Raw genomic sequence first — 144179 nt, forward strand, 5'->3', positions numbered from 1 at the left:
GAAGTCCCTTTTATTTTAATAGGCCGTTCAGATTGAAAACTATGTTTCATAGAAGATATATAAATATATAGAGAGCGAGCGAGTAAAATAGAGACAAAGAGAGAGGGGTGAGCCAATCTCTCCGTTCTCCCTTGTGATATAGTGAGAGGAGAAAGAGGCAAAAACGAAAGGGTGCTACTGAGTAAGAGAGGGGGAGATGAAAGTAGGACTGTTTCAAGTATGTAATAAAGGCAGCAGTGAACGAGTGAAGGGGTAGCAGTGAGAGGTAGTATAGCCAGTACATCAGCCCCACTACCACCATCGCCTAAGCTTATGTAGCAGCAACGATATAAACGATACGCGCGCGCACGCATCCATCCACCGCCACTACCACCTTCGTCCATGTAGTACAAGGCGTACAGATAAGCGCGAGCGCGACATCGCCCGCCACCGCTGTCGTCTCCGCCGCCATCTCCTTGCTAAGTGTAGCAGTGGGCAACAACAGCAGTAGTAGTAGTAGTGGTATTAACATTAATATTACTACGCTACTGCCGCCGCCGCCGCTGCTACTACCACCACTAGAAGAAGTAAGCAGGCATACAGCAGTACAATATCTAGAGCCGCCACTATAAGCAGCAATAGCAGAGAGCGCCGTGTACAGCAGCCGACCAGCTGCCACCACCATCACCACCACTAACTCCTACCTCCACCACAATTCGTCACCACCACCGCCATCATCATTTTGGTACAGTCCATTACTACATCACCGCCGCCACTACCGTTTGCACACCACAGTATTGCTTGCTTACACCGCCACCATCACAAGAAAAACCCGCCAGCTCCTTCTTCATCAAGCGCCAATTTTCTCTTCATAACAGCCAGTGTATATCGACAGGATTTTTTTTAAACAGCGACACAGGAAGGAAAAAAAGACGAAACCAAAACTAGGAGAAATTTACAAAAGAAAAAAAACAGAGAAAAGAGAATTTGAATTACGCAAAAAAAAAATATATATTATTATATATATATAAAGGATTAAATATATTAAGTTCAAGCTTAAAAAAAAAGTTATCGAAAATCACTTCAATTTTATGAAAAATATGTAATAAATGTTTCACCATTCGAAATGCGCCATAGTTTTTTTGGTTGCTTGCCAGCTACAAGAAACATTGGAGGAATGAATGAATACTCAATCACTTTAAAAAAAAATCAAGTGAGTAAAATTAATTCCATTAAGTTGTTTTAAAATAAAAAAAAAACTAATAATCTGAAGTGAAAAAACGCCACACAAGAGTTTTTCTCCGTCGGTCACATTATCTTGGTCGTTGGTTGGATATACTCACTCTTCTCCATCTCTCTCACTCACTCCCTCACTCAGGCATTAACCACCCTCACTCACTTAGGTAAGTGACTCTCTCTCTCTCTATATATATATATATTATTACTTCAACCGGCCGTCCACCGCTCACTTGCTCTGTCGGCGGGACCGAAAAAGGTAAGGGAGAGCGCAGGCGCATAACTACTAGTGAAGCATCTTCGTTAACGTCCGGAGATTAACGGAAGTTACCGAAAGTTAAAATAAGAGCATCCGGGTAGTTGCGGAAGTTCTCGAGTCTGGACGAATTGTTCCGGAAGTTTCCGAAATTTGACGGCATCTATTTCCTTCTTGAGAAGGGAGATAAGTAATATTGTGAGGAAGTTAAACCGCCACCAAAGCAAGGAACAATGAACACTTACAGTTACACGGAAATGGCGCGGATGAATGTTGTGGAACCTCCGCGGCGGAAAAAGCGCTTGCAAGACGCTAATAAGCCAAAGAGATCCACATCGGCGTATTTCTATTTTATGGCCAGTTGCAGGGAGCAGGCGGCAAGAGCTGGGACCCAAATTACCAAAGTTACGGAGTTTACCAAAGAATGCTCTGCAAGATGGAGGAATTTTACAGCTATGGAAAAAAAACCATTCGAAGAAAAAGCCGCTCTGGACAAGGCACGATATGACCGCGAAATGGCTCAGTACAAAGGCAAAGATATGGTCGATCCGAACAAGCCAAAACGGCCGCAGACTTCGTATTTTCTATTCTTGGCCGAGTTCCGGAAAATGATGCAGGGTAAACTTGACCACAAAGACATTCTGCGGAAGGCAGGGGAGCAGTGGCGAAACATGACGGACGAACAAAAGAAACCCTTTGAGATAAAAAGTCAGGAAGAAGCCAAGAAATATGAAATCGCTATGGCCGAGTACCGAAAGCGACAAGGGGGTGTTGTGATGCTTGACGGCGGTCCCGAGGAAAAAAGAACAAAGATAGAAGCTGGCGTGGTTGGGTATGGGGAAGATGTCGAGGAGGAAGAGATGGACGACGAAGATGATGAAGAGGGAGATGAAGAAGATGACGAATGAAGGAAGAAGAGAGAGACTTGAGAGATATTAACACTCACATAAAAAAAAGGCGGGGGGTATAAAAAAAATAATTCCTTTTTCTTTCTCGAATTCATTTGGTAAAAAAAAAAAAAAAAATTTTTTTTTTTTTCCCCTCTAATTCTTAACTGAGTAATTTTTTTTAAAAAATAATATAAACAAACATCTTGGCAAAACAACAACACTTGAGGTAAATCATCTTTTTAAGATTTAAGAAACAAAAAGAAAAACAAAGTTGTAAAACAAATTTTAAAGATGTCTTTTTGGCGGGGTGGTGGTCAGAAAAATAAGATCTTTCATTCTCTCTCTCTCTCTCTCTCTCCTTCTTGAGAAGAAAACCTAATTTATTTTTTGACAAAAAAAAATAAAAAAGAACCCCAAAACTATAGAACTCTGTCGTCGTCTTCATCTTAACCTCTTCGTTCATTTTTTAAAGTGTGAAGGGAAAATGAAAACATTGTGTATTACAATGTTTTTTCGTTTGTTCTTCACCAGTTTTTCCATCCTTGAAGTCTGCCTTTTCTTTCTATCCTCTCCCTTTACTAACAACCAAGTCACCATTATTTTTGTTTCTTACTTTCCTCTTAGTTTTACTTTAGACTGGCTGAAATTCTTTGAGTCAACAGTCCGGTTTTTTTATGGGCATTATACTTTTCACCTTGGCTCAAATTATTTCTAGTCTTTTTTTTTTTTTTTTTTTTTTAATTATTATAATCTATATCTAGTTAGTAAGCTTTTGATCATCACTATTACCCCCTTGTTCAGCCAAAAGAAAATGAAACATAAACAGCCAGAAGGTCAAGACTGGATTTAATGAAAAATAACAACTCGCACAGCAAAACAGGAAAGAACCAAAAAAAAACCCAAAGATATACCAAATTGTTGACAAAAAAAGTCAATTGGAATGAGCTTAAGCCGAAGACTTCTGCAGAAATCAAAATTGTCTGTTTTTTTTCTGTGAACATTGAATCCAGTGACTTGAAAATAATAACAATAATTGCAAATATAGAGACTACATTTTCTGTTTGTTTGTTTTTTTTTTTTTTTAATTATTTTTTCCCCGACAAGAGAAAGTGTATTGTCCGGTCGATCATTGTTGGCCATCATATTATTTCTGATTACTTTTATTATTGTTATGATCATCTCTATCTCTGTCTCTCTTTCTCTCTCTCTCTCTCTCAAGTGCAGCATCTGCATCCGACCTGCCTTTGTCTACAGACTCGTTGTTTCTTACCAAATGGACTCCAACCTCATCCACCACCACCACCAAATATAGGAAATATTCATTTAGATGTCTTCTTAGGATTTACTCTCTTTTTTTTGTGTTACTGCTCTCTTCTAAAAGTTTTATCTATCTCTGCATTATTATTATCATGTTTAAGGGACGATGTTAACACATCTTCACTAACCACATTCCTTTAAAAAAAACAAATTAAACAGGAAAAAGTTACAATACAGGGAAGGGAAAATGGGGTTTTTAGTACGAATATTCTAAGGTAATTTTGAATACTGAGAAAGAAAGAAAGAATTTAAGATTTAAAAAAAAATTATAAAAGAAAAAATTCCCCCCTCCAACTTCAAGAAAAAAAAGCGGGAGTTTATGATCTTCCGTGAATTTTTTTTTTTTTTTTTTTTGCTGATGTAAATAGATTTTTTTAGAAAGAGTAAATATTTAAAAAATCCAAAAGCACAACAAAAAAAATGATAAAATACCCCCTCCAAAAATCTTTAAAAAAAATTATGCAATACAAACTAAATATCAACTCATTCATTTCAAGCTAATCTGGACACTATGTGTGGACATTAATTTTTTTTTTCCTCCTCTGCATTTTTACAAATAAAAAAAAAAACAGGAAGGGATGATGTATTACTTTTTTTATTTCGTTAAAAATGCTGTCTGCTAGGCTGTCTTGGTTATTTAATGACCACATGCAGTGAGTAATGTGCTCTGTGGTAGCTGTGTATATATATATTTACTTTGTCATGTACCATTATAGGTTGTTTTTTTTAATTTTTTTTTTTTTATTAATTACAATTAGTCCAATTATACTCCAATTCTGTAATTTCCACCTCTTCTGGGTTATTGTTTTTTATGGCGAGCGCCGTAGAGTATTGGGTGAGCTTCAGGCCGTGTCCCAGTTTGCGATCCTCAATTTCTTGGTTCAGGGTTTGAAGCAATTAATTTCACTCTCGTCGCTAATGTCTTTATTTAAGGTAACGGCATGAACGTCATAAATTCCTCTACCCACCCTCCTCCTTGTAGAATCTTAAACCATTAATTTTTATCTCCCCGCCCACCCCTTTTATTATTTTCTCGTCATTTATCCATCAATTTCATCCATCATGTGTCTATATGAAGAAAACAAGCAAATATAAAACATCTCTTTACCAACTAACTTGTACTGTTATATTATTAACTGCCATTGAAGAAAAAAATAACCAGCTTAATTAAAACATAGACTACTTAATTACTGACTGAAGATCTTCAGGTGTCGAATGTTAAGGACTTTGTTTACAAAGGGAAAGACCAACCCTTAATTCCGTCAACACACAACACTCGGGTCCATGTGTGTGTCTCCATTTGTATATATATATAAATATATATGTGTGTGTATGCATGTATATAGATATATATGTGCATTTTATATAATGTGTCGTGGCGAGGGGAGGAGAAATACTTCTTCCAGATTAAACTTCAATTCCCCCCTCTTTTTTTAACCCCAGTATATGTATATACAATGTATATTGTATATGTATATATGAGTCTATTCTTTCTCATCCTGTTGCAATGACGATAGTTTTAATATTTGTTTTTAAGTTTATTAGATAATTGTAACATTGCATTGTGTTTCAGGTACATTAACTTTGTAAGTTTAAATTAGTTAATCAGCTCTCCTTTTAGGTAGAACAACGAATTAACAAATAACAAACCAAAAATGTTTAGACGCTTCTAGGTGTTATTTTTTTCCCTTTCTCCTAAATTGGTCCACTTTTTTTTTTAACTTTATTATTCATGAATAAAACTTTTGATATTACTTAAGTTGTTTCTCATTATATATATATATATATATATATATATATATAACAATACAATTGTAAAAGTACCATCGTATAAACAAACCTGCATATTTATTTATTTTTGTTTCGGTTATTTTGTCCACTAACTTGGTTGTATGTCTTTGTATAATTGCAGGAAACTTAGCTCTATTGTTGGGTTTCACTGTTAAGTAACAAAAACCTAACAAGGATATCCCTTCCACTCTGGTTAAGATGTATGTTTAGAGTATCCACGCACCTTGTATATGTCTATAGGGCTTTCAAGCTATTTGCTAAACTTCCTTTCCAGGGAGAGGAACAAAGTGTAGAATCGGTAAGCAGTTGGGCTTCCTGTTTCCTGTTCCTCATGTTTTCAAAATCTTTATCCGAACAACATACTTTTTCTTTCGTAATCCTCTTCCGACTAGTGTCTCTCGTATATTATATTTTACCTAATAATCCTGCTTTCATTTCTATATAGAATTCATTAAGGTGAACCAGTTAATTAAATTAATCTTCCCTTCCTATGTAAACTGCTGATATTTTAAACATCGTATGGTTGATGTTTTTTTTTTCCGGAAGGCTGGATTGGGGGTGGGTGCATAAACTTTATTTTTTAGTTAGTAAATAAACGAGTTATTGGCCCCAGTTTTCAAAAGGTATTATGAAAGAGAAAGTATGTTATTGTAACGCCTGGTTCAATGGTGATTTGAGAATTTAAGCATGTTTTAATTTCAGGAATTGTGTGTGATTAAGTTACAACACTGGAATTTCATTTGATTTTTTTTTTCTTTTCTTTTTCTAAATATCTTTATTCCAAATCCCTCCGATTATATTTTCCAATTTGTTCAAAAAATAGATATCACAAAAATTAATTAGGTTGTAGATCCTGTACACAATACTGTCACCGCGTTTATCTTTTGAGCTCAAATGTACTGTTGATTCTAGGCTGCATTCGTATGTAGAATGAATGTATATATATATATATATATACATATGTGTGTGTGTGCACACAAAATAGCAGTTACATAACTCAAAAATGCTATTTCTCTCTCTCTCTCAGCATTATTTGGTCAGATTAAGACGAAACTCGAAGGTAACTTAAGAATAAAAGCCCTTTTTAGCAGGAAAAATTAGTTGCAGTATTAAGCTAGTCGTGTATTTTGGGCTTAAGACTACTCTCCTTTCATGTGGGGAGGACCCAGTTTGCTACCTGCCTGAGAATGTACTACTAAATGGATAGAATGACTGGTCTGATATGTGGGAAATCTCACTGGTGTAGGGACGATGGCAGCTTTTTCTGATGGTGATGGGAGATATGTGGTCAACAATTAAGTTTTGTATCTTGTTGAGATTTAGAGCCCCACAACCACCAGTTCAGCAGTTAATTATTTTGTTTCTCTAAACCAAAATAATTATGTAGAGAATATAGAAGTAGTATGTTTGCAGAGGGCTCTTGGTTATTTGGTAAGAGTTTTCGGGGAAGAATGGGGACGGGGGACTGGTCACAACCCAGCAAAGGAAATGTTATACTTAACTGATCTTGTTTAACCTTTCCTTTCCAGCAAAATGGACGAGACAAGCTCATCCTTTCTAAGCCATCTCTAAACTCTGCAGTGTTAACACATCTGAAGTTACAGTCATAATGATAATAATTTCTGTTCTGCCCAATAGTAAGTGGTATGGTTCAGTTGTCTTCTCTTTGTTCCTTCAATTCCATTTATCTGAGCTAGGTAACATCAAAGATTTGACTTACAGTTCAGTTTTAGTTTCAAGTAAAACCTTAGTTTTTAGAAGCATTTGTGAACATCTAAGTCCTTCACTTCAAACATTTTAATGTCCTGTCAATTACACGAAATCTTAAAGTTTATTGGATGGTAATTCAATGTTTCTGGCAATTATGTCTTCCATACCTTTTTTGATTATTTAAATTTTTCTATTTCCTTCAGCATACATACACATTTAATTTCTTTTTTTTTTCCCCTTAAGTTTCAGTTAAATGAAACATTGAGAAAATAGGTGAGAGGGTTGGTGAAAAATAAAATTACAGAAAAAAATGGGTTTTTTTCTCTCTCTCTCTCTCTCTCTCTTTGTAAGATTTCTAAAGCAATAAGTACTATTTGCTAGCTATACTTCTCTTTGGGAATGCCTGAGATCTGTCTAAACATTGTTTTTTTGAGTTGTATATGCTTTCCTTGTGCACCTCTTGATGATGATAACTTCTGTTCAGTCAGGAATCACAGGAATGGTGGTTGCTAGTTCTGATCACTGGACTTGAGTTTGTCATAGTTATGTCCACTTAAATATTTTGTGTTTTTATTCTTTAGGGAGGGCTTGTAGAGTAGGTGGGTTACCAAAAAGGTTCTAATACAGACACATTCTGTGGAACTGTTTGTTGTATCAAAGAATTAATACAACTTTTTTCATTTATTTGAATGGCCACCTGCTGTTTTGTTGGCCAAGGGTTTACTTTAAATATTAAAGTTTTTATTTCAGAAAACAAGTTTTCAGGTGATGGGCTTTTCATTGGAAAACCCCTTCCCCCTTTCACTGGATGGAATCTAGTTTATTAGTTGCATTGCTTAATTTAGACTAATAGGAATTTAATTAACATGTTAGATTTATTTCATTCAATTATGCATTATTCAAATCCATTTAATCTGTTAACTATTTTGTGTTGAACTGAGTATCAAGATATTTTTGTATTGTATATTGTTTCTCATAATCAGCTCCATGTATTTATTTTCCCCATACAGTTTCTTTTAAGATTTCAATGAGAACATGGTCAAATTCATTAAATTTACTCTTAGTTTTGATTTTTATTTAGGCACAAAAAAAAAAAATGCAACTGTCATCATTTCCACTTCATCATACAATAAAATTACAGTTTAGTTTCATAATCTGTTCAGGTTTTTTTTTTCTTTTTTTTTAATGCTTTGTTGAATGTGTTTTTGATGAAAAAACAATATATTCTGAATTTTGTTTTGACACCCCCATCCCACCCGCTCCCCATCCCACCCGCTCCCCATCACAGAGAAATCATCTGGCTTCTCTCTAAAGTTCCACTTTCTTGCATTGTCATGTTTTAGAAGGCAGGTTTCTTGCATGTACCAGAACACTTAACTTATATAAATAATCTAGCTCATTTAAATACCTCTCTCTTTCTCTCTCTCCCACTCTCTCTCTCTCTCTCTCTCTCTCCCACTCTCTTTCTCTCTCTCTCCCACTCTCTCTCTCTCTCCATTTTTACCACATGACAAGACTGCCTGTGAGACAATATTACCTCTCAAGACACGTGAGTTTACTTCCTGTCTTTTGAATGATGACATTTCGTTTAAAACAAACACATTACTATAGACTGATGACATTCAAATGTCTTGATTGGTTTATATTTTTGCAGTTTCTGAGCAAAATGAATCGTGAGGTGTGTTCTTTTAAACACTTTTAGATAAAAAAGAAGAAAAAAGATGGTTAAGCCAGCTAGGATATGTATATTATTATCAATTACGACAAGTGAAAGTCTTCATTACATTTTGTAATTCATTCTACACTATTACATGATAAACATTTCATCAATAAAATGGTAATTGTCAAAACTTGAATGATTTTTTTTTTTCTTTTGATTGATTGATTTTCATTTGTCTTAAATGTCACTCAACTTGAACGAATATAAATAACAAAACCACAGATGAGGGTGGCATGAAACTTTGGTTCCAGATACCTAAATTTCTTGAGGGGTTTTTTGTTTGTTTGTTTTAATTTTTTTCTTCTGGATATAACTTTTCCTCAAATTAACATTCCCTTAAAATAGTTTTTGTTCATTCTCAGTCCTGTTGACCAAAGATTTCTAGCAGCTTTTCTTCCTAAACATAATGGATTTGATGTGTTGCATTCTGTATTAGTAAAACATGTCAAGTTCTCAGATATATTCCTGTGGAATTTTTGGTTTTTATTACCCCATTGCAAACAAATTAAAATGGTTATTGTGAAGACTATATTGTGTGTTTATGTACATATAATATCACTAAAAGATATTGGAAAGCTATTCTTTAAACTCACCATTTGTCTTTTTTCTTTCACTTGGAATATGTTATTTTCTAACTAAAGAACTTTGTTAGTCCAGATGTTGAAATCTATGAAGTGTAACAAGTTTTGGTCATTGGATTACAGCCATGCTGTAGCACCACCTTGAATTTTAGCTGAATAAATCAACCCCATCACTCTTTTTTATTATTCTTATTATCTCTATGGTACTAGTTCGACCGGCCTCTTTTGCCAAACTTTCGGGCAAGTATCTTCTACTATAAGCCAGTAGATTTGGTAGATGGAAACTGAAAGAAACCCATTGTATATGTTTGTCTCTGTAACTTAGCAGTTTGGCAAAAGAGATTAATAGAATAAATACTAGGCTTTATAATAAATAAAATTTGTACTAAGGTTGGTTCATGTGGCTAAAAATTCTTCAGAATGGTGCCCCAGCACAGACACAATCTAACTGGAATAAGTAAGTCTGTGACTGGCTGCTGTCAGGGTGATGCTTGTTTCCCTCCAAGATATATTGTTTTTATACATAGGGCTGCCATAAGATTTCATCTCCACAAGTAACAACTTAATGTGTATACATTGAGTATGATACATAAATGGATGTTGAAATTTTAAACCATATGATTGGAAAATGTCTTAACAGGTGGTGGGGCTACACTTTAGCATTTAATCTAGCCCAAATATTCTACCCATTTTGTATTCAAACTGACTGCATCTGGCTTTTCACACCTACCATACAAGGTCATTCTAAAAATAGATAATGTATGATTAATTCAAAACAATGTGAGTAGATGACATTTAACCAAATATTCTGAATGCTGTAGGGTAGAACAAATTTGTAAATAAGGTTTTTCAGAATATCTTCTACCAGATGAATTTAGAGGTTTTAATCTTGTATGGCCCAGATATGTCAATGTATTAGAATTGTAGATTTATTTCAGGAAGAAGTAATTAATCTTTTGGCTGGTTAATCATATCTTGTATGTAGTAGATTGGTTTTAAAGTGACTTGTTATTAACAAAGATAATACTTGTCATATTTACTATCCATGACAAAATGCTTGACTGAGAATGTTGTCAATTTTATAACATTGTGATTTCTTCAACAAAGATTTGCTGCCATCAGTGGTATTGATTGGAATCCTACCCTTCCTCATTGACACCTTGGGCAAGTGACTTTACTATAGCATCGGGCCAACCAAAGCCTTGTGAGTGGATTTGGTAGAAGAAAATTGAAAGACCATTACGTAGGGGTGTGTATCTGTTTCTCTGTTTACATCCCTATAATGTAGTTGTTTAGCAAAAGAGACGGATAGAATAACCAGCCTTTAAAAAAGAAAACAGGATTCATTCCACTATATGTTCTTCAAGGTGGTGTCCTAGCATGGCCACTGTCTAATGGCTAAAACAAGTAAAAGGTAAGAGAAGTTAAATGTGCTTCATTATCTTAAGTAGGTTCCACCCAAGTTAAATTCTTGTTCAATTCCCGATGTCATGGTTTTGGGTCTAGCCCCACTGTACAACGCCTTAGGAAGTCCTTTCTACTATAACCCTGGGCCATCCAAGACCTTAGCACATTTGGTAGACAGAAACTGAAAGAACTCCATTGGGAAGCTTCCTAGAATATGGCTCTGCCTGCCCAGCCCATTACTAACCTAATACCTAGAAATGAGGTGGACATCTGGCTGTTGAACAAATTCCATGCTGTGATGAAATGGCTTACAAACAAATGTAGAAATTTAAGTTATACCTGAATTAAGTCTTTGTTAAATGTAACTTGGCCATCTAACACAATTTTTGGTCAGTTGGTGTCTTATTTTATGACGGGTTTTATAAATGCTAATGCTTTTGGTGGGGGGTTGCTTTTGTGATTTTGTTGGACCAAGTGTCACGAGGGATTTCCCATTTAAAAGTACCAGTTGTTTTGATGTTTACATCTTTCATGAAGGATTTTACAAATATGTAAAAGGCACCCACTACACTCTCGGAGTGGTTGGCGTTAGGAAGGGCATCCAGATATAGAAACGTTGCCAGATCAGATTGGAGCCTGGTGCAGCCTTCTGGCTCGCCAGCCCTCAGTCAAACCATCCAACCCATGGAAAACGGATGTTAAACAATGATGATGCAACAAGTTTCCATCAAATTCCAGTCGGAAAATTGGCCAAAGCTATGATAAAAGACATGCTTAAGATACCATGCCCGGAAGTTGAACCTTGAACCATGCCGTTGCAAAGCATCTTGTGAGACAAACTTCTTAACTGCACAACCAAGTCAATCATGATCATACATGAGTTAATATCCTTTTGTAAAATGGTAATATAATTTGGTTTGACTGCTACTCCTAGCAGATCAAGCAACAATTGGTATTATCATCATCATTTAAGATAGTGAGCTGACAGACCCATACTTAGTGACATTTGGTCCTTTATGTTCTGAGTTCAAATTCTGCCAGGGTCAACTTTATTTTTCATCCTTTTAGGGATCTATAAAAATAAACACTATTTGATCACTGGGATTGATGTAATCAACTCCTCTCCTGAAATTGCTGGTCTTGTGCCAAAATTTGAAACCATTATCATCATCATCATTGAATGTCTGACTTCCATGCCAGTGTGGGGTGGATGGGGTCCAAGGCCAGTAGTATGCTCCCATGTCTCTACTTAGTCTACTTAGGTGTGGTATCTAAAGCTGGACACCCTTGCTAAGGCCGACCACTTCTCAGCAAGCATATCTATAAATTTCATTTCTTTTCTACTCTAGGCAGATTGACCCGCAGTATGCAACTGGTACTTAATTTATCGACTCTGAAAGGATAAAAAGCAAAGTCGACCTCGGCAGAATTTGAACTCAGAACATAGTGACAGACGAAATACCACTAAGCATTTTGCCCAGCGTGCTAACGATTCTGCCAGCTCTTTGCCTTATTTCATTAATATCATTGTTTCAAATATTGGTTTGTTTAAACAAAGCAACTCTAGTCTTTGGATACCTTCAAAAGTTTTGCCATTACCAGTTATTTTCTTCAGTTCTTGTTCTTTTATTAAAAGTTATTTATTTCTAAACTTTTTATTTTCATAATTTAATTATTTCTTCCGTTTTTTTTTTGTTTTTTTTTCTTTTAACCATTTCTTTCAGTCATTGGATTGTGGCTATACTGGGGCCCCGGCTTGACTAGATTGGTCAAATTGACCCCAGTACTTTTTTTTTGTTTTTACAAGTCTCATATTTATTCTATTAATATCTTTACCAAACCATCAAGTTAAAGGGAAGTAAACAAACTAACACCAGTTGTCAAGTGGTAAAAGACAAATATATACACCCACACAAACACCATGGGTTTCTATCCTGTTTCCATCCACAAAATTCACTCTCAAAACCATAGTAGGTGTGCAGTGGGATTGAATCCAAAACCATGCTGTTACCAAGCAAGCTTCTTAACCACAGCCTGCACTAATTTAACTTTTCTTTGACTCTTTTACTTGTTTCAGTCATTTGACTGTGGCCATGCCGGAGCACTACCTTTAGTCAAACAAATCAACCCCAGGACTTATTCCTCGGAAGCCTAGTACTTATTCTATCGGTTTGTTTTGCTGAACTGCTAGGTTACGGGGACGTAAACACACCAACATCAGTTGTCAAGCGATGTTGTGGGGGACAAATACAGATAGAAACACACACACACACACACATATATATACATGACGAGCTTCTTTCAGTTTCCATCTTCTAAATCCACCCAAGGCTTCGGTCAGCCCGAAGCTATAGTGGAAGCCACTTGCCCAAAGTGCCACGCAGTGGGACTGAACCTGGAATCTTGTGGTTGGTAAGCAAGCTACTTTGCACACACACACATATACACGATGGGCTTCTTTCCGTTTCCGTCTACTAAATCCACTCACAAGGCTTTGGTATGCCTGAGGCTATAGGAAAAGACACTTGTATAAGGTGCCACGCAGTGGGACTGAACCCTGAATTCGTGCACGTGGTAAGCAAGCTACTTACCACACAGTCACGTAGTTTTTGTATAAGTATTTGAGATGTGGCTTTATCATTATCATATAACACTTAATGCTTATATTCACTAAACCATTGTACCATATTGGCTAAGCCCCTTGAGTGAAAAACCTGTCCTCACTTTGGTTGTTAAATCACAACAGTCCACCTGCTGTACCTTCCACTTTTCTAAGGTCTAAAACTGAATCTTTTATTAAGTCTACATTTGTTCATTGTTTTCATTTCACTGTTCATACCAGGGATATTGTCTTTAGTTATTTTCTTGTTGGTGATGCCCCTTAAACTGATGTAGATCATCTGACTTAGGAATTGAACTCCTGCCTACCAGATAAGCTACATTTGACATGTGATCTTTTTGATGTGAGACCACTCCTGATTCTTTTAGTCTTGTTTCAGTCATTTGACTGTGGCCATGCTGGAGTACCGACCCCAGGACTTATTCTCTGTAAGCCTAGCACTTATTCTATCAGTCTCTTGCTGAGCTGCTAAGTTACGGGTATGTAAACACAACACACCAACATAGGTTGTCAAGCGATGATGGGGGGACAAACACAGACACAAATACATACACACACACACACATATATATATATATATACAACGGGCTTCTTTCAGTTTCCGTCTATCAAATCCACTCAAGGCTTTGGTCAGCTCATGGTTATAGTAGCAGACACTTGCCCAAGGTGCCACGCAGTGGGACTGAACCTGGAACCATGTGGTTGGGAAGCAAGCTTCTTACCAAAACTTCCTGTTTTGAAGTGATCTAAAGTAAAACCTTCCATCAAAATTTCATGTTTATGTCCCAAATACCTGCCTAATAATGACAGTTATTTTATCTTTTACTCGTTTCAGTCATTAGACAGTGGCCATACTGGAGCACCACCTTGGAGAATTTAGTTCGTTAAAGCCTGGTACTTGTTCTATTGGTCTCTTGTTGAACTGCTAAGTAACGGGGATGTAAACACACAAACACTGGTGGGGGGGGGACTTACAAACATATGATGGGGGGTGCTGAAAAATTACTGCTTTTAAGGGCATTGCGAAAGGCCTGGTTGGAGGCCCAACCTTCTGACTTCTTTTACAGGGCTTAGAAAAACTAAAGGACAACTGCAATAAGTGTATGAATCTGAGAATGTTGAATAAAATCATAATTAACTGATCCTCCTGTTTTCTTTTATCGAAAGCCAAGAACTTTTCAGCACCTTCTCATCTATACATGACCAGATTTTTTTAGTTTCTGTCTGCCAAATCCTCTAAAAAGGCTATAGTAGAGGACACTTGCCCATCGTGCCATGCAGTGGGATTGAACCTGGAACCATACAGTTGGGAAGCAGGCTTCCTACCTCAGCTGTGCCTGTGCTTTTTCTTCATTATTTTCAACATTAATTGGAACAGTGATGGTATATGTCAGTAGAAATCCAGTGACAAAAGAGTTAACCAATGTTTGTATTCACTGTCTCATTGGGAAATTAGAAATTCTAAACCATTTTGCTATGCATCCCTTTAGCATTTAGATTAGCTTGTCAAATGCAATGCATATCTTCCTCATTGTTTTGAATTAATCATGCATTCTCTGATGGCTTCAGCATTTTCAAAAGATGTGATTGTTTACTTTTAGAATGACATTGTAGAGTAGGTATGAGAGGTTGGTTTCAATGCTGAAAGGTTGAAAGAAGGGACACCAATCCTAAGACCATTGAAGAAAAAGAAAAATGATGTTTAAATCTTGTATGTTGCAATGGTTTAGTGTGGTTGGTAAGCAAGCTACATACCACAGCCACTCCTGCATGTGATTATTTATCTTTTAGGGTAGGTGTGAGAGGCCAGATTTGGTTGGTTCGAACATAAAATACTTGGGCAGGATATGGCCAGTTTAAATGCTAAAGAGCTACTTTGTAAATCCAATAGTAGCCACATTTTAAGTTTCTATATAAAGAATATGTGGGACAATTTGCAGTAAAGGCTTGGGTCAACTTGCTCCCAAAAAGACAGAAGACTTTGCAGAAAAGAAACAGCAAAAGTGCCACCATATTTACAGGTGTGAAGCAAAGATTTTATTTTTGTATTTACTTAGCAAGATTCTTGATGTGATTTCATGATAAAACAGATTTTGTTGCTTCCAGGAGGGTCATCATGCCAATACTAAACACACACGTTGGTTGTATTTCACTTCTTTATTATTAATTTATTTAACTAATTAAGCAGACGATTGTTTGGCCATTCAATCAATCAGTTAGGTCCATCAGAGTTCTTTTGTTGCCATTTGTGACCTCAGGGAGTATGTCATTAATGTAGTTTGTATGACAAAAAAAAAGAACTTTGATAAACCTAACTGACTGAGTGATTGATCAAACAGTAAATCAAACAATTGACAAATAACAAAGAAGTGAAATATAACCAGTGTATGTGTTTATTATTGGCATAATGACTCCCTCAAGATACAACAAATACAAAGAAGAGATAGGACTTCAAATTATAAAAGTTAGCACAGTATTCCTGAGAAATAAAAAGGTAAGATCACAGGTGTACACTTCATAATAAACAATGATATAAATACATCAGAAAATGATTGGTTTTTTTTTTTTGTTGTTTTCTTTTAAAGAATGAAATAATTTGCCAGACCCTTTAGTGAACAATTTTAAAGATAAATATAACACATAAAATGCACCCAATACACTCTGTAAGGTGGTTGGCATTATGAAAGGCATTCGGCCATAGAAACCATGTCACAAGAGACAATGAAGCCTAGTGTGGTTCCAGGCCTTGCTAGCTCCTGACAAAACATCCAACCCATGCCGGTAACGGAAAATAAACATTAACTGATGATGAATCAGTAATATTCAGATGGATGTGGAGGTGCAATGACCCAGTGGTTAGGGCAGTGGACTCGCGGTCGTGGGATCACGGTTTCAATTCCCAGACTAGGCGTTGCGTGTGTTTATTAAACAAAAACTCCATGAGGCTCTGGCAGGGGGTGGTGGTGGTGACCCCTGCTGTACTCTTTCACCACAACTTTCTCTCACTCTTTCTTCCTGTTTCTGTTGTACCTGTATTTCAGAGGACCTGTGTCACGCTGAATCTCTCCAAGAACTACGCTAAGGGTACACATGTCTATGGAGTGCTCAGCCACTTACACGTTAATTTCATGAGCAGGCTGTTCCATTGATCGAATCAAATGGAACCCTCGTTGTCATAACCGATGGAGTGCCATGATTCAGATGGATACATTAAATAAGGTAAAAGTACTTTTTTTTTTCTAAAAATTTCTTTTTTCAACAACAGATATTCTGGTCTTGCCGCTCCTGTAAAAAAAAAAAACATGGCCTTTCAAATTTCAATTTTCCTCCATCTTCAGTTTGTTTTCATTTTCAGCTTTTTTTTAATGCTTTTTGGGTGATCTTTTAATTTTAGGTGCATATTTCTGCAAATGCATATTTCTGCATATAATGAAAGCAAATTAGTCTGGGACTTCAGCATCTTGAATAAGCAAAGCAAATATGAAAATGGTGAAAAGTTTTTTTATTAAATGTCATTATTCTTCTTTCAGTCACTTGACTGTAGCCATGCTGGAACACCGCCTTTAATCAAACAAATCTAACCCCCAGGACTAAGTACTCATTCTATTAGTCTTTTTTGACGAACTGCTAAGTTACAGGGATGTAAACACACTAACATCAATTGTCATGCGATGTTGGTGGGGACAAACACAGACACATAAATACATACATGTGGTTGGCGTTAGGAAGGGCATCCAGCTGTAAAACCATTGCCAGATCAGATTGGAGCCTGATGCAGCCACTAGCTCTCCAGACCTCAGTCAAACTGTCCCACCCATGCCATCATGGAAAACAGACATCAAATGTTTTAGTTTCAATTTAAAATTCTGGATTGAAGGAAAACATATTTCTATGATCTGAATATCTAAAATTAGAATAAAATTGAATTTAAAAAAATTAATACAAGTTGTGTTGATTTGAAATGTAATTCATTTTTAATTTCATTAAAAACAGGTTTTCAATAAAAATTCCTAACCATGATTTTTTAATTTGGAAAATTGTTTCAATTTTATCAGACTTGAATTTCAGATTTGAATCTGAAATAAAAACTCTAAAGAATAAAGAGAGAGGGAAGAAGAAGAAGAAGAAGAACCTAAAAGCATTCTCAATGAAAGTTTTTGTCTTAGATTAATTAAATACTTAAATATTTAAGATTAATTATCAAGTGATAAAAATAAATTTTCCAGACGATTGATTTTATTTTTGTTTTCATAAATCACAATTGATTGGCAAAAAATCATTAATCAACCTGCTCTAGCCACTACCAGCCACAGACATTTTCTCTCTCTCTCTCTCTCTCTCTCTCTCTCTCTCTCTCTCTCCCTCCCTTCTACAACAATCTCTACTCCTCTCAACTAGATAGATGCATTTTCACTTCACTTAGACCAGTGGTTATCATAAAGATATCTATACTATAGTGATAAACACTTGTACCAGATGAATACCACTTTCTGAGTGTTCATTTTCAGTATCTAGTGACAAGCTGAACCAAGATGAGCATTAATCATGTGAAACTGCAGTTACAACAGCCAGGGTCTCCTTTCACTATTGGTGGTTTTACTAGGATGGCTATTGACTCTCCTGAGCTTATCCACTCTTTGGTGAGTCTTGTCTTTCATCCTGCGGTGTGCTCAAAATTCACCCTACTCACTAAGTCACCTGATCATACAAGTTGTATTGCATTACATGTAACTAATAACCAATAAGTGACCTGTCATGACATACACATATGATAGGCTTTTTCAATTTTCACCTACCAATTTCATTCAAAGTATTGGCCTAATGACTGTTGGCTTACGACATAAACGCAATGAGATCAAACCTCTATGTGCGTCTGAAACAAAACTTCTCTACCGCACAGCCCTGCCTTTGTGTGTGTCTCTGTGTGTAGTTCAGCAGCCCTATTGGCATAGTGGATAACAAACTCTCAAATATCAGTCTGAAAAATGCTTTTATGTGAGAAACACAGTGGCACACAAAAAGCACCATTCAAGCGTTGGGCCTCATGAAGGCAGTGACAGGTGAAAAAGTAAAAGTGTAAGTATCAACATCAAACAAGCAGTGTCATTTGTTTCTAATATTCCCCGAAAACATGTCTGACCATGGGGAAATATCACCTGATTGGGAAACAGGTGAGGGTTGGTGACAGGAAGAGCATGCTGCCATAGAAAAATCTGCCTTAATAAAATTCATTTGACCCATCCGAGCATGGAAATATGATGATGATATATATATATATATATATATATAGGGAAAAAGTAAAAAGAAACAAAGAAAATGCACACTAGGTCTAAAAGCAATAGATTTTAAAAATAAAAACAAAGATATATACATACAAATAAATGATTTGAGGTGGAATTAAGAAGCATAAAAATCATTATTATGAGTTAATATAGAAAGTCATACCGGTTTCAACATTGCTGTTCACTGATTTGAAGTCAGTTGCCACAGCTTTCCATCTAGATCAATGCTCTATTTCCTGTAGAAAATATGTTTGGAACCCAGATGACTGAAAAAAGCCATCAAAGAAATAGGCACAGCAGATGAAACTAGCCCAAGATGGCTATGGTTGAGACCACAAGAGGAATCCTTCTGTAGGTGAAGACTAGCTCAGTTCTTGCTGCTCCACTCAAGTGAAGCATCAAGGCTAAAGGGCAAAACACTTGTAATCCTGGGATATTGATGATACAGGAAGGTTTTCAGCAGTTTCTGTATGAGGTGAAGCATCTCTGAAGTTTATTTCACCTATATGTGTGGAAACTATAGTGATATCCATGGGGCAGCTGATGATGGAGGTATGTTGGATTGTTGGTATGGCTGTTATTGTATGTGCAGAATAATTTTATAAGACATACATTTGATAAATATATGTATATATACATACACACACACATAAATATGTATATATATGTAATGTATGTGTATATGAAGTTCCAGGATGACCAAGGGAGTTAGAGAGAGGTATAAAAGGGAAGAGAGACAGAGTTGAATAGCCTGGGAGCCAGGGGTAGGAGAGAATTATTGACTTAACATTGGGAGAAGCAGAAAGGAACAGGCTTGCCAATGTTTTGCAGCATGGAGATCAGAAGTGTGAGGTATTCCTGGTTGCAAGGCACCAAATCAAAGAAAATTGAGGAATTTTGGATGAGAAATGTGTATGAATGTCTTAATGGTACTTCTACTTTTAGATATTCTTTCCTACCCTAGGCACAAGGCCCGAAATTTTGGGGGAGGAGGCCAGTCGATTAGATCGACCTCAGTATACTTAATTTATCGACCCTGAAAGGATGAAAGGCAAAGTCGACCTTGGCAGAATTTGAACTCAGAATGTAAAGACAGATGAAATACTGCTAAGCACTTTGCCCGACATGCTAATGATTCTGCCAGCTCACCGCCCTGAAAATAGAAAATATTTCTTTATTGCACTCAAGGGGCTAAACATAGCGGGGACAAACAAGGACAGACAAAGCAATTAAGTTGATTACATTGACCCCAGTGCGTAACTGGTACTAATTTTATTGACCGCGAAAAGATGAAAGGCAAAGTCAACCTCGGTGGAATTTGAACTCAGAACGTAACTCCTGACGAAATACTGCTAAGCATTTTACCTGACATGCTAACAATTCTTTTCTACTCTAGGCACAAGGCCCAAAAAAGGGGCCAGTCGATTAGATCAAACTCAGTATGCAACTGGTACTTAATTTATCGACTCTGAAAGGATAAAAGGCAAAGTTGACTTCGGCAGAATTTGAACTCAGAACGTCAAGAGAGATGAAATACCATTAAGCATTTTGCCTGGCGTGCTAACATTTCTGCCATTTCACTGCCTTCTTACACTTAGTTATTATGAAAAGAATGAGGTAAGCAGTGCTACTGTGAAAGACTATTAACTGCTTAGAATGTATGGAGAAAAGAGGATCTTCTCAACTAGGATCCAACAAGGCATCAGTTATCATATGGACATCAGTATAATAAATAAAACAGTTAAGAATATGAAAGCACAAAGAACCCCTGGTCCATCAGGAATTGCTGCTGAAATGCTTAAAATATTTGATGGCATAAGACATGGTCTAGTTATCTGCATAGTTAATTAGGTTGTACAGGAAGTTGTCATACCCAATGACTGGTATAGCAACATTATAGCTAACTGTTACATGGGTAAAATTGATAATTTAAAGAGAGGAAATCATAGAAGTATTAAATCATCAGACCAAATCATGAGAGTTACAGAGAGAGTTAGAACTTGATTAATTAGAAAGAGAGTAGATGAGATGCAGTCTGGGTTTGTACCAGGGAGAAGTACTATGGATGCTGTCATACTTCTAGCTGGCTAAAAGTAAGTTGCTCTACATAGCATTTGCTAACTTGGAGAAAGTTTTTCCACTGGGGCCCTTACTCTGTACGGCATTGAGGAAAGTAGGGATAGATGAATGGCTTGTGAGAACCATACAAGCCATGTACAGATGTGCTGTTAGGAAGATAAGAATTAACAATGAATATAGTTATGAATACAATATGCAGTTAGGAGTTCATCAGGGCTTGGTTGTCAGTCCTCCAAGTCATAACAGAGGAGTTTAAGATAGGTTGTCCATTAGAACAGTTTTATGCTAATGATCTGTAGTACAATTAGAAAAGGAATTTCAGGTGAGGTAGAAAAACCTGGAATCAAAGATACTCAAAGTCAATTTAGCAAAGATCAAAATTTTAATAAAAAACATAAATTCTCAGCTTCTATTCAGGGATATGGCTTTGCTCAATATGTAGGAAAGGTGTGAGCAGAACTTTTATATGGTGGACCCAATGCAAACTATGGACACAGAAGAGATACAGTGGTATCTCAGGCAAGTTAACAGAAAATAGACTTTCTGTGTGGCAGATGATCAGGAACCATGAGCAGTAAGGATGCATCGGAAATAGACTTTCTTAAATGCTGAAGATTTCTAATAGTGTTATAGAGTGTTACTTTGGGACTTAATTAGCTGTCGAAGAGGATATTTAAAGCAGTTGCTATTATAACAGAATGGTGGAAGTTCAGAGAGCTCTTAAGTCTGTTGTTAGCAAAAGGTCTCACGTTCAGAATGAAAGGTGGATTGTATGATGTTTGTGTTCAAACAACAATGCTACATGGTAGTGAGACATGAGCCCTGCATACAGAGGACTTGGAAAGACTAGAAAGAAATGAAGCTGGTGTACTCTGCTGGATGTGCAACATGAGTGTGCATGCATGACAAAGTACAAGTATGTTGAGAGAAAAATTGAGCATAAGAAGAATCAGCTGTTGTGTACAAGAGAGAAGACTATAATGGTTTGGCCATGTGATATTCATGGATGAGTACAGCTGTACAGAGAAGTGCCAATCGTTTAAGGTGCAGGGAGTTAGAACAAGAGGAGATCCAGGAAAAATAGTGAAAGATGGTCTCACAATTTGAATCTCACAGGGGAGATAACAAAGGACCAGGATGATTGGAGAAATATATAGAATAAATATTGTATATTCTATTTCCAAGCAGATTGTTTCTGGCAGTCAGATGTTCTTAGAATTTTATGTTTGGAGATGCCTTCATCAGTAGATGGCAAACAAAATCATATCCATTGCTCTTTAAATACACGTATTTTTGAAATTTTGCAGGCTTGTAGGCGAAGTCATCAGGTAACAATTGGCGTGTGTATATATATATATATATATATATATATATATATATATAAAGTAAAGACTATTATTTGCTTTTCTAGAAAGGACGATTGTTACTATTGTTTAACCCTAGAACAAACTAGAGAGATTGGTGGAGTCTTCTGACTTGTCAGTTACTGTCAAGTCGCTCTACCCATGCCAGCATAGAAAACGGACGTTAAATGATGATGATATATGTGTGTGTGCGCCGCTTGGCAATCTATGTTGGTTTGTTTATGTCCCGCTAACCAGGCAGTTCGGCAAAATAGACGTACCAGATTTTAAAAATAGGGATCGATTTGTTTGACTAAACCCCTCCAAGGCGATTCGCCACATGGATGCGACCCAATCACTGAAATTAAGTGAATGATGTGTGTTTGTGTGTGTATATACATACTTAAGCACTCGTACATATACACATGCGCGCGTAAACATACATGCTTTTTTGTCGCACAAAATGTGTGTGACCATTCTAATTGTATGTAATTCCAGGGTAATTGACCCAAAGGTTTCATATAATAAAAGCTATTAGTTAATAGCATTTAAGTTGAGAACATAGATTAATTCAGTAATTAACTAATAATAATGCTGCTGTAGGTTAACCGAGTTGTTCTTATAATGGTAATATAAAGAAATTAATATCGAATTAAAAAAAGGAATTAATAAGTTTAATGATTAAAATGATTAAACACAACATACATATGTTTGTGTACACACACGCATATATGTGTGTGTATATATATATATATATATATAAACACACACATATATATACAGATATATACATACATATGTATATACACATCTATACACACGCGCTAGTGTGTATGTATGTATGTGTGTGTGTATGAGTGCGCGCGCGCTGCGGACAGAAAGATTCAGAAATATAGAAAACGATTTTGGTTATAATTATTGATGTAATTAAGCAAGATCGTTTCTCAGTGAAGGGATTTCTCGCGCAAAAATAATATTTTCAATAATAAGTGGTGATTTGGTCATTAAAATTAGAGCTGGTGGAATTTTCATGGGGGTGGGTGGGAGTGAGTTATGATCGTGTCAGAATAATGGAATTATTAGGAACATTAATGTTACATCCATAGAAATACACCATAATGAAAATAACTGGATATTTTAAAGATTACAAAAGATAACATTTTAAAAATACTATTAAAAAATAGTGTTTGAAAATTCTTTTAAAGGTTACTGAATTGCATTAGCAAATGTAATAAAGGATTAGTTGATGACATTTAACTTAATAACAAATTTAATTAATTAATTTACGCTGATACTACGGGTTAATTAAAGATTTAATGTATATGTAGCAGAGTCATGATAGCTTTATAAATAAAAGGGATTTTAAAATTGAATTTAAAATATATTATTAGCTTTAATGATTTTAAATGTTAATTTTCTTTCTTGAGATTACTGAATCCCCCAAATAATAAAAGACGACTTCAAAATGGAAATAAATTTAATATAAATTAAATTTTTAAAATTAAATATTCAAGATATTTCCCTCCCTTTCCAATATTTCTCAGACTAGTTTCCAGAAACCGTTAAAATATTACAGTTGCTAAGAGAGAGGCAAAAGCAGAGCGAATGCCTTGTATCGATTTTTCATTTACTACACATTGTGATCTAATGATATCAGATAGCACGTGTTGTTGTGGGCAGAAATCTAGCGAGATGTGACTCATTTGATTTATTATGATTAGACCTACACTCAGTGCACTTTAAAAAGCGATATCCTTTCTCAAAATCCTAATTATTTTCAGTAAAAGCATACAGCTATATCTGACACTATTGAATGAATGGAATAAATATGAACGAACAAGAAAAAAAACTATTTTAATGATTTGTTTATATTTTGGAAAAAAAAAAAGGGTACGGATTTTGATATAAGCTTATGTTAAAAAACATTACGTGATTAAGAAGAAAAATTTTGAGAAGGTAAAAAAAAAGAGAATGGAAATGGGATGTTGTGATGTTCGTTTTTTCTCCCTAAGATTTTTTAACGATGTAAGCGTCCGAAACATGGTTTTATTAAAAAATTGCCGAGCACTCGGCTAAATTGTTTAACAAAGCGAAACACAGCATCTGGACATTGATTAAATATCGACTCTTATGATGGCTTATTAAAATTAAAAAAAAAAACATTAAATAAAATACATTCTTTTTCATCAACGGTTCTTCGTACAAATCGTAGTCATTTTTCAATTCTAGCTAAATATTTTTCAGTTGGCATGATTTTTTTTTTCTTTTGTAGACAAAAGAATTGCCTTATAAATATATAAATTGACGATAGAAATAGAAAGTAGGTTGTAGATTACATTAGATTGTGCTTATTATTATTAACATTATTGTTATTACATCTGAAATAAAGCGTCACCCTGTTCCTCCCCATCCCCATATGGTTGGTGATTCAGCCTCGTTTTGAAATAGCGCCAAATCGCTAATGGCGGCCAGAGGAAAGAAGAAAATTGTGAGTGCCACCGTGGATCATTTTTGTTCCATTACTGGTAAGTAATAGCAGCCATAAATTCGTCCATTCCACTTTTATAAAGCCTTGATCTTGTTCGGTTAAATTAATTCCTATGAATCCAATGTGCATGATATAATTTAGTCATTTAGACTCCTGCAAAAACTGTCCTCATAGTCTTATGTATTTTTCCCCCTGTCGTGTCTATTAGCGATTTAACTCTTATTACACTGTCCTTGCCATATCTCATTCTATAAGTTTATAACAACACACTTACTATAAGGTCTCTCTCGCAGACAAAAAAATAGATGTAAATGTATTTCTGTTCAACTTTATTTCATAACTATTTGAAGTCATTATCATATGGAGACTTCCCTGGGCCTGTTGTCATATACATACCTACATGTATATATATACATATATATATATATATGTTATATCGATATACAGATGGTAAATATATATACGTATCTATATATAAAACTAATAGTTTCGTCAATTTTTCCACCTCGTCTCATGAGCATCTATTAAATTATTTTTATTCGCTTCTCACTTGTCACCAACACTTGCAGTTATTTAAAATTCTAAGTTCAGAAGCCAGTTTCTAACAACTTCTCCAACATTACGTCATATTTACTTATTTACCAGAAAATAAAGAAAAGGACCCGCTTCCTGACTCAAGGGATTAATCATGTTTTAAATTTGTGTTCGGTATATTTTGAACCAGGAACTTGCAGCATTGTCAAAAGAACATTGTGCATGGTCAACCATGCTTTTCCCTCTTTAAATAATCTGAAGTGGGTGTATATATATAACAATAACCGGCTATATTATATACACATAATCCTAGCTCACTCATACATGATTGATTTTCTTTGGGTTATGCACCATAGAAAGCGATTTTGGGAGAGGTAGATACCTAAGTGTTAAAAGCGATGTCTATAATGATAATTGCTATCTTTATCAGCTCACTGTTTTGTCCTTTTAAAACTTGGAATTTATTTAGTATAATGTTCGTCTTAATTATGTCTTAAAAACATTACATACCTAAGACAATGTAGACTGAAGATCATTTTCACTTTTTGATAGTGTTTAGTATTTTGGTTATTTCCTTTCCAGCCTAAACACTTTATGCTTTTTCTGTAGTTCAACTTCATTTCATCTTCCATTGATTTTGTCGCATCGTGCACTCAAACATATATATATATATATATATATATATATATATATATATATATATATATATATATATTTGTATGTGTGTATTGTTAAACGAGCCCGAGCTTGCTCTATGTCCTGAATTGGTTCGGTTGAGAAATGAGATTTCAATAATCCTATCTTGGTTACTGTTTCATTAATGTTTTTTTTTTTATATATTTCATTAGAGATGTCTCGATATTTTGTAGTAAGCGACAACTATGGTTCTTCGCTTTTAATTTTGTAATGAACTTCGTTAGTTTGTTTCCTTTGGCAGTACATAAACGAGGGAAGCCTCTGAGCGGAGTGGTTGCTTCAGTCACTAGAAATAGCAGCTAAATTACTCAGCTTATACCGTATCGTTTTACGTAACAAGTAGGTTGGACAGTGTAGGCTTTAAACATGCAAGTCGGGATGGTCAAGGCTGGAATGACTTTCATAGCGTCACATCAATCTTGATCGGGGTCTCAGTAACAAACTTTTCGGCTATCTTTCTTTTTCTACTTTTTAAATAAAGTAGAATATATTAGTAATTTTGTGTCTCACTTCACAGCTGATATAAATGTGATGAAAAACCTACAATTGCAAACGAGCGTGTGTATAACTCATACAAAATACAATTTTATACAATATTAATTAATAATTGAAATTGAAAATATTAACACAAAAGCATTTCGTATTATTTTCAACAAAATTTCAATCTAAACCTGCTTTCTTTTACTTTAATGCCATAAGCTTGGGTGTTTGTGTTTTTAATGAGACTGTTGACAATAAGTTATAACTTGTTAGTATATTTATTTAATTTGAAATTGAACTAATGTTAAGGTTTCAGCTAAACCGTGATGAAATAGAAGAGTTTCTTGATTGTGTGTGCATAGGTAGATCGATTACATTTCAATATTAGTGAGTGTATCATGAACGAAGATTGATTTAGTGTGTTTTTCCTCTCTCCATATTTTCTGAGTACGATACAACTCGAAATAATGATAATTTGATTGATGTAAACTGATTCCTTTGTGATATAATTGTCATTAAATATGTGACGGTAATTAACGCTTGGGCACAGATTGATTAAATGAATAACTTTTCAACGAGACTGACTTCTGCCGATAGTTGTTACTGCTTGAATAGCATAATTATTGTCGCTTTATTACACGACATTTTATTGATAATGTAGATATTAACCTGTCGGTGGTGGGGGACTTTTACAATTGTTTTTTGCTATATTAAGAGAGGTAGGAACTTGACATCTTTTGTTTCCTGTTGAAAATTTTGAAGTTGTGCCTCAGGCAAAGACAACTCTCACCGGGTCCTGTCTCGCCAGCTAATCATGATAACCGTGCTGATAATAATACAACATTTAGCTGTCTATTGTGTATGTATTATTCACAGTTAGGTGTTTAATTGAATTTTCCTGTTTGCAGCCGTCTGCCTTACACCTCTTGTCGCAAGAAAAGAAAGAGAAAATCGTTCCTGTTTCCCTACTTTTAAAAAAGAAATTGTCATTATTCACTGAAGGCAGTCGAGTTGAAAAATTGTGAAGCAATTGAAGTTTTAAGAAATATACAGTGGTAGTAGTTGTGGTAGTTCAAACAAAAGACAGGTGTACTAAATAATGGCATGCTACTTGTCTGGATATTTATTTCAAGTTGCAAAGTTTAATATCATTCTAGTCTGAATCTGTGTGTGTGTGTGTGTGTATGTATATATATATATATATATATATATATGTATAAACCATAATCATGTAATATCTGTTTTACGGTTTGACCGGAGCTGGCTGGAGAAATGCACCAGGCTTCATTTGTCTTTTGGCATGGTTTCTATGGCCTGATGCCCTTCCTAATGTCAACCACTTTAAGGTGTACTGGATGCTTTTATATGATACCAGCACAGGTGCTTTTTACGTGGCACCAGCACTATATAGATATAGTGTACACTTTCTTTGTGCTACCCTATAGAGTTACTATTATTATTTATAATTTTGTTTTTTTTCTTCCCTGCAATGAGACGTCTATCAGGAATTAACCTTAAGGAGATAGTACTTCCCCTTTCAAGGAAGATGGATTTTGATACATTTTTCATGTTCTTTTCCTTTATAAAATCATTTCCGCAATGATATAATGTTTTTAAATGGTCTGAAAGGACAATAGGAACATCTCATGTGGGTTGTGTAAGCCTTGTTTTGATTTATATGAACAAAGATGATAAAGTGAACTTGAATGATAGTAATGGCATATAACTTCTCTTTGTTATTATTGAAGTTTTGGCTAAGATGTTTCAGAGACTCAGCAGCCTGAATTGCAATATAGAAGTAGAAAGAACAGGAAAACAACTGAAATGATCTTCACAGGCTGCTTTTTCAGAAAATAAAAATGCTTGGAACAACATCAGGACCTGTTTATGGCCTTTGTTAACTTTTTCCAAAGCATTCTACACTGTTTTGTTCGGTTTAGCTGTGCCAATAAATTTAATTAATATCCTTTGCCAGTTCCATGTTGGGATGAGTGTATGGGTGACCATAGGAGTCTGAGTTCTTCCTTGTACACACACACACACACATGGGTATTAACTAACACCAGTGCTCTTTCACATTTCCTCTTGTGTGTCACCAGACTTCTCTGCAAGATTGAGTTCAGTAACAGTGAGGCACTGGACTTAAGACTAGATGGCAACCTCTTTAACATTAAGAAGACCCAAACTCTGTAGTGTGTGCGCTCTGAAACTGCAGTATGCATATGACTGTGCTCTGGTGTCCCATACTTAGGAAGATCTTCAGACTGTCCTTGCTGTGGCAATGAAAGCATACAGTTTGATGGCGTTAACTGTCAACAGCAAGACAGAACTGACCTGCCAATAGAGTGCCAGTATTTCCTGCCTTCATTGTTCCTAATGAGCAGCTATCTGTTGTGCCATCTTTCAAATATCTGGAGTATTCTCTCTGAGGATGACAACATTGACATTTAGTAAACAAATATCAGCTGTCTTTGGGAGATTCAGTACAATTTCTTTAGAACAAGAGCTTTCATTTCTCCATAAAATTTACTGTATACTGTGTAGTCTTTCTCAACACTCTGCACTCCATAGCTGTGAATCAATTGTACTAGTCTACACACATCTCATTAAATCCTCCTGCAGTGCGTTATGGGAATTACTTGGGGTCATGTTCCTCCACCTGAAATACCTGCCAATACCAGCTGCAAGAGATTTAAGGCCATTGTCACACTGTGCCATTTGCTGCACTGACTGGAGTGGTACATGATATAGATGCTCTCACATTAGCTACCACTGCAGAGTGATATACCACCAATTACACCATGTGGAGAGCCAAAGAAGCATTATAAGGGTCAAGTATTTTTGTGAGGTCTGCCCCTGCCACTTCCCATGTTGTTCTTGGTTTCCTTCACACTCACTGACAGAAGAGTTCGATACCTTTGTTCATTTAACATTTATTTTTCTTTTCATGCTAGCAGGGGTGTGGACAGAGTTATTTGGAGCAGAATTTTATGACTGGATGTTCTTCCTGTCGCCAACCCTTACCTGTTTTTCAAGTAAGGGATTTCTTTATTCAACAAGTAAACACTGATATCACTGCTCTCAGATGGTGAAAGTCATCATCATCAACGTTGTCGTTTAACGTCTGCTTTCCATGCTGGCATGGGTTGGACGGTTTGACAGGACTAGTGAGCCAGAAGGCTGCACCAGCCTCAATCTGATCTGGCTAAGTTTCTACAGCTGGATGCCCTTCCTAACGTCAACCACACCGAGTGTGTAGTGGGTGCTTTTATGTGCCACTGGCATCAGGGCCAGTCAGGCGATTCTGGCAACAACCACGCTCAAAAGGTGTTTTTTACGTGCTACCTGCACGAGAGCCAGTTCGGCGGCACTGGTAATGACCATGCTCAAATGTTATTTTTCATGTGATACCGGCACATGTGCCGGTAAGGCAACGCTGGCAACGATCACGCTCAAATGGTGCTTTTTACGTGCCACCGGCATGAAAGCCAATCTGTGGCCTTGACAACGATCACGCTCGGATGTGCTTTTAACGTTCCACTGGTATGAGTGCCAATCTGGCAGTACTGTCATTGGCCATGTCAGTGATTTTGATTTCACTTGCCTTAATAGGTCTATGCAAGCAAAGTTTATTGTCCAATGAATGAGGGGTACTCATAAGGGGGCTGGTTATACTCCACGTTCGGATGTGTTTTTAACATTCCACTGGCACGAGTGCCAATCAGGCGGTACTGTCATCAGCCATGCATACTAGCATTCGCAGGTGTATTCACATGCACAGAAACAGTAATGGACTTCCTGCAGTTTCCAGCTAGTAAATTTCCTCATGTGGCATTGATTGGTCCAAGGTTATTGTAGAATACACCTAAGGTGTGACACCATAGGACTAAGCCTGAAACCAGGCGATTACAAACTGAACTTAAACTCCCAACATGTATTTTAAACCTAATTACTTAGACATAATTTATTATTATTGCCAGGGTTGACTTTGCCTTTCATCCTTTCGAGTTCGAGAAAATAAGTACCAGTTGAATACTGGGGTTGATTTATTCAAATTAGCCACCCCCCTCCAAAACTGCTGTATTGTTTTCAGCCGTGTTTGTTTGTCCATGGACACGATATCTCGAGAACTGTTGGATGGATTCAGATGAAACTTTTAGGGATGTTTAGCCTCGTGACTGGCACAAACTGATTAGATTTTGGGATCGATCCAGTACCGGACAAAGATTTTGGATTGTTTGTTATATTTACTTTACATGAAGTATTACGATCTTACGTTGAGTTTCAAGTCTTTCTCTGCTTATCTCTCTTGAAAATACGCTCATGGTTTCCATGTAAGTTATGGCAGCATTGCTGTTTCCAAAATTTTATTTTTGTTTCTCTATTATTAATTTTACTCGTATCTCTGTCTTAGTAGAAACTGATGGATAAAGAAATTAAACTACATAAACAAACAGCAGCAAAACCATTCAGAAATTAAATAACACTAACATATTCAATAGTAATAATAAATGTAATTTCATGCATGAGTCGTCAGTGCTGCCTGACTCATTCCTCGTGCTGGTGCCATGTAAAAAGCACCATCCGAATGTGGCTGATGCCAGTGGCACGTGAAAAGCACCCACTACATTCTCTGAGTGGTTGGTGTTAGGAAGGGTATCCAGCTGTAGATACATTGCCATATCAGATTGGAGCCTAGTGCGTCCTCCTGGTTTGCCAGTCTCCACTCAAACCATTTAACCCATGCCAGCATGGAAAATGGATGTTAGATAATGATGATGATGAATTTATCCTCAACAATTTTTAGTTTTACCAATTTTGAATATATCGCTCCTGTTTAAAAGCTCTTACTTGACAATTGCATTTCTGGCTCTGCCTTGAAGGAAGCTTTACTTCTTGGACTCACAATTTTGTGTGCAACGATGTTGTTAACAGTACTGCATGCAGGCCGTTTCCGTTTTCTTTCACGCACAAATAAATTTTTCACTATAAGTCTTCATAGAGAAAACTCCCTGTTCCTATTGCAGATGACACACACATACACATTACAAACATGGCCTGCACACCCACCTTCATATTCCATGACTACCATTGGGATTGATCTGGTACTGGACAAGGATTCTGGAATATTTACTTATTTATTTTTTTTACTTAAATTTTGAGAGCGGTCGGGTTCATTTTTAGTATTCTCATTTGTGAGGACAGTCGAGTTTATTTCAGATATTCTCGTTTTAAAAATCATCTCTGGCTAATCATTTGAGAGGATGTTGGTGTTGTCTTGGTGGAGGTTTGCACTCTGTGAGTGTTATTAATATTATTATTATTATGTTAAGGTAGCAAGCTGGCAGAATCATTAGCATACCAGGCAAAATACTTATGAGCATTTTATCCGTCCTTACATTCTGAGATCGAATTTCACCAAGATCAGGTTTGCGTTTTATCCATTTTTTGGGGTCAGTAAAATAAGTATCAGTTGAGAACTTGTGTTCACTGTTAACGGTAATAGGACAGGTGTGGGTATGCAGTTAAGAAGTTTACTCCTCAACCACATGGTTTCAGGGCCAGCCCCACTATGTGACACCTTGCCAAATATCTTCTATAGCCCTGGGTTGACCAAAGCCATGTGAATGAATTTGGTTGATGGAAATTGAAAACTGCCCTTTGTATGTGTGTTTGTGTCTCCTTGTCTTGCGTGTGGGTCAGTGATTTAGGTATTTGGCTCATGATTGTAAGGTTGTAAGATCAATTCCCAGCAGCATGTTGGGACCGTGGGCTAGGCATTTTCATTTTCTCATTGCTTCAGTCTATTCAGCTAGTGAAAATGAGTAGTGCCTATATTTGAAAGGACCTTGTCACATTCTGTGTTCTACTGAACCCTCCTGAGAACTATGTTAAGGGTATGTATGTGTGTCTGTGGAGTGCTCAGCCACTTGCATGCTAATTTCACGAGGAAGCTGTTCCGTTGATCGGATTATCTGGAACCTTCGTTGTGACTGACTGAGAGGTGGGAGGCAGGCCTTCTCTTGGCAGTGCATGATAGTTGTAAATGAGTGTCACTGTCATACAAGCAGTGTTGTTCATTTTGAATATTCTACGAAGACATTCAGGTCATGGAGAAATAATGCCTTATTTGGGAACTTGTGAGGGTTAGTGACAGGGAAGGCATTCAACCATAAAAAATCTGCTTCAAGAAACTCCATCTGACCTATGCAAGTATGGAATGGTGGACATCAGAATGATGATGACAATGAAGCATCAGTGTTATATTGATGTAGACTCAATAAAATATAATTCCTCTACAATGGGTGGCCATGTTGGTAGTGTGCTGGGTAACCAACCAAGAAGTTGAGGATTTGTATTTTTATACCAAAACTAGTCATATTAGTGACCAATGTATTTAACCCTGTAACATTTAAATTGGCCATTTGTGACCTCTCACATCTACCCTACATTGTCATTCTAAAAATAATTTAACATCTGTTTTCTATGCTGGTATGGGTTGGATGGTTTGGCAGAAGCTGGAGAGCTGCACCAGGTCCCTCTTGTCTGTTTTGGCATGGTTTCTGCAACTGGATAACCTTTCTAATGCCAACCACTTTACAGGGTGATTTTTTTTTCCATGGTGAAATCAGCATGGGTGCTTTTTATGTGGCACCAGCATGGGAGTTTATAATGTGGCACCAGCACAGGTGCTTTAAAAAAATTTTTTTTTTATACATGGCACCGGCACGAGTGCTTTTTTTTAAACGTGTGTCAGCATGGGTGCTTTCTGTGTGGTGCCAGCATGTATTGTCTGTTAATTCTGCCAATAAGCATACGGTTGTAAGTGGTTGAATACTGCACATGTACCCTTATTGTAAATTCTCAAACAGAATCTAGTACAATATACAACAAGGCTGGACCTTTAAATTACATCTACAATCCAGCAAATAGTTTTCCTTCTCTTCTGCTACAAACTGACTCAGTTGAGGAAGTTTCCTCTTTTTCTTGGATTTGAAAATGTTACAAATAAAAAGCACCCAGTCCATTCTGTAAAGTGGTTGGTGTTAGGGAGGGCACCAAGCTGTAGAAACCATGCCAAAGCAGACAATTGAAGCTCCTTGAACTCTTCCACCTCATTAAATCCGGTCAAGCCACCTAACCCATACCGGCGTGGAAGATGGACATTAATCCTTTTGATACCAACCAGCTTGAGACTGTTTGTGGTTCTGAGATGCAAACTTTCCCTTGTAAAGTGATCGAAATTAAAGCCTTGCATCAAAATTTCACATTATGTTCTAAACACTACCTTAACCATTTTGTTAACCATATTTCTATTGAGATGCTCTGTTTCTTTCAATTAATTTTAAATATAACAAAGAATTTAGTAAAATAACTTAGTTATCATTCAGCTAGTGTTAGGAACATAAATTGTGATCGAGGTTTGGTGGAAGGTTTTAATTCAAAACTTTTGAAAACAAGACATTTATACTACAAAGCGGTTTCAGCCAGGTTGCTATCAAAAGGTTTAATTTATGACAAAATTATTTTACTAAATATTTCATTATTTTCGAAATTAATTGAAACAAAGCAGTATAAACCAGCAGAAACATAGTAAGAAAAGGGTTAGATGATTTATCTTCTCCATTTCACTCACAAGGCTAAAAGAAAGTTGCTCAAGGTTTTTGAATTGGTATTAAATCTGGGAACTCATCACTGCACAGTGAATTTTAAAAAATTATTTGGCTATTCTCTAAGAGACTGTTCTTCAGAATTGATGACTGCTTCATTAGAGTGAGCATTGATCCAATTTTTCTCATGGGGAAAGCATTTTGATATAGACCATCATGCTTTCCCTGGGGAGCACCCATGCTGGTGGGACATAAAAAGTACCCAGTACCCTCTACAAAGTGGTTGGTATTAGGAAAAGTATCCAGCTGTAGAAATCCTGGCAAAACAGACATAGGGTCTGGCCAGCTCCTGCCAAATTGTCTAACCTCTACCAGCATGGAAAATGGACATTAAATGATCATGATGGTACTGAATTTTCACCCTTTTCATCAGTTAATGTCCTTTGAATTGGACGGTTCAACAGGAACTAAGTTCCAGTGTCTGCTTTGGTAAGGTTTCTTATTTCTTTATTGCTCACAAAGGGCTACATGCAGAGGGGACAAACAAGGATAGACAAACGGATTAAGTTGATAATATCGACCCTAGTGCGTAACTGGTACTTATTTAATCTACCTCGAAAGGATGAAAGGCAAAGTCGACCTCGGCGGAATTTGAACTCAGAACGTAGCAGCAGACGAAATACCGCTAAGCATTTCGCCCGGCGTGCTAACGTTTCTGCCAGCTTTGGTAAGGTTTCTACAGCTGGATGCCCTTCTTAATGGCAACCACTTTACAGTGTGTGCTGGATGCTTTTTTTCTGACACTAGCACTGGTGAAGGTCACCGAGAACTTGCAAGACAAGACCCTGTCAACTAAGTTGGTATAGTATTATTAGCAGTATTCAGATTCCTCTGTCAAATGTATTGCTTATTTATTCACATTGTTTTGAATTAATCATGCATTATCTTATAGCTTCAGTATTTCGATGATGTGATTGTTTATTTTTAGAAGAACATTGTAGGTAGATGTGAGGGGCTGAATGTGGTCAGTTTGAACATATACAAGTACGATATTTTTATCTGGATATGGTTGTATGGCTGGTTTTAATGTTAAAGGTTTAACGATGTAAAAGCATAATAGAGGGACAGAGACAAATGTTTTTCCATCTGGGGAGAGAAAGAGAGAGAGTGAATAGGAATTGAGAAACAAAAAAAGGTGGATGGGTATGTAAATGTGCTAAAGTGAGAAGAGAGGTAGTTGCAGTGAATTCTTGGATTCTAAGGATTCTTATAATTTGCAAAGTGCCGCCTGACTGGCTCCCATGCCGGTTAGCATGTAAAAAGCACCATTTGAGCGTGGCCAATGCTAGTGCTGCATGACTGGCTCCCGTGACAGTGGCATGTAAAAAGTACCATTCAAGTGTGGTCAATGCCAGTGCTGCCTGACTGGCTCTCGTGCCTGTGGCACGTAAAAAGCACCCACTACATTCGAAGTGGCTGGTGTTAGGAAGGGCATCCAACTGTAGAAACCTTACTAGATCAGACTGGAGCCTGGTACAGCCTTCTGGCTTGCCAGTCCTCAGTCAAACCGTTCAACTCATGCCAGCATGGAAAGCAGATGTTCAACGATGACGGTGCTGATTAGTTTTCCCTAGAATTGGTTCTTGATCTGATAAAGCCTTGTCATTTATAGGCACAGGGGTGGCTGTGTGGTATGAAGCTTGCTTCCCAACCATATGGTCCCAGGTTCAGTCCCCATCGTCTAGCACCTTGGGCAGGTGTTTTCTATTATAGCTTTGGGCTGACTAAAATCTTGTGAGTAGATTTGGTAGGCAGAAACTGAAAGAAGCCCATTGTATAGATATATATGTGTGTTTGTGTCTGCGTTTGTCCCCCACTACACTGCTTGATGACCAATGTTGGTTTGTTTATGTTCCTATGACTTAGCGGTTTGAGACCAATAGAATAAGTACCAGGCTTCAAAAAAAAAAGTGCTGGGGTCAATTCATTCAACTAAAAATTCTTCAAGGTGGTGCCCCAGCATGGTCACAGTCAAATGATTAAAACGAGTAAAAGATGAAAGATTAATAAAGCATCAGCTGTAAATAATGGTATGGATAATAGTTATGGTGGGCAGGTGGCACTTTCATGCATCTGCTATTTATTTCTACTAAATATTCTTCGACTTTATATGTGGCGCCAGCACAGGAGCTGTTTACATGACTCCAGCATGGGTGCTTTTTACATGACCTCTGCACTGACTATGTGGCACTGGCACGTCTTATGGCGTTCAAATTCTGCTATGGTTTACTGTCCTTTGTAATCGCTGAGAAGACAACCCATCAAGCCAAGTAAAACTGCAGTTGTGGAAGACACCAGTGTCATGTAAATGGCACCTGTGCTGGTGGCATGTAAAAGCACTCATTACACTCTCGAAGTGGTTGGCGCTAGGAAGGGCGTCCAGCTGTAGTAACCATACCAAATGAGACTGGAGTCTGGTGCAGCCCCTCAGCTTACCAGTCCTGGTCAAACCATCCAACCCATGCCCCAGCATTGGACAATGGATGTTAAATGATGATGTTGATGATGGCTAAGTCAATAATTACCACCAATACACTGGTGTCAATTCAGTTGATGTTATTCTTCATCATATGAAGCTGTGTGTCTAATGAAGTGCAATCAGTATCATTTTAGAATTAATTAGTTTCAAATAATTAGTTCATTGTTGAATGGTTGATGAGTGTAAGAGGTGCAAACTTTCTTGCCTACATCATCATCATTTAATGATTGTCTTCCATGCTGGCATGGGTTAAATTGTTTGACAGGTTCTTATGACCTGAGAAACTGTATCAAACTCCAAGGTCTGTTTTGGTATGGTTTCTCCAGCTGGGTGCCTATCCTAACACCAACTAATTTATGGAATGTACTTGGTGCTTTTTTTTTTTGTTTGTGGTGTTGGTAGAAGCGAGGTCACCAAGTGACTTAGAAGATGAAGTCTGCTTGACTGAGAGCAGGTGTAGCAGATGAGGTAGTTTTCTGCCAGGTGTTGAGAGGCTAAACTATAATAGAGTGACAAGAGCATGTGTCTTGCTGTAGGTGAGATACATGGCTGCCTCCCATTATACAAAGGAGGATAGGAGTAGATGAAAATGTTTGCAAACTGGAAACTTCATTTCTTTTTCATGAGACACAAGGCTGATTTCATTGGTGGGGAGAGAATATAGTCAATTGGATCAATCATAACCCTCTAGCATTTAAATTGCCCCATATTCAAGAATCAAATTTTTCGACAGTTAACTCTAAAACTGGTTTAACCCTTTAACATTCAGATTGTTCTGTCAAATGTAGTCCTTGTATATTGACATTGTTTTGAATTAATCATACATTATCTCATAGCTTTGAGATTCTGATGATGTGAATGCTTACATTTAGAATGTCATTGTAAGGTAGATGTGGGCGGCCAGATCTGGGCAGTTTGAACATAAAGCATGCAAAATGTTTGGGCCAGATATGGCCAACCTAAATACTAAAGGGTTAAATTAAAATATATAGAAGACACACATCTTTTGGGGAATTGTATTAATGCTTTGTAGATGAAACAAATCACTCACTTTGTGGTAAATGGTATCACACTTCATGGTTGAGCAGTTTATGCTTTGAAAGTTATTTAAAAATACATGTTTGGGTGTGACCACGTGCCTTTACAATGTCACCATTTTGGTGTTGAGAGATTTTCTGATAAACAGTAAAGACATGGAATGTACCTTACAAGTAAGCAAAGTGGCGAATTCGCTAGTACTTTTTGTCCACAGAACATATATTAATTTACAGCTATTTATAGTACATACAATCTTGGACAGAACCAAATTGGTCTAATTTACATAATGATGCAAGTGCTTGGCAATGTGATTGAATTAATAGAATCACTTTCTCTGCAAGGTTAAACATGTTTATAAGATTTAGCTTACGTTTCTATTTATCCTAAATTAGCAACACTGACCAGTGGTTCCATTAATTCAAATTGCCAATTCTTATACTGTTTTGTTGAGCAAATTAGGTAAAAAAAATGGTAATCCCTCAGACATGACTGTCTTTGGGTCCCAAAACTTGTAGGGCAGGTTGCCTGATTTCCATGATGTTTAAGTAACTGAGATCACAACAGCCTCTTTGAACAGGATGCCAGTCTGTTGCAGGGTTACTCGTGGTTGAATGGACTGGAACAACAGGAAATGAAGTGTTATGCTCAAGAACATGAAACCTAGGAATTGAAATCACAATCTTGCAATTGAGTGCAACACCTTGATCATCAGGATGATTACCTTCATGTTAATTAGGTAGACTAATTTAATACTGTCTAAGTTTGCATACTCTATAAATAGCTCTCTGCTCATATTTCCTCTGTGAAAAGTAAGTGACCAATCTCTAATGAGCTGAGAATAAATATTAAAATTAATCAGATCAGTATCCTTTCATTGACTTCAGACAGAAAAACCTGTGATTTAACCCCAATTTCTACTTCATACAGTGAGGCTGAATTGTTTGTTCTTCTAGAAAGGTGTTTATAAAGTTTACCTTGTATGTGTGTGTGTTTTTTACTTACTTGTTTCAATCGTTTGACTGTGGCCGTGCTGGGGCACTACCTTGAAGAATTCTCAGTCAAATGAATCAACCCCAGTACTTATTGTTTAAGCCTGGCACTTATTCTGTTGATCTCTTACTGAACCGCTAAGTTAGGGCACGTAAACACACCAATGCCAGTCGTCATGTGACGGTGAGGAAAAAAGACACACACACACACATGACAGGCTTCTTTCAGTTTCTGTCCCCTTGAAAGGCTTTGGTTGGCCTGACACTATAGTAGAAGACACTTGCCCAAGTAGGACTGAACCCGGAACCATGTGGTTGGGAAGCAAGTTTCATACCTCGCATCCACCCCTGCAACTGTGTATCTCAATGGTAGTATATAACAAAATATAATAAAAATCTTTTGATGGCTAAATCCCCTCCTTGCTACCAACCACTTATGAAGCAATAATGAAGAGCCTTTTGTGTGTGAGCCATGTGCAAGCAGTAATGTGCCTTGCTGTAGTATACAACACAATGGTTGTGCATTAGATAGAAGAGTATTTTAATATTGAGCTGTCATAAAGTTCTTTAAGAAATGGATAAGTATTTCTACCTTCTGTTATAATCATTAATCCTTTAGCATTTAAGTTACTGTCAAAAGTAATGTTTACTTATTCACATTGTTTTTTTAATCATACATTATCTTGTAGCGTTGACATTTCGATTATGTATTTGGTTACATTTTGAATGACATTGTAGGTTAGACGCAAGTGGCCAGACCTAGCCAGTTTGAACATAAAGCATATAGAGTATTTGGCTCAGATATGGCCATTTAAATGCTAAAAGGTCAAAGACTGTCTTTGTATACCTAAGGCAAATCTCTTTGGTGAAGCCCTTCTGCTTATAGCTATGTCCTCTTCACTAGAGACTCAATGCAGTACAAAATCTACTCATCTTGTTGGTTCTTCTGTATTTATCAGTTTGTTTCTCTATATACTTATAAAACTAGATGTTACTGTCAATTTGTATAAAATTACAAATAACTTGGATGAATGAATTTTTAAAATTAATTTCATTATTATTATTATTATTATTCCTTGTAAGCTGGCGATCTGGCTGAATCGTTAGCACACTGGGCGAAATGCTTAGCGGTATTTCGTCTGCTGCTACATTCTGAGGCCGACTTTGCCTTTCATCCTTTTGGGGTCGATTAAATAAGTACCAGTTACTCACTGGAGTCGATGTAATCAACTTAATTCCTTCCCCCAAACTTTGAGGCCTTGTGCTTCCAGTAGAAAGGATTATTCCTTGTGAAAGTTTGTGGCCTAGCAGTTAGGGTGTTGCACTCACATTTTGGTGATTGTTGATTTGATTCCTGGACTGAGCAACACATTGGGATCGGTTGTCATGCTGTGGTGACGGGTCAAACACAAAGAGACACACATGACAGGCTTCTTTCAGTTTCCATCTACAGGATTCCTTCACATTGCTTCAGTTTGTCTGGGGTTACAGTAAAAGACGTTTGACTAAGGTGCAGTGCTGTAGGATTGAACCCAGAACTTTGTGGATGGGAAGCAAACTTACCACAGTCATGCTTGTGCCTTGTATCTTGACTTTCATCATTTAGCCTCCGTTGTCCATGCTGGCATGGGTTGGATGGTTCAACTGAGTTGGCATGCTGGAAGGCTGCACCAGGCTCCAGTCTGATTTGGTATGGTTTTCTACAGCTGGATGCCCTTCCTAACGCCAACCACTCTGAGAGTGTAATGGGTGCTTTTATGTACCACCGACACAGGTGTCATTTGCATGACACTAGGATGCATTTATGTGCCACCGGCACAGGTGCCAATTTGTGTGACACCAGTATCTGCCACGACTGCGATTTGTGAAAGATAATTTCAATACCTAGCTAACTGGCACTTGGCTGTTCTGCTCTCAGTAGAGTTTTATCTGTTGCACACATTCAGGTTAGAGGACAACTAACTTCCTTCCCATCACTAGTCTCAGAGTTTTTTTTCACTAAGTTTCAGACTTTCGTCATCATCATGAGTTCTCAACTGTTTTTTGTCTATGGACCCCTTTGATTACCATTTTATTCCAGTTGACCTTCCCCTAGTTATTCAATGTTTGAAGAAACTGCTTTCAAAATTTTATAGAACTTCTTTCAAAATTCCTATTTTGGTTTTCACTCATTAATTTGTGTAGGTTGAATTATGTAAAATGTTAGAGAAAGAAACCTAGCTGTTTCTTGCAATACATACCAATACATTTAAAACAAATTTTTTTCCAGGGTTCTTAATGCATTATTGTGGATCCTAAATTTGCTATTTTGGTGTGTGGAAACCCCCCCCCCCATCTTATATGGGCTCCAGTTGAGAACCACTAACCATCATTTAATGTTTGTTTTCCATACAGCATGGGTTTGACAGTTTGACAAGGAGCTAGAAACCAGAAGCTGGATGCCCTTCCTAATACCAATCACTTTACAGTGTGTACTGGGTGCCCTTTACATGGCACCAGCACTAGTGATTTTTATGTGGAACCAGCAACTATAGGGTCACCAAGTAACTTGCATGCAAAGGTCAAAATGCATCTCCCTCTGGATAGAATGTGGGTAGTGTTGAACTTGTTACTGCAAATCAGCAAACCACCTTTTATTTAGAGTGTGTGGACTTGATCATGATCTTAAACAAACAGTGACTGTGTATAAAGTGATTGCGTGACTGCTGTCCTCTGCCTTATTGACACAGCAACATGGTGGGGAGAAAGAGAGAGTGAGAGTGATAGAAAAAATGTTGGAAAGAGAGAGATAACTGGCATTCCATTGGTTATGATGACAAAGGTTCCTGTTGATCCGATCATCAGGAGATATGCTGTGATTGAGAAGATCCAGCAACTAAAGTAAGATCACAGCCATGGCTGATGACAGTATTGCATGTCTGGCCTATTTAAAAATATCCTTGATGTGTGGGCAATATGATATGCTTGTGAAGACCTGTTGAGTCAAGTAAAACCAAAATCGTAGCTTTGGTCAGTGCCCCTGACTGGCTCCCATTCCGGTGGCATGTAAAATGCACCATCTGAATGTGGCTGATGCCAGTACCCACTGACTGGCTCCTGTGCTGGTGGCACATAAAAAGCACCATTTGAATGTGGTCGATGCTAGGTCCGCCTAACTGGCTCCTGTGCCGGTGGCACGTAGAAAGCACTATCTGAACATGGTCGATGCCAGGTCCACCTGACTTTCTCCTGTGCTGGTGGCACTTAAAAAGCACCCACTACACTCTGAGTGGATGGTGTTAGGAAGGGCATCCAGCTGTAGAAACATTGCCTGATCAGATTGGAGCCTGGTGCAGCCACTGGCTTTCCAAACCTGTCACTCTGAGCTGACCCTGTGTTTTTACACCTATTTGTCAACAGTGAGGAGTTTTCTCCATAACAAAATACTGTGAATTGCTTTCTTACATGTTTGAATTATGCTTCAAACATATTTGAACTTGTAACAAGTTTGTATAAAAATTATATATTTTCAAGAGTAAGACCTTAAGTTTGATGCATTTTCCAGTTAATGATGAAAGGAAAAATTGGTTTGACAGACGCCATTATATGATGAGAAAATTAACAACAGACTGACAGTAAAAGGAGTTTGAACCAATTCTTGAAGTAGCAGTTTTACTAATTAAACTCAAATGAATTGCCTTAACATTTGTCAACATTTTCATGAGTGTTTTCATTCCACCTTGATCGTAATTTCTTAGATGTTTTGGTATCAGCAACACTTCCTGTTTTCTTAAATCTAAAAATTATCTGCATTGAAGGTGGATGGGTGGTTGTAAATTTCTTTTCCTTTTATACACAACTTAAGCTTCATTTTTAGTTTATCATTGCTTAAATGTCCATATTTCCATGCTAGCATGGCAGATGGAATTTATTGAGGCAGATTTTCTATGGCCAGATACCCTTTCTGTTTCCAAGCAAGATAATACTTCTCCATGGCCGATAATCATTTGCAAATGTCATGCAATATCAAGGCAAGGAGACAGACACATTTACTTATCATTTTGGCATCCAGTTTTTCATCTTTCATGGTGCTTGTGGAATTTGTTGAGACTGATTTTCTGTATGAGTATGCCTTCCTTTCACCAACTTTACCTGTTTCCAAGTAAGGCAGTGGTTCTCAACCCTTTTTATCATTGGTCCCCACCCCCCTTTGATGAATACTTTATTCTGGTGGACACGCTTAGCCATTCAATGTCTAAAAATTAGTTTTATAGATTCTTTTTTTTCAAAATTCTTATTTTGTTTTTCAAGCATTAACTTGTGTAGGTTGGACTGTGTAAGACATTAGAGAAAGAAACCTTTTTCTTGCTATAAATACATCTAAGCAAAATTTTTCATGAACCCTTAATATACGACTGTGGATTCCCATTTTACTACTTTGCTTGTGTGGACACCCAGGGGTCATACAGGCCCCAGCCGAGAACCGATGAAGTAAGGTAATATTTTCCCGTTGTCAGACATGTTTTCATGGAAGACTGGAGATGAACAATGTCACTTGTATGATTTTGATGCTTGTTTGGAATTATTACATGATGTCAAGACAAGGTTATATACACATACGCACACACGTCTATCTTTCTCTATATATGATGGGCTTCTTTCAGTTTCCATATAACAAATCCACTCACGAGGCTTTGGTAGTAGAAGGACCTTGCTTAACCCTTTAGCATTCAGATTATTCTATCAAATGTAATCCTTATTTATTCACATTGTTTTGAATTAATCCTGCATTATTTTGTAACTTCAAGAGTTTGATGATGTGGTAATTTATTTTTAGAACGACATTGTAGGGTAGGTGTGAGGGCCCAGATTTGACCAGATATAGCCAGTTTAAATACTTAAAGGGTTAAGGTGCTATGCAGTGGGGCTAAACCTGAGATCACATGCTTGAGAAGCAAGTTTCTTAACCATACAGCCATGCCTGGGTTTATAGTGAATATAATTGTATGGGTATGCCACTAGAAGCCAACAGACAAGTGGCAATGTTTAGTGTGTGTTAAAGAAATAAAGTTTTATAGACATTCTGCTAGAGTTTGACGACAGTGCTAAAATCTGGTGTGCGTGGAAAAAGAGATATTGACCACCACCATTCTCATTCTACATCCATTTCCCATGCTGGCAGGAGTTGGATGGTTTGACAGGAGCTGCTAAGGCCGGGAGCCTGCACCAGGCTCCAGTTGTCTGTTTTGGTATGGTTTCTACAGCTGGATTCCTTTGCTTACGCCTGCCACTTTACAGAATGTACTGGGTGCTTTTTATGTAGCGCTAGGGCCGACAGGGTCACCCAAGCAACTTGCAAGACAAAACCGCTTAGCTGCGAGGTAGGGTAGTGTTGAGTGGGGGTAGGGAGGGCTTTGTGCCGGTAGAATATTAGAGAGTAAGATGGAAATCTTGTTAGTTGATCAGTGACTGGAATAAAATTATCTGATAGTGGGGGAGATGATGATTTTTATGAAAAGGAGAATTTATTCATTAAGGTTTATAGGTGAATCATTACCAAACAGGAAGACTTTTTATGACTCTTCATGTTTGCAGGAATATGGGGTATCATGGTGTTGAAAAAACTCCCAGACACTGACAGGTGATCAACGGAGTGGCCAAGTGATTTGAAATGTCGGGGCCCCAAGCCTCCTCTTGCGTTCTATGGGAAATGCCAGGTTTGAGAAAACGAAGTCACCTGAATGGCTTCCCATTTCACCTATGTAGAATGCATTGTAAAATTGCAAGTAACGAAGTAGAAAAGGTTGGCAGATATGCCGTTAAAATCTTTAGAGTGCATAAGTACCAGGACAAATGGGCGCTACTAATGATTGGCCTGGCTAACTGAACAATTGGTCTGTTTTGACAATAGCACTTTTTGGCGCTTGAGGCATCATATACAGGTAGAGAGAGAGTGGTGGGGGGGGGGGAGAACAAGAGAAAGTTTAGAACGTTCTGGATAGATCAGTGTTGAATTACTGTTAAATGGTGCCAGAATGGCTTTGCCATACATTCTGGGATTCCAGATTGCTTATGGTGTTTGATATGAGGAGACAATTGTGTAAATACGCTGGAGCCAGTGAATTTCTAATAGATGTTTCAGTCTCAGAAAACAGACGATAACAGAGGAGTATTTTAGTTGTAGTGCGGTCGTGTGGAAGGTTAAAAAATATATATTTCGTTTGCAAGAGTATGTATAGCTTGTTGGAGGTCGATGGTTCTAGCTCAGTGGAAGGTGGAATCCACAACAGAACTGACACGACTACGATTGAAGAAGTGCTGCATCTCTTATCATTTAATTGTTTGTCATTAGACTGCGGCCATGCTGGGGCACCGGCTCGAATTTTTAGTCGAATGAATCGACCCCAGTATCTTTTTTTTTTTTAAACTTGCTACTTGTATCGGTCTATTTTGCCGAATCGCCGAGTTCCGGAGACATAAACATATCAACACCGGCTGTCGAGTCATCGAAGGACACACGCACGCGCGCGATGATCTTATTTCAGTTTCCGTCTACCAAATCCACTCACAAAAGCTTTGGTCGGGCCAATGCTATAGTGGAAGACACTTACCCGAGGTACCAGTCGTGAGACTGAACATGGAACCATGTTGTTGGGAAGAAAGCTTTTTATCAAACAGCCACACCTCAGATTTATAGCGCTCGTAAGAGTTGATATTAAAAAAAAAAAGAAAAAAGATTTTGGATTAATGTGTGTGTTGGAGGTAAGAGTTGGGAATTAGTTGACGCATAGTAATGTGGAGGTGGGTTGGTGTTGATGGTGACAGAGATACCGAGAAGGGTGGCTGAAATGTTGGCTATAGTGGAGGTTATGCTGTTCTTAGAGGCTGAAGTAGTTGATCTCTGCGAGAAAATTGGCACCATCGTAATCAATATAATGACTGTACATTTCAGTATGGTTTACCAACAAGGGGAGATAACAGGGACCTCCATCTTAACCCATTAACTGCTAAATTTTTTTATTCATATTTTTTGGCTTTGCCAAGTGTCTTAGGAGTTAAAATAATATATAGTATTTAAATTTTCTCCATATGTGAATTATTTTGGAAATTATGATAAATTTTTTCGAAAAGTCCCAAATGCGAATCGCTAAAAAAACAAAAGAACAAAACAAAACAAAACATATTTATCCTTTTCTATTCAATTGGAATAATAAACATTTTAGTTTTTTTGAAACAATAGTATCAAATACGAATGTGTATAAATTTCAATGAATGATATAGATGGGAAACGCAAAAAGAAAAAAAAAATGACGTTTTTAAAATAGTAATTTTTTTTTTTTTTTTGTAGTTCAAAAATTGCGATTTATGACCTAAAATGTCCTCTAGAATTAGCCAGAGCCAATAATGACAAACTTTAACTTCTAAATCTTGTTAAACACCTCTGCAAATACTATGTACATAAGCAATTCACTTTGACTACAATGAAGAACCGGCATTGACTGGTTTTAGCAGATTTCTAAATGGGGCTCATGTTTGGCAATGGGTTAATGTCTATATCCACCTTATTAGTGATAAAATAATCACCAGAGAAAGAGAAATAATTGAGTGGGTGCAAGTTGGTGGAACTGGATTGGAGTACAGGCCAAGCAACCCGGGAAGACTTCTGATGGGCCATTGTTAAGGAAGGGCATCCATTAATCATAAATATTTCTCAATATTTGGAACCAACTTAGCGACCTGCATCCATTTAAATTAATAAAAGAAATGTGCTTCCAGCATAGTGTGTTATGTTGGTCTGAGAAGTTTGCTTCCCAACCTCATGGGTCCAGGTTCAGTCCAACGGCGTGGCACTTTGGGCAAATGCCTTCTACTTGTAGTCTCGGGTCGACCAAAGCCTTGTGAATGGATTTGGTAAACGGAAACTGAAAGAAGCCTACCGTGTGTGTGTTGTCCCCATCACTGCTTGACAACTACTGCTGTGATGCTTACATCCACGTAACATAGTAATTCAGCTGAAATGAAGGGTAGAATAAGTATCAAGCTTAAAAAAACAAAACAAAAAAACAAACAAACAAGTACTACGGTCAATTCATTCGACTAAATTTTTTTTATATATTTTATTTTTATTAACCCTGTAAGTATGAAAGGCAAAGTTGACGCCTGTAGGATGTGATCACGAAGGAGCACAACTGATTACTACTATCTACCTGCTCTGCCAATCTACTTAAAATTTTTGCTATTGTACAGGTATTTTGTCACAAAAATTTCGAGAAAAAACGTAGCGAAAGAATGTTCTTCATAACGAATAGCGAAACATTTTAAAATATACTTTATTTTTTTTATTCCCCTCTCCCACTCGTAAATTTTACCCGTTGTGTCAATCACTACTGTAATTATATTTGTATTGCAAGGCCACGAGGATCTGCCGTATAGAGACGATCTTGGTAATAATTATCGAAATAATTGAAGGGAGACAACTTGGGCGAAGATTTATGAAAGTGAGCGAGAAACCATTTTAATAAATTCTGCATCGTAAAAGAAAGAAAAAGAGATAAATACATTGTTTGATAACGGAGTTAGTTGTACTTTAGGAAACACAGAGGGTTTACTAATAGGAACACAATTTAAATTAACTTAAAAATGAAGTGAAATTGATGGTTTTTAGTTATATCCCTGTCCATTCTAGTTTGTCTTCGATCCTTCAGAATCGATAAAATGTAACAGCCAAGATTCTTTACAAATTAATGACGTGTGTGAATGTTAGAAATTTGTTGTTGTTGTTATTTATTCCGCCGAGGTGGACTTTGCCTTTCATCCTTTCGGAGTCGATTAAATAAATACCAGTTACGCACTGCGGTCGATGTAATCGACTTAATCCCCTGCCTCAAGCTGCCTTTGTGGCAACATTTTTTAATAATAACTATTTATTAAGGATGTAAGCTGACAGAAATGTTAGCACGTCGGGCAAAATGCTTCGCGGCATTTCGTCCGTCCTTACGTTCTGAGTTCAAATTCCGCCGAGGTCGACTTTGCCTTTCATCCTTTCGGGTGCGATAAAATAAGTACCAGTCATATACTGGGGTCGAATGATGTTGATGATGATGATGATGATGATGATGATCATCATCATCATCAAGGCAAGCTGGCAGAATTGTTAGTATGCTGTTAAACATTTTGTCTGCCTTTATGTTCTGAGTTCAAATTCTGCTGAGGTCGACATTCTTTTGGGGATCAATAAAATAAGTACCAGTTGAGCAGTAGGGTTGATGTAATTGAGTAGCCCCTTTCCACCGAATTTCCAGCTTTGTGCCTATTGTAGAATAATTGTTTTCTTTCTATAGACACAAAGTCTGAAATGTTGGGGAAGGGATGTAGTGGATGACATCGACCCTACTCCTCAACTGGTGCTTTTTGGGGCCCCCAAAAAGATCAAAGGTAAAATCGATCTAATTATTATCGAGATGACAAGTTGGTATAGTTGTTAGCATGTTGGAAAAGAATGCTTAGCATCATTTCTTCAGATTCCACTACAACCATTTTTTGTCTTTTGTCCCAACAGAAAAGGTTATTAGGATTGTTAAGGCAGCAATTGGACAAAATGCTCAGCGGCATTGCTTTGGAATTCTAATGTTCTGAGTTTGACCCAGTTGAACACTGGGGCTGATGTAATTGAGTAACCTCTCCCCCCTAAAATTGCTGGTTTTGTACCAGAATTTCAAGCTGTAATTATTATTAGGAGAGTAACAGAATTGGTAGGAATCAGACTGAATACTTTCAGTATTTCGTGGTGGGGAAGGGGGCTCAATGAAATAAATGACTGTACTGGGGTCAGTGTGGTCATTTATACTCCCTCCATCCTATTTATGTGTTAGTGTAAGCACTCACTAACCCTCTCAGACTTGGGGCCCCCTGTTACTAACTTCCCTCCACTTGGGCTCCTGAGCAAAAAAATATATAATTGCGTATACAGCTCAAGAGTAACAATTGCAGGCAAAATAATGGACAGAATGACAAAAAAAAATTTCAGGGAAATAACAATAATAGGCATATCTCTCAACAACCATGTTTGGTTGTGCTAATTTCCTCATCTCTTTCACCAATTTGATTGTCCGATTCACTCTCATTGCTGGCATAAGTTTAAACTCTTTGTTCAAAGAATAAATATCAATAATTTTCTCAACTTCAAAGGCCTTGCTCATTCATAAGACAAAGTGCTGGGTTCATCACACCCACTTTTTTTTTTTTTTTAAATAATTAAAAACAAAGTAAGCAACAGCTATGGGCAAAACCATTAACAATGAATCGTAAACACACTTCACCACAAATTTGCAACATGGTCAGTTGTCTGTTTCTAGTATTTTATCTTTTATTTTTCTACATGTGTTGTTCATTACTACTCAAGCAGGAACCTAGTGGTGATGACATTTAAGCTATTCCTGTTACAACATGACAGGGTTGAAATAGTAGTAGTTATCATTTTAATGTCCACTTTTCTGTGCTTGTCTAGGTTAAATGGAATTAGTTGGCAGATTTTCTATAGCCAGATGCTTTTCTTTGTTACCAACCCATACCTGTTTCCAAGCAGAGTTATCATTCTTGATGACCAGATTTATTTCATAGTAGACTGGAAATTGCTTGCATGATGGTAATTCTCATTTACAATCATCTTGCAAATTACTTGGCAACCCTGTTGGTACTGATGCCACATAGAAAGCACCCAGTACACTCTGTATTGTGGTTGGCATTAGGAAGGGCATCCACTCATAGAAACCATGCCAAAGTAGACAATGAGGCCTGGTACAGTTCTTTGGCTCATTGCATCCAACACATGCCAGCATAGAAAACAGACATTAATTGATGATGATGTCAAGGCATGGCAGCACACGTACATGCAGTGGACTTGTTTCACTTTCTGCCTTCTAAATCCACTCACAAGGCTTTCATTGGCCCAATAAATATTCTTGTCACCAAAGTGCTATTGATGTTACATCATGTAATGGTATGAAGTTTCAAAGACATCTCAGGAAATTATTTGCAGACTTGTCTGGTGTGATGGTTTGAGATAAGCTTAACCTTTTTGTTACCATATTTCTGATGAAATATACTGCCTTTGTTACAAATAATTTTGAAGAAAATAGTGAAGAATTTAGTAAACTAACTTTCTCATTATTAAGCTGGTGTTTCAAATATAAATTAATATAAAATTTTGATAGAAAGGTTTAATTACAATCATTTTAAAACTGGGAATTAGCCACACCCATGCTGACACCATGTATAAAGCACCCCTGATGACACCACATAGGAAGCACCCAGTACACTCTGTAAAGGGGCTGGTGTTAGGAAGGGCATCCAGCTATAGAAACCATGCCAAAACACAACTGGAGCTTGGTGCAGCCCTCCGACTTGCTAGCTCCTGTAAAACTGCCCAACCCATGCCAGCATGGAAAACGGATATTAAATGATGGATGCCAGAACTGCCGGACTGGCCCTCATGCCGGTGGCACACAAAATCACCCACTACACTCTTGGAGTGGTTGGCGTTAGGAAGGGCATCCAGCTGTAGAAATTTTGCCAGATAAGATTGGAGCCTGGTGCAGCCTTCTGGTTCGCCAGTCCTCAGCCAAACCGTCCAACCCATGCCAGCATGGAAAGTGGACATTAAACGACTATGATGATGATAATGTTGATGACAATCATCATCAGGAGTGGCCTTAAGCAGGTTGGTATAAAAAGGGGTTAAGCTCTATATTTCTGCACTCTAGTTTCTCGCAAGCTGCTACACCATTAAATTATTATAACTCATAATAATGTGAACAATTATATGTTGAATTTTGCAGGTGTCACTGCCGATGTTGGAGAACGGATGATAGAAGCATGCAACGGAGATCTCCAAATGGCTGTGGAAATGCACATGGATGGAAACACTAGCATTATGCTTCCCAATTCCGAAAAGGGAAGTACAAGTACAAAATCAAGTATTTCAAATAAGTAAATGCAGTTTTATTTATTTATTTTTTTTGTAAATCTTTAACTGGTTTCAGCCATATTGGGACAGCGCCTAAGTTATGGGGATGTAAACACACCGACACTGGTTATCATGTGATGGGTGGAACACACACACACACACACATGCATGCACGCACATGCACAGAGAGAGAGAGAGAGAGAGAGAGAGAGAGAGGCCTCTTTTGGTTTCCATCTACCAAATCAACTCTCAAGGGTTTGTTCAGCCCAATGTTTTAGTAATAAAAAAAAAAAAAAAAACTTGTCCAAGGTGCCATGCAGTGGGACTGAACCCAGAACTATGTAGTTGGGGAAGCAAACTTCTTACCACACAGCCACGCCTGACAATCCTTCTAATATTTGTTCAATTAATCTCATGTGGTAAATCATGATTTAAACATAAGTGTACAATTTTAGTGATGATGTGTGGTTTAGTGGTTTGGGTTTTGTACTACTTATAACAAGGTTGTTGTTTCAATTCCCAGACCAGGTGGTGTGTTGTGCTCTTGAGCAAAACACTTCATATCATGTTACTCCAGTCCAGTCAGTTGTAAATGAATAATTCTGCAATTGTTTGGCATTATGATCTCAGCCACTTGTATGCCATTTCTACCGAGCTGGTAGAAATGCTTAGTGGTATTTCGTTTGCCGCTACGTTCTGAGTTCAAATTCCGCCGAGGTCGACTTTGCCTTTCATCCTTTCGGGGTCTATAAATTAAGTACCAGTTGCATACTGAGGTCAATGTAATCGACTTAATTTCTTTGTCTGTCTTTGTTTGTCCCCTCTATGTTTAGCCCCTTGTGGGCAATAAAGAAATAAGAAACCTGCTACTACCTCTAAGGATCCTCCTGGCCATTTCAGAAAATCAAATTCCCAAGTGTCCTTAATGTTTATTACTCCTCCTCTACATCTTCCACACACGAAGACTACTTTCCTTGTTAACCTCTTGTGTGTCCATTGCTTGCACTGTATGGAAGTCCTCCCTACACCTTTCTTACATATTGAGCAGAGCAATTTACTTGATAAGAAGAGACTACTGTCTGTTTTCTTGCTTGCTACAACTTTTGGTCTTTGCTTGGTTAACTTTAAGGCCCTTTGATTCCAGGTTTTTGTTTCCACACCTGAATTTCTTTACCAATTCTGCTACAGATTCCACTATAAGAACAAGATCATTAGCATATAGTAGCAGCTGGTCTTAAATTTCTCTCTTATGGTCTGAAGGACTATGATGAATAGGAAGGGGGCTGGAAACTGAGCTCTGGTGAATTCCTATCTCTATTCTAAATTCATTGTTGTACTCATTGCTAACTCTCACCTTACTAACAATACCCATTTGCATGCCCCTAGTTTTCTCAGATCACAGAATGCAACATTCTGTCAGACGCTTTCTCCAGGCTGATGAATGCCAAGTACCATGGTTTACTTTTGGCTAAATACATCTGCAATATAGAGATGTACTTGCATAGCAAGTGTTTTGATCTGAGATTGTGGGCTGAAACTAAAAGGATGGAAGTGTTGAAGACACAAGCTTGCAATTTAGAAACACATAAAGACTGTTAACTTCACTTTTATTCTCTTACTTGTTTCAGTCATTTGACTGCAGCCATGCTGGAGCACTGCTTTTAATCAAACAAATCGACCCCAGGATTTATTCTTTGTAAGCCTAGTACTTATTGTATCAGTCTCTTTTTGCTGAACCACTAAGTTACGAGGTTGTAATCACACCAACATTGGTTGTCAAGCGATGGTGGGGGGACAAACACACAAACATATATATACATATAAATATATATACACAGTGGGCTTCTTTCAGTTTCCATCTACCAAATCCACTCACAAGGCTTTGATCAGCCCAAGGCTATAGAAGACACTTGCCCAAGGTGCCATGCAGTAGGACTGAACCCAGAACCGTGTGGTTGGGAAGCAAGCTTCTTACCACACAGTCAAGCCTTATTTGTAACATGGTGTGGAAATTTTTGCCACTCAGAATTGTTGACCTGTTCACTGACAAAAAATTGTCTAAGAAGAGGCATCAGTAGTATTTCTCCTTGGCACAAAACCACGTTGCCAGTACCACCTGACTGGCCTTCGTGCAAGTGACACGTAAAAGCACCCACTACACTCTCTGAATGGTTGGCGTTAGGAAGGGCATCCAGCTGTAGAAACTCTGCCAAATTAGATTGAAGCCTGGTGTTGCCATCCGGTTTCACCAGTCCTCAGTCAAATCGTCCAACCCATGCTAGCATGGAAAGCGGACGTTAACGATGATGATGATATATACACGCATTCAGTGCTATGTCATAGAATTGTTGGAGTGGTTCTGCTGGTAACTATCTTTCCCCCTTTTTGTCAATTCTTTGATGGACTCTGTGTGTATATGTGTATGTATGTGTGTGTGTGTGTGTGTGTATGTATATAATGATTGCTACTTGTCTTGATTCTTTGGCAGTGTTTGTTTTTAATGCTGCTGACACAGCTAGATTCAATGGTATTGTCCAGGTGACAAAACCATAATGTTCATGAATTCTATAGCTTCATGAGCACTTGAAAAATTACACACACACACACACGCATATATATAATTAGAGGATATGTTAACCTCAAGATGGGATGGTTGCAACCAAGGAAATACTGGTTCAATACCTAGTATTGTTGGGGAATGAAACTCCCTTAAAGCAGTAGGTATATATTAAGCATATAGTTTATATCCAGTTAAAAGAAGAAAAGAAAATGGAGATAAGGAAGTTAACAATTATTTATTATTAACAAATTGGTCAGCTTTGCTTCTTACAGCTGTTTCAATTAATACTCAGTAACTTAGTCAAAATTTGTACATGAAATTTGCATTTATGTGACATGAGCATAATTTCATCAGAGAAAAAAAATGTACCTTGAGATGTTATATGTGGCCCTATCAATTCATTTCAGCAGGCTAAATGTTACAGTTTATGATTTGTATTATTACATATATATATATATATATATATATATATATATATATATATAAGTTAACATATATAAATGTTTGGCTGGAGAGACCAAATGTGTGCATGCCTCTTTTCTTGATTTTCTCTCTGCTAGTTTTAGGTATGTTTACTCTCTCCATTGGGTTGGTGACAAGAAGGGCACCCAGCTACAGAAAATCTGTCTTATCAAATCCCATTTGACCCATGGAAGCATGGAAAAGTAGATGTTAGACAACGACTATGATGATGATTCACATGTGCTCCTAAAACTTTACTATACCCTGTCGATTGTTTTTTTTGTTCACTAATAACTGAAATTAAATATTAATCACAATGACTTCATCCATTTATCCCTTCATACAGTCTCTGAAGACCACAATAAGTACTCTTGCTTCTCAGACTAACGTCAACTTCGTCATTTAACATCCATTGTCCATGCTAGCATGAGTTGGACAGTTTGACAGGTACTGTCAAGCCAGAAAGCTGCGCTACACTCCATTGTCTGTTTTGGCATGGTTCCCATGTAAAGTGGTTGGAGTTCGGAAGGGCATCCAACCACGCCAAAGCAGACTGTGGCTGTGGTGCAGCTCTTGGTTTCACAGCTTCCAGCATGGAGAACAAGACATTATTTGATGACGATGATGATTATATATGTGTATATAACTCCAGCATAAAAATAAATTAGGAAATCTACCAATGGTTGTAAAGAGCTGTTTATGTTATGTATTTTGTGATCTTTCATGTATTGTAAGTTTGTAAACTTATGTTTCAATACCTTTAATTGGCAGCACTGATGATGTTCGAGCACCAATTCCTCAAAAGAGAGAAATTCTTGTTGAAGATGCACCTGTGTTTGGTAAGTCTGGATACATTTCATTCCCTTCCTTCTCAAATACCTCAGAAATAAATCCCTACATTGGTCTGTTTCAGATACATGTCCAGGGTGGGCCAAAAGTCACAAGGGACTGAAATTTTAATTAAATTCTTTCTATCTCCTCTGTACTATTTATACTCAGCTCTGCTGTTCCCTGTAGGTAGGCCCAGCACCATCTCTCTCTCTCTCTCTCTCCAACTGTCTCTTTATCTTTCTCTCTAACTCTCCCTTTCCTCTTTGTACCACTGGGGTGGTCAAGTATCCCCTCTAATATGACAACTATCTCTCTCCCTCTATCATACTCTAACCTCTCACTTGGCACACACAGTCACTTTCCTTGGTCCCACTCCCTTTCATGACCCTGTTAGTGCCACTTATAAAAGCACCCACTACACTCTGTAAAGTGGTTGGCATTAAGAAGGGCATCCAGCTATGCCAAAGCAGACTATGGGGTGTGATGCAGCTCTTGGCTTCCAGCATGGAAAACAGGACATTATTTGATGACGTTGATTATATGTGTGTGTATAAAATCGCTGATGTGGCCAATGACAGTACTGCTTGATTGGCACTTGTGCTAGTGGAACGTTAAAAGCACATCCGAATGTGGGGTGTAACTGGGCCACTTATGAGTACCTCATTCATTGGACAATAAGCTTTGCTTACGAAGACCTATTGAGGCAAGTGAAATCATATCAAAATTGCTGACGTGGCTGATGACAGCACTGCCTGATTGGCACTCGTGCCAGTGGAACGTTAAAAGCACATCCGAGCATGATTGTTGCCAAGGCCACGGATTGGCTCCTGTGCCGGTGGGACGTAAAAAGCACCATTCGAGTGTGATCGTCGCCAGCGTTGCCCTACCAGCACATGTGCCGGTGGCATGTGAGAAACAACAGACGAGCGTGGCTGTTGCCAGTCTCACTGGACTGGCTCCCGTGCAGGTAGCATGTAAAAAACACCTTTTGAGCATGGTCATTGCCAGAACTGCCTGTCTGGCTCTCGTGGCGGTGGCACGTAAAAGCACCCACTATACTCAGAGTGGTTGGAGTTAGGAAGGGCATCCAGCTGTAGAAACTTTGCCAGATCAGATTGAGCCTGGTGCAGCCTTCTGGCTCACCAGTCCTCAATCAAACCGTCCAACCCATGCCAGCATGGAAAGCGGACGTTAAATGATGATGATATATAAAAATGTTGTGCATATGGTGCTATATTATTGTATATGTAAAACAAAAAATCCAGGAGTTTGACTTTTTGCCCATCCTCAACATTAATAAAAAAAAAAAGGAAACTGGATTTTAAAAAATTCTTGTATAGTCTTTGATTGGTGTCGAATCAAACAACATGGCACGATAGTTGCTATGTCTTAACTGGAATGGAGCAAAGCAATGAGCATTCTTAATAAAACAGATTTTTATGTATTTTTATCCTAGCCCTAATTAGCTAATTTATATAATTAGCTAATTTATATAATTAGCTAAGAAATAATTACAGTAAAAACAAACAGCTGCTTCCCATGATATTGGTTAAAGAATCACTGGTAGAGTTGTGTCTATTATACAAAATCGCTGCAATAGGCAGGTCTTTTTGTCTTTTTACTTGTTTCGGTCATTAGACTGTGGCCATACTGGGGTACTGCCTTGGAGAAGTTTTGGTTGAATGACTTGATCCCAGTATTGTTTTTAAGCCTGGTACTTATTCTATCAATCTCTCTTGCCAAGCTGCTAAGTTTCAGGGATGTAAACACACCAATACCAGTTGTCAAGTAGTGGTCACACACACACACACACACACACACACACACACACTATGGGCTTCTTTCAGTTTCTGTGTACTAAATCCACTTTGGTTGGCCTGAGGCTATAGCAGAAGACACTTGATCAAGGTGTCATGCAGTGGGACTGAATCCTGAACCATGTGGTTAGGAAACCAACTTCTTACCGCACAGCCATGACTACTCTATAAATATATTTGAATTTGATTTCAATTTTAATTTTATGGGGAAAATTTTTTTCTCTCTCTCTAACTCACAACCTTCATCATAGAGCTACCTGTCAATGTGCACACTCAGTACTTTTGATGATAGTTTTATTGGGGAAAACAAAAAATTTACTTCCCCAACCAGGGCTGTGGAGTCAGTAAAACTATACTGACTCAGATTCACAATATCTTTATTCTTTGATATAAACCAGTTATAACATCTAGGCCTACTCAAAGTCCAAGCGTATGCATATGCTTTATGAGATATGTAGACCACAATCACTTAATTACATAAAGAGGAGTCGGCATTGGAGTCAGTCGGAGTCAAAGTTTTTTGTTTCGACTCCATAGCCCTGTCCCCAACACAAGTAGCTGAAAGCTAGAAATTTAGCTTTATTTTTGCTCCCTTCCCTTGGTGCCATTTAAAAAGCATCTAGTACACACTGTAAAGTGGTTGGTGTTAGGAAGGACATTCAGCTGTTGAAACCATGCTAAAGTGGACCATGGAACCTGGTGCAGCTCCTGTGAAATCGTCCAACCCATACCAGCATGGAAAGTAGACATTAAATGATGATGATTCAGAAACTACATTGCTGTAAAAATATTATTTTAAAAGGTTACCACAAAGCTGTGTCAATTTTTTGTTAGGGTTTGAAAAAAAAGACTGAAAAAAGATTTTCAAACAGCTTTATTTTTCCTTTACTATTTAAATTTTTTATCTTCAATCTTTTAAAAATGACACTGCCTTCGTTTGTATTAATTTTGAAAATAATGAATTTAGTAAAATAATTTTGTGATTATTAAATTACTGCTTAGAACCTAAGTTAATCGTGAAATTTTGATGGAAGATTTTAAAATCATTTTAGGACAGGAAGTTTGTCTCATAGAACCAGGGATGTTTTCAGGTCGGTGGTATCGAATTACACTTGTGGAGTTCCTCCTTGACCTTGCCAATGTTATCACTGTGTACTGAATTTTACTTTGGACACTTTCTCTATGTAACTCCATTTGTTTTTCTTGATAGAGATACAGATGCCAACAAGGAACCTGCCTTCTCTCCAATAAAATCAACTGCACTCTTTCTGATCACCTTGATTAAATGCATTAAAACAAAAGTTACTGTGGTCCTTATATAATCTGTGGCTAATCACTCTGCTGACCCAAACCAATTTTTAATATAAGACTGTCTCCGACTTTCACTAGCTGTGATCTTAACTCTTTCTATATTTGCTCTTGTGTTATATACCCACGTCTATTTTATACACGCCTTAGCCACTAACAATGAGTGTATAATGGCATTTTTCTGTTTCTAGTCCAGAAGATGATGAATGCCGACTCCATAGGTTTGTATGTGTTATCGATCCCCTCCTCTGCTCTGTTCATTTTGAATGCCAATATTTTATTTAATTCATTGCCATTCCATCATTTCTGTTGGCTTCAGTCACTGTCTCATGTTGGCTTGTGCTTGTATTATTATTATTATTATTATTATTATTATTTTTATTATATAAATATAGTTTGTAATTTTCTTTTTTCCCTTTATTGTGCTTATCACATCTAAACCCAATCAACATTATATACTACTGCGTTTTTTTTTACAGACGTGTATAAGTGGATTGAGTTAGTAGTTTTAGTTTGTCATTTTTGGTTCTTAAGGCAATTTTTCTTTTCTTTTTTTAGTATTGGTTGTCCGTATTTAGTGAAATATTTTATTGCCATTCTAATGTGATCAATTTAGTTTTCAAGTGTGCATGGAAGAAATGGTGAGCGTTGTAGCAGTGGTAAAACAAGCTCCTGGCAAACTAATTGCAGATTTGATTTTTTTTTTCTTTATCTTTTTGTTACAACTGTTTTGTTTTACTCACCACACTGTTGCTGCTGCTGCCCTCTGGAAAGGCATGAATGTCTTGACTTCTTTTAATTCCTTTTCTTTTTCAGTCAGTAAAGTTAAACAGTCACACCGATCTCAAAATGTAAAGCTGTTGACCTGTATCAGTTTAAAGAGTAAAGAAATATTTTTTAGGGAGAAAATATTTTTGAAAATTTAAATGTCACCAAGAAGTTTGATTATCAAAAGCATGAGCTCGCATGGAAACCAAACACCATATCTGATAACGAAAATTATTATTATTATTATTATTATTAATAATAATAATATATAAAGGATTGAGGTAATTCCTCCAGAAGATATAGTCAAAATTTAAAAAAAAGAGTGCCATCGTCATCTTGTGAACGATATTTTGACATCTTGTGTGTCTTCAACAAGTTCAGGAAATAATTTTGTCAATCTACTTCATTTTGGTTAATATTGACAAAATTATTTTTTGAACCAGTTGAAGACACACAAGATGTCGAAATATATCGTTCACTAGATGACAATGGCACTCTTCTTTTAGTTTTGACCCTATATCTTATGGAGGAGTTACCTCAATCCTTTATATATTAAACAAAATGAAGTAGATTGACAAAATTATTATTATTAAGGTGATGAGCTGTTAGAATTGTTCAAGCATAAAACAGATCACCCAGCAAGATTTCTTTTGACTGGTTGTTCTCAGCTGAAAAATAGGGCCAGCTTTATCTTTCATCTCTCCAGAGTTGATAAAATAAAGTACCGGTCAAGTACTGGGGTGGGGTGGAGATCTATGTAATCAACTGGCTCCTTCCCCATAAAACTGCTGGCCTTGTGCCACAATCAGAAAGAATTATTATTCCTATTATTCAAGAAATGTGGAGGTGCATAGTTGAATGGTTAGGGTGTTGGACTCGTGAGCATAAGATTGCGATTTCAATTCCTGAACTGGGCGATACATTGTGTCCTTAAGCAAAACACTTCATTTCATTTCATGTTGCTTAAATTCACTCAGCTGGCAAAAATGAGTGATTCTGTGATGGATTGGCATCTTGGACCAGGGGTGGAACATATATGCCACAAAATACAAGAAACTATGGCTTGGAGAGGACTTCTGATCCTTTTTTGATTCAAGAAATACGGCACTTTGAAGAAATATTTGATGAAAAATACTTTTACATGCCAGTGCCATGTGAGAAGGACCTGCTCCAGTGCAATGTACAGAACCCCCCTGTCAGTGCCACATACAGATTATTCGTGCCATGTACAGACCACTCGTGCTATGTATGGATTATTCGTCCAAGTGCCACGTATGGACCATCCGTGTCAGTGTGACATATGGGCCACCCATGCCATGTATGGACTACTGATGCCAGTGCCTTGTAGAGACCACCAGTGTTGGTGTCACGTACGGACCACGAGTGCCAGTGACACGTACAGACCACCTGTGCCATGTACGGACCATCAGTGCTGCTTACAGAGCACCAGTCCCATGTGCGGACCTCTAGTGCCAGTGTCACATGCAGACATCCCATGCCAGTTCCACGACCAGGTCACCTGTGCCGCCTACAGATCACTAGAGCTGCGTACAGACCAGTGCCAGTAACACATAGAGTAGAAACCACCTGTGTCATACAGGCCACCTGTGCCATGTACAGACCACGTATCACATGCAGACCACCCATGCCAGTGCCACACACAGAGCATTCATGCTGGCACCACATTTAATAGCACTCATGATGGCACCATGTAAAAAGCAGCTAATACACTGTAGAGTGATTGGCATTAGGAAGGGCATCCAACCACAGAAACCATGCTAATATGGACATTTGGAGCCTAGTGCAGCTCTCTGGCTTGCCCACCCCTGATGTAGATAATGAATTGGTAAAAATGGAGATATGTATAGAAAACAACTCCCTGTATTTATTCATCTTAGACCCATTTCAGTCTATTGTTGTCACTGCTGTACAATCTAATCCTTATGCTATAAACTTTATCACTGTTCTATAACTTTGTTCTATACATTATTACAATATCATCTTTCCTCTGAATACAATATCTTAAGAACACTTTCTTCTTACTCTCTCAACATTCTATATTTAAGACTGGAAGTCAGCCCCTCCCCCTCTCACACTAGCAAAATTTACAACAATTTGGAGATAAAGAAATAAAATGTGAGAGTGGTAATACTATTATTTATTTCAGATTTTTGCACAAGGCCAGCAATTTCAGGAAGGGGTAACTCAATTACATTGATGCCAGTCTTCAACTGGTACTTATTTTATCAACCCCGAAAGGATGAAAAGCAAAGCCAACCTTGGCAGCATTTGAACTTGGAATATACAGGCAGATGAACTGCCCTTAAGCATTTTGCTCAGCACAGTAATGGTTCTGCCAGCTCACCCCCTTAGATAATACTACGATTGTTAAAATCTATGACTGCCAGGCTGTAAGTCTATATTTATATGTAGACCAGCAAGAAGTAAAACAGCTTTTTTTTTTTTGTGTGTGTGTTAAGGAATTTTTTTTCTTTTTTTCTTTTCTTTTTTTAATGAACCCACTACAGAAATTCTGCTTTGTTTCACTTTTTTTTCATATAAATCAATTATCTCTGTATAAATAATATGTATTTTTTTTTTTTCAGGCTTTCGGGGAAGAAGACCAGCAAAGTCTGTTTTTGATGGCTTCCGAGATTTCCAGGCAGAGGCACGTGAGTAGTTTGATTGTTCATGCTTCAGTTTGGTTCTATATCAGTGTTTAAAATAGCAGAAATAGGGAAATAGTTTGGAAGTTTCTTCTGTTTCGTTTTGTCTTGGTTTATTCCACTGATTTAAAACTTTTCTTTAGGGGAGTTTTTTTTATATGTTGTCACTGTTTGAGCATATAATTAATTTGAAAGTGAGATTTTGAATTGTGCGTTATATGTAGAACTCAATATTAATTATACGTGTAGGTCTATGCTGACCAGATGAGGTTGTGAATAGGCAGAAACAAGCATCATGCTGAGTAAAACTCTTTTAGTCTTGTTGAGGACATTAAAAACTTCTTTCATTCTGCCACCATAATAAAAATACAGCCAATAAGCTCTGTACAGTGGTTGGTGTTATGAAAGGCAACTGGCTATAGAAACCCTGCCAAAAATCATTGTTTCTTAGATATTTGATTCTATGAATTTCGTCTGGGTATGTTACAATGAATACACATCATTGACAAAGCTGAAGAATGTTGAAGTGCATCTAGTATTTTTGTAAATCCCTGTTGGAACAATTTCGCCATTGTCATCATTTTATGTCTGTTTTCCAAGCCATCACTGGTCAGATATTCTAGCACAGTCTGAATTGGTTCTTGGAGTTACTGTCCGCTTAGATGGTCTGGAGGATTTCATCTCATTTATTTGTTTCAATGCTAACTAAGTCCTCTAGATACCAGAAGCTTTAAACTGCTCCTATCTTGCATGTGCTCTTAGTACTTTGATCCAGCATGTTTGCTACCGTCTTTTGTTAGATTGTCTTTAATTCCACTACAGCACTTTTGCTCCTAGTTTCCATTGGCTACATTATATGAAATTCCTATTATTCCTTCTCTACATATCAATCATGGATTTATCCTTAATGGTAGTAGGGTCTAGTTTTCATTCCCATGGTCTCATAGCTAATTTTCATTTCCTTTATGCAAATTATCTGAGTCATAAATGTCTTCGATGTTTAAGTATCTTGTTCTGCTGGAGACAAAGTAAGGCAACCCCTGTGCTGATGATACCAAGATTTTAAATTCAAGATTATCTCCCTTTACTTGAAGTTGGTATCAACTACCAAGTGGGTTGGTCTATCTTCCCTGGAAGCAGAAATTATTTCAATAAATCAACATTTTGTATGTTATTTAATATAACCTTATTTCTCTTTGCTCAATTTGTTAGTTTATTTACATCTCCATAACATAGTGGTTTGGCAAAAGAGACCAATAGAATAATTACCAGATTAAAAAAAAAAGATATAACAAAGGAGGTGCTTGGGTTGTTTTGTTTGATGACACCCTTGAAGGTGGTGCCCCCAGGCTAGTTGCAGTAAAAGATACCAACTTGTTTACAAAGTCTATGTATTGTGATATTTGTCTCTTTTTGGGCTTGTTTTGTACGATATAAGTGAATGGGTTACTTCTTACTCCTAATATGAACCAGTTTCAATGTAGCAACTAGTGGAGATGTATGACTATGTAGTCAGTGTATTCAGCTGACAATCGTAAGGTTGTCGGTTCCATTCCCAGTGGTATGTTGTGTCTTTGAGTGAGCAAAACACCTTATTTCACATTGCTCCAGGCCACTCAGCTGGTAAAAGTGGTACTTCAAAGGGCCAGCTGTATCGTATTTCGTGTCATTTTGTATCTCACTGGTGACGATGTTCAGGGTACGTGTGTCTGTGGAGTGCTCAGCCACTTGCGTGTTAATTTCACAGGCAAGCTGTTCCATTGATTGAATCAACTGGAACACTCTTCATCGTAACCTACAGAGAGCCAGTAGCAACTCCTTTTGCCTTATCTCCATCATAGTTCATAGCTATTTCTATCTCCAACTTGCTCAATCCCCCCCCCCCTCCCTCTCTCTCTCTCCAGTCATTTGCTTAATTTACTGAGTTTTTTTTTCCATTTTAGGTCAGCAGGAGGAGATGCTACATCGTAGTTCCACAATAACATCAAAACACCAAACATTGGAAGATCTGTTTCGGCCGCCTATTGATCTCATATTTAAGGGAACTTTTGCCAGTGTAAGTGCTGTTCAAACTTTTACTAGACTGGCTTTGTATATTACAGTATTATACTGGTTTTATATATAACATTATACTGGCTTCTGTATGTAACATTACCACATACTGCTCATGCCATGTAAAAAGCTCTTGTGCTGGTGCCACGTAAAAAACACCTGTGGTACACTCTGTAAAGTGGTTGGCATTAGGAAGGGCTTCCAACCATAGAAACCATGCCAAAACAGACAATTGGAGCCTGGTGCAACTCTCCAAGCCTTGCCAGCTCCTGTCAATCTGTCCAATCCATGCCAGGATGGAAAATGGACATTAAATGATAATGATGATGGGGTGCACACAGAAGAGTGAGAGAATCTCATGCAGAAAAACAATAGCACTCAAATATCCACATTTGAATCTGCCAGAACGTACTAAGAAGGAATAGATACATTATTGTTTGAATGCTTCTTGTTCTCCATGCACCTTGTGAGTTATTTCTGAATGAAAATTATTAACAATTGGAATTTTGGATAATTTCTTTTCTTTTTTTTTTTTTTAAAAATTTCTTTTAGTCTGTAGAGAGTAAATTGACCATCTTACTCGGTTGTATTAAAATTGAAGTTCTAAAGGGATCTATATGTGTTAACTGCTTCTGCTCTTTGTAGACTATGAGTTCATTTTCAGTAGGTTGTAGATTGTGGCTGACATCACCTCTTGCATATGAAAACTCTTTAGTCTAAACTAACCTCTTGATGAGAGGAATCACATATATGGATTGTAAGAGCATTAGTAGCAGCCAATTTAGTGGTTGATCAAAGGAGGTATTTAAAGAGGCGCACTTGATCAAGAATGGCCACAGAAGAAGGTAATTGCATAGACTCACACAGACTTAACCAACTTGATTTCCTGCCAAAAGAATCATGGCTTAACTATTAGTGTCACTTCCACTTGCTTTGGTACAAATTCATAAATAAACTAGTATCTGGTTAGTCTTGATGAAATAGACACCTCCCCGTCTCCCTTATGGAATGTCTGACACTTATTTTCTCACATATGGCACACTGACCTCAGTGGCAAGAAGTTAGCTTCCCAACCACATGGTTTCAGGTTCAGTCTCACTGTGTAGCTCCTTGGTGGGCAAATGTTTTCTATAGTCTTCTATAGCTGATCAAAGCATTGGGTGGATTTGGTAGGTGAAAACTAAGAGAAGCCCGTTGTGTCATTGTGTCTGTCACCTACCACTGATTGACAACTGGTGTTGGTGTGTTTGCATCCCCATAACTTAGCAGTTTGGCAAAAGAGACCAATAGATTAAGTACCAGGCTGCAGTCTAATGACTTAAGCAAGTGAAGAAAAAAAATCCAACTCCCCTCTCACCCTAATGAAATGCCTGGCACTTATTTTATCCCATATGGCAAACTGACAGGCAAAAGACTGATCCCAATAGGGTTTGAACTTGGAACGTAGAAGAATGGAACTAAAAATAATTCTGAGATTTTTGTCCAGAATTCTGTTAGTAATATTAAAATGTGAAAAAACTTTTTAAAGATGATGTTGGTGATGATGAATATGTTCTTCTTGTTGCATCAGGCCCGGGAAGAAGGAACCAACCAAAACAGATGGTTGATGGTTAACATTCAAAATGTTCAGGAATTTGCTTGCCAAACTCTCAACCGAGATGTCTGGAGTAACAGTGCTGTTCGAAATATTGTGAAGGAGCATTTCATATTGTGGCAGGTAAATATTTAATGTTATTGGTTGTTTTAATATCTGTGTTACCTACGTGGTGTAAGGGGCGGGGACGAAGGGACTGGGAATCCACTCTTCCTAGTAATTTCATTATTCCTAAAAAGAGAGAAAAAAAAAAAAAGGGGGAGTAGGAAAAGGTTAACACCAAATCTCACCCTACTACTTTCTTGTTGTGGCTACCCCTTGTTTAAAAAGTGGGGAATAGGCCTGGGTATATAAAAAAATATTAATATCAAAGAATTATATGAAGGATGGATGTGAGAGGCTTAACTTTTTAGCTTTCAGATTTCTCTCAGATCTAATCCCTATTTATTCACATTGTTTTCAATTAATCATGCATTATCCTTGTAGCATTGAAATTTAAATGATGTGATGGTTTATTTTCAGAATTTCATAGTACAGGTAATGTGATCTGGTTGTTTTGAACATAAAATAGAATATTTGGGCCAGATGTGGTTGGTTTAAAGTGCTAAAGGGTTAATAGAACAGAAATATCTCATGAGAGTGTGTGTGTAATAATGGATGGCGTTAGGTTGTCAGATAAATATGACCATTTTCTCCATTTCTTTCCTACAAATTTAATTTTCCAGTATTTTTTCCAAATTTCCAAAAGTTGTAGAGGAAGAATACAGCTACAAAAAAACCCCACAAAACACTGATAAAAATAGGTTTTTGTTTTAATTCAAGTAACTTTGGAAAGAAATGACCAGATTTATCTGACAGTCCAATAGAATGGCCAAGATAAGACATAGGAAGAAATGGTAAGGTTAAATCTCAGAATGTTAGGATTCACATACAATGTGTTACTTACATGGTAAAACATATATAATGATGTATGTGATTGTATTTGGTATCAGAATGAAATATCGAGTAAGATGGTGGGGTGGGTAGCCTGACAAAGCAGCTGGAGAAAGAGGCTTGTGAAATAGGGGGGGAAGATACAGAGATGATGGTAGATATTAGCAAAAAATGATGGAAGGAGGAAAATTACTAGCAAAATATTAAGAGAGGCTGTGACGAATGTCATCACACCATTGCTAAACAATAGCTATGTTGAATAGTGATAGTTTGTCATCATTTAGTTGAGAGCCAGGTCAGTGTGTCTTGGTTCAACAGATCCTATAACTGTAGATGTATGTTTGGAATGCTTTCATCTCGTACTAGACTACCTGTAACCTGTTGGATCACTGGAGAAGTCTGGGTTTCCTAGCAACAGAGTTTTGTTTTGTGGGCTTTTTTCTCTTTTCCATGTTATTTCCCATGCTTTCAATGAATGTGACATTGAAATCACACATAAACGGCTCCTTTTCCCAGAAAAGGAAAGATTTGGCTGCTATTTCTTGCATGCCCTGCTACCATGTAACAGGTATTTCGGGTCCTTTATCATAAATAGCTGTTATGTGGTAGCAGAGCATACTAGAAATAGCAGCCAAATCTTTGGAGGTGAGATACCTTGAATGCACTTAAAAGAAACCTATAGAAAAAACTATTTCACACTGAGGTTACAAATGGATCTTTTACAAAATATTTACTGTATTTTTAAAATCATTTTCACTTAAAATATTTTGCCCATCATTATGTGTCTAATGGAAAAGTTAGAGTTTCTTCCCTTCCAGGTTTAAATTATTTTTCAGAGTATTTTCCCATTAAGTTCAACCCATGCGAGCATGGAAAGTGGACGTTAAACAATGATGATGATATGCACCAATTTGGGTATTTGTACCCCAAAACCTCAAATATCTCAGTAACTACTGGTCCGATTTACGCGAAACTTATTTTATTCTGTTTGTATCTGCATTTCAGGAGCACTTTACTTTCTAAGTATTTTCTCATTATGCGCCAGTTTGGCTGTGTAACATTGCAAGCAAGCAAGACTGAACTTCACTTATAATAGTGTACTAGACTACCCATGACCTGTTTGGTCTCTGGGAATGTCTAAATTTCTCAGCAATGGAGTTTTGTTCCGTGGGGTTTTTTCTTCTTTTCCAGGTTATTTTGCATGCTTTCAACGAATGCGACATCAAAATCACGACTCTTTTCCTCAGAAAAGGAAAGATTTGGCTGCTAATTTGCTGCACACCCTACTACCACATAACCGGTATTTCAGGTCCTTTATTGCAAATAGGTGTTACATGGTAGCAGGGTGTGCTAGAAATAGCAGCCAAATCTTTGGCGGTGAGATACATTGAATGCACTTGAAAAAAACCTATGGAAAAAAATTGTCACACCGAGCTTACAAATGAGTTTTTTATGAAATATTTAATGTATTTTTAAAGTCATTTTCACTTCAAAATATTTTTTTAAGTATGCCAAATAAAATTTTTGTAATGGTATTTATTTGAAAATAGTTTTAAAAAAGCATAAAAATATTGTCTGTTTAAAGAAAGCTAATGTATAAATACTTACTGTACAAGCAACTTACATTTTTGAAATCACATTCACTTAAAAATATTTCTAAATGATTAAAATGTTAACAAAACCGAAAATAGAAACATTTACTGTAAAAGACAAATTGTAGTTTTTCATTGTCAAGTCAGTGTCTAATCAAAAGGTAAGCGTTTCTTCCCTCTTAGGATTAAGCTATTTTCAGAATGTTTTCCCATTATGCACCGTTTTGGATATTTATACCCCGAAAACCCCCAATATCTCAAAAACCACTTGTCCGATATACACGAAACTTACTTTATTCCATTTGTATTAACATTTCAGGGGGAAACTTAATTCAAAGTATTTTCCCATTATGCACCAGTTTGGCTGGGTAACATTGCAAGCAAGCAAGCAAGATTCAAGCTGACTTTTAATACATTATAGATAGATAGTCCTTCTATTTTTAAGACAGTTTCGTGTGATTTGAGGGAGATTTGGTTGAAGTAGGTGAAGTAGGCCTGTATTGGTTTAGTTGTTGAGGGTGTAGGATTTAGTTTTGTGTTAGTGACACAGGCATGGGTGTGGTTCAGAAGTTTGCTTCTCAACCATATGGTTTTAAGTTCAGTCCCACTGCATGGTACTTTAAGCAAGTGTCTTTTATTGCCTGGGCCAACCAAATTTGGTAGGCAGCGTGTAAACCCATATATGTGCGTGTGCACACACACACGCACACAGTTGGTTAGAGATGGGGGTAGAGGTGAATGTAATGAATGAGGAACAAGGTGGTGGCGGCTTCGGCTAGTGACAAATTTCACTTTAGGAGGGAAGGAGGAGGAGGTGATAGGTTGCAATACATGGAGGAGGGATGGGGGTTGGGTTGTGGAGCCCAATCTATACATTTTAAAGAAAATGATACAGATGCACAATTAAGGGCCTGGGTATGTCATATGTTGCATGTATTCTTTATATTGGTTTGTTTTTCTAATATATTGGCTCCAGCAATAGCCCTGCACTTAGCAGGCATTGTCATTTTGTCTTTATTTAAAATATAAACAACAATCAGTAATGATATTGTCTTTTCTTTTGTTACTAGGTATATCATGACAGTGAAGAGGGTCGTAAATATATGCAATTTTATAAAGTGAATATTTGGCCATACATTGCCATTCTTGATCCTCAAACAGGTAAGCAAAAGAGCCAGCAATATAAAATAGCTGTTTTTGTTTTGGTGCCTCTTTATGTGTATGTTTCTTTAGAATTTGAGATTGGAGTAGTCTCAAAAACGAATGTGTGTATGTTGGGCAGAATATTTTCTCACTAAAATAACTTTATTGGGTGTGTAAGGTTGAGTATCCAGTTATGGCAGAAACGTTAGCACATCGGGTGAAATACTTATCGGTATTTTGTCTGTCTTTACATTCTGAGTTCAAATCCCGCCATGGTCGACTTTGCCTTTCATCCATCCGGGGGTCGATAAAGTACCAGTTGCGTACTAGGGTTGATCTAATCGACGACCCCCCCCCCCCCCCCCCCAAAAAAAAATTCGGGCCTTGTGCTCAGTGTAGAAAAGAATATCCAATTATGAAACTATCAAACATTCATTGAAATCCGCTTTGACATTGTACAATGTTCAGTAAAATTGCTTTGGTGATTGTTTTGTATTACAAGACAATTTGGAAGAGGAGGTTTGATGATGACAGATGCATGCTTCCCAATCATGTGGTCTCGAGTTCTGTCCCACTGCACAGCACTTTGAATTAGTGTTTTTTTACTATATCTCCAGCCTTGTGATGAGTGGATTTGGTTGACAAAAACTGAAAGAAGCCATTGTGTGTTTACAAACTCACACACACACACACACACACACACACACACCCCGTGTGTGTTTACCCTTGCGTTGGTGTGATGGTTGTAAACGAACATCATCATCATCATCATCATAGAAGTGATGTTTATTTTCAGTCTTCACTGGAAGACATTTCTGGCCAAGGGAAATATTACTTTCTAAGAAACAGATGCAGGTTGGCAATTGGAAAGGCATCCAGCCATAGAAAATCTGCCTAAGCAAATTCCGTCTGATCCATGCAAGCATGGAAAAGCAGATGTATGATGATGATGATGATGATGATACTGGTGATTATTAGTCATAGTGCATGTTAGCGTATGTTTTGCTGCTCTGAAAGAAAAGTGGATCATTGTTGAAAGTTATTACATCATAAAAGACCTTAAAATGTTTCTGTCCATTTCTATGAAGTTGTTTTTTTCATTGCTTATCTAGAATGTCTGTTTAACCTTTTCAAGTCCAGAGCTGCCTTAACAATTTGAAATGTCACAATGCGACCCAAGGCTACCACAGTGAAAGGTATGTTAATAGCTATGATATAATGCGATCCAAATCATATTTCTTCCTTGTCACTCCAGTTTGTCTCATAAAAAGACAGCTCATAGTGGAAATAAAACCACTGCAAACCAGCGGTGCCTACATTTACTGCACATGCCACCAGCAGACATGGACTTGAAAGGGTTAACATTCTGAAATTGTGATTTGTCTTTGCTTATAGTTTTATATCTTTTATGATGAAACCATAACACGGTCCTGTGTCTCTCCATAGGTGAAAAATTAGTGGAATGGAACAAGTTGGATCATAGCAAATTCTGTGAATATGGTAAGAATAAGAGATTATTTATTTCATATATATTTTGTTTTATATAAGCTCTTAAATGAACAAGTCTAAAAGGTTTTAAAGTTTCGAGCTTTAATTATGCTTATTCTTGGTTTATTGAAGAAGAGAGGTGAAAGGAGGTAAGGAGGGGGGGGGGGGAGAATGACAGAAAGGAAGTGTTATGTGCACACACTACCAGGCTGTAGGAGAAACTGACCATATATTTCCTATAGTAGAATGGTGTGTTGGTTCCTGGATTATAAATGTATAGTGAAAGAATTTGATATGTACAGGGTGCAAGAGATATTTGAGGGCATATTGAATAATAAAACAACTCTAATCTTGCAAATAAAAGATTGTGCTTCTCTTCTTGATAAGCTTTTCTATAAAATTATTCTATGAAATCTACCTTTAGCTTGGATGACTGCTTCAGTGCAGAACCAGAACTATTGATATATTGGCACTAAATGGTCCTTATACATTTCGGAAATCAACTGGACGATGGTGGCCCTCAGAGAAGCAATGACATTGTGGGGATGTTGAGTAGTCTCCCCTCCAACAATGTTCCAAGTATATTAGTCTGTGGAAGTTTAGAGCAAGTTTAACCCCTTCGATACTAACCTGGCTGTAGCTGGCCGAAAAAATATTTTGGTTCATAAGACCATAGCGGGCGGAGAGTACCCATTGCTATTTAAATGTGAATTTAAGCACAAATCTTGTTAGTACATTTGTGAAAATACGTGATTTCACTTTGTAAATAATTGAGTTACAGAATTCAACATTGCTTGATCTGATATCTGAACTCAGTGAATTTTGGGAGATTTTTTCCTACTTTTTTTTTGGCATCGATTTCTTTTTCAACTTCGAAAATGGATAGAAGTTTCATGCTATCAAACAGGGACTCCAAATTTAAAAGTTTTTCAACACAAAATATGGAGATATCGAGAAAAAGAATGAATGAGGTACAAAAGCACGTGGTGTACGAGAATGAATAGGATATTTCTGTATCTGAAACCGAAAGCAGTGATTCCGAAGAAACTGAAAGCGGTGATAGCAACAGCAAAGACGATTTTACATCGGAATGAAGTAAAAACTTTAAAAATGTTTTTATTAGCAATTTTTCTGAGGAGATGGGGTGTCTAGCCATAGTCTTTCTTAGGAAGCGAAACCGTTAGATATTAATTTTTTTTTCAGTATGCTTGTTTGAAGCAATCACTGCGGAAACAAACTGTTACACAGAATGTAAACAAACAGTATATGCCAGGAAAGTCCACGAAATGGGGGATCAAAGTTTGGAAAATTTGTGAAGCAAATACTGGGTACTGCTGTGGATTTAGTTTTTATACAGGGAAAATAATGTTAGTCAGTATGGCCTAGGGTACAATGTGGTCTGGAATTTATCACTTCCATACCATAACCAGGGCCATATATTATTTTTTGACAGAGTTTTTTTAGCTCAGTCAAACTTGCAGTGGATTTAAGTGGATTCCAGTATTTCAGTCTATTTCACCTTTATGGTACCCCTGTTCTGTTGTGCATTAAATTCAACTGCTAATCTAGTGATGTGCACAATTCTTCTATATCAAAATTTTGTTGCATACCCAATTGAATATTAGCTGATGATTCATTTTCTATGGTAATGTTTAAACAAAATTTAAATATTTTTACATTTTACTCAGTTTACCTGTAATTAGAATCACTTTGAGACAAAAGTTATGCAATAGAATTGATTAAGAACTCTTTCTTTAATTATGTTCCAAATATCACATTAATATGTTGATAAGTAAAAAAAGTTACAGTAGTCTAAATTCATGATTATTTTAGAATTTAATTGAAACTCATGAGGGATGTATTTTGGTCAGAAATATAGCAATGAAAGGGTTAGAGAATACAAGTCTGGTGTTAGATCATTGTAAAGATTGTCCGACATCCATTTTTGAGTTACACAGGCTTTGTGAAACAGTTTTATTGAAGCACATATAGCCTTCCACTGTGTACTTCATCCAGGGTTTAACAATTATCTCTAGCACTTCAGTGTATCCAGCAGCAGTAATTCTAAGATATGAGGGGACATGATATAACCGTTACAATTGCTGGAAACTTAGTGTACATCTCTCTAGGGATGCACAGAACCACCTTTCATTTCTCCTGTTTAGAATTTTTTGTCTTGGTCAAAGTTTTTCTATTCGGAGAAGAACCAAAACATATTTGTGAGGGTTTTTGACATTAAGTAACCACTTGGCATGGAGGATTAAATAGTTCTCCTGTGTTTTCGCAAATATGAATAGGATTCTCCTTAGTACATCCAACTTGAATGTTCTCGTGCACCACAGTTCTGATAGTCCACTCTGATATCTGAAGTTGGTGACTCTCAATTGACTTTCTGGATCACCACCGATAATGCTTTGAACCCGTTGGATGAATTGCCACTTCCTTCGGTTCCAGTCCTTCCCTCAACTGAAGGAAGTAGCTGTGTACCAGCAAGAGGTTAGGGTATAACAGAGGTGCAGAGAGATAGTTGTCTTAGTATAGAGGAGCTACTGGGCCACTTAGCAGTACTAGGAAGGGGGGAGATAGAAAGAAATAGGTGGTGTTAGAGATGTGTTGGGGTCTGCAATCTTATACCAGTATAAATAGTTCTGACCAAGAAAGGAAATTTGGTGCCAATAAAGTAGAATTCATCCTAGTCTTTTATTAACTCCTATGGAGGAAATACACACGGAAAAAAACAATGTAATTTTCCTCCACATTAGCTGGACCCTTTTGTTTGGAATCCTACATTTATTAATGTTAGATAGACTTTTCAAAAAGGCTCAACAAATATATCTTCTGTGGTTGTGTGGTAAGTAGCTTGCTTCCAAACCACATGGTTCCAGGTTCAGTCCCACTGCATGGCACTTTAGGCAAATGTCTTCTGCTATAGCCTTGGGCTAACCAAAGCCTTGTGAGTGGATTTGGTAGATAGACGGAAACTGAAAGAAGCTTGTTGTATACATGTGTGTGTCTGTGTTTACGTCCCCATAATCTAATGGTTCGGCAAAAGAGACTGACAGAATAAGTATTAGGTTTACAAAGAATAAGTCCTGGGATCGATTAGTTTGATTAAAGGCGGTGCTTCAGCATGACCGCAAATTAATATAAAGTAGCTGCAATCACTCCTGACACCAGTGCAGCTGCGTTGAGGAAACTTAATGGTTGTAGTGGTTGTTCTAGTTGAATTGTTATGACCACCACTATATGGTGCTAAACTTATACTCTGTTGTTTTCTTTTGTAGCAGCTGAATTTTTATCCCTCCACCCATCCTTAGATGGCAGTGTCAGCCCTCCACATAAGTCTTCAAAACAGGTAAGTTCAGAATTCTATATAAAGCACACACACACACAAGTTCCTATTGATTCATTGTCAACCTTACCTTATGTAGAAGCTATTTCTTATAGAAATGATATGTGAGGCTTTGCCTAAATCATTATATCTATCGTCTTCCTCATAGCAGAACAATATCTAAAAAGGCTTGTCAGACAATTATCCCTGTAGTGCATTCTTCTGGGTGGTTGGTGTTAGGAAGGGTGTCCAGCTGTGAAAAGTGTGCCAAAACAGACACAGAAGTGTGGTACAGTCTTCTGCCTGGCCAGCTCTTGTCAAACCGTCCAACCCATGCCAGAATGGAAGGCGGATATTAAATGATGATAGTGAGCAGAAATGTGGTACGGGGTCCAAGAATGCCAGTGGTTTCCATTGCCACTGGCTTGACCACCACAAACCTGTCACAGAGTCACCGATATTTGACAGTTTTCTCTTCTTGGCCTGACAATCAGTGGAGCCTGGGGTGGTAGCTGAACACACCAAGTTGCCACTGGAGGTGTCACATCATGTGGCATTCCAGATGAAAAGCCTGCCACCAGGGAAAGGAAAATTGTCATACAGTCAACCAGATTGTGCCATGTAATTCAATGTATCATATTGGGTTTTTTTTTAAAGTACATTACTTCCTAAAAAAAATAGTTTTCATAGAGGCATAGGCATGGCTGTGTGGTAAGAAGCTTGCTTCCCAACCACATGGTTCCAGGTTCAGTCCCACTGCATGGCACCTTGGGCAAGTGTCTTCTGCGATAGCTTTGGGCTGACAAAAGCCTTGCGAGTGGATTTGGTAGACAGAAACTGAAAGAAGCCCAACATGTACACACACGTATCTCTGCGTCTGTGTGTTTATGATCACACGATTTAGCAGTTCTACAAGTACTGGTACTTAAAAAAAAAAATCGTACTGAGGTGCTCCAGCATGGCTGCAGTATAACAACTGAAACAAGTTAAAGCTGTATGTGGTTGAATGTTATGAAGCTGTCCAGGAATGCAAAAAAAAAAAAAAAAAAAGTAAATTTTCAATCTTAAAAGAATTAGACATCCACCCTAGAACCTTCCAGTTCTGCTCCCTTTTTCTTCTGTTCACCTTATACCTTGAAGGTCCACACAGATGCTTGTCATTGTTATTTCTATTGATTCCTTGCTCCATCCCAATCACCCTCTTTTCTAAAGTATGAGTAGCCATGTGGCTCCCTTTGTAGCAAGAAATGTGTTCTACTCTGGCTCTTTCGCTCTCATACTTAAGTGTCTCATCTCCTACCATTCATCTATTAAGTCTCAGAGTACATAAATATCTCAATATTACAGTTCTATATTTAAGAGATGAGGAATCATGTACATTATTTACATTTGACGGATATTTGTCCTCACCTTTTTTATTGTTAACACGTTTCGGCTGATACACTCTCCAGCCTTCATCAGGTGTCTTGGGGGAAATTTTGAACTTGGGGTCTCATTCCTAAGGTATTTTTCAATATTAGTATTATTCAGGTCACTGTCATATGCCTGTGGGCATATGGCAAATTGGTTAAGAGCATGGGCTACTAACCCCAAGATTCCAAGTTCAATTCCAGGCAGTGACCTGAATAATGATAACAACATTGAAAAATACCTTAGGAATGAGAACCCAGGTTCGAAATTTCCCCAAGATACCTGATGAAGGCTGGTGGCTATATCAGCCGAAACGTTGTGTTAACAACAAACAAGATGAGGACAAATATCCGTCAAATGTAAATAATGTATCTGAATATTACTTTCAAATTTTCACAGATGATTGAAAATAAGTTAAAATGAAAAAAAATCAATTATTAAAACTCTTACTTCAAGTAGAAATGGAAATACACAAAGAGAGAGATGACTGTGCTGGTATGGTCATGTGTTACGTATGGATGAGGACAGCTGTGTGAAGAGGTGCCACTCCCTAACTGGAAGGAACTTGTGGAAGAGATAGACCCAGGAAGACATAGATGAGGTGGTGAAACATGGTCTTTGAACATTGGGCCTCACAGAGGCAATGACAGGAGACCGACACCTTTGGAGATATTCTGTGATTAAGAAGACCTGGCAACTAAAATGAGATCACAGCCATACATGTCCAGCCCAGTTGAGAGTACCCCTAATGTGTTGGGTGATATGATATGCTTGAGAAGACCTGTTGAGTCAAGCAAAACCAATATCGTAGCTGTGGCTAGTGCCCCTTGACTGGCGGCACATAAAAAGTATCATCTGAACATGGTCGATGCCAGGACCGCCTGACTGGCTTCCATGCTGGTGGCATGTAAAAAGCACTATCCAAACCTGATCGATGCTAGGCCTGCATGACTGGCTCCTGTGTCGGTGGCATGTAAAAAGCACCCACTACACTCTCGGAGTGGTTGGCGTTAGGAAGGGCATCCAGCTGTAGAAAAACTGATCAGATTGGAGCCTGGTGCAGCCACTGGCTTTCCTGACCTCAATCAAACTGTCCAACCCATGCCAGCATAGAAAACGGACATTAAACAATGATGATGATGACAGTGTCCTATAAATAGAACACTAGAACAATGACATGGCTTATTTAATATCCTATTTATAGGACAGTGGGACTTAGTGGGTTAAGCTACCTCTCTCAGGGTTCATTACTTAATTGTGTTGTTGTCATGTACCTGGAAAGTGGTTGGTGTAAGGACTGGGTATCCAGCAATAGAAACCCGGTCAAAGCAGACAATGGAGCATGATGCAGTCTTTGTACCTATCAGATTAGTTGAAACTATCCAACTTGACTAAGGACCGGGAGATGTGGCAATTTGCTGTACTTGATACGACATGTCAAACTAAGTAAAAGGGCTGTCTTCCACACATGCAGGCCTGTCCATTCTGGTGTTGCTTAAAAAGCACCCGAACCAGTGGCATGAAAAAAAGCAGTGGGCATTAGGAAGGGCATCCAACCAAAGCCTTGTGAGTGGATTTGATAGACGGAAACTGAAAGAAGCCCATCATATGTATGTATGTGTTCGTGTGTCTGTGTTTGTCCCCCCCCCCCCCCCCCCCGCATCGATTGACAACCGATGCTGGTGTGTTTATGGCCCCCGTAACTTAGCAGTTCAGCAAAAGACACCGATAGAATAAGTTCTAGGCTTACAAAGAATAAATCTTGGAGTCAATTTGCTTGACTAAAGGCGGTGCTTCAGCATGGCCGCAGTCAAATGACTGAAACAAGCAAAAGAATAAAGATGCTTTACAATTGTAGATGTTTTCACTAATTCAATTGCAATACTTTTTGTTGCCAGGAAATGAGTATTGTGGATGCAAGCGAAGATGCTCAAATGCAAGCAGCAATCAAAGCATCTCTGGAACAAGATGCACATTCTTCGGAATCTGAGGGTTCAGAGTCAGAATACGACATTGATTTGGAGACCTTTACTGGCTCAGAAGAGGAGAGCGTACCATCTCCAGTCAAACGGATTAAAACATCTGAAAGAAAGTCGCATGGCAGCTCAAACTTGCTTTCTAAATTAGAAAAAGTATCCGAATCTAAGAACAAATCAAAACGTGTGCCGTGTACTCAGTCTTCGAGCTCCAGTGCCACAGTTTATAAGAGTTTAACTACTTTGAAATCACCCATCTTTTCATCTTCACAAACCACTGAATTACCATGTTCCAGTAAACAGTCAACAGCCACAACAACGGCATCAACAACAGCATCAAGCAAACAAGATGGCACAGCCAGTAGTAGTAGTTGGAAGGCATATCTAGGTTCTAAAGATGGTAAGTACGATGTTGTTTGGTGTTTGTTGGTTTCAGTTAAAACCTGAAGATGGTTGTGTCTTGGCCAGATTACACTTAATGGCTTGAATCATCGTTGTTTTTTAATCCTTTTGTTACCAATCTGGCTGAAACCTCTCCTCTGGCTCTGTTGTACAAATGTTTTGTTTTCATAAGTTTTAAAATAAAATCTTCCACCAAATCGTAGTCACAATTTATGTTCCTAACACTAGCTTAATGATAACTAAGTCATTTTACTAAATTCTTTGTTATATTTAAAATTAATTGAAAGAAGCACAGTGCATCTCAAAATAAATATGGTAATGAAAGGGTTAACATCTGCTTTCCATGATCAGCTGAGAAATTTGTTCCAGCCAGAAAATGACTTTTATCAGTGGTTGCAACTTGGAATATTCAGAAATGTTTCAGATTTTAGCACAAGGCCAGCAATTTTAGGGCGAGAGGGGAAAGTCAATTACATTGACACCATTACTCAGCTGGTATTTTAATTTATTCACCCTGGAAAGCAAAGTTGATTTGGGTGTGATTTGAACTGAGAATGTAAAGATTGAGACAAAAACTGCTGTGAAGTATTTTATCTGCTTTGCTAACAACAACCAGCCAACCACCTTAGAGTATTCAGAAATGATAAAATGTTGAAGTTGTATATTAGTCCAACCTCGTGGGTCACCATCATTTTTTAATTCCTGTTTTACTGGGATGGACCATCACAGCCATTTGATGTTTAAAAATTCCTATTAGGAATTTTTTTTTTTAAATGTTGAAATGCTTGGTGTATCATAGATATATAAGCAATTTATTGCACATAAATTTTAACAAGAAAACTTTATATGGACGCCAGGTGGTTTGGCAGCACGAAAGACAACTGTCTATATATGAGAGAAAGAGAATTATTACTATGCTGTATTAAATGATTGACATGTTGAAAGAAAATGGCTGCGTGGTAAGTAGTTTGCTTACCAATCACATGGTTCTTGGTTCAGTCCCACTGCGTGGCACCTTGGGCAAGTGTCTTCTACTATTGGCTCGGGGCTAACCAAATCCTTGTGAGTGGATTTGGTAGACGGAAACTGAAAGAAGCCCATCTATATGTGTGTGTTTGTCACCCCACCATCATTTGATAACTGAAGTTGGTGTGTTTACATCCCCGTAACTTGGCAGTTCAGCAAAAGAGACTGATAGTATAAGTATAAGGCTTACAAAGAATAAGTCCTGGGGTCGATTTGCTTGACTAAAGGCGGTGCTCCAGCATGGCCACAGTCAAATGACTGAGACAAGTAAAGGAGTAAAAGAATTAAAAGAAATGAGTGTCACTGTATTTAGGAGGGGTGGATATCTGTCTTTATTCTTTTACTTGTTTCAATCATTTGACTGTGGCCATGCTGGAGCACCGTCTTTTGTCGAACAGATCGACTCCAGGACTTGCCTTTTGTGAGCCTAGTATTTATTCTATTAATCTCCTTTGCTGAACTGCTAAGTTACGGTGACATAAACACGCCATTGATTGCCAAGCAATGGGGTAGGGGCAAAACTAACACAGACACATATATACGATGGGCTTCTTTCAGTTTCCACAAGCCTTTGGTCAGTCTGTAATAGAAGACACTTGTCCAAGGTGCCACGCAGTGGTACTGAACTCGGAACCATGTGGTTGGGAACCAAGCTTCTTACCACATAGCCACTCCTGTGCTTGTAAGCAAAATTATTCTATTTGTGGCTGTAGTTTGTTTGATTACACAGAAAAATATTAGTTTATAAATTAATTGATTGTTTTAAATGTTACTTTAAAAAAAAAAAAATTTTTTTTTTAAATAGTGCTTTAATTTGAATCATTTCCTTTTAGAAGTGATTGATGAGAATCATGTTGCCAATTATTATTAATTACTTTTGGTTTTTACGAATGTGTTTAATTTCCTTGCTTTTTTTTTTAGATCCTGTCACAAATCTAATGATTAGGTTTCCTGATGGCAACAAACAACAGTTATCACTTCCTTGTACGTCACCATTGTTGGTAAGTGAAACTTAATCCTCCTCTTGGTATGTTTGTTATTGTCGTCCATCATTTAACATCCTCCTTCCATGCTGGTATGGGTTGGACGGTTTGACAGAAGCTGCACCAGGCTCTGATACGGCATGGTTTCTACACCTTGATGCCCCTTCCTAATGTCACTCACTTTATAGAATGTATCGATTGCCAATCCACCAATGATTTTTATATTCTGTAATCTATATCAGAAGATAAATCTCTCTTGGTTATGAAATGTTTTGACAGAACCTCTTTGTAGAGGAAAGCACTTTCCTTTTATACCATTTCGGTGTTTTTTTACTAATTCCTTTTCTAATCTAGGCAAAAGGCTTGGATTTTTTTTTTTTTTTTTTTTTGGTGGTGGTGGGTCAATTAAATCGACCCCAGTACACAACTGGTACTTAATTTATCGACCCCGAAAAGATGAAAAGTAAAGTCAACCTTGGCAGAATTTGAACTCAGAATGTAGAGAGAGACGAAATACTGCTAAGCATTTTGCCTGGCCTGCTAACATTTTTGCCAGCTAATTGTTGAAGATAGTAGGAACAGGGAGGACACATCACCATCGTTTACCATCTGTCTCTTCCATTGTGTTGTGGATTGGGAAGTTAAATAGGATCCAAGGAGCCAGAAAATTGTGTTGAGGGCAATGCCCTGCTTTGTCATGGTTTCTATAGCAGGATGGCCTTCTTAACACCAACCACTTTACAGAATGTACTGGATATTAGTGAAGTCACCAAGTAACTGACAAGACGGGGTGGGGTGGGGTGGGGCTGCGGTAGGGAGGGGAGTGGTTTTGAGAGGCTAAAGTATGATTGAGGGACTGGAACAGGCCTCTTTCTATAGAGGAGATACATGGCTATTTTGGCATATATAAGGGTTGGTGGGTGGAGATGGAAAGAAGATAAAGATGTTGGTGACAAGGTGCTAAGAATATTCTCTCATGGGACAAGAAAGTGAGAAGAGGTGGGGAAAATATGGACTGGACTGAGAAGGGTGGGCACGTTCATAGGAGTGTGAGGCGAATGATGTACTAGGGAGAAGATGTGGTTGATGGTTAAAAAATCTATATGGAGGAAAAGGTAAAGGAAAAAGGGGGTGGAGGGCAACAGGTGCATAAGACAGGTGACACTAATTAATAGGGACCAAGCGTCAGTCAATGCCACCCCAACTGGCTCCTGTGCCATTGGCATGTAAAAAGCAACCACTACACTCCTGGAGTGGTTGGCGTTAGGAAGGGCATCCAGCTGTAGAAACACTGCCAGATCAGATTGGATCCTGGTGCCGCCTCCTGGCTTTCCAGTCAAACCGTCCAACCCATGCCAGCATGGAAAGTGAACGTTAAGAGATGATTTTGTGGGGAAATGGATTGCTTTTATTTTTGTGATGATGATTTGTTTTCTTTTTCATTTAGGCTCTTGAAGAATACGTAAAAGAGAAAGGATATTCAAATGAAAAATATGAACTAATTACTAACTTCCCTCGTAGAAAATTATCAACTTACGACAGAAATCTTTCTCTGAAAGATGCTGGTCTTTTCCCTCAAGATACTGTTTTTGTCCAAGAGAGATGATCTTCAGCTGATGATTGGAAACCCAAACCACACACAACTTGCATTGACAATGTCAAAGCAAATCACATGATTGTCCCTGGGTGGCTTTAAACTGAACACTTTTAGTAGTAACATGGCACACCTGGGACAAGTTAATGAAATATGAAGACAACATTTCATTCTAAAAGAAAGAGAAATGAAGATTTTAAAAAAATAAAATCCATTTCCCTGTTTTTCAAAGAAATCTGGTCAGTTACATTGATTTGGGAGGGGGGGTTTCAAATAACATGACCAATTTTTTTTTTTTTAACAATGGTAAAATCTTTCTTCCAAGTTGTCTTAAAAATTTAACTTTGTGCTGCCGGGCCCAAGTTCTACCTAAACGAAAGTTTATCTTTTATGGTCCTGTTGTTGAAGCAGCAAGACCATAAAACAATAAATATACTTTGTGTTCATTCGGTAATTTAAAGATTACTTGAAGCTAAAATGGGAGAGAAAGTGAGCTTTAGATAGTAAAATTATTAAAAAAAAAATATCTGAAAGCAAAGAGCCAAATAAAAAAAAAGAACAAACAAAATGTGCAAATTTATTGTTGGGATCAATTACTATTTCTTGCAACAAAAATTGCCAATAAGTTAGCTTTTCAATTTAAAGTAAAAAAAGAAATCAGTCAATTCTGTGCTGACTGAAAGCCTTCACTCACTCCTGGACAGCATTCAGTGCTAATGTAGCAGAATATAAAACAATGAAGCTGATGGACTTCATCTGCTGCCTTAGATACCTTTAAACACTGCCTTGATGTCATCGTCTGTTGTTGATTGATAACAACTGCAGCAGTATTTTCTATATCAGAAAGACGGACAAAATAAAGATGAGGTGCTGAGTCAGATTGTAACAAATAAAATCAAATTTTTAGAAATTTTTCCTTTTTGTTGGTTTCATTATTTCTAATTGTGTTTGGTGTGATCGAGTTGGGCTGTTTTGTCAATCAATTGAGAGGATTTCCTTCAATATACATTCAGGTAAGAAGTTCTCTGGTTTGAAATCACAGTCTTCTGACATTCCACTGTTGTTAGCTTCAGGAATTGTATTATCCATTAACTGACATAACAGGTTGTCATTTTCATATGTTGGGAAATAGTACCTGTTAAAATGGAGAAATAGCAGATGATTTTTACAGAATAAGTTAACTATAAATTTGTGGACATATACAATCCCTTAACCCATTCGTTACCAACCCAGTTCTGGCTCTGAGTATTAATGTCTTCGTTTCATAAGTTTCAAATTAAGATCTTCCACATTTATGTTCCTAACACTAGCTGAATGATAACTAAGTTATTTTACTAAATTCTTTGTTGTATTTAAAATTAACTGAAAGAAATACAGATCATCTCAAAATAAATACAGTAACGAAAGGGTTAAAACTTATTTGTTTTGCATTTCACAAACTAGTAATCTTGTGGGGGGTCAGTATCTGATAAATCTTTTTTTTTTGATAGAATTTCAATTATGACAGGATGATTTGGTTGGTTTGAATATTTACACAAACATACAACTGTATAAGATGAAGGTTTCAGAAGTGTGATGCTACAAGATATTAATTTTTGATTACAAGCAAAGTGAACTTGAAATATTAAATAGAAATTTTGAGTGGCTTTCAGAAATGTTAAGTACTCCTTGTTATATTATGAACTCTGATGATCCATCATACACTTTCCCTTTGTCTTCAGCTGCTCCATTCACTTACATGTGGATACTTGTGGATGCAATTAGACAAACGAGAGTTCTTCCCATACTTGAACTGCCAGAAATAGATTTCTTAGAAATGACACCCTATCATTTTAAAAGCAAGACAAGTCATCATTGTCATTTAATGCCTGTTTCCCATGCTGGCATGGGTTGGACGGTTTGACAGGAGTTGGCAAACCAGAGGACTTCAAGCTCCAATGTCTCTTTTGGCATGGTTTTGTTTTTTTTACTGTTTTGGAGTCCCTAAATATACAAGAGAAGAAGAGATAATCATGCTTAGAATACTTTTAATTACTAATTTACTTAAGGATACAGAGAAAAAAATATTAGAAACAGAGAAATTCCAAGTTCAACCTTAGCTTAATCTCTAGAATTTAGAGCCAGCAGTTAAGTTATAGCATTTGGTAAACACAAAGAATTCTTTACTTAGTAGTATATTCATCATCAGTGGAGGTGTGTGGTATAGTGGTTAGGGCATTCGGCTCACGATCGTAAGGTTGTGAGTTCAATTCCTGGTGAAGCATTGTGTCCTTGAGCAAGACTTTATTTCACGTTGCTCCAGTCCACTCAGCTGGCAAAAATGAGTGGTACTTGTATTTCAAAGAACCAGCCTTGTCATGCTGAATCTCCCTGAGAAATACATTAAGGGTACACGTGTCTGTGGAGTGCTCAGCCACTTGCACATTAATTTCACGAGCAAGCTGTTCTGTTGATCACATCAGCTGGGACCCTCGTCGTCGTCGTAACCGACAGAGTGCTCCTATATTCATCATCAGTAACATCTATTTTCTGTGCTGGCATGGGTGGACAGTTTGACTGGAGTTAGTTAGACCGGGGGCTGCATCAGGCCCTATTGTCTGTTTTGGTAGAGTTTCTGTGGTTGGATGTCCTTCCTCACACCAACCGCTTTACAAAGGTGGACTGGGTGCTTTTTGTGTGGTACCAGCACTGACAGGGTCACTGAGTGCAAAACAAAAGACGTCTTTAGCTGGGGGTGGGGTAGGTGTCCTGCTGTAGAGAATGTTCATTTGAAGTTGACTTGAAACTTAATCAATTAGAAGCATCAACACAAACAAAAGGAAAATTTAATTTCATACACTAATTTGATGGCATTTTTTTTTTATATTTGTACAAAAATAATGGCTCCAAAATATCTCCTGATGTTCTCTGTTGCAAAGTTGGGCCAACATTACATGCTTTAAACCTTTAGCATTCAAATTATTCTCTCAAATGCAATACCTATTTATTCAATTTGTTTTCAATTAATTAAACATTAAAGATTTCGATGATGTGATTGTTTATTTTTAGAACAACATCCCAGGATAGGTATGAAAGGCTGGATCTGGCCAGTTTGAACCTAAAACAGATACAATATTGGGGTTGGATATGGCTGGTTGAAATACCAAATGAGTTAATTCAATCACAAAACTGTTTGGCCGAAATCAGGGATGTATCTTGTATGTCTGTGTGTCTTTGATGCCATCAAATACAGTGAATGAATTTAATTAAGTTTTATGAGAAATGTAGAGGTTTTTGGTGTCTTTTCTACTCACTGTGGTTGCATCCACATGTTGGACCTGGGTATTTGTTGGCTGTGTCCACTTGAATGTATGTGTAGCATTAATGCATCTTTACTTTCAAACTGTTTATCACAACTGATGCACTTGAGCAAATGGACCTGGCAACAACAAGAAAAATTAATTCTACAGAATTATTTTGAAAATACCAATAACAAAAGGAACCTCTATGGTCCTCAACCATTTTTCACCTATGGAACCCATTGATACTCATTCTGGTGAAACCTCATAGTTATTTAAGGTTTAAAAAAATCCTATTATATTTTTAGAATTAAATATTATTAGGAAATATATAAACAATTAACATTTTGTGTATTGTGGAAGTTTCCTTCATTGGACATGAAACTTGGCTTGCGAAGACCTGTTGGGGCAAGCGAAAGCGAAGTTGTGATGGCACCTGTGCCCAGCGTCGCCTTCCTGGCACGTGTAAAGACATTCGAGTGAGATCGTTGCCAGTGCCACTGGACTGGCTCCTATGCAGGTGGTATGTAAAACACACCATTTTGAGCGTGGCCGTTGCCAGTACCACCGGACTGGCCTTTGTGCTGGTGGCATGTAAAAGCACCCACTACACTCTCGGAGTGGTTGGCGTTAGGAAAGGCATCCAGCTGTAGAAACTCTGCCAGATCAGATTGGAGCCTGGTGCAGCCATCTGGTTCACCAGTCCTCAGTCAAATCGTCCAACCCATGCTAGCATGGAAAGCGGACGTTAAACGATGATGATGATTGCACACAAATTTTTAACAACAAAATCTTATCTGGATCCCTATTGAGAACCTCTGATCTGTAAGCTTCTCAAAACACTAGAAATAGCAACCAAATCTTTAACACTTTTTTATCTTAACTCCCCTGAGGTTTCCCTTAGTATCTATGATGCACTTTCTAATTCTGACAAGGCCTGCAATTTTGTCTACAGTTTGTATCATTTCTTTTTAATACCTTATATTTTATTCATTAAACAACATCTTTGTTTTAATGTCTACTCCCCCCTCCCCCCATGCTTACATGGATTCGATGGAATTTAATTAAAGCAGGTTTTCGACAGCCATATGACCTTCCTGTTGCCAATCCTCACCTGTCACCAGGTAAGGGTATAAGATTTTCTTGTGGCTGGACATCTTTTCACAGAAGATTGGAAACAAAGGACACCACATGCTTGGCAGTGACACTCGTTTACAACCATCATATGCTGTCAAGACAAAGAGATAGTAAAACAAACACACAGAAAAAAAAAAAACTGGCTTCTTTCAGTTTCCGTTTAGCAAATCCACTGAAAAAGCTTTGGCCCAGAGGATCACACAATGAGGTTGGGAAACAAACTTACCACAGAACCACAGCTGTCCCTGTAAGAGGCAATGTTATTTTAACATTCTGTATACAAGGTCTGATCAAAAAAGTATTTGGAAGACTGGTGCCATAAAAAGAAAATTAAAACCCATATCAATCTGGCATTTGATCTCCTTCGAAGTTGTCCCCTTCTTTATATCCATTGATGGAAGCATTCCTGGAACACTTTTGTTTGGATTTCCTTGATGTCTTGAAATTTCTTTCTAGTGGGATCTAGTGGGATTTTGAAAAGATTCTTGGCCATAATAACCTTCAAGCCCTGTCTCTTTCAATGCACACACACACACACCTTCTCTGCTGTGGTCACTGATGGAACTTCTGTGGCATGGTGAGACGATCACGCTCGACACACTTTACTTTGCAGAACTGCTATAAACAGGAGCGAGAACATTACAACTTAGTGTGCATGCCTGACAGAGTTCAAGGTCTTTCTGTGCCAAGTGGCTTCACTCTGCATACTTTAGCTTTGTTACCATAGCAACACTTGTCTTTTTGATCAGACCTTGTATATGTATGTATGGTGCAAAAATTGAATATAAAACAAAGAGACGAAACTCGGCTTGCAAAGACCTGTTGGGGCAAGCGAAAGCGAAATCGTGATGGCACCTGTGCCCAGCGTTGACTTTCTGGCACTTGTGCCCGTGGCATGTGTAAGGACTTTCGAGCGAGATCGTTGCCAGTGCCACTGGACTGGCTTTTGTGCAGGTGGCACGTAAAATACACCATTTTGAGCATAGCCATTGCTAGTACCGCCAGACTGGCCTTCGTGCCGGTGGCACGTAAAAGCACCCACTACACTCTCGGAGTGGTTGGCGTTAGGAAGAGCATCCAGCTGTAGAAACTCTGCCAAATCAGATTGGAACCTGGTGTAGCCATCTGGTTCACCAGTCCTCAGTCAAATCGTCCAACCCATGCTAGCATGGAAAGTGGACGATGATGATGAAGTAAAAAAAAGGAAAAAATGGTGTATAAAGTTTGCACTCAAGAAAAATAGAAGGAAAGTCTTTTCTGCTTCAAGCATATTCTCTTCTACAGAGAGAGCAGACATACCTCAATTAAATGGTCATTATTCTCATAATCAGGGCTGTGGAGTCATCGAAACAAAAAACTCTGACTCCGACTCCTCTACTATTGACACCTCTGACTTCAACTCCTCTATGTAATTAAGTGATTGTGGTCTATTTTCTTGCCTCTGACTCCAGCTACCCATTAATTGTTTTCGACTCTGACTCCACAGTCCTGCTCATAACTAAACTGAAGCTGTTGGAACTATTATTTTCCTAAAAAGATCATCTCTCTTGAATGAAGTATAATAAACCAATGCTTACCTGTCGTCGGATGTAGTTGATTAATTTAACTTGTTGATAAAAATCTAAATTATGTTCTTTCTTTAACAAATTCAAGTCTAAACCATGGCTGTCCTACAAGAAAAGACAAATTCACTCTTTGGAATAGAAAACAAAATGATTTGATTAAAAAGAAAAAAAAACCCACAAAACAAACAACATGAAGGAATTTCTTTTTTTTTTTCTTTTACTTGTTTCGGTCATTTGACTGTGGCCATGCTAAAGCACTGCCTTTAGTCGAACAAATTGACCCCAGTACTTATTCTTTGTAAGCCTAGTACTTATTCTATCAGTCTCTATTGCTGAACTGTTAAGTTACAGGGAGGTAAAAACACCGATATCAGTTGTCAAGCGACTGTAGGTGGGGGAACAGACAGACACACGCGTATGATGGGCTTCTTCCACCTGAAAAACACCCAGTACATTCTGTAAAGTGTTTGGCATATTAGGAAGGGCATTCAGCTGTAGAAACCCCAAGCCAAAACAGACAATGGAACCTAGTGTGACTCCTGGCCCTGCCAGCTCTATCCAAACCATGCCGGTATGGAAAACGGATATTAGACGATGATGAGGTATCACATCTACTCCTCTTGGTCGCCCCAAGTGTTGAGTAGCTGTGTAAATCCTCTACAGTAAGAAACCTGTTCAGTTTGGCCCCTTTTCTCACATGTTAGCCCTTCAACCCATAGCATAAAACTGCCCCTCCTCTGCTGTAGCATTACTCAGCTGCGAGGGATCTTAGCCTAATATGGCAACCACACTAGTGCTGGGGCCTCAAAGAAAATAAAAAGCACCCAGTTCACCGTGAAAACTGGTTGGCATTAATCCTTTCCCCTTAATCACAGTCGCACCATCATCATCATCATCACTGAATGTTCATCTTGCATGGGTTGGACAGTTTGACAAGAACTGGTAAAGCCAGAGAACTATGCCACGCTCTTCTGTCAGCTTTGGCATAGTTCCTATATCTGGATATTCTTTACAGAGTGTGCAGAGTGATGATGATGATGATGATGATGAACATTTCAGAAAAAAAAAAAAAACCCAAAAGGAAGAAAGAAAACTAAAGGAGTTATTCCTTATTATATTGAAGTAAATATATGAGAGAGTGAAGAATATAGATGGGTTATGGTGTGATAAAGGACTCAATAACTTTTGGCTGACAGTATGACATTCTATTGACTGAACACAAGAACCACACAAAAAAAAAAAAAGGTGAAGAAATGATGTTAATAAATAAAAAGAGAGCACTTACTTTCATATGTTGAAGTAAAATATCTGCATCAGCTGAAGAGAAATCACAGAACAAACAGACTGCAGTGGAACCACTCTCATCATGCCAGCCATCCCAGTTTCTAGAATAATAATGATTTTAAAAAAATAAATAGCGCAGCTCAAGAACAAGCATTAAGGACTAACTATGTGAAGTGCAGAATGTGTGGCGGGAGGGATGAAACGGTATGGCACATCGTTAGCAAATGTCTAAAATTGGAACAATGTGAATACAAAAGACAACATTACAATGTGGCAAGAATGAACCATTGGGAACTCTGTGGAAATCATGGCCTACAAAGAGCGATAATGTGGTATGAGAAAACTCCAGAAGGAGTCACTGAGAATGAAAATTGCAAAATCTTGTGGGATTTAAGGATTCGGTGCAATTACCTGATCAGACAAAGGAAACTGGACATTGTTGTGGTGAATAAAAAAAAAAGAACATGTATGATAATCGACAGCATTTCCCAGTGACAACAGGATCAATGTGAAAGAAGAAAAACTGAACAACTATGACGATTTGAAGTGGGGAATGCGAAGGTTGTGGTCAATGAGGAGAGAAGACGTGATACCAATAGTAATTGGTGTACTTGGAATTATCAGTACTCAATTACCAACATGGCTGAGAAAAATTGGTGCAAGTGTGAAGATAGAAAACCTACAAAAATCAATATTGTTTGGAAGTGCAAGAATTCCTCGCAGGGTTCTTGAAGCATGACCAGTAAACCGTTATCACTTTTGTCTGCTGGTTGCAGACAGCTGACACTTTCCATCATACCCAGCAAAATAAGCTGTAAGTTTTCATCACATAATGATGTTAATAAATAATTTCAAATTTCAGCACAAGGCCAGCAAATTTGGAGGAGGGGGTAAGTTGGTTACATTGATCCCAGTACTCAGCTGGTACTTAATTTTTTAACCCCGAAAGAATGAAAGGCAAAGTTGACCTTGGCAGAAGTTGAACTCAGATCATAAAGATGGACGAAATGTCACTAAGCATCTTAACCTGTTGTGCTAATGACTCTGCCAGTTTGCCACTTTAATAATAATAATAATAATAATCCTTTCTACTATAGATTTTTTATGGTTGGATGCTCTTCCTGTCGCCAAGCCTCATCTTTTTCCAAGCAAGGCAATATCTCCCCCCATGGCCAGAAGATTGGAAATGAAGGACACTGCTTGTATGACAGTGACAGTTGCTTACAGCTGTCATTTGATATCACGAAAAAGAGACACAAACACACACACGGTGGGCTTCTTTCAGTTTCCATTGACCAAATCCACTCCCAAGGCTTTGGTCAGCCTGAAGCTACAGTATAAGGCACTTGTGAAAGGTGCCATGCAGTGGCACTGAGCTTGAAACCATGTACTAATATCTGAAAAATACTAGTGAAATTATTTGGAGGAATGTGAGATTCAGAGAGGTGCGTGTGTCTATGCATGGTTATTGCTTCAACTCTGTTGCAAATGTCAAGTAGTTTTCCGTAGAACATTATCACACCATGTTATGTCAGTCGGTCATCTCATTTCTTGCAATTGGTATCAAACAGAGATTTTTGTGGGAAAAAAACGGTTTCATTTGGTCGTCCATTGCTAAGTGACTCTCAAGATGCAAAGTGAGCAACATTTTATTCATTGCTTCACAAAAGTGGAAACAATAAACGAATATTGCTTAGTTTTCTCACGTATCCAGAGACACACACACAATCACCACCACCACCACCACCATCATCATCATCATAGTTTTACATCCACTTTTCCCTGCACGCAGTGCTGAGACTAGCTTTATGATCCTTCATCATCTTACACACACACACATCAACAGAAACTGGCCATCTTTGTTGTTGTGGAGGTCAAGTTTTTACAGCATGGACTGAGTGAGGAGTGGACTGTAGTCTACCAGCACCAGACAAGTTGTCTGTGGCAGCAGGACTAAAGGCTCTCCTCCCATGCCCTCACCGTGTACCCAGTGATGTGTTCCCCTATTAAGCTACAGAACAGAGAGTGGGAGGGGACCCTAATTCACACACACACTAAGATGTACTTTTATCTTCTTTTTTAGTCGTTGGACTGTGGCCATGCTGGGGCACCACCTTGAGCAGTTTTTATTTGAATGAATCAACCCCAGGACTTAATTTTTTAAAGCCTGGTACTTATTCTATCAGCCAATCTGCTAAGTTACAAGGATCTAAACATACCAACACTGGCTGTCAAGTTGTGGTGGGGGAACAGACATATACACATAGATATATATGTATACATATATATGTGTTTGTGTGTGTGTGTTGTCTGTATATATATGTATATGTATATATGTGTATGTATGTGTATATATATATATATATATATATATATATATATATATATATATATACATACACACATATATATTGGGTCATGGTTTTAAGGGTTGTCAGCAATGAAAGACATGTGATGCCTCCTTACTTCTTTTCACAAGACCTTAGAGTTAACTCTGCTGCCTACATTGAGGTCCTGGAAATAATTGTTGGATAGACAGTGTATGCAATGGAAGGCCATATATGCTTCAGTAAGATTCTGCAGTATTACACATGGCTCTAGTAACACAGGAATGGATGGCAGACAACAGGCTTCTCTCTGTTTCTGTCTACGAAATCCACTCACAAGGCTTTGTCTGGGCTGAGGCTATAGTAGTAGAAGAAACTTGTCAAAGGTGCCACACAGTGAGACTGAACCCAGACCTATGTGGCTGGGAAGCAGACTTCTTACCACACAGCCACACCTGCACCTATGATGTATATTCATGTATACAAACATGACATACATAAACACATATACATACATATACTATACAACTACCACCATCACCAGCACTACTACCACCACTACCACTCCTAATATTATTAGAACAACAGCCGCTCACCACCGCCTTCACTGTTAACTGATACTATTACTACTACAACCACCACCACCACCACAGCCTGGTCATTCCAGCCAGGGAACACAATCTCTATCCTGGACAAACACTTGAACCAAATTAGTCAAGTGTTCTGAGAAGAGTGTGTTTATTTATTTATTCGTAGAGGAAATACAGAAACCAAAGATCAAATGGTTTGATTGGTGGTGGTGGTGGTGGTGGTGGTAGTGGTGGGGCCTAGAAACTAAAATGAACATCACAAAAACTACTTAACAATGTCATGACTAATATCACATCGGATATGTACAAATATCTGGACATTTCACTGGTGGTTCCTGGATTTTCTCCACAAGTGCAGGCATGGCTGTGTGGTAAGAAGTTTGTTTCCTAATAACATGGCTCCGAGTTCAGTCCCACTGTGTAGCACCATGGGCAAGTGTCTTCTGCTAGAGACTTGGGTTGATCAAAGCAAGCCCTCTGAGTGGATTTGGCAGATGGAAACTGAAAGAAGCTCATCGCGCGCGCACATGCGTGTGTGTGTGTCTTCCACCACCACTTGACAACTGGTGGTGTTGTGGTTACATTCTCATTACTTAGCAGATCAGCAAAAGAGACTGATAGAATAAGTACCAGGCTTAAAAAAATTAAGTATGGGGGTTGATTCGTTAGACTAAAAATTTGTGAATGCATTGCCCCAGCATGACCACAGTCAAATGACTGAAAAAGATAAAAGATAAATTGAAAACCCAAACAGTTTTTTTTTTCAGTTCTATATTTAAGAGATGAGGAATTATGTACATTATTCACACTTGACGGATATTTGTCCTCATCTTGTTTGTTGTTAACAAGTTTTGGCTGATATACCCTCCAGTCTTCATTAGGTGTCCTGGGGTTCTCATTCCTAAGGTATTTTTCAATGTTGTTGTTATTATTATTATTATTATTATTATTATTCAGGTCAATACCTGGAATCAAACTTGTAATCTTGGGGTTAGTAGCCCGTGCTCTTAACCACTACGCCACATGCCCTGATGAAGGCTGGAGGGTATATCAGCCGAAACATTCTTCCAGTATCCATTGAGCAGCAAATTCACTGAGAGAGACTTTGTCTGAGCCAGAACTATAGCAGAAGAGACATGCCCAAGGAACTACACAGTCACACTGACCCATGTGGTTGAGAAGCAAGCTTCTTAACTGCCATCATCATCATCATCATCATCATTTAAAGACTGCTTTCCATGCTGGCAAAGGCTGGACAATTTGACAGGGAACTGAAAAGCTGTAGGGCTGTGCCAGGTTCCAATGTCATCCATATCTGCAATAAAGGCATCAAAATTCTAAAACAGTTACTTACTCTTCACAGTCAAAGTCTGTAGAGAATTCCTCGCTGGATTCAAAATTTTCCCAGTTCTTACCAATTTCCTACACAAAGATATAAAAGAGTTCGTTTCATTAAAGAGCAAAGAATACAACAAATTGGAACGGTGCTGGTGCCATGTAAAATGCACTCAGTACACACTGTAAAGTGGTTGGTGTTAAGAGGGGCATCCAGCTGTAGAAAGCAGGCCATAATGGACAGTGGAACCTGGTGCAGCTCTCCAGCTTTCCAGCTCCTGTCTAAGAGTCCAACCCATGCCAGCATGGAAAATGGATGTTAAATAATGATGATGAGAACAGAGTTTAAGCAGGAATTTATAAGGATTCCTGATAGTTACTGTTCGCATTGTTAGGAACATAACTATCATCATCATCATCATCTTTTTAATGCCTCCTTTCCCATGCTTGCAAGGGTTAGATGGAATTTGTTGAGGTGGATACCCTTCTTGTCACCAACCCTCACCTGTTTCCCAGCGAGTCAATATTGCCTCATGGCCGGACATGTTTTCCTGGAAGATTGCAAACAAAGACATCAATTGCATGCTGGTGACACTTATTTGCAAAGACCACATGAAGTCAAGGCAAGGAAACAGTAACACACACAATGGGCTTCTTTCAAATCCTCTCACAAGGCTTTGGTCAGCCTGAAGGCTGCTATAGTAGAAGACACTTGACCAAGGTGCCACACAGTGGGACTGAACCCAAAACCATTTGGCTGGGAAGCAAGCTACTTACACAACTATGCTTATACATATATTCTATTAATGAAAAATATGTTGGATTTCCAGTGACATAATTCTTGGAGGAGGTGAAACAACTGAAAGTAGTGAATAACTGAAAAGAAGAACTTACCATGGCGAACAGAGTTGAGCCCTCTACAGGTGGTGGATTTCAACGGACATGATGCTACATGGTCAGGCAATGTTGTCAAAGACATTATGAATAACTAAAAGTGAAGCCCATCACGAAACACAAAATCACTGCCTCATTCTTTTTACTTAGTTTAATCAGTGGACTATGGCCATGCTGGAGCAGCACCTTGAAGGGTTTACAATAACAAATTGACTGTGGTGCTACTTTGAAGCTCTTCTCCTTTTTCTACCAGTCATTTTTTTTTTTTACCAAACTGTTACATTATGGGGATGTAAACAAACCAGCATTGGTTGTCAAACAATTAGGGTGACACAAACACACACACACACACACACACATATATATATATATGTATAGGTACAGACATAGCTATGAGATTGAGAAGCTTGTTTTTCCACTAGAGTTCCTGGTTCAGTCCCACTGCATGCCACCTCAGGCAAGTATTTTCTACTATAGCCCCAGGCCAACTAAAACCATGTGAGTGGATTTGGTAGGCGAAAACTGAAAGAAGCCACCTGTGTGTGTGCGTGCGTGCACGCACCATAAAGTCTGCAAATCTAACGGAGGCTCCAAAAGATGTTTTAAGGTCCACAAAGATCAGAACTTAACTGCAGCTCTTGGTGGTCCAAATCAGATATGCAATCTATGTGTCTTTTCAATACATTGTCTGGTTTAAAAAGCCACATCAGACACCATGATCGATCTAATGTGTAAGTACAAGAGGTGGTCACACTCCGCATAAGAAGTTGACAACCATCATATATATATATATATCATTATTGTTTAACATCCGCTTTCCATGCTGGCATGGGTTGGATGGCTTGACTAAGGACTGGCAAGCCAGGACGATGAACCAGGCTCCAATCTGGTCTGGCAAGGTTTCTACAGCTAGATGCCCTTCCTAATGCCAACCACTCCAAGAGTGTAGTGGGTACTTTTTACATGCCACCAGCACTGGCATCAACCACAATCGAATGGTGATTTTTACGCGCCATCAGCACGGGTGTCAGTCAGGTGGCACTGCCATTGGCCTGGGAAGTGACCATGGTTCTGGGTTGAGCCCCACTGCAGAGCATGTTAAGCAAGCATCTTCTATTACAGCCCTAGGCCAACAAAAGCCTTGTGTGTGGATTTGGTAGATGGAAACTGAAACAAGCCTCATCATATGTGATGGGCTTCCACACAGTTTCTCATCATCATCCTTTGACATGTTCTCCATGGGATGGCAGGGGCTGGACAATTTGACAGGAGCTGGCAAACCAGAGAGCCATCTTGGGTTCGAATTGTGTTCCGGTATAGTTTCTATGGTTAGATGCTCTTCCAAACACCCACCAATTGGTGCTTTATATGTGGAACCAGCACAGACATTAGTTGACCCAGGGGTATAGTAGAAGGCACTTATTCAAACTGCTGTATAGTGGGATGGAACTCAAGACCACATGGTTAGGAAGGGACCTTCTTAAGCACACAGCCATGCCTGTCCCTATCATATATCACAGATGCTCACAAGAGACCTACACCTGACAGGTTTCTCTTGGAAGAAAGGAAGATGGAGGTGACACTTACCAAGTAATTGATGATGTAATATTTGTCGTAGAGTGTGTTGTTGGATTTGATCCTTTTGTGCTGCTTCTTCCGCATGTGTTCCTTCAGGGTTGGGCGATCACGGAATGTCTTTTCACAATAGAGACACTGCAGACTGTTTCGTTGGAGAAGTTTAGCAGAATTAGTGGTGGGGTGAATATGGTGAGAAGAGCAGATGGCAATGATGATGATGATGATGATGATGATGATGGCGATGATGATGATGGCGGTGATGATGATGACAATAATGATGATGGCGACAATGATGATGATGGTGGCGATTATGGTGATGATGGTGGTGGTGATGATGGTGGTGGTGGCGATGACGGTGGTGATGATGAAGATGATGACGGCAGTAGAATTAATGGTGTCAATAACAAGGATGTTTTGATGCAAGAACAACACAACAGAGCAGGGAGTGGTATTGCAATGCTCTCTCTCTCTATATAATAATAATAATAATAATAATAATAATAATAACAACACTACACACTAATCTGACAAATGGCCCTGCTAGGAACAGCCCACATCCTATGCAAGACACTATCAATCCAATAATACAACCCAAACAAAATCCACAAACATAGGACACATTCTATATGATAAATATCCAATAAAATAAACAACCACCAGTAGGCCGACTACCCAACAGAGGAACACATCTCGCATTACACACACAATGCACGATAGAAACACTAATACAACAAAAGACTGCAATGAGATCCCGTAGCAAGACGAAGTGATGCAATACGATACCAGGAGGAGGAGAAGTCACTTTCCCAACCACAAAAACAAAAAACAAAAAAAAACACAAACACACACACACACACACACAATGCTGTACACACCCCAGCAACATGGAGATGTAGTAGGTGAGGCAGTAGAAATCTGCCTGAAACTACCAAATGTTGAATAATAATAATAATAATAATAGTAATAATAATAATAATATTAGCTGATTGGTTGGTTTGTTGATTTCCCTTCTCACACTTTACATTGTATAGAGAGAGGAGAGAGAGAGAGAGAGAGGAGAGAGAGAGGAGAGAGAGAGAGAGGGGAGAGAGAGATAGGAGAGAGAGAGGAGAGAGGAGGAGAGAGAGAGGAGAGAGAGGAGAGAGAGGAGAGAGAGGAGAGAGGAGGAGAGAGAGAGAGTTAAGTGGAGATACAGAGAGGGTTAGTGCAGGTGGTGCAGGATGAATGTAAACACTAGGCTTGGTGACAGGCAATGAGTAAAGGAACAACTACACACACACATAGTGTGAGAGAATGACAGAATATTTATGGAAGGAGTTATATAAACGAGAATTTTGTTCTATTTAAATACATTTTTAAGGTAATAAATATTTTTTTTTTTTAAATTAGTCTTCGTCTCATCATGATCTTTGAACTTTGGGCCTAATGGAGGCAATGGTTAGTGATCGAGACCTTTGGTGATATGCCATAATTGAGAAGACCCGTCAGGCCAAGTGAAATCATAGTCATAGCTGACGCTGGTGGCACGTAACTGGCACCCATGCCTGTGGCATGTAAAAAGCACCTTTTGAAAGCTGGACCTCACAGGTGTTATCGTGTTGGAACACGTGTTTCTAATGATGGGCAAAGTATGACACAGTGTGAGGCCTCAACACTTGGTTCATGTAGCGAGCAGCAGCGGTCACTCCATTGCTCCAGCCTTGGTTGATGTTTCAGAAGACCACTAGTCCAAGTTTGTGGTTGAGTGCAATCCCACCCCATACCATGATGCTCTATCCTCCTCAGGAGTCTCTCTCCACCACACAGCCATTGGCATGACGTTCAACCCTTCTTCTCCAGATCCAGGCTCTGCCAATTGCCACAGAAATGCAATAATGACTTTCATCAGAGAAAACTACAGTCCTCCACTGTTGATGTCGCCAGTTCTGACGTTTTTGAGCCCACTGCAAACATACCCGTTGATGACGATCTGTGAGGACAGGGCTCCTAACCAGAAGTCAACATGACAGATCTCAGCCAGCAGTGAACTATCTCTGCACAAATGGGTCTATGATGAGTCCCTATGGTCTGCCAAGCTGACTCCGTTGCCCTCTGGAATCGGTCCTGCAAGTGCTGTCAGTGCAGGTGGTGATCTTGACGTGCTATTGTAACCCTCGGTCAGCCACTGCACGGACGATCATCCATGCTGCTTGTAGCATTGTATCGTTCCCTCAGCCGCTCAACCTTCTGAATACTGCAGCTCAAGTCATTAGCAATGACCCATGAACGTTGACCAGCATGGAGACACCCAATGGCTTGCTCCCTCTGATTTCATGTCACTCTTGGCATGCTTGCTGCATTCAGGAAACGAATGACAGGCTGGGAAATTTGGAGGCCTTTTATACCCAATGAGTCAACGTTTTGTACGTGCATCATGCTTTTCATAAAGATGCGTTCGCAAACATTACCATGTTCACCAAAAGTGAGTGAGTTCGAACCCTACATGCAATCCTTGTGTTTTTAAAGGAGAGTTGTGTTGTAGGTCAGTGACATCTTCCTGAGGTCAAATTACCTAGAAATGTGATAAAATTCATATGATCTCAATATCGTGTGTGAAACAAATAATCTTTTACAGTATGACGTTTCTTTTGTAATTCAGTATGTTTATATACATACATATATATATATATATATATATATATATATATACACACACACACACATATATATATATATATCATCATCATCATCATCATTTAACATCCGCCTTTCATGCTGGCAGGATATATATATATATATATATATATATATATATGAGTGATGGGTTTTTCCAGTTTCTGTCAGCCAAAGCCACTTACAGGGCTTTGGTTGGTCTGGGGCTATAATAAAATACACTGGTCACAGGTGCCACACAGCGAGATTGAACCAAAGATCATATTGTTAGAAAGCAAGTTTCTTAACCACAGCCAATTTGTGCTCCTACTGAGAGAAAGTTTTGTTGATGGTAGATAGGATGGTGTATGGTGCTTTTGTTGTTAAGCTCTAATGTATTCTGTGTAACAGGTTTGTTTTTAATGTGTGGGTTGGAAATTTTGGCAAATGTGCACAGGGGGGAGAGGGGTGGTTCACAATGATGCTACTTCACTTGGGAATTTTTAGAACAGGATGTTAAAAATATGTACATATGCACGTTCATGTGCGTGTGTGCGTGTGTACACACACACACACACAAGGGGGTGCAAAATTAGGTATACAGTAAGTACAACTTCAGTGTTATAATACTTAATTCATTAAAATTATTGGAACATTTAATTAGCCTCGTTTGGGATATTTTCAGTGTCATTAATCATAATTATACATTTATCATAACTATAATAATACTTTTATTGTAACTTTTAATTTTTTTGATAAAAATAAATGAGTATTGTATGTTTTCTTTTTTCATAACTGTATCCCTACTTTTGTACCCCCACCCCACTGTTTGTGTATATATCTAATAAAGTGAATGTGAAAACTAATTTCTGTGCATCAGTGTGTCACACACCTTGACCACCACCCTCTCTCATTATTCAGTGACACTTCCTCCTGCTGGGGTGAGAGTAATAGTAGGCATAGAGATGGTGAGGGTGGAGTCAAAGACAGGGAGAGAGAGAGAGAGAGAGAAAGAAGGTTAGGGAGAGTTGATGATGTTTTATTAAAAGTAGTAGTGTTGATGGTGGCAGTGAGAGTAATGATAAGAGAGAGAGAGGGAGGGTATATGAGAGATGATGTACAACTTTCTTGGACAGAAATTCCTGTGGTCAGCATACTGAACCAACTACTGAACACTATCATTTTTGCTTTCTTTAATACACACATATATATGTACATATATATACACACACAAACATATATAAAATACACTTTAATTGAAATACAGCTTCCCCCAGCCAGTACCGCCTGACTGGCCTCCGCCAGTGCCCCTGGACTGGCTTGTGCGGGTGGCACATAAAAGACACCATTTCAAGCGTGGCCGTTGCCAGTATCGCCTGACTGGCCTTCGTGAAGGTGACACGTAAAAGCACCTACTACACTCTCTGAGTGGTTGGCGTTAGGAAGGGCATCCAGCTGTAGAAACTTTGCCAAATTTAGATTGGAGCCTGGTGTTGCCATCCGGTTTCACCAGTCCTCAGTCAAGTCGTCCAACCCATGCTAGCATGGAAAGCGGACGTTAAACGATGATGATGATGATGATGATGATGAATATAATGAATGTGAATATCAATATGTCACACTTTTTCAACTTTACTCCTAGAAGCTGTAGTCAAACATATCATACCATTTTGGAATCAGGCTGACTCTGTGAGTAAATTAAAACATTCCAGGTCGAATCCAGTCCTGCAATCCTGGAATTCTGGATTCCCATGTTTTCATTACTGGGATTGTTTTTGGTGATTCTTTTTACATGACTTTTAGTGACGAATCTGATCATCCTTGGGATATGACTCTGGAGGAAGCAATTGCAACAAATTCTCCAAAACAAGCCAGAGATCTGTTTGCAGATCTTCCCATTCAGGGTCAGTTGCTTAAAAGCTATATGCTAGCTTAAAAGCAGCCCTGTCAGGCGGCTTAAATATATATAAATAAAATATATACATACAATATTAGATATGTACATATATACACAAGGGCACTCCATGAGCACCTACATCGCTAAAAATAGAAGTCAAAAATATTTCTGTACCACCGAATAGTCACAAATCTACTACAGATATGACAGGTAAAAATGTCATATCTGCAGTAGATTTGTGATTATTCGGTGGTACAGAAGTATTTTTGACTTTTATTTTTTAGTGATGTAGGTGCTCATGTAGTGCCCTTGTGTATATATGTACATATCTAATATTGTATGTATATATTTTATCAATTTGCCTGTACGGCTGATAATTCGCTGGCCACTTGTGATGGTATTTTAATAATATCATCCCTATATTTACTTATATATATATTAGGTTCGGACTCCCCTGTCGGCCGTCACTTCCAACTGCCCAACCACTCTCCCTCTAACATCTCCGTTTTTGGCCTCGCCCTGCACCATGGGTCCACTCCCTCGCGACTCCACTTGGAGCAACGCTACATTTTCAACCTTAATTCTTCTTTCCCCTTCGGACTCAACGCAGCCTTCTCTTCCTTATGACTCTCCCCTTTACGTCCCTGCAACACTTTACATAACTTTTTTTTTTTTTAAACACCCCCCCCCTCGTCCCCTTTACATTATATCCATTATTCTCTTGTTATTACACTTACTTTTTTCCACTTTTTATCTCACCACTACCTACACGCACACATACCCACACACCTTACATATATACCGCCCACATACATGACAAACATACATACGCGCCCTCACACACACATAGCCGAACGCACATATATACACACACACACCCATATATACGCGCACGCCTACATAGCCGCATACACATGCACACACATACACACAGGAGTGCACACACAAAATAACACACATACCTGGCACACATACGCACGCACACACATACACACCCCTCACATACATAAAACCACACACACATACACATATACACACATGCACACACACACCTCTCACATACACAATACTCACTCACATACATAACACACACGCACGCACGAAAACATACACAATATACACATACATGCACGCACAAAAAATATACACACACACGCACACACATACAGACACACATAAACACACACACACCCGTACCTAACACTCACAATCCCACACACACACGCACATCCACACATATACACACACACCCACATACACACACACTTCTCACCAACACTACACACTCACACAGACACGCATACAATCATACACACATGGGCATAAGCAACACACGCATATACAATAGCAAACGCACGCACACAGCAACGCACATACACACAAACACACACAGAAAACATACACATACACACACGCGCACATACAAAATACACACACACACGTACACGTACCTAACACCTACAACCCCACACAAACATGAACACACACACACTCAAATAACCACCTGTTGACCTTCTACCTACACTGTCTATAGCGTCCACTAACCAGTCCTGCTACTAATTTCTTCCACTACGTCATACACACACACACACAAACCCACTAACAGATAAACCACCAAACCATGCACACACACACACACACATACATACGCACACACACGTTCTGTTATCACACACACACACTCGCAGACTTTCGCACGCGCACAGATTCATCTCCCTTTTTCACTCTCCTATCTTAGAAAGAACTTTTCCCCCACCACCTCCTCTTCCGGTCTTTTCATAATATAACCTCGTGGGCATCGGTACCATTTTCCTCTTTCTCCGTTCTTCCATTCTCCGAACTTTCCATCTTTCCGACGAAGGGCTACGCCCGAAACGTCATACACTCTCTCTTTCCTTTCCTGAGCGTCCAATAATACTATACATATCACGTCCTCACTTTGTTGTTTTTTTGTTATTGTTTTTTTGAACTATATATATATATACCAGAGTAAGCACATAAATGCAAAACAAGGTGGAAAAAATAGTACTTGAATACCGGAGGTAGAGTAATGAGCTTTATTAAAAAGCAGCAAAAGTATCAGAAAAACTATTACAAATGTGTGTCTAATCAAAGTAATTGTATACATATAACCTTATTTTTGTTTCATTCTAAATCGAAATAGTCCAACAAACGGGAATGTGAAACTCTGAGTAACAGTTTTTGAGATATTTTTGCTGCTTTTTAATAAAGCATATATATATATATATATATATATGTAGTGAGTACATGCAGAGGTAAAGATGTTTGTGTGTGCATGTGTACATGCACACACATATATATACATAGATGGATACATACACACACACATTAGAACGAGAAAGAGAGAGAGTTCTTAGAAACATATCTGAAGTGGGGACAGTTTATAAGACAGATGTCCCTTTTTTCTCTTTTTGTGTCCTTTGAATAAAATGATTGTCACTTACTTGTCTAACTTTTGTTGTAATTTGTCTAAAAACTCTGAGACGAATACTGCAAAGACAAGGAATTCAACCAAGAATTAAATATATGCCAACAATGAAAGACTTTCAGGGATCTTCTCTCTTTATTTGGTTCAATTATTAGACTGTGGCCATGCTGGGGCGCCACCTTGAAGATTTTAGTTGAATGAATTGATCCCAATACTTATTTTGCTTTTAGACCTGGTACTGAATCTATTAGTCCCTTTTGCTGAACAGCTAAGTTATGGGGACATAAACAAACCAACACTGGTTGTCAAGCGGTGGGGCAAACACAGACACATGCACACGTATATATATCTATATATATATATACCGGAGTAAGCACATAAAATGTGCAACAAGGTGGAAAATAGAGTACTCAAATACCAGAGGTAGAGTAATATGCTTTATTTAAAAGCAGCAGAAATATAACAAAAGACTGTTACTCGGAGTTTCACGTTCCCGATGAACAGGAATGTGAAACTCAGAGTAACAGTCTTTTGTTATATTTCTGCTGCTTTCAAATAATATATATATATATATATATATATATATATATATATATATATATATATATATATCTGTGTGTATATATATATATATATATATATATATATATATATATATGTATATATATATACACACAGGTACACAATCCTTTATCTGGAAATCTAAAATCTGAAAAGCACCAAAAACTGAGTTTATTTGCGGAAGGTGAAGCACATCATAACAAGTCAGATGTGGCTCAGCACTTGTAGAGAGAAGGTGTCCATTTGCTGTTTGCTGTCTTCGTGTTGTTTCTTGTGGACTTAGTATAGAATTTACCCTGGAAATGTCAAAAAGAACTGCAGAGACCCCAATGGATAACAGTGAGAAAAAGAAAAGGAAACATCATTATCAATAATGGAGAAAGTGGAGTTACTATAGAAACTTGATCGTGGTGTGTCTGTGCAGCGGCTCACTGAAGAATATGGTGTTGGAACTAACACTGTGTATGATTTACAGAAACAGAAAGAGAGTGATGGTCACAAACTAATGAAAAATAGAAAACATTACATGGAGCAAAAAAACGAAGATTTTTGACAGTGCAGTGATCGAATGGATTCAATAACGAAGAAGGGAAGATATGTCATTGAATGTTTTATTGAAACAAGCTAGAATATATCATAAAAAACTGAACATTGAAGGAGAATATGAATATTCAGAAGGTTGACTGCAAAATTTAAGAAGTGTCATTGTGTAAAATATCTGAAAATCTGTGGTGAAAAAGTTTCTGCTGATTATGAAGCTGCGGAAAATTACAAAGATGAATTTGCCAAGATCGTATCTAATGAAAACCTTTCTCCTGAACAGATTTATAATGCTGATGAAACAGCTTTGTACAGGCGCTATGTCCCAAGAAAAACCTTAACAACAGCAGATGAGACAGCACTGACAGGTTTTAAGGTTGTTAAGGAAAGGTTAACTATTCTTGGGTGTGTTAATGCTGCAGGCACACACAAGGTGAAGTCGGCAGACATTGGAAAAAGCCAACATCCGAGATGTCTGAAAAGCATAGTTAATTTACCTGTGCATTATTACACAAACAAGAAAGCATGGGTAACCTGAAAATTATTTTCTGACTGGTTCAATAATTACTTTGTACCAATGGCATGAACTCATTGTAGGAAAGCTGGACTAGAAGAAGACTAAAATTCTATCATTCCTGGACAACTGCTCCTATTTTCTCCCCCGATGTGGCATCAATTTTACAGTCTTGTGATCAAGGAATTTTACAAGCTGTGTGCTTGATGCAGTTAACAAAGGAGTAAGAATGCAAAACTACCTGAAAGAGTTCACCGTTAAGGATGCCATCTACGCAGTTGTGAATGCTTAGAATCATCATCATTATTGTCACTTAACGTCTGCTTTCCATGGGTTGGATGGTTAGGCTGAGGATTGGTGAGCCAGGAGGCTGCACCAGACTCCAATCTGATCTGTCAAAGTTTCTATAGCTGGATGCCCTTCCTAATGCCAACCACTCCAAGAGTGTAGTGGGTGCTTTTACATGCCACCAGCACGAGGGCCAGTCAGGTGGTACTGGCAACAACCACACTCAAAAGGTGTTTTTTATGTGCAACCTGCACAGGAGCCAATCCGGCGGCATTGGCAACGACCACGCTCGAATGTTGCTTTTCCCATGCCACCAGCACATCTGTCAGTAAGGTGACGTTCACACGGGAGTTTTGATGTCTAGTTTATAAAACTGGGGCAGCTGGCTTTTGTTCTGAAATTCGAAACAACTGTCCCCAAGGGTTCCAGATAAAGGATTGTGTAGCTGTATGTATATATCGTCATCATTATCATCTAACGTCCATTTTCCATGTTGGCATGAGTTGAATGGTTTGACAGGAGCTGACCACAGCCCATGTCTGTTTTGGCATGGTTTCTATGGCTGGAAGCCTTTTCTAACAGCTAACACACACACACACTAAAAGATAGAGATATGATAGAAAATATCTGTGAATGGGTTATAAAGAGCAATGAAGGACTAAGATAAAAGAAGAAACAGCCTCACCAAGATTGTCTGGTTGACCAACATTGAAACCGTGATCAAATGCCATATGGTTGAATAGTTCAGATCTGAAGAGAGAAGAGACAATAAAAAAGAGAAAAAAAGAGGTTAAGATAGAGAAAGAAAAGGAAAGAGGAGAGAGAGGGAGTGAGGGGAGAGAAAGAGAGAGAGGAACTCTTCACAGCACTGACACATTTAAAAGAACATCTACCCATTAAATACCCGGAAGTAATTTGGCTCACTATTGGGTGTCTAATAACATACCCAGTCTGTTGTCTGTACTAATTAAGATCAGACTTCATTAATATTGATCATTAAGCTAATCTTCCATCTTCTACTAATTTCAATCATTAAATTGTGGCCATGCTGGGGCCTCGAAGAATCTTAGTCAAGCAAATCCATCCCAGTACTTATTTTGCTTAAAAGCCTGGTATTTATTCTATCGGTGTCTTTTGCTGAACCACTAAGTTACAGGGATGTAAACACACCAACACTGGTTGTCAAGTGATGGTTGGGGACAAATATAGACACAGAGGCATACACATACCAATATGAGTGGTTGGCGTTAGGAAGGGCATCCAGCTGTAGAAACTCTGCCAAATTAGACTGGAGCCTGGTGTTGCCATCCGGTTTCACCAGTCCTCAGTCAAATCGTCCAACCCATGCTAGCATGGAAAGCGGACGTTAAACGATGATGATGATGATGATGATGATGATGAGGGTGGCGAGCTGGCAGAATTGTTAGCGTGCTGGGTGAAATGCTTAGCGATATTTCTGAATAATTCACATATGAAGAAAATTTAAATACTATATATTATTTTAACTCCTAAGACACCTGGCAAAGCCAAAAAATATGAATAAAAAAATTTGGCAGTTAATGGGTTAAGATGGTGTTTAAAGTTGGGAAGCTGGCAGAATGCTTAACAAGCAGAGCAAAATGTTTAGCAGCATTATCATCTGTCTTTAAGTTCTGAGTTCAAATTTCACCAAGGTTGACTTTGCCTTTCATCTTTTTGGGGGGGTCAATAAAAGAAGTACCAGTTGCGTACTAGGGTTGATGTAATCGATTCATCCCCTCTCCTGAAATTGCTGGCCTTGTGCCTAAAGTGGAATGAATTACTAAGCTGGTGTTTTGAACATAAATTAATAGGAAATTTTAAAAACAGCAAGTTTGCATCATAAAACCAGAGGCAGTTCCAGGCAAATTGGTGTCATTTCCAGAATACCATCCTACTACTTGTGTTCCTTAATCATCTCCTTTGTTTGGTTCAGTTTTCTAAGGTCAGCCTTCACTTCTGCTTATGTCTTCTTTGGTCCATCCTCTTCCATTGGATCCTTTTACACTCACTTGTCATCGTCCATACAACCGATCCCTCTTAAACCTTTTGATACCAACCCAGTTGGAACCATCTCTGGCTCTGAGTACAAATGTCTTGTTTTCAAAAGTTCTGAATTAAAATCTTCCACCAAACCTTAGTCACAATTTATGTTCCCAACACTAGCTTTATGATAACTTAAGTTATTTTACTAAATTCTTTGTTATACTTAGAATTAATTGAAAGAAACGTAGAACATCTCTACAGAAATATGGTAACAAATGGGTTAAACCCAGTTTTTCTCTCAGCTCATTCTATTCCTCAATGCTTCATCATAACATTACACATCCAGTGAACCAGGCCTTCTTTTTTTCTTCCTTTCCAACTTTTGCACATCCTCCGCAGTCGAGAGCAGCTTGTACACATCCATCATATAATCTACCCTTCACTGAGAGAGAGAGAGAGAGAGAGAGAGAGAGAGAAAGAAAGAGAGAGAGAGAGAGAGAGAGAGAGAGAGAGAGAGAGAGAGAGAATACCCTTGTCCTTAAAGGCAACAATTCTCTCCTGAACTTTTCCCATCCTATTCTAATCCTGACCACCACCACCATACTTTCAATACACTCTCCCCAACTGCTGATTAGGTTACCTAGGTAATAGAAGCTATCAATTACTTCTGTAGAGTCTTCTGAGCATTATCGACAGCTTTTAATCATTCTGCTAATATACACAACGTGATGTAGTGGTCTTACCTATTGCCTAAGAAATGTTCTCTACAGAAGAGACAATCTCTGGAGAAAGTTTGATCTGCTCTTTCTTTCTGTTGCACTTCTAAAGCAGTTTCCTAAAATACAACATAAATATACCATAAATAAATATAAAATATAACAAACAAATATAAAATATAACATAAATAAATAAATAGACACAGGTGTGGCTGTGTGGTCAAGTACTTTGCTTCCCAATCACAAGGTTTTAGGATCGGTTTCACTGTGAGGAACCTTGGCAAGTGTTTTCTATTATAACTCTGGAACAACCCAGTAGATTTGATAAATGGAAACTAAGAGAAGCCTGTTGTGTATTATGTGGGTGTGTGTGTGTCCTTGTCTTGACACCAACTATGTAAATGAACTGACAGTCACTTTTATTCTTCTCTATCAATAAACTAGAATAGCCATCATCGTTTAACGTCCATTTTCCCTGCTGGTGTGGGTCAGAGTTTGACACAAGCCGGCAAGGCCAGCAGCTGCACCACGTTGTCTGTTTTGGTAGGGTTTCTATGGCTGGATGCCCTTCTTAATGTCAACCACTTTACAGAGTGTTACAGATAGTCTTACATCACTACATCAAGAGCATAAGGCAAGTTTCCAGGTTTCTATGGTGTACACATATTCCTCCCTGGATGGGACACCGGTCTGTCGCAGAATGACTCCTTTTTATCAGATGAGTGGATAGGAGCAATGTGAAAGGATGAACAAGAGTTCATCAGGAAACAAATACAAATAATCATAAAATGGAGGAAACCTCATGCATCGATTGGAGCACATTATAGCTTATACATGCATAACAAATAGGTGACGTAACATATCTTGTAACATATTACATCACCTATTTATTATGTCATGCTTTGTATTAAAAAATAAGCTATAAATGTGGTCCAATCAAAGTGTTTGTTAATCTGAGGTTTTCTCGATTTTCTGATTATTTGTATGTGTGTATATATATATATATTATATATGAGTGTATGTGTGTATTATGTATATGACATCAAGTTACTTGACATTTGATACATCAGTGCTGGCTGAACAAATGAAGATGTTTATATCCAATAGCCAAAGTTCAATCTGGTTCAGTAGTAAATAACCTTTAATGGACTGCAGTAAAAAATGGGGGGGGGGGGAGGAGAAATCTTACAATATGTCGACCGTAAATAAAATAAAAGGGTCTCGAAAAAAACAAAAGATAAACCCCTTAAATAATAGTTGCAGTGATGATGGTGAGATTGACGAGGATTCATTAATTTAAATTCATTCACTCGTTATCTCTCTTTCTCCCTCGTGTACACTCTGGTAACCTTCACCCACCCACCAACACTGCTGGTTCCTCTTCCCCCCTCCCTGCTTCTGCTCACCTCATACCTCGAGGGTCCATCCAAACACCTCATCACTTCTATCTTTATCTCTTCCCAGTTCCACCTTAATCACCCCCTCCCCCTCTCTTTTAAAATGTGAGCAACCATGTGGTCCCACTGCAGTAAGAAACCTGTTTTGCTCTGGCCCTTACACTCATACTTCAACTCCTCCCCTTCTCACATAAAGCCACTTCTTTCGGGGATTTCTAGATTGCTTTCTGCTATTTCCTTGGCACTATAAACTTAGCTGACCGTCCTCTCCACTCTCTTTTACCCACAACAAACTGTCAGGTAACCTCATCCCCACATCCCAAACCAAAGTTTCTATTCCCTCCTCCTCCTCCTCCTCATCGTTTAACGTCAGCTTTCCATGCTGGCATGGGTTGGATGGTTTGACTGAGGTTTGAAAAGCCAGTGGCTGCACCAGGCTCCAATCTGATCTGGCAATGTTTCTACAGCTGGATGCCCTTCCTAACGCCAACCACTGAGAGTGTAGCAGGTACTTTTTACGTGCCACCGGCACAAGAGCCAGTCAGGCTGGCCTGGCATCAATCACATTTGGATAGTGCTTTTTACGTGCCACTGACATGAGAGCCAGTAAGGGGGGTACTGGCATAAGCCACATTCGGATGGTACTTTTTATGTGCCACAGGCACAGGAACCAGTCAGGCAGACCTGGCATTGACCACGTTCGGATGGTGCTTTTTACGTGCCACCAGCATGGGAGCCAGTCAGGGGACAATGGCCACAAAATGAAAAAAAAGATCAATAGAATGAAACTAAGCAAGAGGGAAGTTTAAAAGAAAAACGAGACTAATGACTGTTGTGTAAAATAAGAATACAATGAATGACCACTCACAAGTCTTTTCTCTTGTAAATACTGACGCAGGTATTTATCTTCAGGGAAGACATCAGAGAGTAAATAGTAGTCTTCTCGTTTCCCTACAATAGAAGAAGGGGATATCAATAATAGGGGAAACCTAAGGACGAAATAAAAGATGGGCGAGTGGGTGCGAGGTTAATATGCAGGCATAAGAGCTGGTTTACTTATGGCAACCAATTATTTCTATTCTTTCTTTTAAATTCATATCTATATATATATATATATTTAATTATATGTATTTCTTCTATCTTAATGAATAAAAATTCTTCGGATAGAATAAATGGCTTAATAGAAACCAATGTAGCAAAGAGCACAAAATAACTTTGGTGTAGTTCCTGTTTTTAAAGCAGGAACTCCTTGAAATTTTGGGTATTTGAGTATATTTAAAAATTTAAGGAATGGAGAAAATGCATGTTATAATTGCATACTTTATTCCTACATATGTTTCAAAGGATTACAACCTATGTGATCCTTAAATTTATATATATATATATATATATATATATATAAATTTTAAAGACAAGAACATGGAATGAACAGGCTTTAATCATAAGTCACAATTGAAAGCAGTGCTATCAAAGCCAGTTACCTGATGATGTGCCAGTATACAGCTGTTGCTGGATCATATTTACATAACATTTTATGTAATATCATGATATGGAAAACTCAGCAACAGTTATTGCCAATGCACAGAAACAATTGTTGTGATTTGTGATTGTAGCTTGTTCATTCCATCTTGTTTTATAAATTTTTATATACACTAATGGATTTCTACACATATATACAGTAAAGGAACGAATCCTGCTGTATAATGGTGCATGGTAGCTGATAACTGCACATTATGGAGTTATTACACATAATTTTGACTATATATATATATATATATATATATATATATATATACATATATATATATATATATATATATATATATATACATATATATATATATACATATATACATATATATATATATACATATATATATACATATACATATATATACATATATATATATATACATATATATATATATATATATATATATATATATACATATATATATATATATATATATATATATATATATATATATATATATATATATATATATATATATATCATCATTATTTTAACTCTCCTTGTCCCATTCATTTTCTATATTTAGTAACCTTTTATAGCAAATTTAACTTACTAAATATGGAGAATGAATGGGGTGGGAGCAATTGAGGGAGTGGTACTTAGTAGCAGTAGTAGTAGTAGTAGGAGCATTAGAGACAGTCCCAAACATAGGACAGTAACAACCATTACCATACTGGCATTGGATTTAGGAGGTCAGATAGTCTGCAGCCAATGTCTGTCGTCCATGAAGGTAGGAGTTGACAGTTCAACAGGATCTGACAAATTAGAGGGTTGTCTTTTGCTCCAATGTCTACTTTGGCAAGTTTCTACAGTTGGATGCCCTCCCTAATATTAATTACTATATGTATATGTGTGTGTGGGAAAAACGGACATTTAATGATGATGATGATGATGATGATGATGATGATGATGATGATGTATGCCATATTGCCTGATATTACCCATGGTGGCTGAAGTATGTTATCCAGATATTACCCATGGTATGAAATGCGCTTCCCAAACACATAGTTCTGGGTTCAGTCCCACTGCGTAGTACCTTGGGCAAGTGTCTCCTACTATCGCCTCACGCTGAACAAAGCCTTGTGAATGGATTTGTTAGATGGAAACTGAAAGAACCTCATCATGTGTGTGTGTGTGTGTGTGTGTGTGTGTGTGTGTTTGTCCTCCACCACCACTTCACAATCGGTGCTGATTGCTTACATCCCTGTAACTTAGTGGTTCAGCAAAAGAGACTGATAGAATAAGGACCATAGTTAAAATAAGTACGGGGGTTGAGGAATTCAACTAAAAATTCTTCAAGGTCATGCCCCAGCATGGCCACAGTCTAATGACTGAAACAAGTAAAAGATAAAGATGTATGAAAGGATTCAGAAAACATCTCACCAAAACCACTACAGCTTAACTCACATTAGAAATCAGAAAAACCAACCAAATTCTTATAAGCTAACACCTACACCCGTCCCCTCAGTACCTTAAATCTCTCAACTGGCACAAAACCACATCCCTTTAACCCTTTTTGTTACCATATTTCTGCTGAGATGTTCTGTGTTTCTCTCAATTACTTTAAATATAACAAAGAATTTAGTAAAATAACTAAGTTATCATGAAGCTAGTGTTAGGAACATAAATTGTGGCTAAGGTTTGGTGGAAGATTTTAATTCAAAGCTTATGAAAACAAGACGTTTGTACTACAGAGCCAGAGGTGGTTTCAGCTGGGTTGATATCAAAAGGGTTAATACTATTCCTCTACTCCCAGTTGAGGAGTTTTTGTTTTGCAAGGTACTTGGTGGTCCTATTGGTGATGGTGCTATGTAAAATGCACCTGTGCTGGTGCCACATAAAAAGCACCCAGTCTACTCTGTAAAGTGGTTGGCATTAAGAAGGGCATCCAGCTGCAGAAACCAAGCTACAACAGATGACTGGAGCTTGGTGCAGCTCCTGCCAAACCATCCAACCCATGCTGACATGGAATACGGACACATGATGATGATGAAGATGTCAAGAACTTTATTTCCATAAAATGTCAACTTTGAAATTATAAACAAAAATCAAGGCGTTCTTCCTGCAACTCCGGTCCAACAGAACTAGTTGGTATAGAGGCAAGCCATAGGATGTCAAAACAAAACTGGGCTAAACCTTGGCCGCCTGAGAGAACAGGAGGCAAGTCATATCTGAAGAGGGAAATGTATAGAAGAGATGGAAGACAGCCGAGCTGGGTGAGTGGAGGTAAATAGAGAGGAACGAGAAGCTCCCTCATTAACTCGGCCAGGTGAAATCATTCCCCCACTGCTCAAAGACATTAAAGAAAAAGAAACAAATATTGATGGAAGATTCACTTACCAACATCTGATTCCTTGCTATTGAGTACAATGGTGGAGCAGAAGTCTGTGATTGGATGACCTTTCATTCGTTTCTTCCAGTAAAGAATATATCTGTAAAAGATGGATTACTATATAGGTGCTGGCATGGCTGTGTGATAAGAAGTTTGCTTCCCAACCACACGGTTCTGGGTTCAGTCCCACAACATGGCACCTTTGGCAGGAAATTCCTTTGGACAGGAAATTGGTGGTGCCACATTGTCAAGGAAATAAAGAATTGTAGCGACACCAGTTGCCAGAATGTGTCTGCTGTGCGCGTGTGTGTTGGCAGCATCAGCACAGTGTATATGTATGTGCTTGGGTGAGTGTGTATAAGTTCTATGTATATACATGTGCATTGGTATGTGTGCATGTGTGTACATATGAATATGTCTGATACATGTGTATGTGCATATCGCTGTATTTATGTGTGTGTGTGTGTGTGTGCGAGTCTACCGCTCCACCCTTCTTCACCATTTTTGCCATCTTTAATGAGGAATTTTGAAGAGAAGAAAGAGAAAAGAAACTTACTTTTTTAAGTTGGCAATTAATTTAACATCTGCAATGACAAGTTTGTGAGAGATGATCAAGTGCCGAAGTAACGAGTCCTTGTCTTGTGAAATGTCCACAGTGTAAGTACAGAAAATACAGGAACAAAGATCCTCTGATGTCTGCGACTGACTGCCTTCATTGTCCACTGACAATGTGTCTTGCTTGTCATCTGTGTCATCAACAGTATTACTATCAGGAAGGGTTAAAGACAATGTTTCAAGAACTGGTAGCTCACCAATTTCTAGGGAGAACAAAGAAACAATTCTGTTAATGATTATCATAACTGACACAATAGACATTATTATGCCTTCCTCCCATCACCCTCTCTATTCTTTATATTCACCCTCCCCACTGCACCTTGTGGGTATGTCCCCGGTACATCTCTGCCACCATTTATTTCTTTATATATTTGTTTCTAACTACATCTTCCCTCTCCTGTCTTTTCCTATTGGGGTAACTAAGTATCCCCTCCACAGTCAGACACCTATCTCTATCCCTCTATTATAATTCAACCTCTCAACTGGCACGAATCCACATCCCTCAATATCACTCCCTCTTCCAGACAAGGGACCTTTGTCCAGCAAGTTACTTGATGACCCCAGTAGGATCCAATTAAAAACCAAACTTGGAAATGGATTGTGTCAGCATTGGCTGTGATGCACACATTGTGCCCAAATATCTCCAAAGCTCAACAATTATGAAAATTTTCAAATTTTTCACTTACACACAGTTCATGTAACACAGCTAAAGGAATTGTGTGGCTTTACTCAAGTGGAATACATAAAAAAAATTAACAACAAGGTAATACCAAATTTTGTCAATACTCCAAGCATTTCAAATAAATATTCTTCACATTTTTGTTGGTTTGAAATATTACTTTTATACACCAAATGGGAATATATTGCCTCAGGTGGTCACATTTGGAAATCCAGTAGGAAAAGTATAATGACAGTTGCTTTTTATAAGACCCTATGGAGGAGGAGGTGCCTGAAGATTCTACTTCCATGACCCTTCCAGGAATAGTGGGTGGAGAACACCAGAATAAACAGCTCAGCCTTGCCTTTTCAACAAAGTGATTCAGACCACGGAAAAGGTCAATGTCACAATGCAAACACAGAAGGAAAAATCTGTAAAAGGTTTTACTGTGTAAAGGCCTTATTGAGAAAACTCGAAGAAAAACGACAGTATGGAAAAAGCGAAGAAAAAATTTTTTTAAAGTTTTAAGACGAAAAATGTCAGTAGTGCCGGCTTCCACACTCCTGGCGCCGGTTTTAACTCTAAACATTATGGTAAGCCAACAAATAGTGTCTGTTTGCAATTATTTGTCAACGGAGAGCTTCACTGATTTCCTCGGAATCTATTGAATTCGATATTAGAATATATATTCTACTTTAACGAGCTTGAATGGACAGGTTGTTTATAATACTATATATTAACTTAGAAGTAAAATGATAACAAATTAAACGGAGTTTTTTTTTTTTTAACGGCTTTCACAACTTTATGGGGAATGAAGAAAAGGTAAGAAATTGGCGAGGAAAAAGGTATCGATTCGAAATTTTGGGGGAGAAAAATTCTTTCGGAATCGTATTCCCCGTTGTATGAAGCAGGAATATTGAATAATGAAAGAAGAAACACCAGCTACTGCTGTACCCTTTTCCATCCCAATGAGGTAGAGATAACTATTCTAACACTTCAAGAATTATTATAAGTTGTAAATGGTAAAATAGTTTTCTTTTCATTTGTTTCTTCTTATTACCACGCTGAAAAAACAATTGAACTACAAACCTTCACCGCAAGAAGCCATGACATACGGTGACAATATTGTAGTTATCCCTCTTAAATAATTTTCCGAGCAGCGATTGGATGTAGATGATAAGGAAATAGATTTAATTTGCTAAAACGAGAGAATTAAGAGAAAGAAAACTTTCGTTCTTCTCTTATAAAATTTAACGGAAGGACGGGAAATAATTAGTTTTCATCTTTGCTAGAATTATGGTGTAAGCGGATACAAATACCTGAGTTTATGATATTAACAATCGATACTAATATTGATAAATAATTTTTAATTTACTTACAGAATCACCAATTTTGGAAGAGGGATGTTGTTGATTTAATCCACCTCCGTAATCAATTGATATTTGATCGACCAGAGAAGAAGGAAAGATAAATTTCAACTTAGGACATATGTAATATGGCAAAGTATATCGTCCACTATTTTACAAATAGTGACAATTATCATACTTACGATTGAGATAAGACCAGAAATTTGTGGGAATGAGGGTTAGTTTATTAAATCGCATCCAGTACTCGAGGGTGACTTCATTTTATCGATTCTTGAAAGGATGAAAGGTAAACGTTAACCTCAATGAAATCTGAACTTGGAAAATCAAGAGCTTGTTATAGGTGTTGATGAATGAAAATGTCTTTCTAGGGCTGCGTATCGAAGTAATTAACGACCCCTATGAACAATTAACAGAAGATTTTGTTACGGCACATAGCGTTTTATGTGTTGGTCTTTTGCTAAAAACTAACAGCGACAATTACACACACTGATATAGCAATTACGGCTGGCCTGTTACAACTGGAAAATAATTAACTGATATAGCATTTATGACTGGTCTATCACAACTGGAAAATAATGATGTTATATTCATGGTAACAAAAATTGCGCGTTCTATCTCCAATGACTGGTGATGAAACAAGAATGGAAACGTTGAGTGACTGCCTCAACATTCTGGGGTTATCACCAAAAGCCATCTTTGTAAAGGGCTCAATAAGAAAGTTCTAGGAGGTTGAATTGTGTGATGGCTCAACACTGATTCGTCAGTTAATTGGTCGATCACGTGAAACAACTGTGACTTGACTGTGATATCTACTCTACTATCCAGTGATTTGGTTTAGAATCTGCTACAAGCAGTTTCTAAATATCACAAGGTAATTTGTTCAACACTCTGAGGAGTCTACCAATCCATCAGCCTTGCAATAACGATTCAAACATTGGTACAAATTCACACACATTTTGGACAGCATGGTTGTTAATTCCCCTCCCCCCTCACACACACACACACAAGTGCAGCGGACACTTATGTACCAAGGAAACTGAGTAACTGGTCAGGCTCAGCATAAAAAATAATTGATCTGGATAGGGTTTAAGGTGAGACTGTAACGAAATGTAACTAATATATTTTGTTAATTTCTGTCATTAACCTTCTTTGTTACCTTATTAATGATTTCTTATATTGATACACAACCATATATCACTTTGAAGTTATCCCTATGGATTTTCAATGGAATTTAGAGACAGCACTAAAAGTTAGAACACACTGTTTACATAGATGTATTCATATATGGAACTTAGTAACTTTCAATGCAGGCTCTAAATTCTAGAAAAAATTCATAGACATAGCTAAAAAGTGATTGACTTACACTGCCAACACGAAAAGATAGAATGCCATATTGATTTATAAACCCTTAATATACAGGTTTGCTTTTGCAAAGCAGGATGAGCTATTCGGCCTGAAGTAAATTCTAACTGGGCCCCACATGCAAGGTCATGCACTTTTTATCTTGATATGAGATCACCATGTCACATATGGTCGTGAAGCAGGTGCCTGGTGTACCCTTATCAGACAGGTAGTCAGGATGGGTATATTGGACTTTGTATATTTGTATCCCAATGTCACTTAAATGGTGTGTTCTGCTCCCTCCCTTAATAATGATAATAATTCCTTCTAATTTTGGCTAAAGGCCAGGTGTTTTAGGGGAGCAGTATAATCAATTACATTAATCCCAGTTATTTTCTGGTATTTTGTTTATTACCCCTGAAAGGATGAAAGGCAAAGTCAACCTAAACAGGATTTGAACTCAGAATGTAAAGAACTAGAGGAAATTCTGTCGATCAATTTATATGACAATTCTCTTAATCCAACACTCTTTTAATGATAATAATCCTTTCCATTATAGGCACAAGGCCTGAGGTTTGCAGCAAGAGTGTAAGTCGATTACATCGACTCCAGTGTGTAACTGGTACTTAATTAATTGACCCCCGAAAGGATGAAAGACAAAGTCGACCTCGGCGGAATTTCAACTCAGAACTAAGCATTTTTCCCGACATGCTAACGATTCTGCCAACTCACCACCTTTCTTTTAATTATAATAATGATGCTAATGAGTTGTTTACAATGTCATTTGCTCAAAATTTGCCTACGAGTCCTTTGTTATTAGGGAAGTATAAAGCTAAGGATTGGCAGAAATGAAAGAGAGCAGAACTAAATGGTGACAATATTCAATGTTGACGGGGTGGGGAGCTGGCAGAATCATTAGCACACTGAGAAAAATGCTTAGCAGCATTTTGTCCATCTAGGTTCTGAGTTCAAATTCTGTCAAGGTTGACTTTTACCTTTGATCCTTTTAAGGTTGATAAAATAATTACCATTCATACACTGAGGTTCATGTAACTGACTCCCCACCCCCGAAATTGCTGGCCTTGCGCCAAAATTTTGAGACCAAAATTTATTGCTGATATTAGTCTCTGAGTCCATCTTGCTCACTTTCATTTTTATATTTAAATCTTGCGTTTCACCCTTCTGAAGTCAGTGAAATAATGATTAACTTAATACAAAAATAAAAAAAAAAAACACTAGTATTTCTTATAAGTTGAACAATCCTGTTGATATGTATATATATATATATATATATATATATATATATATATATATATATAGAGAGAGAGAGAGAGAGAGATACATACATATATAGATACAAAGTATGGGGGTTTAATTCACAGGTGATCTAAATGATTAGGTACACTAGGTAAGTGCTGTAACAGATTACTAGGGCTCCAAGGTTGTAACCACGATGGTAGTTATGGACCCATTGCAGATTTCCAATATATCAGATATATAATTGTTAAAGAGGACAATAAATGTTAAGGCAAGGCAAACATCTCAAGTCATATACATTATTATTATTGGAAAAAATTCAAAGTCTTACAGCTGTTTCTCGGATATCCCAGAGTATAGGACATTCCTTCATCTGAGACAAATAGGGAAAATGAGAAGGGTATAGATTAATGAAATGACGACATAGAGGATAGGAGTAAAGGAATAAGGAGATGAAGAGAGAGAGAAGAAAAAAGAAGCATAAAAATTCACAGTTCAACTTTCCGATGTTGTAGATATAAGTCCATAAGTCCTGATACTAACAATACTAACTATATTATAACCACTACAACTAATAATACCTATAATATCTTCTGCACCAATAAACTACTATTGTTCCTGAAAGTGGTTTTTTTCATACCTGTTATGGACTGCTTGAAGCTTACTAACTTCCAACACCTGGATCCTTGGATCTTATCTTTACATATCATTATATGTGTGTGTGTGTGTGTGTATGTGTATGTGTATATATGTATATATATATATATATACACACATACACACATATATATATACATGCATACATATATATATATATATATATATATATATATATATATATATATATATATATATACATATCATCATCATCATCGTCGTCGTTTAACGTCTGCTTTCCATGCTGGCATGGGTTGGACGGTTTGACCGAGGACTGGCTGCACCAGGCACCAATCTGATCCAGCAGAGTTTCTACAGCTGGATGCCGTTCCTAACGCCAACCACTCCAAGAGTGTAGCGAGTGCTTTTTATGTGCCACCAGCCCGAGTCCAGTCAGGCGGTTCTGGCAACAACCACGCTCAAAAAGTGTTTTCTATGTGCTACTTGCACAGGAGCCAGTCTGGCGGCACTGGCAACGACCACACTCAAATGTTGTTTTTCAGGTGCCACTGGCACAGGTGCCGGTAAGGCGATATATATACATATATAATGGGCGTGGCTATGTGATTGAAAAGTTTAAGATACTTAAATATTTATCTATATATTTATTTGTCTAACCACATGATCTCTCTCCCTCTCTCCCTCTCTCTCTCTCTTTCTCTCTGTCTCTCTCTCTCTCTCTCTCTCTCTCTCTCTCTCTCTCTGTCTATATATATATATATATATATATATATATATATATATATATACCCTCAGTAAGTTTCTGTTCTTGAGTATTTTTAAATAACAACTTGACATTAATAATGAAGTTAACATAACTATTCTCTCCCTCTCTCTCTCTCTCACACACACACACACATGCACACATGCATGCACATACACACACACACACACACGCATGCATGCACACACACACGCATGCATGCACACACACACGCATGCATGCACACACACACGCATGCATGCACACACACATTTACATATGTATATTTATATCCACACCACCCAGTTGTTAGAATTTCCATTGTTACGTTGCCCTGTGTTTCTGAGGGTGTGATAACTAGTCTAAAGAATCATGTGACAATTTCCTGTTGAAGTTGATTCACAACTTCCTGTTACAGTTAAGCTGTTTTTTACTTTTTTTCTTTTTCTTTTTCCCATGCCTTCTCATGTCTCAATTATTTTAGATCACTTAAAATACTCTCGGTGCACAGCTCTAGTAGTGGAAAAGAAAAAAACTAGGACACATTGGATTGGATTGGGAAAAAGTTAAAAAGTATTTGGAGAGAGAGAGAGAGAGAGAGAGAGAGAGATTCTGTGTACTGTGAAATAGGTCATATAAAACTAATTAGGGCAGTGGTTGTTATCTAAGGTCCATATGACCTTTAGGGATCTATATAAGATTTTGTTGTTAAAAATTTGTGTGCAATATATTGGTTATACTTCTACGTGAGATGTTTCAACATTTTTTAAAATACAATTTCTAATAATATTTAATTATAAAAATATAATAGAATTCTTTCAAACTGGTGAATAGCTATAGCAGTCCACACCATCTGAATGTGGCTGATGCCAGTACCACCTGACTGACTCCTGCACCAGTGGCACATAAGCTCCATCTGAACGTGGCTGATGCCAGTACCCCCTGACTGGCTCCCGTGCCAGTGGCACGTAAAAAGCACTATCTGAATGTGATTGATGCCAGGCCCACCTGATTGACTCCCATGCCAGTGGTGTGTAAAAAGCACCATCTGAATGTTGCTGATGCCAGGCCCACCTGACTGGCTCCCATGCTAGTGATACGTAAAAAGCACCCACTACACTCTTGGAGTGGTTGGCATTAGGAAGGGCATCTAGCTGTAGAAACACTTTCAGATCAGACTGGAGCCTGGTGCAGCCTACTGGCTCTCCAGACCTCAGTCAAACCATCCAATCCATGCCAGCATGGAAAACGGATGTTAAATCAATGATGACGATGATGATGATGATGATGATGATGATGATGATGATGATGATGATGAAGAAGTCCATTGGTAAAAAAATGGTTAAGAATCATTGAACTGCAGTGTTAGCCATCACATGATGATGAGTAACTTTACTAGAGTACTTTTACCATCCTGAATAATAGCTTCCTTTCCTATTGGACTTCCCTCCGTTTCTGAAGAAGAGCTTTGCTTGAATCATTAAACCTTCTTTCTTTACTCCTTCCCTGAGTCTCTGCTAATACTTTACATGTACCACATCCTCACGTTGTTGTTTTGTGTTTGTTCTTTGTTTGTTTTTTTGGATTTACTATACATACATACATACATACATATATGTATACTTTCTTTTTTTTATTCTTTTACTTGTTTCAGCCATTTGACTGTGGCCAAGCAGGAGCACTGCCTCTTAGTCAAAGATATCAACTCCTGGACTTATTCTTTGTAAGCCTAGTACTTATTCTATTGGTCTCTTTTTGCCAAACTGCTAAGTTACGGAAATATAAATACACCAACATTGGTTGTCAAGTGATGGTGGGAGTGGGGGACAAACACAGATACAAACACTCACACATAAATATATATGACGGGCTTCTTTCAGTTTCCGTCTGCCAAATCCACTCACAAGGCTTTGGTTGGTCCAAGGCTATAGTGGAAGACACTTGCCCAAGGTACCTGGAACCATATGATTGGGAAACAAGCGTCTTACCACACAGTCACACCTGCACCTATATATATGTGTATATATATATATATACACACACACACACACACACACACACACATGCACAAAAGATGTGTGAGTACATTTCTCTTGATATTACATAATAATCGTAAACAAGCATCACCTTCATACAAGCAGTGTTGTTTGTTTCCAGTCTTCCACAAAAAACAAGTCAAGCCAAAGGGAAATATTCCCTTTGGCTGGAAACAGATGGGAGTTGGTGACAGGAAGGACATCCAACTGTAGAAAATTTGCCTCAACACTCCCTCCTAACTCATGCAAGCATGGGAAAATGGACGTTAAGTGCTGATGATGACGATGACGACAATGATGTGTTCTATTAGACAATTCTCTGCTCCACACATACACACACACACACAACTGTAGCAACCACTTATATTGGAGAATTGCATTTTCTGTAATTCCATATTATTTTATAGAGTTAGTGAGAGTTTCCCTGTTAAATCTCATGGTCAACACCCTCTCAAATCATTACTGGTTACAATATCAAACTGTTAGATGCTGATTGCATAGAGTCCATGCAGTGTGGTTTGTGATGTCATGATTGATGGTGTTGTTGTTGTTGTTATAAATATCAGAGATCAAATGCCAGTAATAGTAGAAATACCAGACTCTTAACACATCGTTTGCAAATTAATCTACTGGATTACAGTGAAATACCAATCCTGAGACCTTTTAAAGCTGAATATTTTTAGAAAATGGTGTTTGAAAAAAAAAAAAAAACAACAACAACAACAACAACAATAATAATAGCAAAGATGTGGTATGAGCAAACTCCAGAATGAGTCACCAAGAATGAGAATTACAAAATCTTGTGGGATGCAATGACCTACTGCAATCACCTGACCAAACATAGGAAACCAGACATTGTTGTGGTGAATAAAATAGGAAGAATATGCATGATAATCGACATAGCATGACCCAGTGACAACAGGATCAATGTGAAAGAAGAAGAAAAAATAAACCACTATGATGATTTGAAGTGGGAAATACGAGAGTTGTGGCCAACAAAGAGAGTAGACGTGATACCAATAGCAATTGGTGTACTTGGAAGTATCAGCACTCAACTAGCAACCTGGCTGAAAAAGATTGGTGCAAGTGTGAAAGTAGAACACCTACAAAAATCAGCATTGCTTGGAACTGCAAGAATTTTTTGCAGAGTTCTTGAAGCATGACCAATAAACAGGTGTCACTTTGGTCTGCCGGCTGTGGACAGCTGACTCTTTCCATCATACGCAGCAATATAAACTGTGAGTTTTCATATAATAATAATTGATGCATTGGGAACAGTGAGCAAAGATGTAGACAAATGGCTGAAGGAGACTGAAATAGAATAGCCGGTAGAGCTCCTACAGAAAGATTGTCTCTTAAGGACAGCAAAGATTATCAGGAGGGTTCTAAGCACTTGAAAGACAACTGAAAACGTGTGAATACCTGAGGTTACAGGTAGTAACCCGCTACCACATATATCCTACCAGGTATAAGACCAAACTGACTTCAATTTCTATAATGATGATAATAATAATAATAATAATAATAATAATAATAATAATAATAATCTTTTCTGCTCTAGGCACAAGGCCTGAAATTTGGGGGGAGGAGAACCAGTCAATTAGATAAACCCCAGTACTCAACTGGTACTTAATTTATCGACCCCGAAAGGATGAAAGGCAAACTCAACCTCAGTAGAATTTGAACTCAGAACATAAAGACAGACGAAATACTGCTAAGCATTTCGCCTGGTGGGCTAACTGAAAATACCTGACTCTTCTTAAAACTCTTTCAAAACTGAAATATTACAAATTTAATAGAATTTTAGTTGTCAGATTCTAGCCTCCTTCCCATACAATATATGATTACTAATCATAAATAACATTCACAGTAAGATATCCAGCTTGCTTTTACTTGACGTCCCTGAGGGAGATTCGGAACAACTCTTATAAAACAAAACTACAACAACGTAAATAATGACAGATTTTACCATCAAAGATGACAGAAGCGTTCAGCTGTTTGCCGAACGATCTGCACAAACGATTTGTTTCTAATGATCAAATGTATGTGCCGTACATTACCTCGCTCTGTCTCCATCAAATTGACATTGCCTGAACAGATGCATGGTGTGTGTACCACATGTCAGGTGTTCAAGTGATCACAGATGTACCACGTGTCAGATGTTGAAGTGATTGTAGATGTTGAAGTGATTGTCAGATGTTGAAGAGATCACAGATCAACGTGAGATGAAGTGTCTTGCTGAAGAACAAGGTGAATTGGTTCTTTTCAAGGCCAAGGTCAGTGCTCTTATTGATCGCTAGTGGTAGTAAACACATTTGACCTCTGCTGACCCCAAGGGTGTGAGGCCTCTTTTGTTTCCTTATTGTACAGGAATGTCCATTGCTGACCTCCTCACCATCTGCCAAATCTATTTAGAGATCTGTAGAATTTGGTCTATTCACCAAGCTGCTTCTCTTCTTCCTACTATTCCCTTCAACCCTCACATATTTATGACTATCTAAGTTACAGGGACGTAAACACACCATCATTGGTTGTCAAGCGATGTTGGACACACACGCACACACACATATATTTATACAATGGGCTTCTTTCAGTTTCCATCTACCAAATCCACTCACAAGGCTTTGGTCAGCCCGAGGCTATAGTAGAAGACACTTGCCCAAGGTGCCACACAGTGGGACTGAACCCAGAACCATGTGGTTGGTAAACAAGCTACTTACCACACAGCCACTACTGCGCCTATGTATATATAAACTGAAAGGTATAATGAATAAACATTCCAATCAGTCAAAACAACTTTATCTCATTCCCAAACTATCATAAATTGAATATAAATATATATTAAAACAACCAGGGCATCCAATGGTAAAACCCAACAGTATAAAATTTTATTGAATAAATTCACTCTTTAGCATTTCAAGATATTTTAATGTAATTTTGGCAAATATATCTATTAAAATGAGATGTCAGTGTTATTTTCATTTTTGCGTAATTTAGACGACAATTTATTCACCGCACCCTGGATTATATATAATGTCAATAGATCATATGTCTGAAAAAGAAGCATACACTAAATGTAAAAGCAGTAATGTATTTACAATAAGTTAATTATTTGGTCAGTCATAGAGTGATCAGTGGTCATAGAGTGACCAGTGATTTTGCATCCTTAAAGTGCTTGACCTTATAGATGACTGGTCTGTAGCCATTGGAGTATGACAAGCTGTCTATAAGGCTAAGCACTTTATGGATGCAAAATCACTGGTCACTCTATGACCAGCCTTATAAGTAACTTCCTGTAAATGAATCTATAATGTGAAGTGGTTAGAGTTTGGAAAGGCATCCAGCTGTAAAGACCATGCCAAAACTGATCTTGTCAGTGCTGGTGCCACGTAAAAAGCACTCAGTCTACTCTATGGGGTGGTTAGTGTTTAAGAAGGGCATCCAGTGATAAAAACCATGCCAAAACAGACACAGTAGCCTGCTGTAGTCTTCTACCTGGCCGGCTCCTGTCAAAGTGTTTCTAACCCATACCAGCATGGAAGATGAATGTTAAATGATGATGATGATGATGAGGATATATATATATATATATATATATATATATATATATATATATATATATATATGTTATAAAGTCAAACAGGAATGTCTAAGTTTAAAAGGTTTTAATTGACTAAAAATACAGTAATCTATTGGGTTGTCTGGAAAGTTCGTGCCAATTTATAGTAGCTTACCTTTCGACTTATTGCCATGAAACCACCTCAATTCTGGGAAGAGGGTATTTTCAAGTTAAAGGAAACATGGAGATGCATTGTGCAACAAAATGGTTTATATTTGGTTGATTAAAAATGTAATGGCAAGTATTTATTGACCTTTTTCTTTCCTTTAAAAATCGGCACGCACTTTTTGGACAACCCAATACAATACAAAAAAAGATTGTTAAATTGTAAGCAAAACTAAACTTCAATGCAATAACAGTTTTATGCAGTGAGTTGCTACAGTCTCGACTAACTAAAAACTAACACTGAACACGTTGTGCAGTAAACAGAACAACTCTGCGCAGTTGCACAGCAGGCAAATAACAGCAATCGAGGCAATCAAAGTCATGTGATCAAAACTAATATCACAACAATATATAAATATATAAATACCCACACATATTTATAATTGGTTTCTTTCAGTTTCTGGCTTTGGTGTGCCCTTGGCTATTGTTGGAAATGTTTGCCTGAGATGTCTATCCATGCTTATGTATGTATGTATGAATACACACACACACTATATGCACATAACATAATTTATAAATGTTATACTAATATTTGAAAAAATAACATTTTGAATGAGCGGACATATAGAAACATGTCATCAGAAAATGTTTCTAATTTTTCCTTTCTACAAACTTACAGGACACAAATGAGGTTGGAAGAAAGATAAAAGAAAAACATTTTATTAAAATGTTGAAACCTGTTCTGAACGGAAATAAGAACACTAATATAACAACCGGTTAATGATGTGGATTAAAAAATATCTTTAACATATGAATATAAACAAATTACAGAAGACTCCCACCAATTAAGATAAAAACGATCGAAACCAGCTAAGTTTGCTCACTCATAAAACTATCACATGTAAACTACAAACTAATTGGTTGAAATAAAGGTGGTGTGCCCAGCAAACCGTAACGTTTAAGCTACATGCTGATTGATCAAAATCTTACTTGAAAAACTCAGCTTGTTAGAGCCTTCTAAGAGGTATAAAAAGGAAGAAGTCAGTCATTTTACTACAGTTGTCAAGAACTCAACTGTCGGTTAAATGCTTTTTGAAATCTGATGATCACTACGAATCTATCAATGTGCTAATTGAACTTTATGAACATTACTAAATATTTTTTAGATAAGAGAGTATTGAAGTTCACTGGAAGCATTGTGTATTGTTTGTAAAATGTAATGTGTCTAGAATGGTACAACAATGCAGAGTGGACTATAATCCCTGTTAGAAATAATTTAATTATTCATAGTCTAATATTTCGGAATATAAAGATTCCTTCTTCAGAGGTTGCTAGGAAGTAACAGAGTCACTGTTATAACGGTTACTGAAATCTGTTGGAAGCATTCTTGTAATGGTCTCATGAAGCTCTTTCTAGGATTCCTCATGAGAAGCGTGTGAGGGCAGTCATGTCTTGAGCCTGTGTGTGTTGACATACTCGTAGTTATGTATCATATGTGCATTTTTTTTTATATATAATGTTTTGTTACATGAGCATGTTACCATCATGCATGCAGGGTGTTGATGTTGTTAAATAAGACAGTGAGTGTTAATTTCCAATCTGTTGTTAATTCGGGGCCCAAGTCTGTCTATGACGATAGCCTCCTTAATTCTTAAATTACCTAAATTTCTTTCATAGGCCTCAATTGTGACTGTCATGTTTTTGTCAGTGTTCCGGCATCTGTCTAGATGTTTTCTGAAGGAGGAGGCTCTCGTGTTCAGATGTTCTTTGATGCGGATGTGTAACGGTCTTGTTGTGCTACCCGCATAGAACTTGTTGCATTTATTATATTGTATTCTACACACAACATTTACCCGTTGGCATAAATATGTATCATAGATGGGGCAGTTAGCTAGTGTGCATTGATTGCTGTCCCTTCCTCGTTTCTTTGCTAGGTGTCTTTTCAGAGAGGGGCCAGAGTGGGCTAGTTGTATGTCTAGCCCTTCTCTGCTTATGGCTCTTCGGATGGCTGTAGTTATCCTCTTGCTAACATGGTGTATTTTAAGGAAGCATGTGTTGCTGGGTTTTCTGTGTGTTTGGCATGTTTGTCATCTCGGGTACTTAAGCCGATTGACAATGGATATAGGGTACCTGTTGGTTTTCAATACCTCTAGGAAGCGTGTGGGGTGGGTCACCTTGTCCTCTGTCCTGCTGCACTTGCTCTGAATGTGTGCAAGTTCATTTCTGGCATATCCTATTTTGGCAACGAGTGGAAGGGTTGAATTGTTGTGAACAAACATATCTCTACTGTTTAATACACTTCAAAGTTGTAGAAAATTTTTTTTACAATACAATAATAAAAAATGTGAAAACCAGATCATGTTTTAACTTTATTCAACTAATATATTTATCATCATCATTATCATTTAACATCCATTGTCCATGCTTGCATGGGTTGGACAGTTTGACCAGGCTGGCACACTGGAAGGCTGCACCATGCTTCAGTCTGATTTGGCATGATTTTCTACAGCTGGATGCCCTTCCTAACGCCAACCACTCCGAGAGTGTAATGGGTGCTTTTACATGCCATTGGCACGGGTGCCATTTGCATGACACTGGGGTGCTTTTAGGTGTCGCTGGCACGCACGCACACACACACACACACACACACACACACACACACACCACACACACACATGCATGAAATTGAGAATTTAATTAAATTGGGCATGAAAATTTTCAGTTTCAGTTTGATTAAAATCCCAGTCATTGCAGAGCAAACTGTCTCACTATGGTTCACCAGCATTTGGTGTCTCTGACTGCCACTGACTCCCACTTCGTTTGTCACTTTAGTTTCCCTCTACCAGCGTTAATGGAGTGGGAAACACATTGTTTTGTCATATATCTGGTATTTTCATGATGAATAATAGAAACACACTTTATCTCAGTAGCAGTGTGTTGGCCTCAATTCTAAAACTATCCAGTAAACACCTGCAATTACAACGAGCCAATGACAGAGCCTCTATGTGGTTGATCAGCCAGTTAGAAATAACAGCCAAATCTCTTCACGATTATATCCTACATGTTATTTTTATAGATGCAGGTGTGACTGTGTGGTAAGAAGTTTGGGGTTCAGTCTCATGGGATGGCACCTTGAGTACATGTCTTCTACTATAGCCCCAGGCTGACCAAAGCCTTGTGAGTGTATTTGTTTGATGGAAACTGAAAGAAGCCCATCATATATAATATATGCATATGTATGTGTGTGTGTGTTTGTCTGACACCACCTCTTGACAACCAGTGTTGTTGTGTTTATGTCCCTATAACTTAGCAGTTCAGCAAGTTCAGATGAAATACTGTTCAGCATTTTGCCTGGTATGGTAAGCATTCTGCCAGCTCACCACTACCACTGCTGACAACAACAACAACAACAAAACTAACAATTCCACTGTGAACATCGTGACCCCCACCACAACCACTAACAATAATTTTACAACTGTTAAATGATGATAAAGATGGTGATGATGAAAGAGGAAGTAGAGGAAGAGGGGGTATATACATATATGTATCATCATCATCATCATCATCATCATCGTTTAACGTCTGCTTTCCATGCTAGCATGGGTTGGACGATTTGACTGAGGACTGGTGAAACCGGATGGCAACACCAGGCTCCAATCTAAATTTGGCAGAGTTTCTACAGCTGGAATCCCTTCCTAACGCCAACCACTCAGAGAGCGTAGTAGGTGCTTTTACGTGTCACCCGCACGAAGGCCAGTCAGGCGATACTGGCAACGGCCACGCTTGAAATGGTGTCTTTTATGTGCCACCCGCACAAGCCAGTCCAGGGGCACTGGCACGATCTCACTTGAAAATCCTACGGGAGCCAGTCAGGCGGTACTGGCAACGGCCACGCTCAAAATGGTGCATCTCATGTGCCACTCGCACAAGAGCCAGTCCAGGGGCACTGGCAACGATCTTACTTGGCTTGCCGGGTCTTCTCACGCACAGCACACCTCCAAAGGTAGTCAGTAGTCATCGCCTCAGTGAGGCCCAATGTATGAAGGTCTTGCCTCACCACCTCAGCCCAGGTCTTCCTGGGCCTACCTCTTCCACGGGTTCCCTCAACTGTTAGGGTGTGGCACTTTTTCACGCAGCTATCCTCATCCATTCTCACCACATGTCCATACCAGCGCAATCATCTCTCTTGCACACCACAACTGATGCTTCTGATGTTCGGCTTTTCTCTCAAGATACTTACACTCTGACGGGTATGCACATTGACATTACACATCCAACGGAGCATACTGGCTTCATTCCTTGCAAGCTTACGCATGTCCTTAGCAGTTACAGCCCATGTTTCACTGCCATGTAGCATGGCTGTTCATACACATGCATCATACAGTCTGCCTTTTACTCTGAGTGAGAGTCCCTTTGTCGCCAGTAGAGGTAAGAGTTCTCTAAACTTTGCCCAGGCTATTCTTATTCTAGCAGCTACACTTTCAGCGCACCCACCCCCACTACTAACTTGGTCGCCCAGATAGCGGAAGCTATCATCTACCTCTAATTTTTCACCCTGGAATGAGATAGAAGTTGTTTCCTGTTTGTTTACAGTGTTTATTGCACCTGAACATCTGCCACATACAAAAACTAACTTCCTAGTTAACCTGCCTTTGATATTGCTGCACCTCTTATGTGTCCATAGCTTGCACCAGGTACATCTTATAGAGTTACTACCTACTCCTTTTCTACATACTGAGCAGGGCCATCTACCTGAAGGGGTTTGTGTTTTATCTACCTTCCTACTTATTAGGATTTTGGTTTTTGCTAGGTTGACTCTAAGGCCCTTCAATTCTCGACCTTGCTTCCACACCTGAAACTTCTCCTCTAGTTCTGATAGTGACTGCGCAATTAGTGCAAGGTCATCAGCATAGAGGAGCTCCCAGGGGCAACCTGTCTTGAAACTCCTCTGTGATTGCCTGGAGGACTATGATAAATAGGAGGGGGCTGAGGACGGAACCTTGGTGGACCCCTATCTCTACCCGGAATTCATTGCTGTACTCATTTCCAACCCTCACCTTACTGGCAGCATCTCTGTACATGGCTCGCACAGCTCTCACTAACCATTCTTCTATCCCAAGTTTCCTCATTGACCACCTGATAAGGGATCGGGGGACCCTGTCAAAGGCTTTCTCCATGTCAACGAAAGCCAGGTACAGAGGTTTATCCTTGACTAGATATTTCTCCTGCAGCTGTCTTACTAGAAATATGGCATCAGTAGTGCTTTTACCTGGCACGAACCCAAACTGCATCTCATCTAAATTGATTCGCTCCCTAATTAGTTGGGCTATGACCCTCTCCGTAACTTTCATAACCTGATCTAACAGCTTGATGCCTATGCATATACATTCATACATATACATGTGTGTGTGTTTGTGTGCTTGATATGTGTGTGTGTGTGTGTGTATATATATATGTGTGTGTGTGTGTGTGTATGTAGATATAAATGTATACATATAGGCGTAGGAGTGGGTGTGTGGTAAGTAGCTTGCTTACCAACCACATGGTTCCAGGTTCAGTCCCACTGCATGTCACCTTGGGCAAGTGTCTTCTACTATAGACTTGGGCTGACCAAAGCCTTGTGAATGGATTTGGAAGATGGAAACTGAAAGAAGCCCATCGTATATATATATATATATATATATATATATATGTATGTATGTGTGTGTGTGTATATGTTTGTGTGTCTGTGTTTGTCCCCCCCAACATCGCTTGACAACCGATGATGGTGTGCTTACGTCTCCGTAACTTAGCAGTTCGGCAAAATAAACCGATAGAATAAGTACTAGGCTTACAAAGAATAAGTCCTGGGGTCGATTTGCTCGACTAAAGGCAGTGCTCCAGCATGGCCACAGTCAAAGGACTGAAACAAGTAAAAGAGATGTGTAACATTATATATCTATATTCCTCTCCTTCCCCTTCCTCCTCCTCTTCCTCCATCATATCATCATCATCATCATCATCAACAGTAACATATCAACAAGAGGGTGTCTTTGTTGTTGCAGCCTTGAAGTCCTATCTCTGCTAAAATAAAGGAAGACACACTGAATAAAGTCTTGAGAGCTACATTATACCTGAATAAAAGACAGGATGGTCACAGCTGGAGCAGTTTTGAAGGAGAAGTTTGTTGTTTGGCACTAAGGTTGGACTCTAATGATGTAATCCCTTTAAGAGCCAATCAAATTGCTTAATGCAGCAGCCAGTTGGTATACTGCTACTCTGGTGGTGGTGGTGGTGAAGGGAGTTGATTGAAAGATTGCTATTATTGTTGTTGTTGTTGTTGTTGTTGTTAGTGATACTAAAGATGGTGGTTGAAAGAGTGTTATTGTTGCTGTTAGTGGTGGTGGTGGTGGTAATGGAGATGGTAATGATGATGATGATGATGATGATGATGATGATGATGATGATGATGATGATGATGATGATGATGATGATGATGATGATGATGATGATGATGATGATGATGATGATGATGATGATGCAAAACAAAAAAAACCCTCAGTCTACTTGATGAAATATAATATATTAGCATTACTATATTCAGAAATATCATGAATCTGCATATGAGAGAGAGAGGGGAGAGAGAGAGAGGGGAAGAGAGAGAGGGGGGAAGAGAGAGAGAGGGAGGAAGGGGGATAAGCATACATGATGGTCGCCAACTTGATTTCATGTAGAGCCATTGCCTGATTTCTTTATGCCCCAGAATATCATTGATGAACTGCACAAATATGGCTTTTGAGGCCTGCCAAAGACTTGCATGTTTCTTGACAATAAGTGGAAGAAAACTTGGTGATTGTATAGTTTACAGATCCATGAACTTTGCCTTTTCAAGCCACTTTTTGATCTGCATACTTTATGACAGAGTAAGCATTCAAAATCATCTGCCTGTTTGCAATCAATGCGAGGTTGTGCAATGTGTGATTTCATATGGCTCTTTAGCCCAGCCTTACTAAGACAAATCTTTCCCCATTCATCACATCTAAGACCAGCACGTTCATTAATGCTTGTTAGAACATCATTCTTGCCACTTTTTCTCATCTTTCTTTTGATCTTTGCGTGCTCCATTCTCTTCCTTTCAAATTCATTTTTACCTTCATACACAACTTTTTTCCATTTTTCTTGGCAATATGCTAAATCTCTCCAGTTGTCAATTGGAACATTTATCTTATTCAATCCTGATTTCAGACAATCTTTATACCTCATCTTTGGTTTGTGGGACAGATGCTTACCCGTCATCAATTCTCCGTAAAAAAAGTTGTTTAGGCATTCTTTTGTCAGTCATTCTGACTAAATGTCCATTCCATCTCAATCTGTACTGCAATAGCAAAGCTTGAATGCTGAAGCATTTCCCTCTTTCAAGCTCCTCATTGTCACTCACAAACATTTTCCAGCTGATCCTCAAAATCCTTCTGAGACATTGTTGATGAAAACGTTCCATAAATTTTAAGTGCTTATGATACACAGTCCAGGTTTCACAAGCATACAATAAAGAGGTTAAGATACATGTGTAGTGACGTCATTTGGCGCCAAGGTACGGTCGCCATTGCTGCGTTTTTATCCACGTATGCGTGGAGTTCAACATCTAAGCGTTCCCGCTTTTTTCATTCTCTTTTCTCGCCAGCCTGCGAAGAGGTAACACAGGTCCTATAGAGCTCTCTCACATGAGCATGGTCATGTCAAGCTGTCTCTCCATCATTCCAACTCTGGGGACAGCTCACAACAACATTCCGGCGTCTCAGCAACCAATTTAAGGCTGCCTATTCATCCATAAATAAATATTGTTGTGTTGATAGGTTCAGAGTTCTGCGTTTCGTTGTTATTCCGAATTTAATATAGGAAAGCAGGTGTACACCTAATGGTGTATAACCACTTTCCTAAACATGTATTGTATACCTTAATCTTTGTCGCAGTGGAAATACCATGTCTAGACCATAGGCGGTCTTCCAGTTTGCCAAAAGCGAAACTGGCTTTCTGAATGTATAGTGACACTTCATCATCAAGATTCACTGATATGTTTAGTGTTCTCCCTAAGTAAACAAACTCAGAAACCACAGCAAGTTTTCTTCCATACACGAAGATACCAAGTTCTATGTATGGTATTCCTGGTGCTGGCTGAAACATGACAACAGTTTTGGTTAGATTTATGGTTAAGCCAAGTGCCTCACAAGCCATTGAAATTGCATTCATAAAATTTTGCATGTCCTCCTCAATACGAGTGACAATATTGCAATCATCTGCACAGAGGTCTCTAATAAGAGTTGAGGACGTCCTTGACCTGGCTGATAGTCTTCTGATGTTAAAGATTTTTGCTGTTGTGTGATATCTGATATATATGCCTTCATAGAAGCCTTTGAAAGCCACTTGAAAAAAACTATAGTAAAATAGAGGGTGAAGAGAGTGGGTGCTGGTATGTCACCTTGTTTTACTCCATTCATGACAGAGATAGGCTCCAAGAGCTTTCCATCCTTACTTCCATGCCATCATGAAACTGCTTCAGAATAGTGAGAAACTTTACCGGCATCCAAGTCTCCCCAAGACCTCCCACAAGGCAGTTCAAGTGACAGAGTCAAAAGCCTTAGTAAGATCAATGAATACCTGATAAAGTCCTATTTGCTGTTCCACACACTTTTCCTGTAACTACCCTGCAGAGAGGATCATGTCAACAGTACCCCTACCATTTCTGAATCCACTCTGTGATTCATCAGGAAGAATCTCATTAGCCACATATATCTGCAGCTGGTCCAACATTATTCATGATAAAACTTTGCCGACTGTAGCAAGCAGGTAAATACCACAAAAGTTATTGCATTCATCCTTTTGTCCCTTACCCTTGAACACAACTTCCATGACTGCATCTTTCCAGTCTTTTGGCATAACTTCGTTTTTCCATATCTTCTGTATAACTGCTGTCAGCATTTCTAGCAAGTAGAACCCCCCCCCCCCCCCTCCCCCATTCAGACTACCAACTCCCGGTACTTTGACAATGTTCAGCTTTGATACTGCTTTTATTGTTTCCTTCACTGATGAAGTGTCATCTAAGCACTCAATGGGTGCATTCTGTGGAATCATATCAATACTTTTTTCATCAACAACTGATGGTCGATTCAGAAGTCCATTGAAATGTTCCTCCCACTGTTTTAAGATGTCTTTGGGCTCCCTCAATAAAACACCATTCCTATTCTTCACAGTCCGGATACTTATTGATCAGACCTTGTGTATTAAATGTATTCATTATGGTAAAATACTTTTTATTCCACCCTAAGTCATGCTTGCAAACACTGCTGCCTTCTCTTAACTTTCACATGTGGAATTCAGAGAACGAAGTTTGTTTCTTTTTAGCTCAACCTTTCCACAAATAACCATTTTATGAAATCATCAAAGACTCATGATAAGACTAATTGACATTAGTCTGCTCTTGTAAAATGTGAAAATAAAAATACAAACTAAACCCAGATTGAAATCATCATCATAACAACAATAATAAATATATCTACTTTTCCGTGCTTGCATGGGTCGGGTGGAGTTTATTGAGGAAAATTTTCTGGGCTGGATGCCTTTCCTGTTGTCTACCCTCAACTTCTTCCAAGTAATATTTCACCATCACCAGACATGTTTTTGCAGAATATTGGTGATGAATGACACCTCTTGTATGACAGTGACACTCATTTACAACTCTCATGTGATGTCAAAACAAACACACACACACGACAGGCTTTTTACAGTTTCCATCTATCAAATACACTCAAAAGTCTTTGGCTTTCCCAGGGCTATAGTAGAAGACACTTTCTCAAGATGCCATGCAGTGGGACTGAACCGAGAACCCTGTGCTTTGGAAGCAAGCTTCTCAAACAAATAGCCCCATCTGTGCTTATAGAATCGTCATCTAAATGACCTCATTGTGACCAGGGTTCAGCTTGGCAACATCCTCAAGTTCTTTATGTGTTATGCTTTAAGCATAGCATCAGCCAAGATCTGTTTACAAAACATAGAAGGAAAAAAAAACCCATCCTTGAGATTACAAAGAAAAATGAACGGAAAAGAAAAATGAAAGAAAAAGAAAAACAAAAGCTGAACAAGAAGAGTGGTTTAATATTTAATTGTCAAGAAGGCATTAGCAGCAGAGTTATTTTACAGTGGGATGTAGCCATCAAGGTTTACCGGGAACTAATTCAGATGATCTCATTGGTGGCAAAAATACAAACATCTCTTCATTCAAGCAAGTTGTTGACGTCAAATCAAGGATATTTCTTTCTTTGTAGGTGTTTTGTTTTTTGAAAGATTTTGTCTTTTTAACATCCGTGCCAGCTTGGTTGTGAGCTGGCAGAATTTTTAACATACCAGACAATGTGTTAGCACCATCTCATCTGTGTTTTATGTTCTGAGTTCAAATTCCACCTAGACTGACTTTGCCTTTCATCCTTTCAGAGTCAATAAAATAAGTACCAGTTACATACTGGGGTTGATGTAATTGACTAGCCCCCCCCCCCCTTGAAAATACTAGCTTTGTGCTAAAATTTGGAGCCAATATTTAGAAAATGTTAACCCTTTCGATACCAACCTGGCTAAAACCACTTCTGGCTCTGAGTGTAAATGTCTTGATTTCAAAAGTTCTGAATTAAAATCTTCCACCAAACCTTGGCCACAATTTATGTTTCTAACACTAGTTTAATGATAAGTTATTTTACTAAATTCTTTGTTATATTTTAAATTAATTGAAAGAAACACAGAATGTCTCAACAGAAATATGGTAACAAAAGCATTAAGCTAACATTTTTTGTATAACATTACTGGCATACTAATAATTACTGCTAATAATAATCATTGAATTATCACCATAGTGATAATTTCTTTTATTTGCCACAGTGACCTTAGATGAAGGAGACATTGCAGTTTACAATTTTTGTGGGAGTTTACATAAAGGATGGAGAGAAAGAAATGAAAAAGATGCTGAAGTGAAATAAAAATATACATGGTATGCAAAAATATGTGAACATATGAATGAAGCAATCTTCTTGATGTTGGAGAAACTCCCCCTTGTATCACCCAAGGAATCCCACAGATTCAGGATTACCCTGACCACTAAATGCACAAATCTTAGCCCAATTGTTGTTCTCCAACCTAGTCACAAACTTAGAATAGGTCCATTCACTCTAAGCATTTTAGCCACAGTCACCCATCTTTTCACAAATTCACTGGGTGTTAGCACTCCCCTCTTCACCCACAACTTCCTTCCCAAGTGGAACTTGAACTTAAGAAAAAAGCCAATGAGAGCTTGACCAAAAGTGTCTTTCCTCAATCCTTTCAAACTTGTCTACCACAACCTCAATCACCATAACCACGGGAAAGAGGAACACTGCCTGCCCTGCCTTGTTAAAGATGGATGGTGGGCTAACCCTCACCATGGATTTGGCTAATAGTCAAACTCATCCTACACATGATAACAGCTGTTTGACACAACTCCTCAAGTTATGTCAAAGCCTCGATACTGCACAAGTGCATACAGTACATTTACATTACTCTGCACACATAACAGACAATCCTGCCGAGCAGCATTTCCTTGCCTGTGGAGTTTACTTTGAAGAGGCAGTGTCCCTCAGTAACATTGCCAAGCTGAGGACTTCTGGAAGTTATTCATGGGAGTTACCACTATCAAACTCCTCCGAAACAAACCAGCTAGTTCATCTCTGTCAATAACTAGAATTTTCTTGAAAATGTCATTGCTCTTACCCACCACCAAATCTCTATATATTGCTACTGTAGAATTCCGACCAATTGCACTGTCCTACTGGTTGAGGGTGGTGAGTGCATGACAACCTTTCAGGGGCAGGGCCCCCACCTCTTTTCTTGACCCAAGATTACAGCTCCATCAAAGAAATGAGCTGCAGAAAGATACGTCTTATAAACAAAGACCACATCAGCTTGTTGCCAGGAAAATCTGCAGGTGGTATAGCCACAGCACAAATCTGTGCAGCAGCTGCCATAGCATGGCAAGCCCACCATTCAGAGGGTGCTAGCATTAGCTGGATTGCCTGACCAGGGGAAAACATCCTTTTCACAGGAAGTAGGGTTGATTGAATAACACTTAGGGATTAGAGGCAAAGCTTAATTTACGATCTTTGATTGTTATAAAGCCACTTCTTTCACCAGAATCTCTACTCTATTATTGATGCCTTGTCAAAAATTTATCTCTGGCCTCATGGTTAATGTTATCAAAGGTGTAAGAGCCCCCCCCCACCATCCACATTATTCTATGTCTGCAGCTTTTATTATTTGTAATATTTTGTTAATTTTCTCATCAACATTTTTTATGACTATTAAACTTTATCTTTTCATAGGAATATGAACAGTGTTGTTACATTTTAAAATCATTTCCTTATAATATTCATCATTTATTTTGTTAAAGCATGATTTCCTGAAGGTTATGACCTCATTTCCTGAAAACCATCAGCAATGACAACTGTGAGCATTGAGATGTTTTTCAGAGATTTTCTTCTTGGAAAAGGATGTACCTATGTCAGGTTGTTTGCTTTGTCAACATAAAGGACAAAGTGTTCAAGTGTTAGCCTAATACAGTTCTATATTTAAGAGATGAAGAATTATGTACATTATTTACATTTGATGGATATTTATCCTCATCTTGTTTATTGTTGCCCACGGGCAAATGGCTTAGTGGTTAAGAGCGCAGGCTACTAACCCCAATATTCCGAGTTCGATTCCAAGCAGTGACCTGAATAATAATAATAATAATAATAATAATAATAATAATAATAACATTGAAAAAATACCTTAGGAATGAGAACCCAGGTTCGAAATTTCCCCAAGACATCTGATGAAGGCTGGAGGGTATATCAGCTGAAACATTGTATTAACAACAAACAAGTTGAGGACAAATATCCGTCAAATGTAAATAATGTAAAATGTACAAAGTGGACTTTGTCGTTTGTCCTTTTCAGATTGATAAAAATAAGTACTGAGTATCAGCTTTTTGTCAGTCTTGACCTTGATACTCAGTACTTATTTTTATCAATCTGAAAAGGACAAACGACAAAGTCCACTTTGTACATTTTACATTATTTACATTTGACGGATATTTGTCCTCAACTTGTTTGTTGTTAACACAACATTTCGGCTGATATACCCTCCAGTCTTCATCAGGTGTCTTGGGGAAATTTTGAACCTGGGTTCTCATTCCTAAGGTATTTTTCGATGTTATTATTATTATTATTCAGGTCACTACTTGGAATTGAACTTGGAATCTTGGGTTTAGTAGCCCACGCTCTTAACGACTACACCATATGCTTCCATGCACAACGCGGCACCCTCCTACTTGGCCGGGCATCGGAAAGTCGCCTCACCGGCGATCGCACAACTTGTCGACTGGCTGGTCTGACATCAGTTGCTCGCTCCAGCACCATCCGTTTTCAGGGCTGGTCGATTCAGCAGGTAAGTTGTTACACACTCCTGAGCAGATTCCGATTTCCGTGGCTACCGTCCTACTGTCTGTCTATATCAACCGATGCCCTTTCTGGGATCTAATAGGAGAAGCATAGGGCACCTTAACCAGATGTTCGGTTCATCCCACATCACCAGTTGCCTTGGTACCATTTGAACTCAGAATGTAAAAAACAGAAAAACTGCTGCCAAACATTCTGTCCGCTGTCTTAACAACAATTCTGCCAGTTTGCCGCCTTTAAACTCTAGAAATAGTAATTCTTATTCCTCCCATTCTCCATATTCTTTCTGTTGTCTTTCTTTTTCTTCTTCTTATTCCCCTTATTCTTATTTATTCATTCTCACACTTTTTGCACTCGTCCATAATTCTTCTCATTCTAAATCTATTTCATATTCTTTTCTTCTTATTCCAATTCATAATAATTTATTATCCATTCATATTCTCTTCTTGCAGTCATTATCTTTTTTTTTGTTCGTGTTATCCTTCATCTCTCTCTCTCTCTCTCCAAATGTGTGTGTGTGTGTGCACGCATGTCCGCATGTGAGTATAAAATGCATTACATCCTATTTATCGCCGTCTCTTTCTTTTTCCCCACCCTAGCCAGGTGCAATATTTTTTTGATTTACTTCCAAAACAAATTATAACACACTGCTTCATTCCTCAACTAAACCTGAAGAAATCCAACACAACTGTAACTTCTTTTATTCCCCTCAATGAGAAATAAAAATACGTTTTATGAGGATGATGATGATGATGATGATAGCCGAAAAATATATCATTATATATAATGTGGTGTGTATGTGTGTGTGTGTCTATATGCGTGTCTATACTAGACACACACACACACACATGTATACGTATATATGTATGTTGTTATTAGATCAAATCAGTGACTGTTTCTTTTGCCTTCCAATTAAATGTTTTGATTTCATTTGTTAAGGTTCACCTACCCCATCCCTCATCTCTGCCCCATTCTGCCATTATTCCCATCGGTGGTTCCTTTGGTGATTCCTGTGTGCATCAGTGCAATCAGTGCCAGTTGTACAGATCTAAGGTTTTGGTAAACATAATAAAAAAAAGAACTCGGCACCATTGCTTACACAGACACACTCCTCTTGTGCTGTCTGTTATCTATCTATTTGTCTGTCTGTTTCTCTCTTACACACACACACAATGTGTGCATTTACTAACACATACATACAATTACACATAATTTGTGAGAGTATATGTAGAAGCATACAGAGGCATACATACTCATACAATATGTGTGCATCTGTGTTTATATACTGAGGTGCAAGAGTGGGTGTGTGGTAAGAAGCTTGCTTCCCAACCACATGGTTCTGGGTTCAGTTCCACTGTGTAGCACCTTGGGAAAGTGTCTTCTACTATAGCCTTGTGAGTGGATTTGTTAGACAGAAACTGAAAGAAGCCCATCGTATATGTGTGTGTGTGTGTGTGTGTGGACAAAATAATGGAAACACCTAGCATCATAATTTTGAAATATCTATAAAACTGTGTGTATATATATATATATATATATATATATATATATATATATATATACTACAGGCTTGTTTCAGTTTCCACTGACAAGGCTTCGATCAGCCTGAGGCTATAGCAGAAGACACTTGGCCAAGGTGTCATGCAGTGGGACAGAATCCAGAACCATGTGGTTGGGAAGCAAGCTTCTTACCACCCAGATGTTCCTGTGCCTATACACATACATACAGACACACAGACACAGAAAATACAGTCACTCAGCCTCGACACATACCATGCTTACACAAATATATTTTTAATGGAAAAAATTTCATATTTTATTTCATTTACTGAAATAATTTTTGATTGAGTCTGCAAATAGTTTAATGAAAACTAATCCTGTCACTCGAAACCCAGTTAACCACACACCACACCCTGTTTTCAGTCTTGTAGACATCACTGCTAAAGTACTTACTATCAAGTGAAATATTCTATCGAGGCCCAGGAACATCCAGAATAGCTGCATGCATAGATAATAGGCACTGTAAGCATGGGTGTGTGGGTAAGAAACTTGCTCCCTAACCATGTGGTCTTGGGTCCAGTCCCACTGTATGCCATACTGTGTGTTTTCTATCGTCCAAAGTGAACTGAAATATTACTAATAGATTTGGTAGATGGAAACAGAAAGAAGCCCATTGTATCTATATAATATACCCACTTTACTGACAGAAATACGAGTCAATCTTTTCCCTGACTTCAAGATGAATGCTGTGACCTGTCACATGACATAAAAACCGGTACTCTGTCAGTTATGAGACAAGGGTTTCAGTTGATCCAATCGATGGAACAGCTGGCTTGTGAAATTAACATCCAAGGGGCTGAGCACTCCATAGATACGCGTACCCTTAACGTAGATCTCAGGGAGATTCAGCGTGACACAGAATGTAACAATCCTGCCCCTTTGAATTACAGGTAGAACTCATTTTTGCCAGCTGAGTGGACAGGTGCAACATGAAGTAAAGTGTCTTGCTCAAGGACAGAATGCACTGCTGGGAATGGAACTCACAACTGTAGGGTTGTGAGCTGAATACCCTAACCAGTAAGTCACATGTCTTCACAGTTGTATAACATGGAAACCAGGTAAGTGGTCTTATGAGTCCTAGGGCTAAAAAAAGATTTTTGAAAATGCTGTGTTGATGAGGCCATTAGCTGGACTCTCTTGGTGTTTACATTCTCAACTGTGTAATAGTTTCCAGGTGGCATATTTATGGAGATATATATGATTACGTATTACATTATGTAGCATGTAATATCATCCGTTATCTCTGTGTGAATGAAGTGAGGCATTGATGTGAAGATCAATTTTGATAAAGTACAACTATTAGTTTCATACAAGTAGACATACATACATACATACATACATACATATATACATATATATATATATATATATATATATATATATATATATATATATATATATATATATATATATATATATATATATATATATATATATATATATATATATATATATATATATATATATATATATATATATATATATATATATATATATATATCATCATCATCATCATCATCGTTTAACGTCCGCTTTCCATGCTAGCATGGGTTGGACGATTTGACTGAGGACTGGTGAAACCGGATGGCAACACCAGGCTCCAAATATATATATATATATATATATATATATACGGTTGAGGAGGGTATTGGATTTAACCAAACCCCGGAGGATACAGGTAATACCGAGTAAGTGCTGTACATCCTTCAAGTAAACAAGCAAAAATCTATTGCAAGATGGAATATATATACCTCTGCCATCTAAGCTATCAGCTTTCGTTCCAACATAAATTTCCGGATTATTCACACAAGGATTAATCTGCACGAATTTCTACACGGATATTTACCACGGGAATGAAACTACTCTTCAAGTACTGTTCTCTCTTTTTTCAGCACATCACACTCTTTACCACTTCATACTAAAAATATCCGCCTATGGATATAATAATAGGTAACTTTATTTTTTCTGTCTCCGATGAAGGGAAGTACTGGATCTTCCCAGAAACAGCTGTAAGACTCTATCCATAAAATTCTTCAACCTTACCTTTGCTCTCTTTATCCTTTTGTTTTTATATATTTACATATATATATATATATATATATATATATATATATATATATATATATATACACACACACACACACACACACACACACACACACACAGAGACATGCAGGAAGTAAATAGACACCTATAATTTTCAAAATTTCTGATCTAAGCCTCTTGATATGTTTTCAGCAGCGTAGAATTTACAATGTAATTAATCTTTTTCATTCCAGGTGGCATTATACTAAACATTTGCGAAGAGGAACCATGCCACGCAGAAAAAATTCAACAGAACTGTCAGATTTTCAAAGAGGTCGTATTGTTGGGAAATCTGAGGCTGGTCTTAGCCAGCGAAAAATTGCCGAAAATCTTCAAATTCCTCTTGCTACTGTTAAGATACTCCTGGTGAGTATCCTGTTTCCTGCTGAGTTTGAAACCAGAGAGTCTTTATGCTCACAGGAAACTGGATACATCTGTACATGGGGCGATAGATTGATAGCAGTGAAGACTGATGTTGTACACAAGCTAAACTAAGGATTCTTGACATCTGTATAAGAAGTGAACAGAAGCAGAGACATGAAGCAATCTGGAGGGGAAATTAAGGAAGGTGAAACACGACCAATGTGATGTAAGTTCAAAGTAATAAAAGACAGCACACATGTTGAGATGGAGATGAGGAGGGACATATTCGTAACATAGAATATGACTATGAGTTCATACAAGACAAGTGGCTGTGATCTACAGATAAGAGATGTGGTTAGAATAAGGTTGCAGTCAGATGGAAGGAAACATCATGGTGGAATAGTATGATCATCGCTACAGCCATATTGAACAATCTATCAGCTCTCTCTCTCTCTGTCTCTCACTTACAATGTCTGGAATCAAATATGATATTTCTGCCAGAAGAGTCAAATAGAAAAAGAAACTAAAAAATGAATTGTGTAGCTGTAAAGTTTGTCTTCTGGCACAAAGAGACCCTGCCTTGATGATACTCTCCACTCCCAGTTGAGAGACTTTTGTCTTGCAAGCTACATGGTAACCCTGTTGCTGCTAGTGCCACATAAAAACCAATGGTGCTGATGCTATATAAAAAGCCCTGGTGCTGGTGCCATGATGGGGGGGGGGAGCACTGGTGCTGGAGCCATGTAAAAAGCACCCAGTAAAGTAGTTGGTGTTAGGAAGGGCATCCAGCTGTAGAAACCATACAAAAACAGATGATGGAACCTGGTGTTTCTCCCAGCCTTGCCAGCTCCTGTCAAACCATCCAACCCATGCCAGCACAGAAAACAGATGTTAAATCATGATGATGATGATGATGATGATGATGATGATGATGGTGATGATGGTGGTGATGATGATGATGATGATGATGATGGTGATGATGATGAATCAAAAGCAATAGGATTTTGACAAATATGTAAATTTTTCACCATATTTTCAGGTGATTTTTGTTAGTGGATGATCCCAGCATGCAGCACCTTAGGCAAGTATCTTCTACTACAGCCCTGGGCTAACCAAAGCCTTGTGAACAGATTTGGTAGACAGAAACTGATAAAGGCATGTTGAGCATATGTATGTATGTGTTTGTATATATGTGTATGTATGTGTGTATGTATGTGTATATGTGTGTATGTATGTGTGTATGTATGTATGTATTTATTCATGTATTTGTGTGTATATGTATGTGTGTGTATGTATGTATATGTATGAATATATGTGCGTGTATGTATGTATATGTGCGTATATATATGTGTGTAGGTATGTATGTGTCTACCTTTGTCCTGACATCATGTGATGATTGTAAACAAGTATCACCGTCATACAAGTGATGTTGTTTATTTCCAGTCTTCTATGAAAAATGGATTGGTGATTGGCAGGGCATCTGGCCTTAGAAAATCTACCCCAACAAATTCCATCTGACCCACAGAAGCATGGAAAAGTGGATGTCAAGTGATGAGGATGATGTTATTCACCCTGAATGTTCCTAATCTTGAACCACCCTCAACCAGCTTTGAAACTCCTGTGCCACTCAAAAGCCTGTGGCTGCATGGGTTTGGGTTCAGTCTCACTATATGGCACCATGGTGAAGTACTTTCTACTGTTGCCTCGGGCCAACCCATGCCTTGTAAGTGAATTTGGTAGGCAAAGCTTGTGTGGAAGCCAGTCACGTATATGTTTTTTGTGTGTTTGTTCTCTGTCAATGCTTGACCACCAGTATGGGTTTGTTTACATCATTATAACTTAACAGTTCGGCAAAATGGGTTAACAAAATAATTACCAGACTTTAAAATAAGTTCCGAGGACGATTTGTTCAACTAAACCCTTCAACATGGCCTCAGTCCAGTGATTGAAACAAGATAAACAATAAAGGAAGACAGAAGTGTGAAGAAATATTTTGAGGGTCTTTTTGTAACAGATTTATCAAGCTTTGTGAGAAAATTTGATGCCAGCCAATTGCTCAAATTTGTTAGCAATTGTAAAAATGGTAAAGTTGTTCTGACACTGTCAACTTAATGTGACAGTCTCCTGAAGGGAATAATACTACTGTTGGTTAGACCTAGGAAACTAGCTTCCTAGGTCTAAACAACAGTAGTATTATTCCCTTCAGGGGACTGTCACATTAAGTTGACAGTATACAACTACTTCATCGTATCACTACTGCATAAATGTCTCTGAGAGATTTAGAAATGTATTATTTCTAAAATTGTTCTGATACATTATGACCAAATTTCATGGAATAACTGAACAGAAATACAAAGCAGGAGGTCCATTTGTGGATTGACTTGGTCACAAAGTGGCTCATAATGAGTACGACAGCTGGTCATACAGTTCTCCTGAGTGGTACAATCACAGAATGTACTGTCGGGAAGATTTCTTAAAACAGCTTTTATATGTGTGTGTGTGCATAGACACACAGACATGAATATGCAGATACAGTGTACAGTGGTTGGCGTTAGGAAGGGCATCCATCCAGAGAAACCATGCCAAAGCAGGCAACTGGAGCCTGCTGTATCTCTCTGGCTTGCCAGCTTCTGACAAACCATCCAATCCTTGTCAGCATGGAAGACGGATGTTAATTGACAATGACGATGACACACACACATATGCACAAACACAGATAAAAATACGTGCAATCATCATCATCACCACCAGTCACCTCATCCCATCATCATCATCATCACATCATGTTGGATCTTTCTCAAGGGTATTTATGCTATAATCCACTCTAATGATGATAATAATAATTCTAATAATAATAATAATAATAATAATAATAATAATAATAATAATAATAATAATAATAATAATAAGAAGAAGAAGAAGAAGAAGAAGAAGAAGAAGAAGAGGAAGAAGAAGAAGAAGGAGAAGAAGAAGGAGAAGAAGAAGGAGAAGAAGAAGGAGAAGA

At 38.1% G+C, this 144179-nt stretch overlaps 3 protein-coding genes and 1 long non-coding RNA gene across 9 annotated transcripts; 2 read left to right on the top strand and 2 right to left on the bottom strand.

Annotated features, from left to right (window-relative positions):
• Positions 1-368: 368 nt before the first annotated feature.
• LOC106870439 (high mobility group protein B3) lies at positions 369-5432 on the top strand. Its single transcript, XM_014916518.3, has one exon. It carries the CDS (start codon positions 1705-1707, stop codon positions 2377-2379), a length of 675 nt encoding a protein of 224 aa, XP_014772004.1. The 5' UTR covers positions 369-1704; the 3' UTR covers positions 2380-5432.
• An 11801-nt stretch (positions 5433-17233) lies between these two features.
• Positions 17234-25898, bottom strand: LOC149135363 (uncharacterized). Its single transcript, XR_016242394.1, has 2 exons — positions 25744-25898; positions 17234-17411 (listed from the first exon to the last, which is right to left on the bottom strand). It is a non-coding gene; the product is annotated as an uncharacterized LOC149135363 (long non-coding RNA).
• Positions 24658-81379, top strand: LOC106870443 (UBX domain-containing protein 7). 2 transcript variants are annotated; one of them, XM_014916534.3, is made up of 13 exons: positions 24658-24736; positions 50402-50552; positions 54323-54390; positions 57699-57728; positions 60882-60947; positions 62885-62997; positions 64564-64710; positions 68183-68273; positions 69702-69755; positions 73028-73098; positions 76383-76860; positions 78810-78889; positions 80319-81379. In XM_014916534.3, the coding sequence occupies exons 1-13, from the start codon at positions 24673-24675 to the stop codon at positions 80475-80477; spliced, it is 1572 nt and encodes a 523-aa protein (XP_014772020.1). In that variant the 5' UTR covers positions 24658-24672; the 3' UTR covers positions 80478-81379. The 2 variants fall into 2 exon arrangements, with proteins under 2 accessions (XP_014772020.1, XP_014772021.1); XM_014916535.3 differs by lacking the exon at positions 57699-57728.
• LOC106870444 (zinc finger protein 277) lies at positions 81030-117289 on the bottom strand. Of its 5 annotated transcripts, none has more exons than XM_089354405.1 (13): positions 117195-117289; positions 111873-112134; positions 111325-111416; positions 108319-108401; positions 106081-106172; positions 104019-104083; positions 101447-101492; positions 94463-94595; positions 92001-92068; positions 87731-87830; positions 86458-86550; positions 83759-83883; positions 81030-81600 (listed from the first exon to the last, which is right to left on the bottom strand). In XM_089354405.1, the coding sequence occupies exons 1-13, from the start codon at positions 117262-117264 to the stop codon at positions 81441-81443; spliced, it is 1389 nt and encodes a 462-aa protein (XP_089210531.1). In that variant the 5' UTR covers positions 117265-117289; the 3' UTR covers positions 81030-81440. The 5 variants fall into 5 exon arrangements, with proteins under 5 accessions (XP_089210531.1, XP_014772022.2, XP_014772023.2 ...); XM_014916536.3 differs by lacking the exon at positions 117195-117289 and adding an exon at positions 114139-114300; XM_014916537.3 differs by lacking the exon at positions 117195-117289 and adding an exon at positions 113679-113816.
• Positions 117290-144179: the final 26890 nt, after the last annotated feature.

This window comes from Octopus bimaculoides, chromosome 6, assembly GCF_046866305.1.
Source record: "Octopus bimaculoides isolate indiv1 chromosome 6, ASM4686630v1, whole genome shotgun sequence".
Lineage (NCBI taxonomy): Eukaryota > Metazoa > Mollusca > Cephalopoda > Octopoda > Octopodidae > Octopus > Octopus bimaculoides.

Bases quoted from the DNA above. Each gene is read 5' to 3' on its own strand.
- LOC106870439 (XM_014916518.3), top strand. From the start codon at position 1,705: ATGAACACTTACAGTTACACGGAAATGGCGCGGATGAATGTTGTGGAA.
- LOC106870443 (XM_014916534.3), top strand. From the start codon at position 24,673: ATGGCGGCCAGAGGAAAGAAGAAAATTGTGAGTGCCACCGTGGATCAT. The intron at 24,737-50,401 runs GTAAGTAATAGC...TGAATTTTGCAG, and splicing joins TCATTTTTGTTCCATTACTG to GTGTCACTGCCGATGTTGGA. The intron at 69,756-73,027 runs GTAAGAATAAGA...TTTCTTTTGTAG, and splicing joins TAGCAAATTCTGTGAATATG to CAGCTGAATTTTTATCCCTC.
- LOC106870444 (XM_089354405.1), bottom strand. From the start codon at position 117,264: ATGATATGTAAAGATAAGATCCAAGGATCCAGGTGTTGGAAGTTAGTA. The intron at 111,417-111,872 runs GTAAGTTTCTTT...CATCTTTTACAG, and splicing joins TTAATTGCCAACTTAAAAAA to ATATATTCTTTACTGGAAGA. The intron at 106,173-108,318 runs GTGAGTGGTCAT...GTTGTATTTTAG, and splicing joins ATTTACAAGAGAAAAGACTT to GAAACTGCTTTAGAAGTGCA.